This window comes from Mustelus asterias, chromosome 15 (assembly GCF_964213995.1).
Source record: "Mustelus asterias chromosome 15, sMusAst1.hap1.1, whole genome shotgun sequence".
NCBI lineage: Eukaryota > Metazoa > Chordata > Chondrichthyes > Carcharhiniformes > Triakidae > Mustelus > Mustelus asterias.
In genome coordinates, this window is record NC_135815.1 from 50,213,626 (window position 1) to 50,357,804 (window position 144,179).

Consider the following 144,179-nt stretch of genomic DNA (forward strand, 5'->3'; position numbering starts at 1 on the left):
TTTTAAAAAAAAAATCACTGCAAAATCTTATTGCATCAATTCAACCAGACAAGAAAATCTGCTGATTATCACCCACCAACATTCTTCAACTGATGAATCATTATGTCTCCATGTTGAACATGGAGAGGTGTTGAGGGTACTCTGAATGGCGACTCCACTGTCAAATACCAAGAGTGACTTGGTAACATCACTAAGTAGGCAGAGTCCTGAGGGACATCATTGACTAACTGGGTCTGTGGCAGGTGGTGATAGAACCAAAACGAGGGAAAAAACAATCATCTTCACTAATTTACCTGTTGCAAATTCATCAGTCCATGATAGTATTGGTAGGAGTGAGCATTATATAGTCCTTGTGCAGACAAAATCCTTTCGCACTGGGTGTCCTACCCTCCACTGTGATATTTGCCTCTATCATTATGCTAAATGGGCTAGATTCATAACAGATTAAGCAGCTCAAACCTGGGTATTTGTGAGGTAGTGCAAGCTATCAGCAATGACAAAATTGTATCCACAGTCTGTAAGCTCATGGCCTGGCGTATCCCCTTGCAATACCATTACCACCAAGCCAAGTGATCAGCCATTATTTATTGAGGAGTGTAAGAATACATATCAGAAGTAGCATCAGGTATACCTAAAAATGATGCAATAAGCTGGTGATTTTTTAACACAGGACAAATATGCTAAACAACAGAAGCAGCATGTATATACAGAACTAAGTGATTGTGAGACGAACGACTCTGCAGTCCTATCACATACCATTGTTAATGGTGGTAGACAATTGAGCAACTAATCAGAGAAGAAGGCTCCACTAACATCCCAATCCTGAATTCTGCTCCATGTACCAATGTAAAAGGCCAGGGTAAAGTGTTTCCAGCTATCCTAGCCAGAAGTGGCAAATGGATGATCCACCATATTTACCTCTTGAGAGGACCTCAGCATCATGGGTGTATGTCGTATCAATAAATGGCTGAGTCCTGATAACATCATGGCTCCAGTGCTGAAAATTCCTGCTCCAAAATTAGCCACTACCCTAGTCAAGCTCTTCAGTAAGAAGTCTAACAACACCAGGTTAAAGTCCAACAACACCAGGTTAAAGTCCAAAAGTTTATTTGGTAGCAAAAGCCACTGTTTAGCACAGCTACAACACTGACATCTACTGACGATGTGGAAAATTGCCCAACCATCCTATCCACAAAATAAACAAAGCTCTCTTGTGGAGAGAGAAACACGAGTTTTGAGTCCAATGTCAATGCTCCAAGATTAGCAAAGTGATGGAACATGTCATTGATAGTGCTTTCAAGCAGCATCTACTCAGCAATAATACCCTCACCAGTACTCAATTGGGGTTCTCAGGGCCACTCAGCTCCTGACCTCCATACAAACATTGACTAAAGAGTTGAATTCTAAAGGTGAAGTGAGAGTAACTGCCCTTGCCATCAAGGCAGCTTTTCCCTGAAGGTGATATCAAGGAATCTGAGTAAAATTGAAGTAAATGGGAATTAATGGAAAACTCTTCACTGGCTGGAGGCATACCTAGTATAAAGGAAGATGTTTGTGGCTGTTGCAGGCCAATCATCTCAGCCTCAGGGCACGCTGCAGAGATTATTCAGGGCATTTTCCTAGGTACAACTATCTTCAGTTGTATCATCAATGACCTTCTTTGCATCCAAAGGTCGGAAGTGATGATTGGAAAGTGTCTGGTCCCTCTTCAGATAACAAAACTGTCTGTGTCCAAATGCAGCAAGACCTGGACAACCTTTAGGTTGGACTGATGATTGACAAGTAACATTTGTGCCACACAAGTGCCAGGCAATAACCATCTCCAACAAGGAGTCCAACTAGTTCCCTTGACATTTGATGGCATTGCCTTCACTGAGGATGCCACCTAGGGTTACCATTGACCAGAAATGTAACTGGAACAAAATGGTGTGTGGCTTGGGGGGGATACTTGCAAGTGGTCATATTCTCATGCATCTAATGCCCTTATCCTTCTAGGTGATAGAAGTTGTGGGTTTGGAAGGTGCTGTCAAAGAAATCTCGGTGAATTACTGCAGTGCCTCTTGTAGATGGTACGCACTTCAGCTACTATGGATCGATGGTGAAGGGAGTGAATATTAAAGGTAGTGGGAAGGATGCCAATCAAATGGTCTGTTTGTCCTGGATGGTATCAAGCTTCTTGAGTGTTGTTGGAGCTGCACTTATCCAGACAAGTGGACAGTATTAAACTTCTGACTTGTGCCATGTGGATGGCAGACAGGCTTTGGGGAATTAGGAGGTGAGTTACTTCCTGCAGCCCTGCAACCATAATGGTATTTCATTCCTTCATTGTGGCCTCTTGAACAGTCCTGGCTTTATTGAACAATCCTGCCTTCAGCTGCCTAGGTCCTAAGGTCTGGAATTTTCACCCTAAACGTCTCCATCTCTCTCTCTTCCTTCACAATGCTTCTTGCTCACTTGTCTTAATATCTCATGAGGCTTGGACTCAAATTTTAACAATGCTCCTATGAAAGCTTTGAAACATTTTATTACATTAAAGGCACCATATAAATGCAAGTAACTGATGAAAGGGAAAATGGGGAGCAGAGTGGAGTTCATGAGTTAAAACGATAAAATAACTTCTTTAAAAAGTTCCACTAAGACACCAAAAATATACTCGCATTTGATTTGACTGCTTAAATTATTTTTGTCTGGTTACAAAAATAGTAAAAAGACAGAAGTAGAGGCTCTATATCTGAATGCATGTAGCATTTGTAACAAAACAGATGAATTGATAGATGAATAGAAATAAATATGTATGATCTGATCATTACAGAGACATGGCTGCAGGATGACAAAGACTGGAACCTGAATATTCAAGGATACTTAGGAAGAACAGGAAGATAGGAAAAGGTCGAGGGGTAGCTCTGTTAATTATGAATTACATTGGTACAATAAAAAAAATAATCTTAGTTCTGGAGAACTAAGAAATGAGAAATAAGAAAGATAAGTCACTTGTGGGAGTGGTTTATAGGCCCCATCACAGTAATCGCACTGTAGGATGATGTATACAGGAAGTGGGTTTATGAAGAAGGTATGGCAGTAATCATGGGTGATCTTAATCTGCATATAGATTGGATGAATCAGTTTGGCAAAGGTAGCTTGGATGATGAGTTCATAGAGTATTTCCAGGACAGTTTTTTTGAGCAACCTATTCTAGCACCCCAACCAGAGAGCAAGCTAATCTAGATCTGGTAACATGCAATGACAGTAAGAAGTCTCACAACACCAGGTTAAAGACTTTAACCTGGTGTTGTGAGACTTCTTACTGTGCTTACCCCAGTCCAACGCCGGCATCTCCACATCATAACATGCAATGAGACAGGATTAAATAATGACCTTGTAGTGAAGGCAGCCCGGGTAGCAGTGATCATGATTGAATTTCACATTCAGTTTGAGGGAAACTAGTGTTTTAAACTTATCTCAGCCTTTTGGCTAAGATGCAAATGAGATCAAGCCAGGAGGTGCAATGCCTACTCCAATCAGTTGGATCATGTAGATCAAGCCCAAGACAGGAGGTGAGAGCCCTGTCTTGTCAGCTTGGATCCGGAATGTCTCACTTGATGAGACTCTGAATTGGACTTGATTGAATTGGATAAATAATTTTTTTTTTAAACGGTAATTATCAGCCTTTTGGCTAAGATCAAGTGTAGTATCAACATCCTACACTTGTTTGAAGTCATGAGGTTGCACTGAGGCTTCATTTGAAGCAATTTTTTAAAGCGGCATCTCGGCCTTTTGGCTAAGATGCAAATGAGATCAGGCTTGGAGAAGATGCAATGCCTGCTCCAATCAGCTTGGATCATGTAGATCAAGCCCAAGACAGGAAGTGAGAGGCCTGTCTTGTCAGCTTGGATCGGGAATGTCTCACTTGCTGAGACTTTGAATTGGACTTTGATTGGATTGAATTGGATATATAAACAAAAAACAACGGTAATTATTAGAGCATGAAGACAAAGCTGGCTAAAGTGAACTGGAAAATTAGGTTAATAGAGTTAAGCGACAGACATTTAAGGAGATTTTCCAAAATACTCGGGTAAAATATATTCCAATGAGAAAGAAAGACTCTTAAGGGAAGGACACACCAGCCATGGCTAAGGGAGGAAGTTAAAGATAGTATCAAATTGAAAGAAAAACCCATAATACTGCAGAGATGAGTGACATATCAGAAATTTGGACAAAATATAAAGAACTCCAAAGAATGGCTAAAAGATTAATATCTTTAAATTTATAAATGGGATTAAAGTATGAGAGAAATCTAGCTAGAGATATAAAAACAGATGAGTTTCTACATACGCACATATGATTTAGGAGCAGGAGTAGGCCACTCGGCCCTTTGAGCCTGCTCTGCCATTCAATAAGATCATGGCTGATGCGATTTTAACCTCAACTCCACAATCTTCACTACCACCAATAACCTTTTACCACCATGCTTATCAAAAATGTATCAACAGACTGGAACCTGAATATTCAAGGGTACTTAGGAAGAACAGGAAGATAGGAAAAGATTGATTAATTATGAATTATGTTGGTACAATAGAGAATAATTTTAGTTCTGGAGAACTAAGAAATGAGAAATAAGAAAGATAAGAAATCACTTGTGGGAGTGGTTTATAGGCCCCATCACAGTAATTGCACTGTAGGATGAGGTATACAGGAAGTGTGTTTATGAGGAAGGTATGGCAGTAATCATGGATGATCTTAATCTGCACATAAATTGGATGAATCAGTTTGGCAAAGGTAGCCTGAATGTTGAGTTCATAGAGTATTTCCAGTTTTTTGGAGCAACATATTCTAAAAATATTTTTAAAATATTCAAGGACTCTGCTTCCACTGCCTTTTGAGAAAGAGAATGTCGGGGGCGATTCTCCCAGCTTGCTGCGTTGCTCAAGCAGTGCAGTGAGCCAGGAGACATCAGTGGAGGCCGTTTCACAGGCTTCCCGCTGGGCATCATGGCCCCCGCGACTCTCCATGACTAAGATTTTCAGCATAATCAGCTCCACGCCAGATATCGACATGGAGCTAATTACAATATGGAAATCTCATTTTATTAGCGGGCCTCGGACTGAATCCTCCAGGCCTGCTAGCACCTCCCCCGCCGCCAGGAGTGGTTCCCTCCAGCAGGGGAGACGGTAGCAGGCCTGCGCCCTATTAACGGGGACAGGCAGCGGACCCTGCTGGAGGGAAGAACGGTCATTGAGGCCCGCCTGGGAGGTCGGGGTAAGAAGATGCCCCCTGGGCAGTGACAGTCTGATAGTGCCAGCCTGGCACCACCTAAGGGGCAAGATGGCACTGCTCAAGGAGCACCTTGGCACTGCCCACCAGGCATTGGGCAGAGCCAGGGGGGCGGGGCCAGAGGGACTGGGGCCTATTGAGGAGGGCGATCGGTAGGAGGGGGGGACCCACTGCCATTCTCCAAGAAGATTGGTGGGGGAGGAAGAGTAAAGGTGATCAAACTGGCCATCTGGGTGGGGTGGGGTAGTGGGGACGGGGGACTGGGGCTGCCGGGGGGGTGGCGTTGGGAGATCGGAATTGGCTGGGTGAGGGATTAGGGAGATTGGGGCTGGCCGGGGGAGGTCTGGGAGGGCAGTGATCGGGGGTTGGTGGGGGGGGGGGGGGGGAGGGGGGTTGGGGTGGGGTGGGGTTGGTAGGCCAGTGATGGGGGGTTACAGGACTGGCCAGCGATCAGGTTGGCTGGCAATGCTGGGCCAGTGCACATGCACTGATCTCCATGCTGGCATATTGGCACATGCGCAGTGGCCCACTCAGCGTTATGCTGCTGGGCTTGGGTGGGAATTATCCGTGCCCACCACTTTTCAGAGCGAATCACGCTGAGGCACTTTGCAGTGCACAGAATGCCAGAGATTCCGTCTGGCAATAACGCTAAAAAAACAAGCGGGATTTACTCCCATTTTCCCGCATGTTGGGGACTTAAATATTTTTGAGAGAATTCCATTATTTGAAGAAGTAACAAGCAACGTGGATAAAGGGGAACCTGTGGATGTGCGGTATATAAGATTTCCGGAAGGCATATGACAAGGTGTTACATCAAAGGTTACTATGCAAAATAAGAGATTATTGTAACATATTAGCATGAATGGATGATTGGATTGCTAACAGGATCATTAACAGGAAATAGAGTAAACATAAATGGGTCAGTTTCAGATTGGCAAGATGTGACGAGTGAAGTGTCACAGAGATCATTGCTGGGGCCTCAACTATTTACAATTTTTATCAATGATTTGTATAAAGGGACTGAATGTAAGGTTGGTAAATTTGCTGATGACACAAAGATTGGTGGCAAAGTAAGTTGTGAAGAGAATGTAAGGAATATGCAAAGGGTTATACATGGGTTAAGTGAATGGGCAAAAATTTGGCAAATAGACTATAATGTGGGAAATGTGAATTTGTCTACTTTGGTAGAAAGAATAGAAAAACAGCAAATTATTTGAATGGAGAGAGATGATGAAATTCTGAGGTACAGAGGGTTTTGGGTGTCCTGGTCCACTAATCACCAAAACTTAGTGTGCAGGTACAGCAAGTGATTAGGAAGGCTAATGGAATGTGGTTGTTTATTTCAAGGGGAATGAAATAAAAAAGTAGGGACACTTTGCCACAGTTGTACAGGGCTTTGTTGAGACCACATCTGGGGTATGGTGCACAATTTTGGTCTCCCTATTTAAGAAAGGATATAAGTGTCTCAGAAACAATTCAGAAAAGGTTCACTTGACTGATATCTAGGATCGGGGAGTTTCTTATGAGGAAAGGTTGGATGGGATCCATTGGGGTTTTAAAAAATGAGAGGTGATCTTATTGAAACAGATAAGATCCTGAGGGACCTGACAGGGTGGAGGCTGGGAGGATGCTTCTCTTGATGTAGAGACTAGAACTAGTGGACGCAGTTTAAAAATAAGGAGTCTCCTATGTAAGGTAGCGGTGAGAATAAATATTTTTCTCTGTGTTGAGAGTCTTTGGAATTGGAGATTGGTGGAGGCAGGGTCATTGAATATTTTTAAGGCAGATGTAGATAACTTTTGACTTCCTTGTTCATCAAGAATCTATCAGACATAGACAGAATATGGAGTTGAGGCTTCAGTCACAGCAGCCATGATCTTATTGAAAGGCTGAGCATATTCGATAGGTCGAATGCCTCGTGCTGCTCCTAATTTGTGGGTTTGTAATTGTGTGTGTCCAGCTCTGAGGAACTTCCTGGCCTATGTCTTTGGCCTGGAACTTCCAAAATTGCAGAATTTTACACACAAAATGCGGTCAGCACAAATTAAAGTTCCACAATCTTTTGCACTAGTTTTAAAAACATTGTACTAAAAGCATGCCCTAGCCTCTGAGTTCTCTATAGAACTTAGAGTGAATGAATCAACAATCCACTATCCGTACTCATTGAGGAGGCTCTAGAAAGTAGTGGTAAATTTTGAAAGACTTTGAATTTTTTTTAACTGACTAAAGTATTCAATGCAGTACTGCAATCTAACAGTTTCTGAGAACAGTATGTTCTAGCACAAACCAGGGAACAAGCTGTTCTAGATCTGGTAATGTACAATGAAACAGAATTAATCAATAACCTCACAGTAAAGATGACAGCAATCATAACATGATAGAATTCACTTTCAGTTTGAAGATGAGAAGTGTGCTCTGAGACCATTGTTTTAAACGTAAATAAATATAATTATAAGGGTATGAATGCAGAGTTGGCTAAAGTGAATGGGGAAACAAGGTTAAAAGGTAAGATAGTAGAGAAGCTGTGGCAGACTTTTAAGAAGTAAAGAAAGTCTTTTTGAGAAGGATGCGTCCTCTATGGCTAAATGTGAAAGTTAAGGATAGTATCAAATTAAAATAAACACTGTTCAACCCTGCAAAGAATGGAGGTAGTTCAGAAGATGTGACAGATTCTAAGAACCAACAAAGAATAGTAAATAATTAATAGAGGGAGAAATTAGAATATGAGAGAAAGTTGCTAGAAATATATAAAGATAGTTAGAGTTTCTACAAGTATTTAAAAAGGGAAAGAGTAACCAAAGTATGCACTGATCCTCTAGAGAATGAGTTGGCAAAATTAATAAAGGGAAATAAGGAAATAACAGAAGCGTTGAACAGGTATTTTGTGCCGGTCTTCAATGTAGAAGACTTAGAGAACAAAAATACTCAAAAACCAAGATGTCAAGAGGGGAAGAAATAAAACTATCAATATCACCATCATTAGGGAAAAGAATCATAGAATCCCTACAGTGCAGAAGGAGGCCATTCAGCCCATCGAGCCTGCACTGACAACAATCCCACCGAGATCCTATCCCTGTAACCCCACGTATTTAGCCTGCTCATCCCCCTGACACTAAGCAAATTAACACGGCCAATTAACCTAACCTGCACATCTTTGGACTGCGAAAGGAAACTTGAACACCTGGAGTAAACCCCCACAGACACAGGGAGAATGTGCAAACTCCACACACAGACACCAAGGCCAGAATTGAACCGGGGTCCCTGGCACTGTGAGGCAGCAGTACAACCACTGTGCCACCATACTGGGAAAACTATTTGAACTAAAAGCTCACAAATCCCCTGCATTCTATGGTTTTAAAATAGGATTGCAGGCATAGTGGATCCATTGGTCATAATCTTCCAAAATTTGTTAGATTCTGAAAGGATTCCAGTGGATTGGAAAATATCAAATGTAATACCTTTATTCAAGGAAGGAATGAGACAGAAAGCAGTATACTAAAGGCCATTTAGCCTAACATCTGTCACAGGGAAATTGCTGGAAATCATTTTTAAGAGGTTATGGCAGGATACTTAGAAAATCATAATGTTTTGTGAAAGGGAAATAGGGTTTAATGGATTCATTAGAGTTTTTTAAGGAAGTAATATGGCAAGATGGATGAAGGGGAACCTGTAGATGTGGTGTACTTCAATTTTCAAAAGCATTTGATAAGGTGCCATATCAAAGATTACTATACAAAAAAAGTTCATGTTGTAGGGGGTAACATACTGGCATGGATAAAGGATTAGTTAGCTAACAGAAAGCAATGAGTACAGATAAATTAATGATTTTTGGATTGACAAGCTGTAACTAGCAGAAAGCCACAGAGATCAGTGCTGGGGCCTCAACTATTTACAATCCATATTCAGTTTTAAAGATCAGCAAAGGGCAGAAATCAATGCTTTAAAAAAAAATTGAACCCGGGTTCAATTCCGCCCTTGGGTCACTATGTATGGAGTTTGCACATTCTCCCCGTGTCTGCGTGAGTTTCCTCCGGTTGCTCAGGTTTCCTCCCACACTCCAAAGATGTGCAGGTTAGGTTGATTGGCTATGCTAAATTGATCCTAGAGTCAGGGGGATTTTGAGAGTAAATATGTGAGGTTACGGGGATAGGGCCTGGGTCGGATTGTTGTCGGTACAGGCTCGATGGGCCGAATGGCCTTCTTCTGCACTGTAGGGATTCTATAATTCAATAACTTGGATGAAGGAACCGAACTGGTAACTAAATTTGCCAAAATAGGTAGGAAAATAAGTTGTCAAGAGGAGGTAAACAGTCTACAAAGATATAGATAGGTAAATGAGAGGGCATAAAAATGGCAAATGAAGCATAATGTGGGAAAATGTGAATTTGTCCACTTTGGCAGGGAAAATAGAAAAGTATATTATTTAAATGGGGACTGCAGAATCTGATCATAGAGACGGACCTGGGTGTCCTGGTATGTGAATCACAAAAAGTTAATATGTAGGTATAACAAGTGATTAGAAGGCAAATGGAATGTTGGTGTATATTGCAAGGGGAATTAAATAGAAACGGTGTAAAGGGGTATGTGGAGTGCACAGAAGTATGCTGTTTAGATAGAGGATCGGCTATGACCATATTGAATGGCAGAGCAGGTTTGAAGGGCTGAATGACATACTGCTTCTATTTTGCTATAAAAGGGCAGTATGTTTACTGAACTGGACAGGGCCTTGATGATACCACATCTGGAGTACTGCACACAGTTTACATCTCCTTATTTGCAAAAAGCTGTAATAGCATTAGAACAGGGTTTTTCAAAGTGGGCGTTGCAGGGATATTGAAAATGGATTGCCACGGATCCTGTTTAAAATATGTGGGATGTTCTGTGATCCAGTTCAAAACATCGTGAGATGTGTTTGAAACATCGCAAAATGTTCTGTGATCCTGTTCAAAAGAAAAGTGGGATGTTCTGTTTATAGCGCGCAATTTGTAGAAGGCGGTATAACAATGAGGACCTCTCAATTCCATGACATAGCCAGCATGAAGAGGATAACCTTGGTATTGCCAATGTGCACTTTATGAAAGGAAAAGGCAAGATGTATTTTTAAATGTACGGTAAATCCCGTTTAGACTGTGATTGTAGCAGTTTGCCTGGTCAGTGAGTAACAAGGGGCAGCCATTTTGTAAAAGTGGGTCATCGGAAAAAAGTTTTAAAACCACTACATTGGGCCCGATTTTACCATTTTGATTCTAAGTGCTGAATCTGAGCGCGATTCAGATCTGACTTGGAAAACTGTTCTCAGACGCCCCCATATGCACTTCGGCTGAAAAGAAATCGCGAGTCTGAATTGCGCTGTAGGTGGGACTTATCGCGCCCGAAATGCTGCAGCTCCGATCGGAGCCTTCAACTGCGCGTGCGCAGTGAGAAAACAATTTGAAAAAACGCACCCGTCACATTGTTCCCGGGCCACAAAAAAAACAGATAAAGCGGCCCGGGAGCGATGGCCCCATAGACATTGCCCCACCCCCACAACATAACTGTCCCCCTTATCCACCCACCTCCCCCGCTACCCAGACCAATTGTGACGCTCTGCCCCCCTTCCCCCCACCGATTGCCCGCAGAGTGGCAGCGGACCCCCCCTACCCCCAGCCCCCCCCACCAGAGATCCATCTGCCTCCTTCCTCCCTCCCCCCTCCACTAGAGAATAAGTGAACCTCCTTCTTCCCCACCCCCCACCAGAGAATGATCGGGCCTCCCCCCCCACCAAAGAACGATCAGGCCTCCCTCCGCCCCCCTCCCCCCACCCCCTGCCCCCACCAGACAGCAACCTGTCCCTCCCCCACCCCCTGCCCCCGCCAGACAGCGACCTGTCCCTCCTCCTCCCCCTACCACCAGAGAATGATTGGGCCTTCCTCCTCCTCACCCCCCCCCCCCACCACCAGAAAACAATCTGGCCCTCCTCCTCCTCCCCCACCAGAGAACCATCTGGCCTCCCTCCCTCCTCCCCTCCCCACAGAATGATCTGATCCGCCTCCCACTCCCTCCACTCCCATCTGAGTCAGAGAGTCGTTGGAAGCTCTGCACTTACCTCTTCACAACCTGGAGAGCCCGAAACAGACCTTTGCTGAGCATGTCTGTTTTGTACCGAATCTGGGCAGGCGAACGCAATGGTAAAGGGGAAAGAGCTGGTAAAGTTGGGTGGGCAGCCCATTAATTCAGTTTAAATACTTGCAAATACATTTAAATCACCATTGCACCCGTTTCGGGTGCAGTGTGGATCGTGGCCATTTTTGGGCCTTGGTAAAGTGGTCATCTGCGCGGACACGGGCGCAGATCCCACTAATTGCCTCACGCCCGACTTTACCAAGTTTTCGGGCCATGAAGCAATGGCAAAATCGGGCCCATTAGGAGAATTCCAGAGAAGTTTCACCTGACTCATTCCTGGGATGAAGGGCTTATCTTATGAAGGAAGATTGAACAGGTTAGGCCTCTAGACATTACAGTTGAGAAAAATGAGGTGTAATCATATTGAAACATATAAGATCCTTCACAGGGTAGAAACTGAAAGTTGTTTTCTTTTATGGGGGAAGACTAGAACTGGGGGACACAGCTTAAAAATATGCAATTTTCCATTTAAGACAGAGAGGAGAATATTTTTCTCTGAGGGTTATTTGTCCGAAATTCTCTTCTCTATAAAGTAGTGGAGATTGTGTCATTGAATTTATTCAAAGCTGAATTAGATGGATTATTGAGAGACAACGGAGTCATGAGTTATGTGGGTGGGGCACAATCGGATCAGCCATGATCTTATCGAATAGTAGAGCAGGCTAAAAGGGCTGAATGGCCTACTCCTGCTTCTAAGACCTTCATTCCTATGACACTGAAATATTCTGCTAGAGATGGAACTGAATTAAATCTAATACTTGTTAGCCTATAACGTAACATTACTGAAGAAGCAACGTGTAGGCAGAATTCTAAGTAAGTTGGAATTCTCTACTGCGTCACCATCTATAGACATGACTAGTACCGCAGATAGATATTAGTTCTTTGAAATGCACTTTTCCACAGGGAGAACCTGACATAAGAAAATGTACTTCAAGATGGAATTTTGCAACCCACTCAGCAACTGAAGTATATATTAAGCATTGCAAAACAACAGATCCAACAACTTCCCTGGTTTGTTTACTTTCTCTTCACTGTTATTATCTTTGCTTGTTCACATAAGCTTTTCAGGATTGTGCCACTCACAGCTCCTCTTGACACTTGCTTTACTTGTCCCCTTAACTTTCCATTCATAGAACATAGAACATTACAGCGCAGTACAGGCCCTTCGGCCCTCGATGTTGCGCCGACCTGTGAAACCAATCTAAAGCCCCTCTAACCTACACTATTCCAATATCATCCATATGTTTATCCAATGACCATTTAAATGCCCTTAATGTTGGTGAGTCTACTACTGCTGCAGGCAGGGCATTCCACGCCCTTACTACTCTCTGAGTGAAGAACCTACCTCTGACATCTGTCCTATATCTACCACCCCTCAATTTAAAGCTATGTCCCCTTGTGCTAGCTATCTCCATCCGAGGAAAAAGGCTCTCACTATCCACCCTATCTAATCCTCTGATCATCTTGTATGCCTCTATTAAGTCACCTCTTAACCTTCTTCTCTCTAACGAAAGCAACCTCAAGTCCCTCAGCCTTTCCTCATAAGACCTTCCCAGGCAACATCCTAGTAAATCTCCTCTGCACCCTTTCCAATGCTTCCACATCCTTCCTATAATGCGGTGACCAGAACTGTACACAATACTCCAAGTGGGGCCGCACCAGAGTTTTGTACAGCTGCAACATGACTTCCTGGCTCCGAAACTCAATCCCTCTACTAATAAAAGCTAACACTCCGTACGCCCTCTTAACAACCCTATCAACCTGGGTGCCAACTTTCAGGGATCTATGCACAGAGACACCGAGATCTCTCTGTTCATCCACACTACCAAGTATCTTACCATTAGCCCAGTACTCTGTAATCCTGTTACTCCTTCCAAAGTGAATCACCTCACACTTTTCCACATTGAACTCCATTTGCCACCTCTCAGCCCAGCATTGCAGCTTATCTATGTCCCTCTGTAACCTGCAACAACCTTCCGCACTGTCCACAACTCCACCGACTTTAGTGTCATCCACAAATTTACTAACCCATCCTTCTACGCCCTCATCCAGGTCATTTAACTATCTATAGTGCCTTGGTCTTGTACCAGGAAACCTCTTGTAATTTAATATTTCCTGTGGACAGATGTTATAGTCTGAAGTTGTTGAACTCAAGAGACTGTAGGTTCTATTTGTCATGTTTATGTTGTCAGGTTTATGTTGAGCTTCACTGTAACGCTACAGAAGGATAAGCACAAAGTTAAGCATGAGAGCATGGTGCAGAATTAAAATGATAGGCAACTGGAAACTTGAGGTTATGCTTGTGGACAAGTGGAAGTGTGCCTCAAAGCTAAAGTACATGTAAATCTCTCCTACCTTCTGACCAATCACTTTCCCTTGCGATCTTTTTCCCATTCTCCCCCTTTTACTTTCTTAAGACCCATTATATTTTTAATCTTTTCCAATTCTGATGAAAAGTCATCAATTTGAAATGTGAAAACTCCATTGTTTTCTCTGGATGCCACCTGACCTTCTGAGTATTTAGTACATTTTATGTTTTTATTTCAGGTTTCCAGCATCCACAGTATTTTTCATTTAAAATGTAGGTTTACTGGGAGCAGGTGTTTATTTTTTATAATATGCTTACAAGAATGGCCAATTAAAACAAAGCGGTGTAACATCTTATTGCTCCAGTGTATGGCCTGGAGGTTCCACAAGAGAAATTGTGAGATGCTCTGAATGTTGCTTGGACATGGCCTGAGATCCAGAGAAATATGGTTGGGCTAAGCTCAGAGCACCTCAACTGTATCAATTACAGAATATTTTGTGGGATAAAGATTGCATGCTAGCCTGATTGTGATGGCGGAGGGAAAAATAAATCATAAAATCATAGGCATAAAATTCCTAAGATCAAAAAAAAACACTGCAATTAATTAATTTTTGGGGTAATTTTACTGCAATGTGAATTACTAGTACAACACTAGATCAGTTTAATCAAAAAACAAATGTACATCTAAGTATTTTAAATCCTAACACCTTTTGTATAATAGTCTTTCTGTGCTTCTGCACCCCAGAAACCACAGGCCAGTGGTGAAGCTTCTCAAAACAATAATTTGGGACAAAATTCAGTCATTTGGGAAAATGCAGGTTAATTAAGGAAAGCCAGTGCAGATTTATTAAGGGAAATCATGTTTAATTAACTTCAATTTTTCTGATGAGGTAACAGAGAGGGTTAATAAGACTGATACTGTTGATGTAGTGTACATGGACTTCCAAAAAGTATCTGATGAGTGTCACACAACAAACCTGTGAGCAAAGTTAGAGCTCATGGGAATAAAAAGGACAATAGCAACATGGGTACAAAATTGGTTGAATGACAGGAAACAGAGAAGTGGTTAAAAGATTAGAAGAATGGCGCAAGGTTTATAGCAGATTTCCGTGTTAGGACTCCTGTTCTTCCTGATGTATATTAATATTCTCGACCATGGTGTATTGGGCACAATTTCAAAATTTGAGACTGAAACTTGGAAGTATTGTGAACCGTGAGAAGGATAATGTAGAACTTCAAAAGAACATGAATAGGTTGGTGGAATAGGCAGACAAGTGGTAGTTGAAATTTAATGCAGAGAAGTATGAAGTTATTCATTTTGGTAGGAAGAATGTTGAGAGACAATATGGTCGGAATTTTACGAGAATGATTCTGAGTGTCTAGCTAGCGTAAAAATGGGAGAATTCCTGATCCATTTTTTGGACATGTTTTCATGCCCAATCTTATGCACTTAGACATTGCAAAAATGGTGTAGACTGTTTCTAGCTGCTGCAGGCAGTGGGCTGGACTTAATTCACCAGCCAGGAAGCTACTGTGCATGTGCAGACCTCTGATTCTGCACATGCTTAATTTCAGCAGCAGGAGTCTGACAGAGAAAGAGCTTTCAGGCCCCTGCTGCTGGAGCCAATCTGAACCAACCCCCCCCCACCTTGTAATCGTGAGCCCCACAACGCATTGGTATCTAGCCCCCACTGCCCAGACCGATTGGGCCCTTTCCCCTGATCCGATCCTGTTGCAGAGTGGCCGTGAGCCCCTCACTGATCCGATTGCAGAATGGCAGCAGGCCACCCGACCAGATTGGGCCACCCGCCGTTCATGCCCCATCCCATAGGCCCCACCCACTGGTAATGCCTGGTGGGCAGTGCCAAGGTGCCCCAAGCATTGCCCAGGTGCCAGGCAGGCACTGCCCCCTTGCCCTCAGCCTCCGCATGGGCCCTCAATGGCCTCCAATTCCACTGGCGAGGCCAACATGACTGTTTCCCGTTCATGGGGAGCAGATGTTTTCCTCACCGGAGAGAACCTCTCCCAGCGAAGCATAAAGGCAAGCGAGCCCGGACGATTGAATGCTCAATCGGAAATCCGGCTCTCGTAGAATTGCGAGCACTGAGAAATCAGGCGTGATCCTGTTTCTTGGCTCTCACATGATTTTACTGGCGATGGACAGGGCAACCTGGTAAAATTCCACCCTATAAAATAAAGGGTATAATTCTGAAGTGTGTGCAGGAGCAGAGGGACCTTGGTCTATTTGTGCATGATGGTAGCAGGAAGATTGAAAGAGCAGTTAATAAAACAGGCTTTTGGGAGTGTAAAAAAGATTCATGAGAATGGTTCCAGGGATAAGGAACTTGGAGAAATTGAAATTTTTTTTCCTTGAAGAGAAGGTTAAGAGGAGATTTGATAGATGTATCAAAATCATGAGGGACCTGGACAGGATGAAAAGGAAAAACTGTTAACTGATTGCTGGAAGTATAGAGAACAAGAGGGCACAAATATAAGTTAATTGGCAAAAGAAGCAATGGTGACATAAGCAAAAATGTTTTCACATTGAGTTGTTAGGATCTGGAATGCACTGCAATTCAAGCGAGTCATTCAAGATGGAATTGGTTGTCTGAAAAAGAAGAATGTGCAGGATTATGGGGAGAAGGCAGGAGGGGACTGACACTGAACTGTTCCATCAAAGATCCAACACAAACACAATGGGCCAAGTTACCTCCTTCTGTACTATATTCTGTGATTCTGAAATATTTGCAGCAAATTGTGCAAAAAAAAAATTAGTGCACAAATTAAGTCATCATAAGATTCTAATGATACCATTAATAAAACAAAACAAATGAATGGTCTTCAACTAGTTTATTGTAAAACACATAAGCAGTTTTCACTGTGTAAAGAACTTTGTTGCACAAAATGATTTTGTTCCCTGTACTCAATCACTTTAACAGAATACAAGTAAATTAATTTAAAATTCAATTTAACTGCACAAAAGGAAATCAAACTTTGTAAAAAATAATGACTCAATGTATTTTAGAGAAAGCATATTAATTGGCATCTTATTTCTTTACACAAAGCAGCTATGTGATTAACAAGAATTAAGTCACAGACATACAGAATCGAAATTAGTTTGCAAGCAAGACTGTATTGTTTTCCTAGACCAGCTAGAATATATTACTAAAACAATTCAAAATGAGCTTATAACAACAGTTTAAAGCTATTTTCAAATAAATAGTTCTAACAGTTCTGAAGTCTTGTCTGTAATCTATCATTAAAACCCTGCCAGCTTCACATAACTGGTACGTGATCAGAGTAATGGAAGTAGATTTCCCTTTCCTGGATAGGAAATGAAATTTATTTCAAGAAAATAAGTATTTATTACACAGTGGAACCTTAAAATATCTTTGAAGTACTGTATTCATCACAGTGCATATTTACAAAAGACAAATATACATTATTGCTTTATTTTAATAGCTTATACCAAAAACAACTATTTTTGCTCAGTTTACTTAAATAGTTTTCACTATCTATGTAATTAATTCCTTGCATCTAATGCATGTCCATTGCATTGACCCTTTCAAAGGTGTCACAACTGAAAGTGTGGCTTTAGAGGTGTTAGATGGCAAAGTATCATACATCAGTTAATTTTGTGATTGGCTGAAATATTGACTTATCTGTTTTGAGTTACCAGTTAAGTAAATATGATTGAGTAGTACAAAGTAACAACAGGAATGAGTTAACAGAAAAAAAACTGAGCAATTAGATCCTTCAAACTACTATTCATAAACAAAGTAGTACAAAAAACAGACTAATAAAATTACTGAGACAATTCTTTGTGAATTCCTTTAACAGCTGCACTGTTGCCTGAACCACCAACTGAATAACCCTGAAAAATACAATTTATGTCTGAAAACTTAAAAATTAACCATAAAGTCACCCATCTCCTGTTGAAATCCTGTTCAGTAAGGTTTACTCCAAGAGGTCTATCCCCTTTCAGTTGCCTTCAGTTTTGTCCCCTCTTCACGGCAACTATATTTTCTGTTGGCTGCCAATCTTCCTTTTAGAATGTTTGTAAAGTCCATGCCCTCTGTGATTCCCAAATTCCTGGCAAAGAACACTAAAAGGTCTGTGTCATCCCACAGACTATTCTTGTCCAACACCACAATGTATGCACTGTTCCATCTCAGTCTATCAATGTCAACTCATGCCCCATTTTCTCAAATTCAAAAATAAGTTTAACATGCAAATATCTCTCTTTTCCAGTGCTGACTGTGTGGCTTAGGCAGGAATCAGGTGGTTTCATTCTCTACAATTGAGCTGTAATATTTTCAATATTTAGCTTTTGAAGCATCATACTGATATATTTTTAGCATTTTTAAAAGTTATCAGTTTATAAATATTCCACCTTATCCATCCACAATTCTAACTGGTGTCTATCTGCTCACCCCATCCTCCTCTAATTATCTGTCTCCAGCCCTCTAATAGCTTATTCTCTCTCCCGCACTGCACCAAACAGGTTTTTATATTGGGTTGTGATTATGCCACTGAAGTTGCTTTTGGGAAAAAAAATTCTATGTCTTTAGTTCACTCTTTCTATAGATTAGAATTAAAAATCCCTCCTAATGTTGAACAGTAAGATAGACATTGCACCCAGACAAAACAGGAATCACAGCTATATGTAAGCATGAGATAATTTATCTTCACAATAGAAACACATCAAAGACACCATCACCACAAGGCTCTTTACTTTTTAACTGTAAGCCACTTGTAGTTATTCAAATTTGCATACTAAAGATGCTTCTTTTTGTATCAAAAACAAGCTTTATTGTTTGGGTAATGAACAAAAATCCTTATTATGCTTTCAAAACAAATTTACTTCTTAAGCCTTTCTTAAAATAAAGACTAGATACAATTAACAGCTTGCATTTATTGTGTTTTTGATGAGACAGGTATTAGGGAAAACAGACACTGGTCAAAGGAGGAAATCCTAAAGCAGGGTGATCTAAAACTTGTAAAAAGAAGTGGTTTTAAAGCGGAGGACAGGAGAAGTTGAGTGGATGGGAGAGGAAGAGGACAGGGGGATACAAGTGGAAAGAGAGAGGGTGGAGGATCAGAGGTGTTTAGGGAGGGAATCCACATTCTGGGGCCAGGATGGCTGAAGACACAGCTGCTGATCAATCTTGAAAAGTAATAAATACTTGAAGTTCGTTAATACACTAGCTAGACAGAAGTATCGTTGAAGCTGCTATTTAAAGTTTCAGAAAACTGGAAGACACACACAGATTTTTTTGCTGGTAAAGGAACTTGGACGATGCATATAGGAGATGTTCTGCCATGAGACTGGGATGAGGAAGAAACCGAGCTTTCACTCGAACTGCTCCGAGTCTCTGTACTTGTGCTACTTTTCTTCATCTTTCGCCTCTTTGCCAAAGGTGCATTTTCAACACTTTGGAGGAAAAATCCTTCTCTCTTGCACTTATTAAGGGCCTAAATAAGAAAGTAACATTTTTTTTAAAAAATGCTCTTGATACAAGAAGTGTAACATAGTATACTAATTTTGTAGTAAAATAGTAAAGTAATTTTGTAAACGTTTCCTAGCGGAATGCATTTGAGAAAGTTGGATGATGGCATTAAGTTAACTTATTTCATTAATAGTACTAATTGTTCACAATGCAGAAAATGTTATCTTGTCCAACATTGATAACAATTTTCAAGGACTTACAAGGCCACATCACAGATTCTTTTCCAATGTCAATTTTTCCAAAGCTGCACTCATTTTTAAATGGATGGAGTGTGACCCAAGAAACACTGACAAGAAGTAAAATGCCATAAGCATTTATTTTTGCTAGCCAATTTTCTCCTGAAGGTCTTCAACATTCTGCTGGAGTACAATTCAAAAGGTGGCCCATTCCCTCCCTGACATGAATCATTGGCATTGGGACCCTTCCACTGGGTCCCCCCTGCCTGATGCCCAGCATGCTCCCCTCATTAAGATCACCTGCATGATCCACTACCGCATGACTTGCACCCCCTCCCAACCCGGGGTCAGGCCCCATGGCCCCCACTCAGGCCCCACCCTTTGGCACTGCCCAGCACACGGATGGTGCCCAACTGGCACCACTGGGGTGTCCAGCAGCCACGCTGGGCCCAGCCAGTGTGCCAGATGGACTCCACCCAATGGGCACCATCCAGCCATGCCATTGACCACCCGGTGGCTTCAGTGGTCTCTGAGCCCCCAAAGTGACCATCGTGCCAAGTTTCAGCTAGTGGAGACCAGTAGTGATTCTCACTGTTATTGCGCCCGAAGGCCAGTGAATTCTGTGCATTGGGATTTGAACGGGTTATGCATATTTAAATGCTACCTTTTTAGCACTGCTGCTTACAGCGCCAGGGACCCGGGTTTGATTCCCGGCTTGGGTCTCTGTCTGTGCGGAGTTTGCAAGTTCCCCCCGTGTCTGCATGGGTTTCCTCTGGGTGCTCCAGTTTCCTCCCACATTCCGAAAGACATACTGGTTAGGTGCATTGACCTGAACAGGCGCCAGTCTGTGGCGACTAAGGGAATTTCATAGTAACTTCATTGCAGTGTTAATGTAAGCCTTACTTGTGACCAATAAATAAACTTTGAACTTTTAAAATATGCTAATTGGCCTCATGCCCTTTTTGGGTGTGCTATTAGATAGAGGCCGGAAAAATTCCAAACTGTATGGCGCCGGGCGCGAAATGGATATTTTAGGTGCGCATGCTATTTTCCAGGATCAGCGCGATCTGTGCTAGGCACGGTGAGGTGGGCAAATCGCCTCCAAGATCTTACCATACAAGAAGACTTGAAGTAGCTATTGGCCGAAGGTTCAAGAATATTTGGAGACATCATTGGGTTAGTGGACAAACAGTGGCTCTTTTGAAACCAGTTGTTGAAATGTGAGCTGGATAACTTCAGGCGAGAGTTTGGATCCACAGTAAGTAAACCTATTAGAGTAGGGAAGTTATATATAGTGTCATTCTAATATTACTTCAAAGCTTCCAAATCAATACATTTGGAAAAACTGTTCCCTAGTCTATTTTATAGATAAATCATCTTCTTCTTTTGTATGGCTTTAGGAGCCGAAGATGTCAGTTTAATGTTAAGTTCCCTAACCAGTATGATGCCCTACTGGAGAGCAAGTGTAAATCAATAATAATAAATGCATTATATCATGTTAACTTAAATAAATGTTTTGTTACAGAACCACTGGAGCAATTTAATTGGCCTGAATGGTAAAGAGTAAAAGGCACATTACCTTGCACTAGTTCCTTAGCTTCTTGTGAAACATTGTTCCAGGTTTCTCCGGCAAGTGAAAAATTCTCCTCCTTTATTGTTCTTGTTAGTTCATCGGTATTTGATATTACTGTTCGCTGCATACTTTGGAAAGGGATCAGTCCTGACAACATCGTATACTAGAATATAACAAAACACACATGCATTATAAAAGGCTACTTTTTAAACAGGCAGTAAAATATTTGGGAGATGAGTAGAAAGAATCCATTTTACAGATATCCTCTCTTATCAGATGGTTATTGTTTCATATCCCAAAGCTTTTTGAAATTTGCTAGCCAGTGTCAGAAACAAGTCTTGGCAATTCTAGATGAGACGACCATATCATGTAACAATTTAACATAACATTAAATCTGCAACTTCTTTTCCTTTCTCCACTAGAAAACTTTGAGTGACAAATTAGTCTGGATGGCCAAGGGGTGGCATAAAGCCAATATAGTTAACCTAATATCAAATGAAGAGAGACTAAGTCAGTTAGGATTATATTCATTGGAATTTAGAAGAGTGAGAAGGGATCTGATAGAAACTTGTAAAATTTTAACAGGATTAGACAGGTAAATTCGGAAAGAATGTTCCGATAGTGGGAGAGTCCAGAACCAAGGGTCATAGTTTGAGGATAAAGGGTAAACCTTTTAGAATTGAGGCGAGAAGAAATGTCTTCACCCAGAGAGTGGCGAATCTGTGGAATTCACTACCACAGATAGTAGTTGAGACCAAAATGATGTGTGATTTCAAGAAGGAATTAGATTTAGCTCTTGCGGCTAAAGCGATCAAGGGATGGGGGGGAATCAGGATATTGAATTTGATCATCAACCATGGTCATAATAAATGGTGGAGCAAACCCGAAAGGCTGAATTGCATAATCCTGCTCTATTTTCTATGCATGTTTCTATGTAATCAAAACTCAAACCATTCAAGTTGTCAGACTAATTTCTTACAGTGATGCACTCCCTGTTGTAAGGGGCTACATTTCGAAGGATGAAAATGGGAAACTAGATCAGGACAGGCAAAAAAAAAGAACCAAGGTAGGCTTCCTCTGTTATTTCCAACTGCATTTATCAATTGTCAATCATGAACATTGACAGTTGTTTTTGCGCAACTTGTAACTCAGACCATTTTGGTCTCATGTCTAAAATTTGAGTAAGTTTGTAGTGTTTCTGGAATCTAGGGACATAGAATAATCCAGAGAAATAAAATCTAGATCAGTAAAAGTGACCATGATGAAACTGTTGGATTGTGCTAAAATCCATTAGTTCATTAATGCTCTCTAGAGAAGAAAACATCCTGTGCTTTTCCATCCCACCTGTAACTCTTGTCCCACACCAACATGGCTGATTCTTAATTGCAATCTGCAATGGCCTGGAAACCCACAACAAAGAAATAACTCCAATAGTTCAAGACAAACACCCACTATCTTCTCAGGTCAATGTGGAATGGGCAATAAATATTGACTTTGTCATTGACATCCACATTACATGGATTACATTTTTAAAAAGGCTAAAACAATCAGTTAATGAAAAATAACTTCTGCAAGAAAATGAAAAGTAATGAGTTAGGGCAATATTTGTATATTAGGGTGATGCATTATACATTAGTCCCCGGATCAGCCCATTCCAAAGCTTCCACTGCAATGCTCCACACTGGCTGCATCAGCAAGCTAGTACTGTAATAAATAATATAAACTCACTATTCCTCATATCCTCTCCACAATTCTGTGTTAATTTCTGATGTGAAATTAAGATGATGGATACAGAGTTCCCACAAGTACTTTAAGACTTGGATTTCAGTTCTGCCCAGATCGATAAAAAATGTAAATTCCACATGTGGAAGGACAATCACAGTAATATCAATTCTCCCTTCACAAATGTTTTAATGCTGAACAATTTACAAGCATTTCATATACTTACTAATATTACTCCGAGACTCCATAGGTCACAAGACTCATCATAACCATTTTGCTTGAAAATCTCAGGAGCTGCATATTGCAAAGTGAAGCATGGGGTCTTCAATGGCTGGCTGTCAGAAGGTTTAACTCTTGCAAACCCAAAATCTACTATTTTGATCCTTGCACCATCATTTTGATCAGCAAACAAAATATTCTGTCAACAAAAAAGTGTATTTTCTTGCATCAATTAATCTTTTAAATATTTGCCCGAAGACTATTAAAATAAGTGTTAGTGCAAAGATTTATTACCTAAAATCTGAAGCATTTTGGCATAGACCTATGTACACTTGTTTGGCAGTGTCAGTGTTAAGTTTGAGTTTCCTTATAGTATATTTAAATATACTATAAGGTATTTCAGTATACCAAATATTCAATTTTTAAAGTGCTTATTCATTAAAAAAAAATACTGGGCTGTACCATAAAAACCCTTTTGAGAATTAAAAGAGAATTGATTAATTCTAGTGATGGTACTTTGGCCCCTCAACTCAGGCTCAACAAGTCTTCCACTGGAACTCTCTAGGTAGGTAATTTGGATCAGTCTTGAGTTGTGCTTAGAGATGTCAAACACTATGAGAGTGCACAAACTGGCAGAACTACTCTCCACTACACACTAATTATGTTACATGTTCATCTAGTAATTTATTGGATTATTTTATATCATACTAATATGATTAATAAAATGTGTTGTGATGCACTACATAGTGGCACTGCACGTTATGACAGCAACATATGATGATATTGAGTAGACCAACTGTAATGTCACTATAGATGCATTTAAGGGGTGTATGAAAATACCCTAGTAATATTTTGTCTCCTGGAAGACACCTAGCCTCCACTCATCATATATTCTGGCAATAAAATTGAAAATGGAATCTGAAATAGAGTGGGGTAAAGGATGATGGAGAAAACTACATTGACAGATCGAGATATTTTATTATTGCTACAATTAACACCATTCAATTACGAAAAGTTACAGAATTATTGCTGAATTTCTCCATCAATGAACGATAGGTCACTATGAGCAACTATTCTTCATTAATTTCTGTACTTCTACCATCAGATTTACTGCAAACAAGCTACTGAATGCTGCAACAAAATTCCTTTAAGATCTTTCTGGATGAATGAGCTAAGATGCACTGAATGGCTTCATCAACCCTAATTATTCCATGAAATAGATAATTATTTGTTGCTTTTATCATTATATTAGTGTTGTCTCTTACTAATTTATTTTGATACTCTTTCAGCAAATAAACCTAAAGCTTTAGTCAGAACAATACAGTTTATAATGTGGTGTTCTGTCCATCAAAGGGAACAGTTTGCACTAGCAGCAGGGTTTATATCCAGAGGACATAGATTTTAAATACTTGGCAAAAGAACCAGTGGGGAGAGATTTTAAAAAAACGCAATAGGTATGATATGGAATCCGTTGCCTGAAATCATCTTCCAAAATTCTGTAGATTCTGGAGCAGCTGAGGCAGATTGTAGAATGGCAAAGGTAACCCCTATTTAAAAGAGGAGGGTGGGAGAAAACGGAATTACAGACCAGTTAGCCCAACATCAGTAGAGGGAAAATGCTAGAGTCTATTATAAAGAATGTGATAACAGGACACTTAGAAAATATCGATGGGATTAGACAACGTCAACATAGATTTATGAAAGGCGCCATGGTAGAAATATGAAAGAAAAAAATATATAATTTGTCAGCTGGACTATATGAAGTAATTTTTTCGTGCTTTTCAACATGGACAATTGCTGAGCTGACAAGATATCTTCAGCTAGTCACATGCTGGTGTCCAGTAGTTTCAAAGTAACAAAGACAGCTTTTGCAGATGCTAATCTCCCATAATGGCGCTAATGGCCTAAGCATTAACTGTTCTAACACAATGGTTTTGACAAGAAGGCCAGTGTTGCCAAGAACAAAAGGAGTCCCGACTCCAATTAAACACCAAGATTCCAGCTATTCTTTTTTCAGTATCAAGGAGGCTTATCACATGACCTCCCCCAAGCTGCACTGTAATATTCTGGTGGAACTGAACTCTGGCAGTTCCTGTTTGACCTCAATGTGAACAGAATTCTAGGTATCAATCAGCCTGTGTTATCAACCATCAAGCTGGTGACAGCAGAAAGAACTCTGACCCTCACATTTGCTACCAAATAAACCTGTTGGACTTTAACCTGGTGTTGGATGAGTAACTCTTACTCATCAAACCTGCCAACTTTGGGAACATTGGAACTTGTGTTTCGAAACTAACTCACTCTATGTGCATTCTCCCATTTTGGAAGTCTCACAGTGGAAAGACAGATCACTCTGTAAATCAGTCAACCTCTCTTTGAAGGAACATCCCAGTTAACTTCTGATTCTGGACTCTGGACATATGTAAACCCCAATTTGTATTTTATTGTGTGGTTGTGCCCTGAACCCTCTTTCTTTCTCTTTTTCTCCCATTTATTGTGCAAGTGCAAAAAGGGGTGGACATTGTAAACACCCTCCCCTGTGCATGTCTGTGTGTAAAAATAAACCAATCCTTTTTATTTAATCTTACCTCAAGTTTGCTGTGCAAGTTATTTATAGAGGATTGGGACATTCCAAATTTAAGGGTTGGAAGAAATACGCCACCATTTATAAAGGAGGAAATCCGAATTTTTAAAAAACTTTCTGTTTTGAAGGGGTAGAGAGTGGGGAGATCAAAGTAGTTTAAACTGACCCCTCTCCTGTCTGTGACAAAGGGAAATCATTTATGAAAAACTGATTGGAGTCTTTTTGAGGACGTATCTAATAGAGTAGATGAGAGAGAACAGTGGATGTGATGTACTTGGATTTTCAGAATACATCTTTGCTCCATCACTATTCCCATCTCTGTAACATTTCTGGGGCTTGGCTCCTTCCTCTGCGAGTGAATCCTAGACTTCCTAACCCACAGACCGCAATCAGTAAGGATAGGCAACAACACCTCCTCCACAATCACCCGTGCCCCACAAGGCTGTGTCCTCAGCCCCTTACTATACTCCTTATAGACCTATGACTGTGTGGCCAAATTCCACTCCAACTCCATTTTCAAGTTTGCTGAGGACACCACCGTAGTGGGTCGGATCTCAAATAATGATAAGACGGAGACAGGAAAGAGATAGAGAATCTGGTGAACTGGTGCAACAACAATAATCTCTCCCTCAATGTCAACACAACGATGGAGATAGTCATCAACTTCAGGAAATGTAGTGGAGGACGTGCCCCTGTTTACATCAATGGGAACGAAGTAGAAATGATCGAGAGGTTCAAGTTTTTAGGTGTCCAGATCACAAACAACCTGTCTGGTCCTTCCATGCCGACGCAATAGTTAAGAAAGCCCACCAACGCCTTTACTTTCTCAGGAGATTGAGGAAATTTGGCATGTCCACTATGACTCTCACCAACTTTTACAGATGCACCATAGAAAGCACTCTTTCTGGTTGTATCACAGCTTGGTATGGCGCCTGCTCTATCCAAGACTGCAGTAAACTACAAACGGTCATGAACGAAGCCCAGTCCATCACACAAACCAACCTTTCATCCATTGACACTGTCTACACTTCATGCTGCCTCCGAAATGCAGCCAGCATAATCAAGGACCCCACACACTCGGACATACTCTCTTCTACCTTTTTCTATTGAGAAAAAGATACAAATGTCTGAGGACATGTACCAACCGACTAAAGAACACTGTCTTCCCTGCTGCCATCCAACTTTTGAATGGACCTCGCATTAAGTTGATTTTTCTCTACACCCTAGCTATGACTGTAACACTACATTCTGCACTCTCTCCTTTCCTTCTCTATGTATGGTAGGCTTTGTCTGTGTAGCGCGCAAGAAACAGTACCACTGTAAACATGTGACAATAACAAATCAAATCAAACTTGGCAGCCACACTTTCATGGTCCAGACTTGGGCAGAATTTTCTCGTCCCTCCCTGCCATGGGAATTGTATCAGGAGGGCCGCGTACCATGCAAAGGTCCGTTGACCTCAGGTGGAATCTTCTGGCTTTTGGGTGAACGTGGCTGGAAAATCCCACCCTTTATGTTCTCGAATTGCAACCCTACACCTCTCTGGCTCTTCATCTCACTTTCCTCCTTTGAGGTGCTCCTTAAAATATAACTATTTAATATTTAATTAAGCTTTTGGTCATCTGCCCTTATGATCACGTGTGGTTAAGTGTCACGTTTTGTTTTATAATGCTCTTGTAAAGCACTTTGGAAGATTTTACTACATTAGAGGTGTAAAATAAGTTATTGTAGAAGGACAACAAAGAAAAATTTGGTCCAACTTTTGTTAACGCTCCGCACAAACCTCCTTCCTACTTCATCTAACCCCTATCATCATCGTTTATCCTTTGTGTACTCTAAATTCCATTAAAAATGTATCTATGGTATTTGGCTCACTACTCCAAGTGGTAGCATGCCACACTTTGGGTAATAAAGTTTCTCCTGAATTCCTCACTGGAATTTAGTGATTATCTTCTCTTTATGACCCCAGGTTTTGAATTCCTCTACAAGCGGAAACATTGGGCGGAATTCTCGCAAAGAAATTCTATTCTAAGTGTTGAATTCGTGGGAAAACTGGAGTAATTCACGCTGTTTTTTTTTCAGTGAGAGTTCACACTCTAATCTCTCACACTCTGTGCACTGCAGAGGCCATCAGAGTGAATATCATTAGATTTCAGGGGGTGGGGCCTATCCCTGCCCGGGAGGCTGAAACCAGCGGGCCTCTGCACACACGCAGTAGTCCCAAACTGTCAGCCTCCTGTCTGCTCAATTGCTGGCCAGCCCAGGACCCCCACAATGCTGCCCCCCCACGGCCCGATTGTGGTCCACCCCCCACATCCTGGACCACCCTGATCCCCATCCCCTCATCTCTCCGCAGTGCCAATTCCCCCCACAGTGCAGACACCTGGCAGACTCAGCCCCCACCCTAGCCTGCCCCGATCTCTGGCCTCCCCCCTGCCCCCATTGATCCCTATGCAGAGTGGCAATGGGACCCTCCACCCCCACCGATCGCCCCCTAGGCCCCGCCCCAACACCCCACCTCCAATAGGCCCCGCCCCATTGGCCAGTGCTAGACGGCACAGGCTGCATTGCCAGGTGGCACCAGCCTCCCACCACCTGACCCTGTGGGGGGGCCCTGATTGCTCCTCCTTCATTCCAGCGGAGTAGGGCTGCTAGCTCCCCGAAAGTGGGGGCCTACTCTAAACCCTGCTGGAGCGAAACATTCTGGCGGTGTGGGAGAGGCTAGTGGACCCAGAGAATTCAGTCCCGGGCTTGCTAATAGCATTTAAATGATATTTAAAATATAATTTAAATGATATTTAAAATATCATTTAAATGATAGCCCTGCCTCCCCGCTGATTTCTAGCGTGGAGCAGACTGTGCTGGAAATCTGGCGCTGGGAGACGCTAGTGGGGTGTGAACGCTCTCAGGAACCCTGTGAATCGCCGCTGCCCCCTACGCGATTCTCCCAGCCCGCTGCATTAAAAACTTAGCGCAGTGGGATGGAAGAATCGCCCCCATTTTCTCCACATCTACCTTATGAAACTCCTTCATAATTTTAATGGCTTTATAATTCTCAGAGAAAAGAGCTGCAGCCAGTTTAGTCTTTCACAATAAGTACAACCTCTCAGTTCTGGTATCATCATTGCAAATCATTTTCTGCACCTTCTCCAGTACCTCGATATCCTTTTTGTTAAGTGAAACTAGAACTATTCATAGTACTCCAAGTGTGGCCTTAAACCAGTGGTTCCCAACCTTTTCAGTAATACAACATACTTCAATGAGACAAACAATTCCACGGCACACCCACTTTTTTTCAGCTAAATCGATTGTTCATAAACTTCACATTTACTTGCATTCACTATGCCTAAGGTCTTATTAGAGAGCAAACTTCAAAGCAAATTCACTGGATTGCAGTTTTGGGAATTCTGCCTACCTTTGAAGCTTTACTCAGAGTTGAAAACTAATAATTTAATTTCCAATTTACTGTATTCCTGGGATGTTGGCGTTTACACATTCTGCAGTGATGTGCTGTTCATCTTATTGCATTTCTTAGCTAACTCCCATATGGGAAACGATTTAGTTATTCTTAACCATGTGTTACATATGTCTATAGCCCACTGTCTATTTACAGCAGGACAAGTATTCCTGAATGGATGCGGCTGCAGATTTAGCACAATTGCTTCTGATTGGGTTGTATCTGGAGCTAATTCAATGGGCAGTCTCTCTTTTGTATCAGTGTACACTTATAGAAATTATACATGTAATTTTTTTTCACACACAATCTGCTCATCTCCTCAAAAGGAGCACTCAATTGGCGTTTAAACACAGCAGGCCAACACCCCAATAAACTGCAATCACAATTAATATGTTTATATGGATGTGATCTGTACTGCTTCACTCCTATGGTATCTTGCTGGGGAATAGTACTTAATTGGAATTGCATTAAAAAAAAAATAACTGAAGATTTAATTGTGCAAATCGAGCATGGATGTGAGAACATCATTTGGGACACGTTCAAAGAGACATATAACAACAAATGCAGCGTATCAGGAACATGATGGGCTCCAGAGATACATGTGTACATGTGTGCACGTACCCGTGTGTGTGTGTGTGTGGACAAAATGCAACTCATGTAGGCCCTGTTGAAATGTTGGATAGCTCCGAGTAGGGGCACTGATAGAAACATAGAAAATAGAAGCAGAGTAGGCCATTCGACCCTTGTCCACCATTCATTTGATCATGGCTGATATCAAATTTAATATCCAGATCCCACCTTCCCCCCTTATCCCTTTAGTCTCAAGAGCTATATCTAATTTCTTCTCGAAATCACACAACGTTTTGGCCTCAACTACTTTCTGTGGTAGTGAATTCCACACATTCAACACTCTCTGGGTGAAGAAATTTCTCCTCACCTCAGTCCTAAAAGGTTTACCTCTTATCCTCAAACGATGACCCCTAGTTCTGGACTCCCCCCCCCCCCCCCCCCCCCCCCAACCTCCCCACCCCCACCCATCATTGGGAACATTCTTTCTGAATCCACTATGTCTGATCCTGTTAGAATTGTATATGTTTCTATGAGATTCCCTCTCATTCTTTTAAACTCCAGTAAATATAATCCTAACTGATTTAATCTCTCCTCATATGACAAACCTGCCATCCCAGGAATCAGCCTGGTAAACCTTTGCTGCATTCCCTCTATAGTAAGAACATCCTTCCTCAGTTAAGGACACCAAAACTGCAAACAATATTCCACATCAACACCCTATACAATTGCAGTAAAACATCTTGATTACTATACTCAAATCCTCTCGCTCTTAAGGCCAACATACCATTTGCCATGAGACATATTAACAGTCACAAGGAATTGAACAGGGATGATGTGATGGAACTTTTTCTTTATATATGTTTTGCATTGGGAGAGGGATGGAAGACAAACATGCGATTAGTCCATCACATTGTCAGTCTGCACAGGCTGATCCCAGAATGTCTGCACAGTCACAACAGGCAGGTCAATTAGTAACTCTGGCTGGAATTCATGCCTACAACACATTATTTAAGAATGAAAAATGAAATTGAAACTAAGCAGCAGTATGTTTGCAAATAGGAGTGCGCTGATTTGGAAGGACATTTCCCACTGTGGGTGATGAAGAAAATAGGAATATACTTTGCAAAAACAAGGCAAGCTTTCTCACCTGCGACATCAGTTCTAGATTTTTCCTGCATATTCCCCCTGAGCAGAACTGGGATCCTAGGTCAGCAGCATTTCAGAAGAGAGGAGGTGGGAGACTGCACCAAAACAGTGAAGTAACAGAATTATAGGGATAGGAGTGCACACTGCCAGTATTATGTAACAGAAGGTTTTACTACAACCTCCTGTTTTCAGTGGTGGTGGAATTTGGGTTGGTTATTGATGCTGCACATGAGTTTGGGAATGTACTGTGCTCCGGGCTCCCTGCTGTGTCTGTGCTTTTTGGTGACAGAAACTGCTGGTCCCTCTGAGCCAGCGATGCAGAGATACACTGGGGTGACTTTCCCCTGTGAGGATTCATTTATCCTCTGCTCTACAATTCATTGCTAGCAATACTTGTCGTCAATTGTGGTGCTGTGGAAACTGGTCCGTTTTATATTTCAAGACAGTTTTGACAAAAACTGGCCCATTTTACCACCTTTTTTAATACAGAGGTTTGCATGTGACAGCAAGTGATGAACCAGCACTTTAAGTAGCTTGTAATTTCCTCAGAATTCTTGAAACAACTACTGCACAAGAGTGACACCAGTGCTGATTTTTAAGCAAGGAAACTTGAACGTGATACACTGGGGCATTAATGTGGTTGAATTTCCTCAGCTGGAGTTTGGAGTCTGCCCCACAGCCACGGCACACTTGCATGCTTCTCCAAACTGGTTGAAAGCCACTGGTCTAAACAACATTCAACATAAGTTTAACAGAACATTTCTGCTTTTGTGATCCAGAAATAAACCTCATTGCTTTGTTTGCATTTTAATGGCCTTGCTGACCTGTTCTGCTACTTTTTATTGATTTCTGAATTTGTATCCATGGATATTCTTATTCCCATTTAGATTAATTTTCCAAGGAGCATGTCACCTTCTTTGTTCTCCTATCTTTTGACCCTTAAGATTATATGATCTGTGCTCACCTAAAAAGGGACTGCAATTTTGGGTGTTTCAGAGACTGCTCATACTATGAAAAATATATTTGCATTGCACGTTTTATCTATACCTTACCTTTTGCCTTAATCATGAAAAAAGCAACATTTATTTGACGGTAGAAGTTCTCCACTGTGTTTGTACTAGTTTCCAAAATTACAACTTGATAATACGACTATTTGAAACATTGTGCTCATGAATATACCTCTGGTTTTAAATCTCTGTGCACAATTCCACAATCATGCATATAACGAACAGCAGACACAAGCATGCCCATAATTCTGCTGGTTTCAGATTCACTAAAGTGCTTCCTTTTTTTAATGTGTTCGAGCAGTTCACCTCCTTTCAACAACTCCATAACCATGTACGTATGCAACTGGGGGAAGAACAAAACTGAATCATTGAGCAGAAGTCAATAATGGCATCACACACATCAGATATAAAGGGCTGAATTTGTAGGGCCCGACAGGGGCAAGCATAGTGGCAGCTGGTGTGCAAGTTCACACCAGTGGCCGGTGTGCCAGTTTCCCTGCACCATCCCATGCTAGGGCCATTTTCTGGGGTGAGTAGCAGTGCAGCAACTTCAAGTAGTAGATAACCAATTCAGCTTGTTAATGCCTTATTTCAGTCAGCCTTCTGGTCCTCAGGTGTATTGGAGAAAAGTATAACTGTCTGAAGACAATCTCATGACAGTAGATCGGGAGGTGTTTCAGGCTTCTCTGCCTGCCAGGCTTCAGCCAGAAGCCAGCCCCTGGAGGCCTGGCTGCTGAATATAGTTTCTTTCTTAAAGTTAACAAAGTTGGAGAGAGGACACCTCCATCTTGGGGTGCCCTCTCTCTCATTAACCTGGAAAAAGCAAGCTTCTATTTCTTCAATGCCAGTGGACCTCCTATTGGTCCTCCAGCTTATAGAGCTCGCTCGCTGTTCTTAATTAGGTGGTGAAATCATCCTCTGGCTATCAATTGGTCAACTCAGGGAAAACTACTGCCTGTTGATTGTTCGCCAAACAGTGTGGGCTTCTGACTGCTATTTGACCCCGGTGGCAGAGTCCTGAAGCCCACAGGGAAAATCCTGCTTAAAATTTTGCTTATTAATTCTTTTTACTGGTTTTAAGCATAGAATTTACAAACATATGAAGTTAATAAGAAACGGAACTATTTCATACAGGGCAATTTTAAATATCGAAATAAATGTGATTAATTGTATCGGGAAATATGGAGTAATCGCAAATAAGTGTTGTAACAGTTGGCCAAATTCACATGGCACCTGCTATAGATGCTAACAATATACTTGGCAACAATTCTGTGACCCTTTACCTAATTCTAAAAGGCATAGCTTTAGGAATTTGTGGATTGCAAAGCAAGCGCTTCCCACAAAAATGGTCTCAAATTCCCGTGCTCAAATAAGGCAATTTAAACAAGATTTTCTTTTTAATGACAACTACATTTTTAAAACAGATCAAAACATTTGTAAACAAATATTTGTAAACAGAACTTTGGTAATATCAAAGCCAACAATTCCTAGGTTTTTGAAAGAGAATATGGTTTGAGAGAGAAATTGTTAGAGCGAACAAATGGCAAACCCAAAATGACATGCATTAAAAAAAATTCAAATCAGAGTAAGATTGTAATGGTTAACAAGTTCGTATGTTGTTTCTCTTCAGACTGTTGAGGTTTTAGATTTATTTGGATCTGTCATATTTTTATTGTACCTGATCATGATAAACTTCATATAGTTTCACAATGTTAGGATGGGCCCCCAAGAGTTTCAATGCTGCAATCTCCCTTTGTGTACAGGCTTCCATTCTAAAAAGAAACATGAAATGTTAGGGGGATTCATATTTTCCAATTGCATGGAAGACACGTCACAACATAAATTATTGTTCAGAAACAGAAACAGTTCCAAGCATTCTGTATGGCCTTATTTAAGTTAAGATTAATTATTTATAACCCTCAATATTGAATATCAGGCCCCATTAAGGGCATCACAGCCAAGCTGGAGCCCAATTTTGTCCTTACTTGATATCCACAACACATGCATACTTTCAGTAGGTATGTCACAGGATAGTGAATAAGAGCAAGATTCCTATCTGATTTGTGCTCACTAACCCAGCCCTCTGAGGCCACTGATCGTTTGCATGTTGGATACCTGGATAAGAGTGGATAATTCTGCAAAGAGCGAAGATTGAATCTGAGACTGTCATCAGTACTCTCTGTGTATTTAAACACTGAATCATCAGTGGAGTTTGACCTGTATATTTACATCTGTTATTTTGAAAATGAATGTAATATAAAAACAAAGTGATAAAATAATTAAAAACTTGAATTAATTTTAAATCAATCTTAATTAGCTGCCTGATGAAGTGATCTTTTTGATAAACCCATCAGTTATTACCGTCTACTGATGATTTTGACACAGTATTCCTGCCCAGTCCTTTTATGTCGACACTTCCTACAAACAGAAAAGCTTCCTTCACCAAGTGGCTTCTCTTTCATGTTCAATTCATAGTTCTGGTAAAAGAGGGAATCCTAGAGGTACACAAATTAAAATTCAAGTTTGTCCATGTGACAAAATAGCTACAGAATGAAACTGTGAACTATTTAGTTGTTAGGTATGGTTAGTAACCAAACTTAAAAGCACATTATTACCGCTATAAATATAATCTGTAGAGCTTTTCAATATGTTAGTAATTATTTTATACTTTTTAACTTATTTGATCAATTATATAAATTTGTAATGATTACCAAAGGAATCTTATACCAAAGGAATAAGTGCAAAATAAAATGGAATGTCCTAGAGACATTGTAAGCACTCCAACCTTTGTCATAGCACTTCGTGCAACAGTGCTGTTGTCTGGTCGTTCCATGGCCATCTGCAGGTCATAGTTGCATGCATGATTCATTATGGCATTTCGATTAAACAGAATAGAAGGTGCAACAAATGAGTAACCCTGTGAGCAAAAGGAAGAACAGCAACTTAATTTAGATCTCTAAAACAATAGAGTGTGCCCTATGTTATTATTGTCAGGTGAAATAATAAACATCTAATAAAATAATGAGAACATTTCTTATTGCTTGCAAACGCTTCCAAACTCATTTTGAAGGCATTTATAATGTCAAGGATACAGAACAATTAAAGGAACAGAATTTTATTTAATTTGCTTGTAACAGGATTATTTAACAAAATCAGTTCTGCTTCAATATGTTTGCCAGACCAGCTGAGATTTTTGAGTTAAGTCATTAGATGAGTTTTGCACAGAAAATTAAATAAGAGAGCATACGTTTTCAAACAAGCTACTGAAGTTGAAAGATTTAGATCAACATCACCACCTATAAAATTCTCACTATCCTTACCAATTTCATTACTTAATTGTATTGTGTATTGGATAGCACAGGGCACAGTGGTTAGCACTGCTGCCTCACAGCACCAGGAGCCTGGATTCGATTCCCGGCTTGAGTCACTGTCTGTGCGGAGTCCGCATGTTCTCCCCGTGTCTGCGTGGGTTTCCTCTGGGTGCTCCGGTTTCCTCCCAGTCTGAAAGATGTGCTAGTTAGGTGCACTGGCCATGCTAAATTCTCCCTCAGTGAACCCGAACAGGCGCCAGAGTGTGGCGACTAGGGGATTTTCACAGTAACTTCATTGCAGTGTGAATGTAAGCCTACTTGTGACAGTAACAAAATAAACTTTACTTTAAAAGTATCTTGGGTCAGCTCAGAGCATGAATGAAAATGAAGACAATCAAAGAGTCACAAACTGAGGTAGTGAAACCAAGAAACATCAGCAGGGTTCAGGGAATGTTGCTCCTAAATTCTAATTCGGCTTCAATTCCTTCAAGCTCTAAGTTCTCTTCTTTATGGACCATAATTGTATGGTGAAAGTAACCCACAATGTTGCTCTGAATCACAAATCCTAACTTTTGGTAATGAAATTCATGTAATTCAACAAACAGATCACGAATTTGTTCTTAGCCAGGTTTCCATAACTGAAAGTTAGGAGTGATATTCTTTGAAAGATGGCTAAGGTTCACTTTTCTTTGGCCAGAAATTTTAGTGTAATAATCTTGTCGAGACCAGTCTTCCTTCACCAACACCCTTTATTTACAATGTGCATAAAAGTACCATTCCTGTAGCTACGGTGTACATGTCAAGCCTCGGAGTCCTTCGACTGCTGGCCTGAGTAGAGCCAGCATGTTTTAAACCCCCTGCAGCTCTTTCCCTATTGGGCGAGCCTCCACTCACTTAAAAGGGGAGCTCGCATTCTACAAGGCCCACGGGGAAATCTATTAATGATCCCATACGACAATCATAACAACCCTCCCCCCTCGAGTTCGTTTCTTACCCAGCACTACCCCCCGGGGAGGGCTTTTTCTGCTGCTGGGCGATCATCCTGGGGTCATTTTGAGGCAGGACAGAAAATGGGGGTGTGAAGTGGATTGGAGACCTTCGCTTCTGAAGGGAACACCATGAAGTCATTGACGCCGGCTGATCCTGAGATTTGCTTCAGCTGGGGCACCAGTCTCTTCCGCTTCCATGCCGGAATCAGTGGCCTCATCACCTGAAGGAGTAGGTGTAGTAGGGTTGACTTCTAGTCGTGGCTTCATGCTGGCAGTGATCACCCCCATAGCTAGCAATGAGGCCTGCACTAGTGTGGACTCCCTACTCTTGAGATGATCCAGGTACTTCCTCAGAACTTTGCCCTGCACTTGGATCTTATAAGACATGGGCCCTGTCTTTTCCGTAATGATGTGGAGGACCCAACTGTGACTGTCCCGAAGTTCCTCACATGCACCGGGGTCGCCAGTTTTGAACATTCTTTCTGTCCTTACAGAATCATAGTTCTTCTTCTGATTCTCTTGCTGGGACTCAACCCTCCTTGCTAGGTTTGAGACAGTAGCTGAAGCTTCTGCCCTATTAACAATTCCAATAGAGCAATTCCTGTCGTGGTGTGAGGGGGTAGTCCTATAGTCAAATAATGATCACACCAATTTGGTTTATATGGATGCTGCAGGTTGCTTCTTCATGCCGAGCTTAAACTCTGCACCACCCTTCAGCCAACCCCCTCAACACCAACATTCAAATGTGTTTGATTCCATTGGAAACCATGAAGGTCTGAAACTCGGTGCTCGTTATGCAGTGCCATTGTCAGAAACCAGAACATCAGGTATCCCGTGCATGCAGAAACTGTGTTGTAGTTTCTCAGTGGTAATGTGAGATGTGGTGGAGCTGATGCGATGCATCTCCAACCATTTGGAGTTCACACCAACCATAATTAAGAATATGGAACTCATAAAAGATCTGGTGAAGTCCACATGCATTCGCACACAGCACCTACCAGGCCACTCCCATGGTTAGAGGAAGGCCGAGAGGGAAGTGGGGAGCTTCTGGTTCTCCTAGCGTGACTCATACTGTCTAACCAAGTTGGTAATGACTACATCAAGACTGGGCCACTATACATAGCTCCTGGCTAGCATTTTCATTTTTGAAATCCTAGGGTGAACATGGTATAATTTCATAAGTTCTGGAAGACGCCCTGGGTAAGGGACAACTATGTGGACCCCAGAGGATGATACCATCCTCAACACTGAGCTCGTCTTTCCTCATCAGATAGTGTTTCATTTCATCTGAGGGCTGTCCTCTGAATGTTTTCATTTAGATAGGGCTGGCCTTGCAGACACCAGCAGGGTGTCCAAAAGATTGAGGGTCATCATGAACTCTTCCACAGCTGGTAACAAAGCCGAGTTTATGGGCAAAAGCAGACGACTCAGGTCTCAGAGCGATGCTCTAGGAGGTATTCATAAGCTGCCAGTAACAAGGCCCAAAACTGTATCTAGGCAGAGGCAATGGCAGAGGCGGAGACTTGTCTTCTTTAAAATGTCCCAGCAATGGTTTATGATCAGTTACTCCGATTAAGCGTCTACTGTAGACACAAATTTTAACGCCAAAGCCAAATGCCAACTCCTCTATCTCGAGTTGGGAATCCTTCCATTCAGCATACGAGGGTTCTAGATGCGTATGCAATAGGCTTCTCTATTCCATCTTTCCTGTGGTGTGCCAGTACTGCCCCAACCCTGCAATATTATCCATAATTGATACTGCCAACTCTACTCCTTTCCTCGACACCTTGGGCACAATTTTCTGGCACTTCCCACTGGCAGCCACAACCAAGGGAAGGTGGGGTGCAGGGAGAGGGGTTGCTGCAATTTCAATCCTTGTATCCAGGAATATTTAGTCCTCAGTTATCACCACAGCATCATTATTCCCACTTGACCATCTCAGTCACCAACCTTATTTACCACTCTCCATGCACGGAGTTTTCCATTGCCATTTTGGAGGAAAAAACAGAAAGTAGCTCGCCACCATCAGCGAGATATCTTGCCATGTTTTTAGACACTTAGGAAAAAAATGATTTGCATGCATTTCATCTGGAGTTTTTCAGTTGAGGGTGGGGGAGGGGAAACGGGACCTGGCATGAGAAGCAGTGGCAACGCTGGTAAGTGCAAGCTCACTAGATAGATAAGAGGACAAGAATCCAGCGCAGAAAGAATATGAATGACTTCCTTTGTGCAGCCAGGGTGAATCATACCTCACTCTTCCACTGGAAGCTCATTCACTGCCACCTCAAGGGGCCCCATCATTCACCCTCTCTCATGCTTCCTTATCTCTTCTGATGGTTCTCTCCTCATCATATCCAGGCTCCCACTCATCAACCACAAATGCGGGCATCCTTTCCATCTGACCTGGCATGTGTCCTGTTTATATTCTCCCCATCTGTCTCTTTGCAGGACAAGCTGGCTCACAATAGAAAAGAGAGAACACAGGCACATGGAGGTTTTGGCATCTGCAGAGATGGGTCTGTCCATGTATCACCGCCCTGAGATTACCCTGGACAGTGGGAGTTCACAAGCTACCTTAGCCTGGCAGGGAGTCAGATATTCACAGTAGAGCGTTGAGGACTGATGCACTGTCTTCACTGAGCTATCATCATCCTCATGCATCGTATGGACCATGGGCAACCATACCCTTCCCATGGCAGAAGAAAAATCAAGGCTGTGATTGCACTGTTACCACACAGTGTAGGAAGGGCCATGCCCCATGGTGTGATCTCAGTGCCCACCCTAGTCCTGGTCATCATTTAAGCGAGAAGCTATCAGGCCATCCCGAGCTCTCCTCTGCATTTGGGCCCTCGCCATTGCCCAATGGCCTTCCTCTGTGCTCTCCTCGACATCCTCATCAAAGGAATGTGCCACTCATCCATCTCCTCCTCTGTCAGCTTCTTGCTCCATTGCAGCACCAGGTTGTGGACAATGTAACGCACAATGATGTGCAAAACCTTCTGAGGGCTATACTGGAGTGTTCTACTGGACTGATCCAGGTACCAGAACCACATCGTGAGGATGCCAATCGTCTGCTCTACCAATGCAGAAGTAGTGTCAGTTGTCAGGGACAAAGGAGGGGAATTATGCTTAGAACCCAAGGGAATAGGGGAGATCCTAAATGAATACTTTGCATCGGTATTCACAAAGGAGAGGGACTTGTTGACTGGGAGTGTCTCAGAGGGAGGTGTTGACCCGTTAGAGAGAATCTCCATTACAAGGGAGGAAGTGTTAGGTTTTTTAGGTAACATTAAAACTGACAAATCCCCAGGGCATGATGGCATCTATCCTAGACTGCTCAGGGAGACAAGAGATGTAATTGCTGGGCCTCTGACGGAAATCTTTGCCTCTTCATTGGACACAGGCGAGGTCCCTGAGGATTGGAGGATAGCGAATGTGGTACCGTTATTTAAGAAGGGTAGCAGGGATAACTCGGGTAATTATAGGCCAGTGAGCTTGACGTCCGTGGTAGGGAAGTTGTTGGAGAGGATTCTTAGAGACAGGATGTATGCGCATTTAGAACAGAACAATCTCATTAGTGACAGACAGCATGGTTTTGTAAGAGGGAGGTCGTGCCTTACAAATTTGGTGGAGTTTTTTTGAGGAAGTGACAAAAATGGTTGACGAAGGAAGGGCCGTGGATGTCGTCTATATGGTTTTCAGTAAGGCATTTGACAAAGTCCCTCATGGCAGGTTGGTTAAGAAGGTTAAGGCTCATGGGATACAAGGAGAGGTGGCTAGATGGGTAGAGAACTGGCTTGGCCACAGGAGACAGAGGGTAGCAGTCAAAGGGTCTTTTTCCGGCTGGAGGTCTGTGACCAGTGGTGTTCCGCAGGGCTCTGTGCTGGGACCTCTGCTATTTGTGATATATATAAATGATTTGGAAGAAGGTGTAACTGGCGTTATCAGCAAGTTTGCGGATGACACGAAGATGGCTGGACTTGCGGATAGCGATGAACATTGTCGGACAATACAGCAGGATATAGATAGGCTGGAAAATTTCCGGAGAAATGGCAGATGGAATTTAATCCAGATAAATGCGATGTGATGCATTTTGGAAGAACTAATGTAGGGGGGAGTTATACAATAAATGGCAGAGCCATCAAGAGTATAGAAACACAGAGGGACCTAGGTGTGCAAGTCCACAAATCCTTGAAGGTGGCAGCACAGGTGAAGGTGGTGAAGAAGGCATATGGTATGTTTGCCTTTATAGGACGGGGTATAGAGTATAAAAGTTGGAGTCTGATGTTGCACCTGTATAGAACACTGTTAGGCCACATTTGGAGTACTGCGTCCAGTTCTGGTCGCCGCACTACCAGAAGGACGTGGAGGCTTTAGAGAGAGTGCAGGGAAGGTTTACCAGGATGTTGCCTGGTATGGAGAGATTGGGTAACCTGGGCTTGTTCTCCCTGGAAAGATGGAGAATGAGGGGAGACCTAATAGAGGTGTACAAAATTATGAAGGGTATAGATAGGGTGAACAGTGGGAAGCTTTTTCCCAGGTCGGAGGTGATGATCACGAGGGGTCACGGGCTCAAGGTGAGAGGGGCGAGGTATAACTCAGATATCAGAGGGACGTTTTTTACACAGGGTGGTGGGGGCCTGGAATGCGCTGCCAAGTAGGGTGGTGGAGGCAGACACGCTGGCATCGTTTAAGACTTACCTGGATAGTCACATGAGCAATCTGGGATACAAACGAATGGTCTAGTTGGACCAATGAGCGGCACAGGCTTGGAGGGCCGAAGGGCCTGTTTCCTGTGCTGTACTGTTCTTTGTTAGTGGCTTGAGCCTCATTGTAACAAGTCTCTGCTGCATTCTGAGGCTTCCACACAGGTGTCTTCAGCTACATCCTGAGGGGGTATCCCTTGTCCCCAAGGAGTCAATCTTGTAGCCGCTGAGCTTCTTCAAATACTTCCAGAGCTGAGAGCAGTCAAGGATGTAGGTATTTTGGACATTCTGGGAACCTGGCACACACCTGCAAGATGTGCTTGGCATGGTTGCAGACCACCTGGGCATTCAGGGAGTGGAGGCCCTTGCAGTTTATGAAGGGGACAACCTGATGGCGTGTGGAATGGAGAGCCATATGCATGCAGTCTATGGCTCCCTGGACTTGTGGAAAGCCAGCTTTGCAGGTGAACTCCATGGCTCTGGGTTCGTTGGTTAGCCTGGTCCCGGTCAAAATTAATGTAGTTATGCACCCTCACGGAGAGGGCATTGGTGACCACTCTGATGTACTTGCGGCAGAGGCCTAGGAGAGGCCACGAAGATCATTGATGGAGCTCTGAAAGGAGCCACTAGCATAGAAATTTAGGATGGTTTCACCTTCAGGGTGACAGGCAGTGGGTGGGATTCGTGGTCCTGTGGCGCCAACTCATGAAGAACCTGGCAGAGGTGAGTGACAGTGTCCTTGGATATCTGGAGTTTCCTGATGCACTGGTTCTCGCTCCTCTCCGGGTGTGTCATCTACCCTGAAAATAATTGCCTTTTGACACCAATAGCACTCAGGGTTACAATATTGCCAAAAAGGAGAGACCTAGAGAAAAAACAATTTCAAAACAATTTCCAAATTATTGGGGTTAGATTCCGTAACCTTAATGATCCTTTTGGTGGCCTCTAAATCATTTGTCATAACTTACACTTGTTACCAGGTCATCATTATTTTTCAGCTCCGATGAAAAGTCAGACCTGAAAAGTGAGACCTGAAACAGCAACTCTGTTTCTTTCTCTACAGTTGCTGTCAGACTATTTGAGTACTTGCAGCATTTTGTTATTTCAGATTTCCAGCAATTGCAGTTATGCGAATAATGATACAAATTGGCAAGTCAATTTTCTGGTTGATTACTAAGTAGACAATCATAAATTCTATCCTATATCTATTCTACAATTCCATTATCTATTTATTGCTTTATCAAAAAACAGGCTTTATTTGACGTCTGCAAATACTTTTAATTGTTATTGCTGCAGATGTAGAATATTTTGACAAACCTTAAATAGATCTGTATGTTGAGGGAGGGCAGCAGGAGAATAGGCTGGATCCATTCTTGTAAACTCCTCTGCAAAGTTGCTGACATCTAGTTCATTTCGGATAACTGGTTTGACCGGAGGTTTAATTGCCTTGTTTGCTAAATCTTTCCAGTTTAGACCCTGAAGATACATTTGGGAACATGTATTTAGAGGAAGTCTATAAGTAACCATTCCAAATTAAATTTAGGCCGAGTTGAAAGTACAAGATTTTGAACATGAAATATGAAAAACAGGCTTTTAGCAACTAATATTTATAACTATGTTGTTACAGTGCTCACTTACAAACTGTAAGGTGGTATTAGCTTTATTCTCCAAGTGATTTTGGTACAGTACTTACTCCAATACCTCCCATACAACTACTAATTCTTTGATAGGAACTGTGAGGAGTAGCAATGTAACGTTATATATTTTTATGTTTTTGTGCTGATTTATGGTTCTGTAACTATTGACAATATGGAAGACAGCTATGAGTTACAATTTAGATTAATGCTTCTGTTTCCCAACATTTTTAAAAACAAGCAATCTCTAAAATAGACACAAAGGTTTAATTGTACATGACTAGTTACAAAACTTACTCTATGAGCAATACCTACCACATAAAAACATTAAAAACTTCAGAGTTATTGATGTTTTCTGGCAGAGTTTGTTGGACAGCAGCATGGGTCACAGAACTAGACTAATAATGTTAGTGGATCTATCTGAAAGCTGAGCTCCGACTTTATACTCCATAATCCTCAATGAAAACTTTGTTCATACCCAATATTGTCCAATATGTTCGCCCAAACTACCTGTAGCCAATTAATTTCAGCTATGATTAGTAATTATAGTGAATAATAGTCACGACTGTTGAGCATCTGATCTGAATACTCATATTCATGATGTATGTATGTGCACTTATCTTTTCGTGCATTTGTTGGTAAAATGCCAAGATGAAAAGCAGTGTGCAAGTGAACTTTAATCATTGTGTGTAATTATCTTCCTTCCTTGGCAACTGCTTGTTCATTATCTGCTAAAATAGATTGCAACTTCAGCACCATGGAAACACCAACAATAGACAGGGATCCCCATTACATAATATAAATAAATGTGTCCAATAGGATACGCAAATTTTGGTTTATGGTGCAGCAATAATTTAAATGTGGAAACAAAGATGCAAACAATACGAATAGAAAAAAAACATTTTCATTGAGGCAGCATTTTTCCCAAAGCTTGTTCTTCAAAAATGTTAATATATAACAGGTGTGTTGATAAAGAGATTCCACTTTACATATTTATTCTGTTTCAGATGCAATTCAATTAATTCTAATGACTTTAGAAATTAATTATTTTGATTATTTTCTAAAGCAGCCAGTTATCAGACTTACAATGAGTCAATACATACTACATCACAAACTACTGCACAAACACCAATGTTTATATAAGATACACTATGTTCATACAAGAAATTGAAACCTGCAGCAGCATTTGGACACAAAGCCAAAAGTAAGACATTACAAACTAAAGAAAAGTTTGCAAAGCAGAAAAGAATAATTCAAGTTCAAATTCAGTTACCTTTTTTAATATTCAGATTCACTATTTCCTACAATATGATTATTTATGATGAAATAGATATTTGTTTTAATCTCCAAAGGAAACTTTTACTCAAGGGTTTACATGAAACAAATGATGATAGAAGTGTTCTGTGGTGTTAAATCTTCTGGGTTAGCATCAGTGCTAAGCTAAAACCCCATAATTTAAAGTCATACTCATAGAAGAGGATACTTTATTCAATTCTATCGAAAAGAATCTTTGGACATAACAGTTGTTAAATTAAGTGAGTGGGCAAGAGTCTGGCAGATGGAGTACAATGTTGATAAATGTGAGGTCATCCATTTTGGTAGGAATAACAGCAAAATGGGCTATTATTTAAATGGTAAAAAATTGCAGCATGCTGCTGTGCAGAGGGACCTGGGTGTCCTTGTGCAAGAGTCACAAGGAGTTGGTTTGCAGGTGCAGCAGGTAATTATGAAGGCAAATGGAATTCTGTCCTTCATTGCTAGAGGGATGGAATTTAAAAACAGCGAGGCTACGTATAAGGTGCTGGTGAGCCACACCTGGAGTACAGTTTACAGTTCTGGTCTCCCTACTTGAGAAAGGATATACTGGTACTGGAGGGGGTGCAGAGGAGATTCATTAGATTGATTCCAGAGTTGAGAGGGTTGGCTTATGAGGAGAGACTGAGTAAACTGGGGCTATACTCATTGGAATTCAGAAGAATGAGGGGAGATCTGATAGAAACATATAAGATTATGAAGGGAATAGATAAGATATAAGCAGGGAAGTTGTTTCCACTGGCAGGTGAAATTAGAACTAAGGGGCATGGCCTCAAAATAAGGGGAGCAGATTTTGGACTGAGTTGAGGAGGAAATTCTTCACACAAACAGTTGTGAATCTGTAGAATTCCCTGCCCAGTGAAGCAGTTGAGGCTACCTCATTGAATGTTTTTAAGGCAAGGATAGATAAATTTTTGAACAGCAAAGGAATTAAGGGCTATGGTGAGTGGAGATGAGTCCATGGAAAGATCAGCCATGATCTTATTGAATGGCGGAGCAGGCTCGAGGTGCCAGATGGCCTACTCCTGCTCCTAGTTCTTATATTCTTATTATGTCAATTTTCCTTGTCTAGTTATTACTAGACAATCACTTCTATTTATGACTTGAGTAATTTGAGTGATACAGCACCTGGAAAAAGGCATGAGATTTTATCTCTTCAGTTCCAGTTGGCCCTGAACCAAGTCGTTCTTTGGGATCTTTCATCAACAGTTTCTGCATTAAGCTCTTGGCAGTGGGCTGAAGCTCCACAGAGAACGGAGGGTCATTTCTTAAGATTCGCCTAAGAAAGAATACAATTATTATTTCAAGAATTGTGTTCAACAGACATTTCCTCAATGAACAAGAATGGAACATATGCAATATTTAGAATAGAAATTTAGTCACATCAAGCTAATATAATTTGCATAAAGAAAAACAATCTGATATTTTAAGGATAAACTTGCTACCACTGATAATGAACGCTATTAGTTCCTCCAAATTTGCTTGAAGCCATGCATAGCATTGTATTTCATAATAACAGTTTTTTAGTTCATGGAAGTAAAGATTCCTTCCCAATTTGAGCCTTAAAAAAGTTGGGTGCCCAGCTGCTAGTGAATGATTAAAAACAGTACTGTCAAATGTTTGGATACTGTAATTTCATGTGACTTTTCCTCCTCTCTCCCTTTCAATGTGGGAAGGTGCCTTCACATTCACCACTTCCCGATGGGGGGGGGCATTACTAAAATTTGTAACTCAGCAGTATGGAAATCATTGAAACTGATGTTCCCATACTTGTGCACAGCATGGACTTTTAAATAAAATTGAATTTAAACATCTATGAAAATGAATGTAACTCAATTCAAAATTTGATCTTTCTGATCCTCAGTTTTTATTTTTGTGAAAATATTTAAAAGAACTTTAAGCAGTTGGTAAAACGCATGTGAATTTATTTATTTATAGTATAGAAAATGTTTGTTTGTATTTAGTGATATAACTCAAACATCAATGTAATGCAAACTGCTATAGATTCGGTGTTCACGACCAAATTCTAGTAATACCATCAGATAAATGGGGTAACTTCTGAGTTTAAATAAAAAATAAACCTATTACCAAAAATTAATTCAGAATGGTGCAAATTTGTATGCAGTTACATACAGTGAATAAAGATCCAAAGCTATTTGCAGCAGGAAGGGCTGTGGTGTGTTATCTCCACTGCGAGCTCATGTGGAAATAAGTATAGAATATCCTGCTGTAATCTCACATCCTGTGTGAACAAACCAACTTGCTGCAACCCTCTCCGCCTGAAACCTTTAGCTGTTTGTACAGTGTAAATGGAATTGACATTGTTTCTGGGACATTAGGGTTGGAGTTCTCCAATCTTGCCCGCAGCTGGGATTCTTTGGTCCCGCTCTAGTGAATGGAGATTTGGCTGAGCATCAAATTCTCCGTTCTTGCAGGCAATGGGGTGCGCAAGACTGGAGAATTCTGATCTAGGCTTCAGCTGTGGTTTTTGACAGGAAACAGTTGGTTACCTAAATTGGCAATCCTACCTGAGTGACAATTAACTCTACAAGAATTTCAAAACATTGGTAGCTAAATTTCAAAGAACAAAGAACAAAACAGCACAGGAACACGCCCTTCGGCCCTCTAAGCCCACGCCGCTCCCTGGTCCAAACAGACCATTCTTTTGTATCCCTCCATTCCCACTCCGTTCATGTGGCTATCTAGATAAGTCTTAAACGTTCCCAGTGTGTCCGCCTCCACCACCTTGCCCGGCAGCGCATTCCAGGCCCCCACCACCCTCTGTGTAAAATACGTCCTTCTGATATCCGTGTTAAACCTCCCCCCCTTCACCTTGAACCTATGACCCCTCGTGAACGTCACCACCGACCTGGGAAAAAGCTTCCCACTGTTCACCCTTTCATAATTTTATACACCTCTATTAGGTCACCCCTCATCCTCCGTCTTTCCAGTGAGAACAACCCCAGTTTACCCAATCTCTCCTCATAACTAAGCCCTTCCATACCAGGCAGCATCCTGGTAAACCTCCTCTGCACTCTCTCTAAAACCTCCACGTCCTTCTGGTAGTGGGGCGACCAGAACTGGGCGCAGTATTCCAAATGCGGTCGAACCAACTTTCTATACAACCGCAACATCAGACCCCAACTTTTATACTCTATGCCCCGTCCTATAAAGGCAAGCATGCCATATGCCTTTTTCACTACCTTCTCCGCCTGTGCCATCACCTTCAAGGATCTGTGGACTTGCACACCCAGGTCCCTCTGCGTATCTACACCCTTTATGGTTCTGCCATTTATCGTATAGCTCCTCCCTACGTTAGTTCTACCAAAATGCATCACTTCGCATTTATCTGGATTGAACTCCATCTGCCATTTCTTTGCCCAAATTTCAGACCATAACAGAACGCTTTTTATAAGGATTTCATTAGCATATTTTTAAAGTTCACCCGAAATAAAAAAATAAAATTCTTTGCTCTTCTTGAGGCATTATATGGTTTGACCATTAAAACTGTCAATTCAAACACAGAGGACAGAAGCATGTATTACAACCTCAGTAATCACAAATTAAAAATGCCTGATTTTGGATTATTGTTTTCTTAGTGGTGGTGCTAGTATTTATCTTAATTCAGAAAGGGTACTTGTGACTGTAGCACTAATAGTGGTCATGCAACATTATGTAACTTAGATTGCCCTTCCTTCTTAAATGTGGAAATGTTGAAAAATCAGATTGTAACATTTGACAAAGAAATCAAATGTAAAAAAAAAGTTTTATTCAATAAATTGTACATCAGAGCCACTTCTCATTGTGTTCAACATTATTTCTGTAGAATAAAAAAAACATTATCAATGTCACCTTGAGATTTCTGACTGCGAATTTTTTGCGCCATCCACGGTGAAAGGTGAAGCTCCCGTCAACAGCTCGTACACAAGGACCCCAAGACTCCACCAATCAACTGCCTGTTGAGAAGCAATTACATAACCTGCATCAGTTCTGGCTCAGTGGTTGCATTCTCATCCGAGTCCAATGTTGTGGGTTCAAGCCCCACTATATATTTCAGAATATAAATAAAGCAGACACTCCAGTACAGTACTGAGGGAGAGCTGCATTGATGCAGGTATTACCTTTCAGATGAGGCATTAAATTAAGGCTTCATTCACCCTCTCAGGTGGAGGTAAATGATTCCAGGCTGAAATGGCAGGGAGGTCTGCTTGCTGTCCTGATCAATATTTCCCTTAATCTACATTTTTTAAAAATGTAATTATTGTGCTGCTCTACGTGGAGCTTGCTGTGTGCAAGCTGGCTGCCAACATCGCCTCGAATAAAACAGTGACTACACAAAGTGCTTTGGGATGTCCTGAGGAAGTGAAAGGTACTAATATAAAAACTAATTATTTCTTGAAGATATTTCAAATTACTAGAAAACTATTTTAATGTTTCTCAAAACTTAATGTGATAATCTAAGAGGTGTTAAGTAAAATTAAGCTTTTTTCTGCTTAAAACCTAGAACGCACAGTTTCCAGGAAGTTAGGAAGAGAAAAATCACACATGGATATATGACATGGGTCTTTATTTGGCACATGACATGCATTTCCATCAGTGATCCCAGGCGTGGGCTCAGCATTTCAATATGCAAATGACACAGAAGTGATGTTGTCGTTAAAACTTTCCAGAGTGTTCTCCTGGAATTCCACTGAGCAGACAACTGCCTCAAAGTTGAGCCAAACAAATCAGGCATTAGAGGTTGTGGGTTTGCGCTTTCAGATTGAAGAAAAAAAAAGAGGCAGCCAATCACTTGACTCCAATAAGCAAGTTGTAAAATATTAATCAGTCTTACAACGCTATATACAATAGAGGACATGGTTGCTGTTCCTGGGAAAAGCTAGCATGTCAAAAATGGCAGAAGTTAGCACTGCTACAAGACACACAGTAACATGGAATATTCTTTCCTCATTTAAGGTGATCAATGAATCCTAGTTAGTAATCCAGTTCCTTGCACTGGCCTTACCAGCAACCTTGTCCCAAGTCTTTTGCTCTGAAACCAAGTTTGATGCTGAAATAGAGCATATCAAAGAAATCCTGCGGGATAATGGCTACCTTGATTAGATCATTTTGCGCTGTATATCATTTATAACCATAGAATCACTACAATGCAGGAGAAGGCCCCAATCCCTGTAACCCACGCATCTACCATGGCCAATCTACCAAATCTATACATCTTTGGACACTAAGGGACAAATTTAACATGGCCAATCCACCTAACCTGCACAGCTTTGGACTGTGGGAGGAAACCGGAGCATCCAGAGGAAACCCACACAGACACAGGGAGAATGTGCAAACTCCACACAGTCACCTAAGGCCGGAATCGAACCTGGGTCCCTGTCTATGAGGCAGCAGTGTTAACCGCTATGCCACCTTCATATGTCCTTTATTCTCTAAAGTACCTGTTTTAATAATGTTATCCTTCATTGTACTAATTTCTGGTATGTTGTCACTTTTTTAATGCAATACATTAGTTATTATGACAATGGCCCAGAATTGACGAGAATGCTCACCTGGCACTGCCTGCTGGGCACCCAGGCAGTGTCCACAGGCACCGTAATTGTTCCTGGGGCAGTGCCAAGGGCGAAGAGCCAGAGTGGGGTGGAGCCATGACAGAGGAGCTGCGCAGGGGTGGGAGGAAGGGAAGTTTGTTGTATAGACGAGTTTAGCAAGAACTAGTTGCTTAAATGGTATTTGTAGACATTGGAAGTAGATAGCGGTGGGGGTGGGGGTGGGGGGGGGGGGGGGAATGATAGTGTGAAGTTGGTGGTCTGAAAAAATTGCATTTTCAATTTCATTTGTACCAAATAATGATGTTACCATTTATTTACCTTATCATGGCCACAACTTCCTCCTTGAATAATCTCTGGTGCCATATATTCAATGGTACCACAGAATGAATACGTTCTTTCATTCTATACAAGAGGAAATAAGCAAAATTTTATTAGTTTATTAGTATATTAGTTTAAACTAATATAAGTGTATACATATATTTACTAAGGTTTTGAAGCTTACAATCATGTCTAGCTCGATCAGTTAGGAAATATTAATAATCAATATATCAATAAAAAATAAAACTTCCTCAATGAACAAGCAAAAAAGAATTACCTCAAAAGTGACAAACTCCTTGCTGAGTCCAAAGTCTGTCAAAACGACATGACCATCACCATCCAATAAAATATTTTCAAGCTTGATATCTCGATATATGATGCCAAGCTACCAATGAAAGATATTAGTAGATAGTTTAATTTATATACAACAATTATTTAGGAAAATTAATGAATTAATTAATGATGTCCAACATGGATTTTGACCACCCTCAGTTAAAACATGTCATGGCACAATAGATACAATAATGTTGGCATTTCTGTTTTGCTCTGTGCAGACTGGAATCTTTATCATGCTTACCTTATGAAGGTGCTCCAGTGCTAGCACAATCTCTCCTGCATAGATTCGAACTTCTTCTTCTGTGAAATGTTCCCTTTGGTATAGATGTGTAAACAACTCACCACCATTTACATAGTCTACAGAAAAAATTCAGACAACAGTTATAATGCATCAAGACTTTGATTAAATTATGATGCAATATAACTTCATCAATATCTCAACAGGCAATAGGACTCATTGCGAAAATAATGACTGCGATAAATGCTCTTAATACGGACACAAATTTTCACAACAATCTCACAACTGCAGATATATGAGCCACTACGATTCATAATGGGCTGCAATTATGACAAGAAGTTCCGATACCATAGATAGATACACACATATTTGTGTAACAACCCACTACAGTAGCATGTATCAAAATAGTTCAGATTATAGCTTAGACAGAATCCATTTCAATTTACTGTAATGCATGCCATTTGGAGTTTTAAAATTATTTTTCACCTCTTTACATAATAACATGTAACAATGAAACATCAACTATTATATAAAACTCGTGTGCAGTATATAGCATTTCAACCAACTAATCACTGGCATTAATTTCTCATATATGCTGTGAAACCTGCTTGTGTATGGCCTCCTTAGCTTGTCCAAGTGGCCATCTTTTATGCATGAGTTTAGATAGTGAGCTTTCTGGCTATTTTATCACAGGTAGCATCACATCCTAAGTACAATCTGTCGTCATCTATGTACTGTTCTGCAGGGATCCGTCTTTATTACTCAATGAGACCAGTAACACAAGGATGTAAAGACCAATTGCAGCACAGGGATGTAGAGACCGATTGCAACACAGGGATGTAGAGACCGATTGTAACACAGGGATGTAGAGACCGATTGTAACACAGGGATGTAGAGACCGATTGTAACACAGGGATGTAGAGACCGATTGCAGCACAGGGATGTAGAGACCGATTGCAGCACAGGGATGTAGAGACCGATTGTAACACAGAGATGTAGAGACCGATTGCAGTACAGGGATGGAGTGAATGATTACAGCACAGGGATGTAGAGACCGATTCCAACACAGAGATGGAGTGAATGATTGCAGCACAGGGATGTAGAGACTGATTGTAGCACAGGGATGTAGAGACCGATTGCAGCACAGGGATGTAGAGACCGATTGCAGCACAGGGATGTAGAGACCGATTGCAGCACAGGGATGTAGAGACCGATTGCAGCACAGGGATGTAGAGACCGATTGCAGCACAGGGATGTAGAGACCGATTGCAGCACAGGGATGTAGAGACCGATTGCAGCACAGGAACTGTTTTGTTTCCGGTGCTAACAACACACAGGACGTGAATCTGGGATTTTTGGTTTGTACTGTTTAAGACTTCACTTGTACAGCATCATTTTTTTTTAATTCCAATTCAATCAAATCAAGTCCAATTCAGAGTCTCAACAAGTTGAGTCACTCCTGATCCAAGCTGACAAGACAGGCCTCTCACCTACTGTCTTGGCTTGATCTACATGATCCAAGCTGATTGGAGTAGGCATTGCACCTCCTCCAAGGCTTGATCTCATTTGCATCTTAGCCAAAAGGCCGAGATGCCGCTTTTAAAAATTGCTTCAAATGAAGCTAAAATGTAACCTAATGACTTCAACCAAGCACAGCATGTCGATACTACACTTGATCTTAGCCAAAAGTGCAATATTAGGGGAATATCCAGTTCTTTGAACTTGCACTTCTTAATTTTGCTAGGTATCCAATTGTCAATCTTGCAATGCACAATATTCACAAAAATAACAAAGAACAAAGAAAAGTACAGCACAGGAACAGGCCTGTTTACAAAATAGACTATTTATGAAGTAGCATAAAATGAAATGATCTGATAAAGATCTTGTGTGTGCACACTGCAACATTTTACCATTGTAATTTGAACATGATCATATTCTAGTATGACAATAGAAACCACATTTATGTAAACTTATTACATTGAGGTATTTGAGGTCTCTTAATAATGGAGGCACTGCAGTGCTACGACTAGCAAAGAAATTTACAGTGTAACAAAAGTACGTACATAAGCAATTTCCAGTATAAATTCCAATGTCCACGTTTATTATGGAAATTTAAAAAGAACAGAATGCATTACTTTAAAAGCATCCTGTCCAATTAATCCTCATCTTCCAAATCCACTTGACTTAAAAACAACACTTTGTCTTGAATCACTTTGTGCCATGTCATGGGAGATAAATTAATAAAAAGCTTTTCGTTACCTCTACAACGCTCCAACACAAATGATATTTTGGATTGCCACCATGAATGCCATTTCTGGATTGATGTTAGTAGCTTCTTTGCCTGTACTGGATCGTTTCTGCATTTTTTTCTTCTTATTCCCTAACTTCTACTTGTTAGTATGCTGATGACCCTAACAGGTTAATGCTCACCCTTTTTTTCCCCCGGAGAAGAGCCCCAACCTGTTCAGCTTTTCCAGATAATATACTCTTTTATTACTGGGCATCATACTGGAAAATCTTTCCTGCATTTGCTACAGTACTTCTACATCCTTTTTGTAATTTAGCAACCAGAACTGTGCACACGACTTTACATGTGATCTAACCAAGGTTCTATAGAAGTTTAACATAAGACTCTTGAATTCCACTCCTTTTGGATAGAATCCCAGGGTATGATTTTCCCGGCCCGCTGCATTGGTCGAGCAATATAGTCAACCGGGAAATGTCAGCGGGCGGCCAAATATGGGAATCACAACCGGCGTCTGGCCAGTCGCGTTCTTCCTGAGCCTTTTTTTAAAACGCAATCAGCTTCGTGTCAGGAAACAGCAGGAGGCTGATTACAATATGCAAATCTCTTTAGTGAGCCAGAGATGGTATCGTCCAGGCTCACGAATGTTTCTGACCCTGCCGGTGGAGGTCCACATCAGGTATGGTCCCCAGCAGCTAGAACCAGGTGTGATGGGTCTTGCTGGTGGGGCCGGAGGCCATTGAGGACCCCAGGAAGTCGGGGCCAGGGTGTTTGTCCCTTGGGCAGTGCCAGCCTGACACCGCCCACTGGGCACTCTGTCATCATTTGTCATCATTCACTTCAGCGTTCCGCTGGTCAACTGAGTGAACTTGAACAAGCAGTGGGAATTATCAATGTAAAGCTGCTTCAGCAGTGCAAAAAAAACACACCATCCCCGCCGGGCTACCAAGAAACAATTCAGATCCAAATGAATAACTCAAGATTATTTGTCCATCTATTTACTCCTTCGGGACGAACATGGCTCATATCACAAATCTACTTAGTCTTTGGCATTTACCCTGGTCGTTTCATTCTGCATCAGTGCCCTGAACAGATGGTGCAAAGAAAGTGTGGCACTGTTGCATTCCGCTGAGGTGAATGATGACAGTCTTGGTGTTTGAAGTATGCGGCCACTCCGGCGGAGGGAATCGTTCCTCCGGTGGGGAGGAGGGATCGGCCGCAGACTGGCAACGGAACCCCCCCACCCCCCCGAGAGGATGAAACGTCACACCCCCCCCTTCTCCCACCCCCCCCAGAGGATGAAACGTCACACCCTCCCCCCAAGAGGATGAAACGTCACACCCCCTCTCCTCCCCCCCCCCAACCACAGGATGACCTGGGTCAGAGAGCCGTTGGAGGCTCTGAACCCGCTCTTCGGAAGCTGCAGCGACGACTTCAGACTTTTATTTACCAGGTCATTAAAAGCGCGGATCCGGATCGGGCCAGAAGACAGTAAAGTGGGATTTGATGGTAGAGTTGGGTGCGCGGTTCATTAAGTCAATTTGAGTGCATGCTAATGCATTTAAATCGTCGGGCCGCCTGATTCGGGCGTGGGCCGGACCCGGGCCCGAATCAGCTGTTGGTAAAACCGCGATCTGCTCGGAATTGGGTGCAGATCGTGTTAAAGGCCCGACGCCCAACTTTACCGCGATTTCGCGCCCGTTTGGGCCCATCAACTGGGGGTTTGGCATGTGCGCAGCGGCCCCCTCTGCAGTCTGATGACAGCCCCTCGGGTGGGTTTAGGCGCCACCCCACCCACTGGCATGAATCACCTGATGGCCTCTGTGCTGCAAATTCATTTCACTAAGCTCACCCAAAAAACAGGTGTGAAAACCTTGTGTTTTCCTGCTCGTTGGGCACTTAATTTTTTGGAGGGAAAATCGCGTCCCCAGTGTTTTATTTTTGTGGCTTTGATAGCCTGATAACTATTTTAATAGTTTGTGATTATGTATACAGAGTTCTCTTTCCAGCTTTATCCCATTGAAGTTACACCAACACTTGGAAGTTCCCATCCAAGTCACTCACCGTCCTGACTTGGAAATATATCATCATCCCTTCACTGTCGCTGGGTCAAAGTCCTGGAACACCCTCCCTAACAGCACTGTGAGTATACCTACATCACATGAATTGCAGCAGTGCAAAAAGGCAGCTCACCACCACCTTCTCAAGGGCAATTAGGGATGGACAGTGAATGTTGGTCTAGCCATTCCTTGAATGAATTAAAAAAAACACATACTTTATTTCTCCTACCAAAATTCATCATCTTACACTTGTCTATGTAGAAATTAATTTTCCATTTACACGTGTACTCGACAAATTTATTATTTTTAATTTTGTCGCAGTCTTCCTTAGTATTAACTATATGCACCAACACCCCACTTCCTAACCAATTTTGGTCTCATTGGCAAATTTGAATGCTGACCTTCCAATGTGGTCAGTGGTCAGGGGCAGAAGAGTGTGACAGCATGTGAGGCAGGTAGGAGATCCAGTGGGCAGGAGTGTCAACCTTTGCAATTGTCCAACAGGTCTGAGGTTCTCTTAGCTTGTATGGATGAGAATGGGGGCTGCAGGGCGGTTGAGCTGACTGACCATGGCACCATGGTACAGGAAGTAATTCAAGTGGGGGTTAAGCACACAAGAGTGTAGTAATAGTAGGGGACAGTATCATCAGGAGAACTGACACTTTGTTCTCTGTAACAAGGAGCGAGAGTCTAGATGGCTGTGTTGCCTGCCTGGTCATGAGGGATATGGTTCAAGTGCAGGTCAGTGGGACTAGGCATAAAATGGTTCGGCACAGACAAGAAGGGCCAAAAGGCCTGTTTCTGAGCTGTAATTTTCTATGGTTCTATGGTTCTATGATGTGGAGATGAGTAGAGAGTTGCTTGCCTGGTGTCAGATTTCAGCGGAAGGGAGAGGATCCAAAGGCTATGATCCATGTAGGTACCAATGACACAGGTAGGACCAGGAAGGAGGTTCTGCATAGTCCGTATGGGGAGCTAGACACCAAATTCAGAAGCAGAACCTCAAAGGTAATAATTTCTGGATTATTACGTGAACTGCATAGAAATTGGCATAGGACAAATAAGATTAGAAAAATTAATGCATGGCCCAAAGACTGGTGTGGGAGAAGTGGGTTCTGGTTCATGGGGCACTGGCACCAGAACTGGGAAAGTGAGATCTGTACGATTGGGACGGTCTACACCTGACCTGTGGTGGGGCTGATATTCTAGCGAGCCACATAACTAGGGAAGTAGAGAGAGTTTTAAACAGAACAATGGAAGCAAGAAACCAAACTGGGGAAGATGTGGTATACCAAAAAGAGTAGAAACAAGGAAAGAGAGGAAGATACTAATATGGGAAATGATAAACAGACATAATAAAAAGGTAGGTACAGAAAATACAAATCTAAAAGTAAATAACAAAAGGACAAAATTAAAAGCTCTGCATATAAACACACATAGCATTCAAAACAAAACAGTCAAACTGATAGCACAAATGGAAATCAATAAGTATGATCTGATTGCCATTAGAGAGACATGACTACAAGATGACATAGATTGGGATCTGCATATTAACTGGTAAGTGCATTTAGGAAGGACAAGTTAAGAAAAGGTGGAGGGGTGACTCTGCTAATTAATGATAGTATTAGCACGTTAGAAGGATGACCCAAGTTCAGGAAACCAGGATGCAGAAGCAATTTGGGTTGTGATGAAAAATGATAAAGGCAAAAAGTCACTTATGGGAGTGATGTACAGGACCCCTAATTGTAACTACACAGTAAGAAAGAGTATGAAAGAAGAGATAATGGGAGCTTGTCAGAAAGATATAGTGATAAATGTGGGATTTAAATCCAGATTTGATTTGATTTATTGTCACAGGTATTGGTATACAGTGAAAAGCATGTTTTTTTGCGCGCTATACAGACAAAGCATACCATTCATAGACTACATGGGGAGAGGGGAAGGAGAGGGTGCAGGATGTAGTGTTACAGTCATAGCTAGGTGTAAAGAAAGATCAACTTAATACAAGGTAGGTCCATTCAAAGGTCAGCAGGGAAGAAGCTGTTCTTGAGTGATCTTAGACTTTTGTATCTTTTTCCCAATGGAAGAAAGTGGAAAAGAATATGTCTGGGGCGTGTGGGGTCTTTGATTATGCTGGCTGCTTTTCCGAAGCAGCGGAAAGTGTAGACGGAGTCAATGGATGGGAGGCTGGTTTGCGTGATGGACTGGGCTTCATTCACAACCCTTTGTAGTTTCTTGCTGTCTTGGTCAGAGCAGGAGCTATACCAAGCTGTGATACATCTGGAAAGAGTGCTTTATGGTGCATGTGTAAAAATTGGTGAGTCGTAGCGGACATGCCAAATTTCCTTAGCCTCCTGAGAAAGTAGAGGCATTGGTGGGCTTTCGTAACTATAGCATTAGCATGGAGGGACCAGGGCAGGTTGTTGGTGATCTGGACACCTAGAAACTTGAAACTCTCAACCATTTCCACTATATCCCTGTTAATGTTGACTGGGGCATGTCCTCCACTACACTTCCTGAAGTCAATTTTACCAGATTCTCGATCTCTTTCCTGTACTCCGTCTCATCGTTGTTTGTGATCCAACCTACTATGGTGGTGTCATCAGCAAACTTAAAAATTGAGTTGGAGCAAAATTTGGCCACGTAGTCATAGGTGTATAAGGAGTATAGTAAGGGACTGAGGACACAGCCTTGCAGGCCACCAGTGTTGAGGATAATCATGGAGTAAGTGTCATTGCTTATCCTTACTGATTGCGGTCTGTGGGTTAGGAAGTCTAAGATCCAGTCGCAGAGGAAGGAGCCGAGCCTTAGGCCACAGAGTTTGGAGATATATTTTGTAGGAATAATGGTGTGGAAGGTTGAGCTGTAGTCAACAAATAGGAGTCTGAGATAAGTGTTTTTATTATCCAGGTGTCCCAGGCTTGGGCCAGAGAGATTACATCTGCTGTGGACCAGCTATGGCGACAGGCGGACTGTAGTGAATACAGGCAATCTGGGAGGCCAGAGTTGTTCCATGCGATGACTAACCTTTCGAGGCACTTCATAATGATGGATGTCAGAGCCACCGGGCGATAGTCATTAAGGCACGCTGCCTGGCTTTTCTTTGGTACAGGGATGATGGTTGTCTCCTTGAAGTAGCTAGGGACTTCAGTTCTGGAAACATCAGATGGGCAAAGGTAGTGTAGATGAGGAGTTCATAGAATGTTTCTGGAGCAGATACAGATTGGAAACATCAGATGGACAAAGATAGTGTAGATGAAGAGTTCATAGAATGTTTCTAGGATAGTTTCTTAGAAGAGCACATTTTGAAGCTAACCAGATGGCAGGCCATACCAGAACCGATATTATGTAACATGATAGAAATAATTGATAACCTCATAGTGAAGGCACCCTTCGGTAGCAGTGATCATAATTTGGTTGAATTTTACATTCAGTTTGAGCAAGAGAAGAGTGTATCCATGACTAGTATTTAAACTTAAATAAGGTCAATTATGAGGGCATGAAAGCAGAGCTAGGTAGAGTGAACTGGCAATGTGCTGAAGGTTAGAGATCAATAGAGGTTCGGTGGCAGACATTTAAAGGGATATTTCAGAATACAAAGAAGACACATTCCAATGAGAAAGAAAAATTCCAAGGGGAGGGCCTGTCATCCATGGTTAACTAAAGAGTTAAAAACAGTATTAAACTTAAAGAAAAAAGACATATATTTGCACAAAGACAAGGCAGGTCAACAGATTGGATAGAATATAAAGAACCAAATATGATAAAAAGATTGATAAGGAGGGAAAAACCAGAGTACGAGAGAAAGCTAGCTACTAATACAAAGATGAATAGCAAGAGTTTCTATAGATATTTAAATGAGAAAATAGTTAACAAAGTGAACACTCGTCCGATAGAAAGCGTGTGGTAAATTGATAATGGAAAGCAGGGCTATGGCAGATGAATTAAACAGGTATTTTGCATTGGTCTTCACTGTAGAGGATACAAGTAACATTCCAGAAATCGCTATAAGTCAGGAAATGAAAGATGGAGAGCTCAGGAAGATTACAAACACCAGGGAAGTTGTATTGAGCAAACTATTGCATCTGTGGGCTGACAAATCCCGTGGTCCAGATGGATTTCACCCGAAGGTCTTGAAAGAATGGGCTAATAAGATAGTTGATGCATTGGTTTTAATTTTCCAAAATTCCCTACATTCAGGGAAGGTTCCAGTGGATGTGAAGATAACAAATGTAACTCCTTTATTAAAAAGGGCGGAAAGCAGGAAACTACAGGCCAATTAGCTCAACATCTGTGATCGGGAAAATATTATAAATTGAGATGTTAGAGCAGGGCACTTGGAAAAATTCAAGGCAATCAGGCAGCGTCAACGTGGTTTTGTGAAAGGGAAATCATGTTTAACCAATTTACTGAAGTTCTTTGAACCAGTCATGTGTGCTGTAGATAAAGGGAAAGTGGATATACTGTACTTGGATTTACAGGAGGCATTAGGTAAGGTGCCACCTCAATGGTTATTGCGGAAAATAAAAGCTTATGATTAGGGGATAACATATTGGCATGCATTGAAGATTGGCAAGCTAACAGGAAACAGTTGACATAAATGATTTTCTGGTTGGCAGGATGTGATGAGTGGAGTGCCACAGGATCAGTGCTGGAGGTCTCAACTTTTTACAATTTATATAAATGACTTGGATGAAGGTATGGTTGCTAAATTTGCCGAGTGGCCTACTCCTGCTTCAAGTTCACATGTTCGTATGTAATTTACGAATCTAATTCGTAAATTGTGAACAATGGCAGTTTCAGCATCTCCCACCTTCTGTCAGTCTTTGTTAATCCCTTTAACCCCTTGCACTCTTTTTCAGTTTGTAGCTAGCTTGTTTGAGCTGAAAAATGGAGAATGATAGGACAAAAATAAAGATGTTCGATGCATGAATCTTTGAAGGCAGCAGAGCAATTTGCAAAGCCATTATATACATATTCTGGACTTTACAAATAGACCGAGCAAGCACAAAAGGAAGGAAGTTATGGTAAACCTTTGAAAATCACTGAAATTTACATATATATGCTTGAAAAGGAAACAATTGCACAAATTTGGAGAAAAAGAATTGCATTAATTGGATTGCTTTCAAAAAGCTGGCACAGACACAATAGGCGGAATGGCCCTCTCCTGTGCTACTTCTATGATTCTGAGTAGTTTGTGGTGGATTATTAGACATTCTAACCAACTACACATGAGATAGTTATTTTTCCAACCTTGCTTTTACTTCTTTTAATGATTGTTTTAAGATTGTGTGTTGTCATTATTGTCTCACTGACCAGTGGAAATTATATTATTTACCCTATAATATTCCTTCATATGCTTAAAGGTCCATACCAAATTACCTCTTAACATTCTTAACTCAAGTGAGGAGTCACAATTTTTCAAGAGTCTCAGTTCAATATTCAAAGTTTTAATTTGGTTTGCTTCTGCTTTTGGAAATGACACTTGATTACATAATAGTGGGCAGGTTCATCTCCTTATCCTTGTACAAAAACAAAATACCACTTTTTCCCAAAGGCCTTACAGATTATTGAACTATGCACAAATGCCCCAAAGTTGTTATTTTGGCCCCACAAGGACCAATACTTTGTGTTTCAAGAAATTGAATTATAAATATATTTTTGTATTTCTCTGCTTTGACAGATATTTTCCCTGTAAATAATTATTTTTACGGAGATAAAAATCACAATTCCATTGTAGTATCATTATAACAAAGCTGTAATGTCAGTAGGTAGTACACTGTTTCCTAGAATAAATCTGAACATTTAGATATACTTCATATGCACTGTTTGGTTACTGTCTCCAGGCTAGCACTATTCTTCAGCTGAGAATGCAACCCAGTGACCAATTACTAAGCTGTTGCCAAAGCAATGTCACCTTTGATTAAATTACTAAAAAGGTGTGCAAAGGTTAATGGAAGAGGACTTGCATCTCATTTTCCTTCAGCTCTATTAAGTAGAATGCCTCTGATAGAGGACATAGTAGAGATTGAAAAATTACAATATGGAGAATTGTAGGCAAAAACCCAACATATCTAAACTAAAATATCACTTTACTACTATCAAGGTACACCATAGGGCTGTCTTAAAACAAGCGGTGGGGAAGGGAAAAAAAATGTACAAAAATGTTAACATTTTGTAAATGCTTTAAAAAGGTAAAGGCAGCAAAAATTAATACCTAGTATAAGATGAAGCTTGGTGTCTGTCTGGAAAGCATAATGCAATGTGACTAGAAAAGGAGACTGTCGAATGTGCTCTAACACCTGCCGTTCTGTCTTGATGTGTTCAGTTGTTTTTGCTTTCTGTACAATAGAAGCCTTTTTAAGCACTTTCATTGCATAGAGTTTGTTAGCATCATGGCCACTGATTTTTCTGACCAGGAAAACTTTCCCATATGCTGCAAGACACAAGAAGAATGTGTTAACAACTATGAATTATCATTGTTTTTAAATGAATAGTAGGAGAAAAACAATGACCATCAATTATTCTATATCAGAGTAATAGTAAGATTATCATCAAGGTCACAAAGCCGCAAGCCATGTTAGCTCTTCAATATGCTGTACCATCAAATTAACCTCATTGTTGTCACTCTTGAACTTATAAGATGATGCATGACAGTAATGTGTTTCACTCTCCTTTCCTTGTACATCTCTGAAAAGCATTTAGCCTCCACTATGTGCCTACACCAATGCTGAGATCAGGAATACGGAGTATTGGGAGCTACTACCAAGAATTGATATTCAAATCTACTCTGCGACACAATGCATTTATAACAGTAATGCGTGTTATTGTGGTGCCAATCTTTATTTTATCGTAGTTATGCAATGTTGACATTTTGTGCAAAAAGCTTATTGTATCTCAGTAACATGGAATGCTAAATTCATTGCAATCCGTATTGCTTGTACTCAATTTACATTCTTAGTTTGTGTAGGAGAAATATAGTATGAAATCTACCCTGTAACAAACTGGTTCTTTTATTTCACCAAAATGTTCCAATATCTGTGATTCAGTGTACTACAGCCAATTTCAGGATAGCCCTTGATACCTCAGCAATTTATTCAATGAGTATCTCCAGCAGAGTAGACAATCCCCATTGGCTGGAATACAGATGGCACAGAATGGTGCCCAAAAGGGGCAGAAAGCCTCCAAGAAAGCTTGTAAGCCAAAGACTCCTCCAGAAAACACAGAAAATGCAATTAACTATCAGAAAAGCACCTATAACCAATCTTAACTCCTACCTACTCCAATGCCACGGTTCTGGTCAATTTTCAAATCACACCATAGATTGAGATTCAAGTCAATAACGTATTAGCCACCTGCCCATGTGGCCTATGTGATAACCGCTAAATCTCATGGGTCACGTAAAATTTGAAACAAATGCCTTTTTAATGGGCTTCATTTGCCATTTAGTTGCTGGCAGGCATGCATCAGACTTCCACACATGCCCACCAACCGCAATATGGCATGATGGTGCAATGATGTCAGGACGCGTGCCTGATTTTTTCTCACATTAATTCATTCGAGTTCCTGTCAGACCAACAGCAGATTTGGCGAAGTGAACTTCTGGCCATGCTGTTGCTATTATGTCTTCTCGAGGTCAAATGGCTTGTTAACAGACCCAGATGAATTATGTCCAATTAGGTAAAGTACTGGAGTGCACCTGGTGCCTACTGAACTGTTCCACAGGAAGAGGTCACTCTCTCAGTTAAAATGGGCATTAACATAATTTTTTTGCACGCTTTTATTTTATTCTGAAAATCCTGTTTGGAAAAAATGTTACACAGATACTTTATTAGCTGATTAAATTGTGATAAATGGTCTCAGTTGGAAACAGTAGAATTGGCCTTTGTGCCACTGGGTTAGTCAAGGAAAATCAACCAGAGTTATGCTCCTAAACATTCCTAATGAGCTCTGTAGGAACTCTGTGTTGCTATCAGCTGAGGTTAGGATCCGGCTTGACGACAACAATACTGAAATCTGATAGTCTTATGAAAGAAAATTATTATACTGAATGCATGTTGATGTTTTTTTATTATGGCAGTTATCCAAACAACTTGTTTGCCAAAGGTGTGTGTTTGTACTGTGTCAAGTATATACAACTATACTTTGGTGGATAGGAAATATATGTCTGAAGAAAGTATTTATACTTCTAACCTGTCCTTCTCCACTCCTATTTTGTAAACTATTTCTCCTTTTTGTTAATATTGCCTTAGGTCATAATTATTTATAGAAAATAAAAGGTTTGCTTCCAGGCATCACTATTAAATCAGTTCATTGAAGGACTTTCAGCAGGTTCAGGGGTTGGAGGAAAATAGGTGTCCTCCTTTACGCCAGTCCATTGCCAAGGAAAGGCTCTCCTGAGTGGCATTGGATGACTCTGTGGCTATGATGCCATTGTTGTAGTAGCAGCACCCCCCCCCCCCCCCCCCCAATGCTTAGTGATCACTGAGGCCTGCCTGCCTGTCTCATTGCAATAAGCTTACCTTGTCTTCCATCTACTTGTTTTCTCTCCTTAATTGGACAGCTGTTCCAACACCAACCTTGTAATTGGCTACTGCTGGTAAAATGCTGTCTCTGGGTCCTGCCACATGCTAACACAGCGTGTGGCAGGACTTTCTGTCCTAGCAGTGAGCCTTCTTCCTAGTGGAAAAAGTCAGCGCTTTATTTCCAGGCTGCAGATAGTCAGATTGAAAGGCAAACTCTCGCCTATCACCAGGCTGCATTCAGGGAGTGAGAAGGGAGTCCTAAAACTCAGCGAAGGCATTGGGGGAGATATCAAAAGACAGCAATCATAAGTCTTATAGAGGAGAAGATGGGCAAGATTGGTAGAGTCGTGGATGGAATCTAATTGTGGTGATTGTGAAGCAGGTGCTGCGCAAGGCCAGTTACTGCCTGTATCCAGTCGTGCTTGGCTTCCTTCAGCCAGGTGTCCTGGGTGTAGGTTACATTTAAAATAGTGATTAAATACGAAGCACACAGTCCTCTATGAAATATTTAAATCTTAAACCTGCCTCCTGGGTTAGTTGGCTTCCCCACCTGTCCCACCTGAAGGTCGATAAGTCCCCTGGGCCTGATGAAATGTATCCTAGGATTCTTTGGGAGGCAAGGGGTGAGATTGCAGAGCCTTTGGCTTTGATCTTTGGGTCCTCGCTGTCCACGGGGATGGTGCCAGAGGACTGGAGAATGGCGAATGTTGTTCCTCTGTTTAAGAAAGGGAATAGAAATGACCCTGGTAATTATAGACCGGTTAGTCTTACTTCGGTGGTTGGTAAATTGATGGAAAAGGTCCTTAGAGATGGGATTTACGACCATTTAGAAAGATGCGGATTAATCCGGGATAGTCAGCACGGATTCGTGAAGGGCAAGTCGTGCCTCACAAATTTGATAGAATTTTTTGAGGAGGTAACTAAGTGTGTTGATGAAGGTAGGGCAGTTGATGTCATATACATGGATTTTAGTAAGGCGTTTGATAAGGTCCCCCATGGTCGGCTTATGATGAAAGTGAGGAGGTGTGGGATAGAGGGAAAGTTGGCCGATTGGATAGGTAACTGGCTGTCTGATCGAAGACAGAGGGTGGTGGTGGATGGAAAATGTTCGGATTGGAGGCAGGTTGCTCGCGGAGTGCCGCAGGGATCAGTGCTTGGTCCTCTGCTCTTTGTGATTTTTATTAATGACTTGGAGGAGGGGGCTGAAGGGTGGATCAGTAAATTTGCTGATGACACCAAGATTGGTGGAGTAGTGGATGAGGTGGAGGGCTGTTGTAGGCTGCAAAGAGACATAGATAGGATACAAAGCTGGGCTGAAAAATGGCAAATGGAGTTTAACCCTGATAAATGTGAGGTGATTCATTTTGGTAGGACTAATTTAAATGTGGATTACAGGGTCAAAGGTAGGGTTCTGAAGACTGTGGAGGAACAGAGAGATCTTGGGGTTCATATCCACAGATCTCTAAAGGTTGCCACTCAAGTGGATAGAGCTGTGAAGAAGGCCTATAGTGTGTTAGCTTTTATTAACAGGGGGTTGGAGTTTAAGAGCCGTGGGGTTATGCTGCAACTGTTTGACAAAGTCCCTCATGGTAGGCTAGTGAAAAAGGTTGGATCTCATGGGATAAAGGGGGAGGTGGCTAGATGGGTGGAGAACTGGCTTGGTCATAGAAGACAGAGGGTGGTAGTGGAAGGGTCTTTTTCCGGCTGGAGGCCTGTGACTAGTGGTGTTCCGCAGGGCTCTGTATTGGGACCTCTGCTGTTTGTGATTTATATAAATGATCTGGAAAAAGGAGTAACTGGGGTGATCAGTAAGTTTGCGGACAAAACAAAACTGGCAGGACTTGCAGATAGTGAGGAACATTGTCAGAGGCTACAGAAGGATATAGATAGGCTGGAAATTTGGGCAAAGAAATGGCAGATGGAGTTCAATCCTGATAAATGCGAAGTGATGCATTTTGGTGGGAATAATGTAGGTAGGAGCTACACGATAAATGGAAGAACCATAAAGGGTGTAGAGACGCAGAGGGACCTGGGTGTGCAAGTCCACAGATCTTTGAAGGTGACGTCACAGGTGGAGAAGGTGGTGAAGAAGGCATATGGCATGCTTGCCTTTATAGGACGGGGCATAGAGTATAAAAGTTGGGGTCTGATGTTGCAGATGTATAGAACGTTGGTTCGGCCGCATTTGGAATACTGCGTCCAGTTCTGGTCGCCACACTACCAGAAGGACGTGGAGGCTTTGGAGAGAGTACAGAGGAGGTTTACCAGGATGTTGCCTGGTATGGAGGGGCTTGGTTATGAGGAGAGATTGGGGAAACTGGGGTTGTTCTCCTTGGAAAGACGGAGGATGAGGGGAGACTTAATAGAGGTGTATAAAATTATGAAAGGCATAGATAGGGTGAACGGTGGGAAGCTTTTCCCCGGGTCGGTGGTGACGTTCACGAGGGGTCATAGGTTCAAGGTGAAGGGGGGGAGGTTTAACACAGATATCAGAAGGACATATTTTACACAGAGGGTCGTGGGGGCCTGGAATGTGTTGCCGGGCAGGGTGGTGGAGGCGGACACACTGGGAACGTTTAAGACTTATCTAGACAGCTATATGAACGGAGTGGGAATGGAGGGATACAAAAGAGTGGTCTAGTTTGGACCAGGGAGCGGCGCGGGCTAATTGTTCTTTGTTTCTCGTTTCAAGGCTTCATTCTATGATCATCTTGCTGGTGCCAGTACAGAGCGAGACTGCGGATAGTTGGGAACCTGTCTCGGGGGCAGGGAATTCAGATGGTGTTCGTAAAGCAGAAGTGGAAATGAATAGGGTTGGGAAGCATTTTCTGATCAGGGCCAGTGTGATCTCCTGGACTCGTTTCGATCGCCACAGGGGGTCGGAGAGGAATTTCCCAGATTTTTTTTTCCCCCATATTGGCCCTGGGGTTTTCACTCTGGGTTTTCGCCTCTCCCTGGAGATCACATGGTCTGGAATGGGGGGGTGGGGGTGAGTTAATAGGTTGTGATGAACAAAGCATCGTAGCTGTGAGGGACAGCTCGGTGGATAGGATATTAGGATGTAGATAGGCTGGAAAATTGGGCGGGGATCCTGGATTCAGGATTCAATCCTGGACCGGGGAGCGGCGCGGGCTTGGAGGGCCGAAGGGCCTGTTCCTGTGCTGTATTGTTCTTTGTTCTTTGTACAGGACCTTGGTGAGACCACATTTGGAATATTGTGTGCAGTTCTGGTCACCTCACTATAAGAAGGATGTGGAAGCGCAGGAAAGAGTGCAGAGGAGATTTACCAGGATGCCGCCTGGTTTGGAGGGTAGGTCTTATGAGGAAAGGTTGAGGGAGCTCGGGCTGTTCTCTCTGGAGCGGAGGAGGCTGAGGGGAGACTTAATAGAGGTTTATAAAATGATGAAGGGGATAGAGTGAGCGTTCAAAGATTATTTCCTCGGGTGGATGGAGCTATTACAAGGGAGCATAACTATAGGGTTCGTGGTGGGAGATACAGGAAGGATATCAGAGGTAGGTTCTTTACGCAGAGAGTGGTTGGGGTGTGAAATGGACTGCCTGCAGTGATAGTGGAGTCAGACACTTTAGGAACATTTAAGCGGTTATTGGATAGGCACATGGAGCACACCAGGATGATAGGGAGTGGGATAGCTTGATCTTGGTTTCAGATAAAGCTCGGCACAACATCGTGGGCCGAAGGGCCTGTTCTGTGCTGTACTGTTCTATGTTCTATGTTCTATCTCTGTTCAAACTGGAAGTCCGCAGGTTGGAGTTGGAATTCAGGTTAGCATTTTAAACATCCAACCTGACCAAACACAAACAATTTTGATGGGTTAGGTCTCTCAATGTTTCACTTACATATGCTGAAAATTGATCACCCTTTATTGATATGATTCTCACTTTTTAAAATTTTATTGATTTTCTTCCTACATCACCTCTTCCAAGATCTTTTGGTGAACTGAAGTTCAACAGGTACTGACACTATTTTCAACTTCACCCAAGCAGCATTAATTATTTTCTTATGAGATTCAACAACAAATATCAACCCCATCACAATCAAGCCAGATCTTATCCTCACATCATATCAACACATGAACAGTTCCTGCAGAGATCGCACTGGTTATGACTAGCAGCACAACGAAGGACTGAATTTTCCTTACCTAACCGAGTGATACCAATTATACAGTATACAGCTAATTTGGTACAAAATACAGGTTGAACTTGAAATTTTATGGCATTTGTGGCTTACTGAATCATTTGCAATCTTTTAGTGTAATATGAAGAGATACAAAAGATGTTTATCCAAAACTCACCTCCTGTTCCCAGAACTTTCAGTAGCTCAAAGTTTTCTAATCCAACTCTTTCTCTGTGTCCAGTGAGGTTAGCTGTCAATTAAATTAAAAGTACAGGATGAAGATAGCAATATAGCGCATAGCAATATAGTCATTCACTTAAACACAAAACCTAGCAGTAAGGTTGTTGAGCCATTTTTCATAGGATGCCAAGAGGAAAATTCTCACACTGGAGTTGTTCGGGATGACACACACAATCCTCAGAATATTTTTTCTTTATGACCCAGGTTCTGGTGTTTGTTTTTAAAAACACGAGTTGCTTTTAAAATCTTTCATGGTGTCCACTCTGTGGAGATGCAATACTGAGACCAAAGAAGACGGCCTGAACCAATGCAATCAGAGCAGAGAGTAGCTGGATGGTAAAAACAGCAGGAAGAGAAGGGGGGAAATTAAGAATGGCTTGAAAGAATGGATTAAGGAAACACCCATGAAGGACATAACTGACAGATGGTAGGAAAGAGCCTGCACAATAAATAATATTACAAAATAGGAGGCACAGAACAGCAGGACCATTTACAGTTTCTGCTTTAGGAACAATGAATGATTGGAGTGTAAAGTGAGTCAAAATTACTTGAATTTTGAAAAGTGTTTTCTCATGTTTCTGCTCAAAATCATTTGCATATCACCAAGCAGCAAAATTGGGAAATATTCTCAAACATTACGCAGGGTTTTACGGCCTCGCTTGTCTCAAAACTGTAAAAGCCCGTCCAGGGTCAACGGACCTTCCCATTGTCTGTCCCTCGCCCGCTCTGATTCCTGTGGTGGGCGGGGCAGTAGAATTCTGGATATGTTTAATAGCGATAATTTTGTATAGCATTAATAATTATTACAAAGCTAAACATTTTGAATTAGTTCTCAACTAAGAATAAGCTGATTTTAAAATTACTGAATTTTAAAAACAAATTATACAGAAAAATAGGCTTGTTATACTGGGGTATTGAAATCAGTTTCCTCGTAAATTAAAAAATAAATTTTTAGAAACATGCCTCAGTAGTTACACTCAACAGAACCATGTAATGAGGTGGAATTATGTAATGAGGCAGGACAAATAAATAATGTCATAGTTAAGGATCCTCTAGGGAAGAGTGATCATAGCATGCTAGAATTTCAAATTCACTTTGAGGGTGAGAAACTAGAGTCCCACACTAGCATTTATGATTTCAACAAATGAAATTACATAGGCAAGAAGTCAGATTTGGCCCTAGTGGACTGGGCAGGAATATTACAAGGTAGGACAGCTAATGAACAGTGGCAGATATTTGAGGAGATATTCAAATCTTCCCAACTAGAATATATTCCAAAGAGGAGGAAAGACGGTAGGGTGGGGGGAAGACTTCCATGGCTAAGCAAGGAAGTTAAGGATAACTTAAAGACAAAAACTAAGGCATACCGTATTGCAAAGGTCAGTGGCACACTGGAAGATTGGGAAGCTTTTAAAGAGCAACAAAGAGTCACTAAAAAAGTAATAACAGAGCAAAGGTAAATTATGAAAGAAAGCTAGTACGAAATATACAAATGGACAGCAAACACTTCTGTAAGTGTATAAAGCGGAAGAGAGCAGCTAAAGTGAATGCTGGTCCCTTGGAAGATGAAGTTGGGTAGTTAATAGTGGGGAATGCAGAAATGGTTGAGACACTAAATAAATATTTTGCCTCAGTTTTCACAATGGAGGACACAAGTATTATCCCAATAGTAAAAGAAAACGCAGAGGTTACAGAAAGGGAGGAACTTAGAACTATCAGCAGCAGTAGGGAAAAGGTACCGAGCAAACTACTGGGATTAATGACAGGCAAGACCCCAGGGTCTGGTGGCCTACATTCTAGGGTCTTAAAGGAAATGGCATTGGAGATAATGAATCCATTGGTTACAATATTCCAAAATTCCCTGAATGTGGGAACGGTTCTGGTGGATTGAAAAAATGCTAATATTATTCAAAAAGGAAGGGAGGCAAAACGTAGGAAACTATAGGCCAATAAATTTAATATCTGTTGTTGGGAAATTGTTAGAATCCATTATATAAAGGAAGTAATAACAGGACATTTAGAAAGTCTGTTTGTAATCCATCAGAGTCAGCATGGTTTTATGAAGGATAAATCATATTTGACTAATTTGCTTGGGTTCTTCGAAGATGTAACAAGGCTGGAGGATAATGGTGATCCTTTAGATGTAGTATATCTAGACTTCCAGAAGGTATTGGATAAGGTGCCACACAAAAGGTTAATACTCAAGGTTAGTTCACATGGGATTAGGGATAATCTATTAGTTTGAATAGAGGATTGGGTAACCAACAGAAATCAGAAAGTCAGAATAAATGGGTCTCTCTTGGATTGGCAAGATATAAGATGATGATTGCCAAGGCAATCTGCAAAACCGAAAAGGGAAAGAAAAAATACAAATACCTTATGGAAGAAAACATGTTCTTGAGAAAAAAAATGAAATTGAGGAGAGTATAGCAACACAAGCAGCGGAATCCACCCATTTTAATCAGCAATTTGCAGCTTTGCTTCACAAAGATATCTGCCTATGTAAGATTACTACAATTTGTTAGTTCTCCATCAAGTTGTACATGCCACATAATAAGGTGTTCTGACTTAGTGGTAGAAAAATCATTGTTGCTGCACCATTTCACCATGCTTAAAATTATATTTGCGCAACCAGAGAATAGAGCACAAGTTTGCTGGCTAGATCGATTTTGTCTCATCTAAAGATGGCGACCTGATGGTGAAAGACTTGAAAAAGAAAGAAAATCGTGGGGGAAAGCAAAGAATGGAGAAATAATAGCATATGTTATAATTTAGTGAAATGAAGAAGCACATTCTGCACACAGTCCATTCATGTTATAAAGTTTCTTTTCAGGTTGAAAAATAACAAAACTATCAAGTTGTTCAAATTCAGCAATGTTAATGAAATAGCATAGCAAAACACTATAGGAACACCAAAAAGCACAAAAAGCTATTATTGAAACATGGGGTGGAATCTTGCCATCTCACCTGCCACAGGAATTGTGGCAGGCAGGACAGAAAATTCAGCAGACCATGAAAATGTCCATTGACCTCAGGCGAGAATTTCCAGTCTTAGGGCATGCGTGGTGGGAAAATCCCGCTCATGATCACTGTACGAGCTATGCAATGTAAAATTCATTCATTGTGAAAATTACTCATTATCGTTTTTCTTCTGCTAATTGCACATTTATCCTTCAAGTCACTAGCACAGTGAATTAAAAAGTATAATACTGCGGATACTGGAAATCTGAAATACAAAACAGAAAATGTTGAAAATACTCAGATCTGGCAACATCTGTGGAGAGAAATAGAGTAATTCAGGTCAATGAACTTTCATCAGAACAAGGAAAAGCTAAGAGATGTAATAAGTTTTGAGCAAGAACCAGTGATGGAGGAGGGTGGAAAATTAACAAAGGGAAAGGTCTGTGGTAAGCTGAAAGGGGGGAGAGTTTCAATAACAAAAGGGTTTTTAAAAATTCATTCATGGGACATGGGCGTCGCTGGCTGGCCAGCATTTGTTCCCCATCCCTACTTAGGAGCCTATTCATCACTGGTGTAAAGTTGTTCTTCCTCTTCAAGCTGGCTGCCCTGAAGCTGTTCAGCTAACAGTTCTTGGGTATCCAAAAGCATAAGGCAAGGGCTGGGTGAGGTAACCAGGAGCTGTGGCTCTGGAGTCACATGTAGGCCAGACCAGGTAAGGACGGCAGATTTCCTTCCCCAAAGAACATTAGTGAACCAATTTTCCAACAATCGACAATAGTTTCATGGTCATCAGTAGATTCTTAATTCCAGATACTTCTATTGAATTCAAATTCTACCATCAGCATGGTGGGATTGAACCCGGATCCCCAGAACATTAACTGAGTTTCTAGATTAATAGTCTAGCAATAATACCACTAGGCCATCGGTTCCCCATTGATGGTGTAACACAAAAGGGAGTAACATAGGACAAGTAAAGGGAAAAATGATACGAATGGCAGAATCATGAACGTCTGCTGTTCGAAAACAAGAAAAAATGAGAAAACTGTAGAGAGCCTCTTCACAATTCTGCCTTCTACACCTCTTCCATACACATCTCTTTTTCCTTTAATTGACCAATTTAAACTTCCTTTTGCCTTGCACCTTCAACTTTTTTGTCATTTAATCTCTACCACCTTCCACCCTATGGCATAACTTCCTTTTTGTTCTTTTTCTCAACTTCCTGTTTCCTTTTAAAACCTATTATGTTTCTAACTTTTCCCAGTTCTGATGAAAGGTCAAGGACACAAACATTATTTCTGTTCCTCTTTCCACCGAAGCTCTTATTGAAACAAATAAGATTCTGAGAGGGCTTGACAGGGTCAAAACTGAGAGAATGTTCATCAGTGAATCTAGAATTAGTGGGCATAATTTCAAAATAAGTGAGGGATCTCCCATTTAAGATGAAGATGAGGAGGAATTTCTTCTCTCGGAGGTCTGTTAATCTTTGGCATTCTCTATCCTAAAGTCCAGTGAGAATGAGTTGCTGAACATATTCAAGACTTGAGTTAGACAGATTTTTGATTGAATCAAATGTTATGGGGAATCAGGAAAGTGGATTTAAGGCCACAATCAGATCAGCCATGGTTTTATTGAATAGCAGGGCTGGGGCAATAGCCAACTAGCATACTCCTGCTCCTATTTCTTATGATGTGGAGATGCCGGCATTGGACTGGGGTAAGCACAGTAAGAAGTCTCACAACACCAGGTTAAAGTCCAACAGGTTTATTTGGTAGCAAATACCATAATGAGGTCCATTGACCTCAGGTGAGAATTTCCAGTCATAGGGCGTGCGCGGTGGGAAAATCCCGCTCATGATCACTGTACGAGCTGTGCAATGTTCTCCGAAAGCTTATGGTATTTGCTACCAAATAAACCTGTTGGACTTTAACCTGGTGTTGAGACTTCTTCCTATTTCTTATGTCAGACCTGCTGAGTATTTCCCTCATTTACTGCTTTTAGCACAATGAAATATCACTATTTTCCCAGTAATTGTTTAGAACTGGAAATTATGACTGTAATGCAAGGTTAGTTTCTCAATCTTTATCTAAATCCTCTCATCCTCACCCACTAATAGAAGTATCCTTCTGTAGAGCATAGACAATCTCTGTCAGTCAGCAAAACAGATGCTAAGACTTCCTCATTAATATCATACATAATTTCAAACATTATGTCTGACAAAATGCTAAAGCGAGCAGGTTAACATTTTCCAAGTTGGATACTGATGCCTGGGTGGGATGTTTGATTATGCTGGAGGCAGCTACTTTCCCTGCTCGTGCGATGAACTTAGAGGGTTTGAGGTTGGTTGATTCTCCTTCCTACGTGCAAGGACCAAGATTCAAGGCCTGACTGCAGTGATTTGGACGAAGATGGGAAGCACGTAAATTTGGTGCTTCAGCTCATAATAATTGTGTGGTGCTGAACCAGCTGTTCTCCTTGCAATGGTGCTGGCAGCCTTCATTTTTAAAGGTGCATTGGGAAGCAGCTCTAAATGGACAGGAAACCGCTGGTAAATTCTCTTGAAAGACAGGGAAATGGTGCAGCAGGCAAGGGAAAGGGCTTCCAGATTCATTGCTGCTGCCTTGGATGTCATCATATGGAGGACAGTAGAAAGGCCATGTTTCCATGGGGATGGGCAGCAGGTTCTCAAGGAACATCCTTACAAACAGAGTGGAAGCATGTAGCCATGGAGTGAATACACAGAATCTGACCCCAAGAACATGACAGTAGTGTTGAGAGAAGTTTAATTACTTCACATGAATGGTCAAGGCGATGATGCATCCTAAAATCACATCTCATAACCACAACACCACCAATTTGTCATGCTGTACATTACGGCAGACTCTTTCACTTATCCAGTGTAGGGTTACCAACTGTGATTAAATGTATTCCTGGAGGTTTTATCAATAACTTGTCGCCATACTCCAGCCAACGCATTCATACTTGCGAAGCACCACTTTCCTACACCTATTAGAAAGCAAAAGGACTCATTACCCACTTACATATGCTTAACTGTCAATCAAACTGCCTCCCCCACAAATTTCAATATTTTAAAATCTGGTAAAGATAAATGTTCCAAAAACAGTCTCTAAAAATCATATTATTTTAAAAATGTCCGGAGGATTTTTCTCCAGGATTGCACACAGCAGTGTCCTGAGATTGATCTTCAATTACTGGAGAGTTGGCAACCCTATTTTTTTTAAAAAATTCATTCGTGGGACATAAATGTCGCTGGCTGGCCAGCATTTATTGCCCATCCCTAGTTTCCCCTATTCTGAGTGGCTTGTTCAGCCATTTCAGAGGGCAGTTGAGAGTCAACCACATTGCTGTGACTCTGGAGTCACGTGTAGGCCAGACCAGGTAAGAACGGCAGATTTCCTTCCCTAAAGGACATTAGTGAACCAGATGGGTTTTTCCAACAATCGACAATGGTTTCATGCTCATCAGTAGATTCTTAATTCCAGATATATTTTATTGAATTCAAATTCCACCATCTGCCGAGGCAGGATTCAAATCCGGGTCCCAGAGCATTAGCATTACATCCTGGCACTCAGGACTTGTCTCTCAAGTTACACACACTTTCCAATATTTGTCTCACACATACACCTCATGCCATCTACACAAACTTCTAGGCATTCAGCTATGGCAGGCACATCATTCAACCAAGCACAATGCCACACAATCACTGACATTCTGCCTTCTCTTGTGGGAGAGCGTTGTCATGGCACCAAGGAGGGCCGATTGACTGCATCTGCTGAACCCCCTCAATGATATCATGCTCTGCATCATCAGGTCAGCAGCAACATAGCCCTTAACCATCCAGGATGATAGTAAGTGACTACAGCTTTGTGGCCATTCTCAACTCCTAGCTCACCCACATCCTGAGATGCAGCATGGAGGAAGCTGCAGATGGTGTGACCATGGATTTCCTGCTTGCCTCACCCAACCCTTGCCTTATGCTTTTGGATACCCAAGAACTGTTAGCTGAACAGCTTCAGGACAGCCCAACTTGAAGAGGAAGAGCAACTTTATATCTGTGATGAATAGGCACTGTCACTTGATCTGACATACACTGTCACTGGCACAGATATCGGCACTAAATGAACTTCAGAGGTTAGCGCAGAGTCAGGATCAGCACATACTGAGACACCAAGCATGGATTGGCTGCAATCAACCTTGAAAAAAGGGTGGTGTGTGTGAAATCCCATGAAGGCGAGGTTGCAGATGTGTTCTGCTGCAATGGACTGAGCTAAGAACTTTAAGCAGGTGGCATAAAAGAATAATGCAGATGATGATGCACAACAAGATGCTTAATGCATTGCCAGGCCTGGCACAGAGCCTCTAGTTACTGTCAAAGAGCATGGTGGAATCTGACTCAAATGTGGCAGAGCTTGGAGCCTATACTTTCCAATTTGGAAGTGGTGGTCAATTCCATGGCAGCACTGGTACACCAACTCATAATGGAACGATTTTACTGCAGCACAGGCAGAAGCTTCCCGTTGTCTCAGCATACGCTCAAATGGAAGTCATAAGATCCATACTTGCTTCTATGGAAGCTTAGACTGTGTCATCATGGGTGCAAATCTTAATGCGTAAAGGGGCATGAGACTCTTACAGAAGTCCAAAATTCTGTCCTGCAGCAAATTACTAGGATTGGTGAGGTGCCACCACATGGAAGCGGGAGTGGCAGTGGAATCTCACAATAAAAGCATTCATGCTCCCACTATTGCCACTCCGCCAGTGCCCTGTTACCTCTCAGCCAGCCAGCCAAGACTGTTGCCACCCAAGCTGAGGTGCTGCAATCAGAAGCAGATCCCTAGAGGCCCAAGGCTGCTTGAGGGCATCCTGAAAAGCTATCCACAGTTTCTCATGCCTAGAATTAGCGGCTTCCAGTAGAAATGTTGCAGTTACTGAGGTAGTACTGCATAGGCGCATTAGGACGAGGCTGGAAAATATGCCTAGATTGTGCTCCAGGAAAAAAAACCTCAGTGTGAAAGACAGTTCTGAATTTAAATGTTTACAGGTTGAGAAAAGAAAACAAAAGTAAACCCTTGGGAGCTAAGAGTCACCTTTGAAGGGTTCTGGGAGAGTTGTCAACTTAAAGCACAGCATTAAGTATATCTGTCTATTTTTGATCATGCTAAAAGGAAAAAGGGAATGATCTGTTTGTGGGTTTAATTAGAATTGCCTACGAAGATAATATTTAGCCTGAGTACTTGTGAAATATTGAGTACTTTTTGTATTTTGTTACAGTAAAAGTCTTAAACATGAATTTTTGTTGTGTTATCCTTTCAGCTATTAATTGGAAGTTTGAATTTCTTTTAAAAATTTATTGGCCGCTATGACGATCACAACAAACGAGTTGTCCAAACTAGCTCGGAGGCTCTAACCTTGTCTTCCCACTGCTGGGACCACGTTACAACCAGACAATGTAGGTCTGACCAGTCTCCAGGAAGCGCACTCAGGTATATAAATCCCCAACCCCAACTCAGTAATCCAACTCTAGTGAATGCCCACCATGCATTAAACTTAATGCAACCTTTAGACAAGAACTGTGTTCACATGGCTCCTTTCAGCTGGCATCCTAGGCACATATCCTACAATGTATGTCTGGAAGTATATTTCCATAGCCCTGTTATACTTTATCAATGGATGTATGATAAAGGACTATTAATGAATTGATATTTTCTCCACAATGCACCATTTTACTTGTGATGTGATTATGTGGTTGGCAACAGCCCTCCGGTAGCTTGTACTTGTGTCTATTCTCCATGTTCCAGCAGTTCATTTGACAATGGGAGAAACCACAGTCTATGCCCATTTATATTCAAACATACTAAACAGTAGGAATCAATAGCACTACTGATGTATCGTGTTAACCTGGATTTTATATATATATATATATTATATATGTCTAAGAGTTCTCTTTCAATATTCAATTAGAGATTTCAACCCATAAACATTCAATATACTACATGTTAAAAAGGAAAAATATTTTATATCACCTCTCATTCTTTGAAACTTCAGAAAATTTTCAGACAATACATTCTACTCAATCTCTCCTCATAGGACAATCCTGTCATCTGAGTAATCAGTAATGATTCTTTGTTCACTCTTCCTAAGGCAAGCATTTGAGACTTCTTTAGGTACAGAGACCAAAACTGTATACAATACTCCAGGTATGGTCTCACTAAAGTCTTGCACAATAACAGCAAAACATTCTTATTCTTATACCCCAACCTCTTCATATTAAAGGCCAACATATCATATGTCTTCCTAACTGCTTGCTGTACCTGCATGTTAATTGTGTGTTTTGTGTGCAAGGATTATCCACATCATGTGGAATATAAACATTGAATTGCTTCTCAGCATTTAAAAATTATATTTTTCTATTCTTCCTAATGAAGTGAATAACCTCACATCATATACCATCTGCCACCTTCTTGCCTACTTATTGTATCCCTTTGTGTCTTTCTCACAGCTTACTTGCCCAGCTAGCATTGTACATCAACAAACTAGATATATTATGCTCGGTTCCTTAATCATTTTAAGTCATGTATATAGATTGCAAATAGCTGAAGCCCCAGCACAAAGGACTGATCATTGTAAAAGTTACCCTATTCACAGTCTATCAGCCTGAAAATTGCCTATTAATCCCACCCTCTGGTTTCAGCCCTTTAACCTATCCTCTATATTACCTTAACCCCATGAGTCCTTGTGCAACAAAAATTCATGTGATTCCTTAGTGAATGCCTTCTAAAAATTCAAATATACATGATTGAACACAACTGGTTTATACTCTCTGGAGTTTAGAAGAATCACCTCATGATTCCTAAATGTGTGTCTACTATCTACATAAGGGACAGGTCAGGTGTTTTATTGAATGCTCTTCACTTGCCTGGATAGCTGCATCTCCAACAACACAAGAGGCTTGACAGCATCCAGGATAAAGCAACCCACGTGATCAGCACCCTATCCACCACCTTAAACATTCAATCTCTCCACAATTGTCACACAGTGGCAGCAATGTGTACCATATCCAAGATACACTACAGCAACTAACCAAGCCTCCTTCGACAGCACCTTCCAAACCCATGCTCTCTGTCACCTATAAGGACAAGGAGAGGTTTGGGAACATCAACCTCTGCAAGTTATACACCATCCTGACTTGGAACTATATTACCAACCTTTCACTATCACTGGAAGCAAAAACCTGTAACTCTCTTCCTAACAGCACCATGGGTGAATATAGTCATTCAAAAAGGTGTCTCAGCATTACTTTCTCCAGGGCAATCAAAGATGTGCAAAATATGCTGGCCAATGACGCTCACATCCCATGAAAAAAATAATCTAATTGAAACATCAATTTTACCCTGATGGAACATTGTCAAAAAATCTTTATCAGGTTTAGAAGTTCCAGTTAACTTATTGTATGTTCCTTATTTTGATTATAATGCCTTCTTTCTTACAGGTTTTGAAATAAAATTGGGAAATAATCAAAATTGAGTTACTCATATCTACTTCTAATTTCAACCGTTTATCTTTGAGAAACACATTTCATTTGTACACAAGAATTAAGTAAATTGGGTGTGAAGGTCTACTCTTATTTATAGGCATCAAGTTTGGCAAGATAATTATTTTAAAAAGGCTTTTCAATAGGGGAGCTAAAGGTTGATTATGTCAGCTCCCAAAAATGGTACCTCCAACAATACAGCACTTCCTTCAGTGTTGTACAGAAATCTCAGCCTAAATTATAATCTCAACTCTTGGATCGGAGCTTGATCACATAACCTTTTGACTCACAGCTGAATATACCAACAGCTCAAGGTTACCAGAACCTTGGGAACAAGTTCAAAATAACTGAGGATAAAATCATAAAAGCAAAATACTGCAGATGCTGGAGATCTGAAAGAAAACTGCATTGGAAAAACTCAGCAAGTGTAACAGCATCTGTGGACAGAGAAACATGACTCTTCTTTGATTTGATTTGTTATTGTCACATGTATTAACATACAGTGAAAAACATTGTTTCTTGCATGCCATACAGACAAAGCATACCATTCATAGAGAAGGAAACGAGGGAGTGCAGAATGTAGTGTTACAGTCATAGCTAGGGTCTAGAGAAAGATCAACTTAATGCAAGGTAGGTCCATTCCCTGACAGTTGTAGGGAAGAAGCTGTTTTTGAGTTGGTTGGTCCGTGACCTCAGACTTTTGTATTTTTTTCCCGACGGAAGAAGGTGGAAGAGAGAACGTCCGGAGTGCATGGGCTTCTTAGTTATGCTGGCTGCTTTGCCGAGGCAGCGGGAAGTGTAGACAGAGTCAATGGATGGAAGGCTGGTTTGCATGATGGATTGGGCTACATTCATGACCTTATGTAGTTTCTTGTGGTCTTGGGAAGAGTAGGAGCCATACCAATCTGTAATACAACCAAAAAAAATGCTTTCTATGGTGCATCTGTAAAAGTGGTGAGAGTCGTAGCTGACATGCCAAATTTCCTTAGTCTTCTGAGAAAGTAGAGGCATTGGTGGGCTTTCTTAACTATAGTGTCAGCACGAGGGGACCAGGGTAGGTTGTTGTTGATCTGGGCACCTAAAAACTTGAAGCTTTCCACCTTTCCACTTCGTCCCCGTTGTTGTAGACAGCTACACGTTCTCCTCTACGCTTCCTGAAGTTGATAACAATCTCCTTCATTTTGTTGACATTAAGGGAGAGACTATTGTCGCTGCACCAGTCCACCAGATTCTCTATCTCATTCCTGTACTCTGTCTCGTCATTGTTTGAGATCTATCCCACTACGGTGGTGTCGTCAGCAAACTTGAAAATTGAATTGGAGGGAAATATGGCCACATACATAGGTGTATAAGGAGCATAGTAGGGGGCTGAGAACACATCATTGTGGGACACCGGTGTTGAGGATGATTGTGGAGGGGGTGTTGCTGCCTATCTTGGTCACCTCAGCACCTCACTGTACCGCAAACCCACGGATAACCTCATGATGCTCCACTTCTCCAGCTTCCACCCTAAACACGTTAAAGAAGCCATCCCCTACGGACAAGCCCTCCGAATACACAGGATCTGCTCGGATGAGGAGGATCGCAACAGACACCTCCAGACGCTGAAAGATGCCCTCATAAGAACAGGATATGGCGCTCGACTCATCGATCAACAGTTCCGACGCGCCACAGCGAAAAACCGCACCGACCTCCTCAGAAGACAAACACGGGACACGGTGGACAGAGTACCCTTCGTTGTCCAGTACTTCCCCGGAGCGGAGAAGCTACGGCATCTCCTCCGGAGCCTTCAACATGTCATTGATGAAGACGAACATCTCGCCATGGCCATCCCCACACCCCCACTTCTTGCCTTCAAACAACCGCACAACCTCAAACAGACCATTGTCCGCAGCAAACTACCCAGCCTTCAGGAGAACAGTGACCACGACACCACACAACCCTGCCACAGCAACCTCTGCAAGACGTGCCGGATCATCGACACGGATGCCATCATCTCACGTGAGAACACCATCTACCAGGTACACGGTACCTACTCTTGCAACTCGGCCAACGTTGTCTACCTGATACGCTGCAGGAAAGGATGTCCCGAGGCATGGTACATTGGGGATACCATGCAGACGCTACGACAACGGATGAATGAACACCGCTCGACAATCACCAGGCAAGACTGTTCTCTTCCTGTGGAGAGCACTTCAGCAGTCACGGGCATTCAGCCTTGGATCTTCAGGTAAGCGTTCTCCAAGGCGGCCTTCACGACACACGACAGCGCAGAGTCGCTGAGCAGAAACTGATAGCCAAGTTCCGCACACATGAGGACGGCCTAAACCGGGATGTTGGATTTATGTCACATTATCAGTAACCCCCACAGCTTGCCTCCTGATCTTGCAGAATCTTACTAGCTGTTCTGTCTGGAGACAATACACATCTCTTTAACCTGTGTTTAATGTTCCCTCCACCCACTTTATCTTTAAGACCTGGCTGGCTGTAGAGATTTGCATTCTAATTAGTATTCTGTAACTTGATGTTGTGTCTCTGTGCACTGTTGGAGAACAGATTTTCACTCCATCTGACGAAGGGGCAGCGCTCCGAAAGCTTATGGTATTTGCTACCAAATAAACCTGTTGGACTTTAACCTGGTGTTGTGAGACTTCTTACTATCTTTGGGACAGCAGGGATAATTATAGTTTAATGATTTCATAATCAAGCTAAATTACACAAAGGATGAATCAGCTAAGTGGAAGTAGGCAATATTTTTCCTGATTCAGTCAAGGAAATGTATCTGATGCATGGCACTACAAAAGTGTATCAAAATCAAACTAAAAACAGTAATTTAATTATGTTCTATTTTTGTATCTCTGGATAAAATTTTGCTCTATCTTTAGTACAGCACCTTATATTAAATCAGCTATAACATGAGAAACAAATCAGTAAAATTAATTAACACATTTCAATATTAATTAGTGTTAGGTAGTGGTTTTGTGCCAGTTTTCCAGTGAGTAATTGATCTCAGGATGTGGCAAGTGTAGCACATAGCTTGATCTGACCCACTTCCTGGCAGCAATCCAGAAATAGTACAGGTAGGGCAACCAGAAACAGGTTAATTACCTGTCCTAGCAGATGAGAGATTCTAAATATAAAAATTGAAAAAAAAAACCTAAAAATAAATCCACATTTTTTTTACTAGATCATGAGAAACTCAAGTGGTTTAAGAATATCTGTAGAATTGCGAATGAACTTAGATTTCACTAAACCAACAGTTTACTGAAAACAGTGCACAAAGTATAATGTTATAATCTTTACAATCCTTTCATTTACATATGTGCTGAAAAGTACAGCAGGGCATGTTCGGTAACATAATAAAACTAGTTGTGTTTTCCTGAGCCATTGCCCTTGCTGGTGCCTTCCAGAGAGTCAGCTGTACAACTGTCACCCATGTCGAGATGGTGCAATCCACAGCCGGGCCCTCATGTCCAGATCTGTTCAAGAGATCCTGAAAAGCTGTCTTCAGTGCCCCCATACATGAAAGTCAGTAGCCTTTCACCAGTCATGCTGCAACAATTGGGGTAGTACAGCATAAAAGCACTAAGACAAACAAGGACATCTGTAAGACAGGCACAAGGGTGAATAGTTCATTGTGTGTGATTGGATGCATTGTTGGTAAAAGATATTTTGGACAGGTTTTTGTTCGTGCTATTTATTGCTGGATGTTGGCCCAGGGGATATTGTGATGGGGAATCTGAAGTGGATGCAACAATGTGGAATGGTGAATCCATGTTGGATTGGGAACCTCATAATCTACCCTCTGTTTGTAGTGTTACATAGGGGACATAATCATTCCTCCTCCAGTTCCTTTTAATTCTGAGGTGTTCTCCAAATCACTGGAGGTAATGGATGTGCCCTAATAAGGCTACACCCTTGATGGCCAGATTGTGGAGAACACAGCCGATCACCACTAACTTCTCTGGTCTATACTGCAGGAATCCCACCACTGCCAAAGTAAACATTGTGGATTTATGTTCACTAAGACTACTCGGACTCTTAATTTTAGGATCGTTAGTCATCAAAATAGATTTGCATCATGGCTAAACTAAACTAGATTTATACCTAGATGTACAACAGCTCAAGATGACTGCATAACTAACCCACAAACAAAAAGAATTTTAAAGCACAGAGAAAATAGTCAAGATATAATATAACTTTCGATCCCGGGACAGGGAATTGTACCCAGGAGGAATCCCAGTTGATGTGCTAGAGGACCAGCAAGGACTGAATGGCAATTTGTTCAGTAACTTCAAACTTCCAATGGCAATTAACCTGCACTGGGAACCATCAGATATTCCAGAGAATATCTAATGTGAACATATGTCACTTCTAACAGGCATAAATTACCTACTTTATGAGCTCGACCGGTTATCTTAAATTGGTTGCTAGTTTAACTATTAGCGCATTCAAGATTGTTCAGCAAGTGCTGCCCAATCATTACATCTAACATTAGATATTTTGTTCCAGGACCCTTTCTCCTGTTTTGATTGTTTGAAATTTGGCATTCTTTGTGCACTTTCGTCTTGGATCTCAGGGGGCAAGGGGTAAGGTTGAACAACTTTCCATCAGTTCTGGTGCAAATAGTTACCCTCTGTAAATGAAACAAAATCATATGATAGCAAAGGGAATATGCCAAAGAGTGTCAGTAGCAGAAAACATCTATTTGACCCACAGTGGATCAGAAAGTGTTCTAATGTTGCCCCCAATGCCTTGATAATTGTTGCAATCCTTTGTTGTTGTACAGGGTCATAATCTTTGCATTTCACAAATCCTGAGGTACTGCCCCGCTCTGCAGCAGAGACAGAGAAGATGCTGCAGGAGTGCCAGTTTCTACCTGTGAGTTCAGCCAGTCATCCTCACCCAGATCTTTGGCGATGACAATGACTCAATATGGTTCTATGGTTCTAATAGCTTTGCTAAGCTCCTGCACTGAGTTCAATATCCAGACCTTCTGTGAGGGGCAGGCTGCCTATATTCTATACAGCTTCCATAGTGACCATATCCTTCCTGGAGTACAACTCAAGGTAGTGTTCCAGTTTGTGATGATCACCTCTGCCTGTGTTTTCAATGGTGTTGTTTTCTTTGCTGATGGACCTTTTTGATCCCATCATACATGCCCCTAGCATTCCCATTGTCAGAAGACATCTGTATATTCTGGCAATGTTGTAACTATTAGTCATTAGTACAGTGGAACAGAGAGATCTGGATGTGCATACACAAAGATCTTTCAAAGTAGCAGAGCATGTTGAGAATAATTAGCATTCAAATATAAGATCTAGGCCTTCATAAATAGAGGTATTGAGTACAAAGAGCAAGGAGATAATGTTGAACTTTCTAAAGCTCTGGTTAGGCCACATGAAGTGTGGCCAGTTCTGGTCGGCTGACAAAGAATGTGAGGACCCCTGAGAGGTGACATGCTAGGTTAGGTCCAGGAAGAAGGATTTTAGCTACAAGGTTAGGTTGGAGAAACTTGGGTTGTTCTCTTTGGAGGGATGAAGATTGAGGGGAAATTTGATAGAGGTGTACAAGATTATGACAAGGTAGACAAAGAAAAGTTGTTTCCATTTGCTGAAGGTGCAAGGACTAGGGGGAGGAACACAAGGTTTGGGCAAAAAATGCAGGGGTATGTGAGGAAGAATTTATTTTATACAGCGAGTGGTAATGACCTGGAACACACAGTCTACAAGGGCCGTGAAAATGAACAATTAATGATTTAGAAAGGTAATTGGATGGGTACTCGAGGGAAATAAACTTTCCGACCCACCAGGTATAGAACAGGGAAATAGGAATGCCTGGATTTCTCCACAGAGAGCCTGCATGGACTCAGTAGGTTGCGTTGCTATGATTCTGACTCCACGCTTCAATAAGATCACCTCATATACTTCTAAACTCCAATGAGTATAGGTCCAACTTGCTCAACATTTCCTCATTGGATAATTCCTTCATCCCAGGAATCAATGCAGTGAATCTTCTCTAAATTGCTTCCAATGCAAGTAATCCAATACTGTAGATATGATCTCACCAGTCAGTGCCCTGCACAGTTGTAGCAAGACTTTACTACTTTTATACTCCATCCCCTTTGCAATGAAAGTCAACATTTCATTTGTCTTTGATTATTTGCTCTACCTGGAAGCCAACTTTTTGTGTTTCAGGTATTGAAGACACCTCAATACCATCGTATTCTGTAGTCTCTCAACATTTAAAAGACACTGATTTTCTATATAGACTCCTCTCATAGAGGTTTACAGCGTGGAAACAGGCCCTTCAGCCCAACTTGTCCATGCCGCCCTTTTTTTTTTAAAAACCCCTAAGCTAGTCCCAATTGCCCGTATTTGGCCCATATCCCTCTATACCCATCGTACTCGTGTAACTGTCTAAATGCTTTTTAAAAGACAAAATTGTACCCGCCTCTACTACCTCTGGCAGCTTGTTTCAGACACTCACTACCCTCTGTATGAAAAAATTGCCCCTCTGGATCCTTTTGTAGCTCTCCCCTCTCACCTTAAATCTATGCCCTCTAGTTTTAGACTCCCCAACTTTGGGAAAAGATATTGACTATCTAGCTGATCTGTGCCCCTCATTATTTTATAGACCTCTATAAGATCACACCCTCAGCCTCCTATGCTCCAGAGAAAAAAGTCCCAGTCTATCCAGCCTCTCCTTATAACTCAAACCATCAAGTCCCGGTAGCATCCTAGTAAATCTTTTCTGCACATTTTCTAGTTTAATAATATCCTTTCTATAATAGAATGACCAGAACTGTACACAGTATTCCAAGTGTGGCCTTGGAATGTCTTGTACAACTTCAACAAGACGTCCCAACTCTTGTATTCAATGTTCTGACCAATGAAACCAAGCATGCCGAATACCTTCTTCACCATTCTGTCCACTTGTGACTCCACTTTCAAGGAGCTATGAGCTTGTACCTCTAGATCTCTTTGCTCTGTAACTCTCCCCCAATGCCCTACCATTAACTGAGTAAGTCCTGCCCTGGTTCAATCTACCAAAATGCATCACCTCGCATTTATCCAAATTAAACTCCACCTGCCATTCATCAGCCTACTGACCCAATTGATCAAGATCCCGTGCAATCCGAGATAACCTTCTTCACTGTCCACTATGCTACCAATCTTGGTGTCATCTGTAAACTTACTAACCATGCCTCCTAAATTCTCATCCAAATCATTAATATAAATGACAAATAACAGTGGACCCAGCACTGATCCCTGAGGCACACTGCTGGTCACAGGCCTCCAGTTTGAAAAACAACCCTCTACAACCACCTTCTGTCATCAAGCCAATTTTGTATCCATTTAGCTACCTCACACTGGATCCTGTGAGATTTAACCTTATGCAACAACCTACCATGCAGTACATTGTCAAAGGCCTTGCTAAAATCCATGTAGACAACATCAACTGCACTGCCCTCATCTACCTTCTTTGTTACCCCTTCAAAAAACTCAATCAAATTTGTGAGACATGGTTTTCCATTCACAAAGCCATGCTGACTGTCTCTAATCAGTCCTTGGATCTCCAAATGCCTGTAGATCCTATCTCTCAAAATACCTTCCAACAACTTACCCACCACAGACGTGAGGCTCACTGGTCTGTAGTTCCCAGGCTTTTCCCTGCAGCCCTTTTTAAACAAAGGCATAACATTTGCCACCCTCCAATCTTCAGGCACCTCACCTACAAGGACTTTGGAATGCATGTCCAAAGATCCCTGAAGTAAGGGTGATAAAGTGGTTAAGCTGGTGATAAAGTGGTTAAGCAGGCTTATGGAATACTTTCCTTCATTAGCCAAGGCATAGAACGTAGGAGTGGGGGAGGTTTAGCTGGACCAAGGAAAATACTAGTTAGGCCAAATTTTCTGAGTACTGCACGCAGCTCTGTCACCTTATTACAAAAATGATGTAATTGCACTGGACAGGGTACAGAGGAGTTTTATGAGGATGTTGTTCCGATTGGAAGATTGGGAAAAGATTGGATAGGCTAGAGTTATTTTCCTTGGAACAGGGAAGGCCTGGAGGAGATAAGATTGAGGTGTAGAAGGTTGTGAGGGTCTGGGTGGAGTGGATGAAGATCTTTAAAGGTCAGCAGAAAGCCACAAAAAAAATATAAAGGAAAGCAAGATGGATTATGAGAGTAAACTAGCTCAGAATATAAAAACAGATAGCAAAAGTTTCTACAAATATATAAAACAAAAAAGAGTGGCTAAAGTAAACATTGGTCCTTTAGAGGATGAGAAGGGGGATGTAATAACTGGAAATGAGAAAATGGCTGAGGCATTGAACAGGTATTTTGTGTCGGTCTTCACAGTGGAAGACTCAAATAACATGCCAAAAATTGATGGCAGGGAGGCTATGGCAGGTGAGAACCTAGAAACTATTATCACGAAAGAGGTAGTGTTGGGCAAGTTAATGGAACTAAAGGTAGACAATTCTCCTGGTCCTGATAGAATGCATCTCGGGGTACTAAAAGAGTTGGCGGAAGAAATAGCAAATGCACTAGTGATAATTTACAAAAATTCGCTGGACTCTGGGGTGGTTCCCGCAGATTGGAAAACAGCATATGTGACGCTACTGTTTAAAAAAGGCAGACAAAAGGCGGGTAACTATAGGCCGGTTAGCCTAACTTCCATAGTAGAGAAAATGCTTGAATCTATCACCAAGGAAGAAATAGCGAGACATCTGGATATAAATTGTCCCATTGGTAAGATGCAGCATGGGTTCATGAAGGGAAGGCAAATGGAATTTTGTCCTTTATTGCTAAAGGGATGGAGTTTAAAAAACAGTGAGGTTATGTTGCAGCTGTATAAGGTGCTGGTGAGGCCAACACCTGGAGTACTGTGTACAGTTTTGGTCTCCTTACTTGAGAAAGGATATACTGGCACTGGAGGGGGTGCAGAGGAGATTCACTAGGTTGATTCCGGAGTTGAGAGGGTTGGCTTATGAGGAGAGATTGAAGCTATACTCATTAGAATTCAGAAGACTGAGGGGAGATCTTGTAGAAACATAGACGATTATGAAGGGAATAGACAAGATAGCAGGGAAGTGGTTTCCACTGGCGGGTGAAACTAGAACTAGGGGGCATAGCCTCAAAATAAGGGGAAGCAGATTTAGGACTGAGTTGAGGAGGAACTTCTTCACACAAAGGGTTGTGAATCTGTGGAATTCCCTGCCCAGTGAAGCAGTTGAGGCTACCTCATTGAATGTTTTCAAGGCAAGGATAGATAAATTTTTGAACAGTAAAGGAATTAAGGGTTATGGTGAGCAGTAGGTAAATGGAGCTGAGTCCACGAAAAGATCAGCCATGATCTTATTGAATGGCGGAACAGGCTCGAGGTGCCAGATGGCCTACTCCTGCTCCTAGTTCTTATGTTCTTATGACCTATCCCTTAGCAGAGAGGTCAATAGCTAGGGGTCAGAAAGTTAAAGTGACTGGTAGAACAATTAGAGGTGAGATGAGGAAAATGTTTTTCACTCAGAGGATGGTAGACGTCTGGAACTTACTGCCTAAAAGGATAATCGAGGTGTAAAACCTCAACTTATTTAAAAGGTGTCTGGAGATGCACCTGAAGTCCTGTAACCTCCAGGGTTACGGACTAAGTGCTGGGAAATGGGTTAAGTTGGATGTATACCAGAGTATTCTGTAGTCTCTCAAAATTTAAATAAATTTGATTTTCTATCCTTCCGCCAAGATAATTGCACAAAGCCCTACTTTATGCACCATCTGCCAATTGTTTTTCCCACTCTAACTTTATTCCTTTTCTGACCCTTTGGATTTTTGGGCCCTACCAAGGTCAGGAATACAGGCAGATATGTCCTGAAAATACCAGAACTAGCCAGCATGCAGGTTTCCTGGCATCAACCAATTTGGCTGAGGTAGATTCAAGGCCGGCAGAGGTAACAAGATTCTACAAGATGGGCAGCCAATTAGGCTCATTAAGAGCTCTGTTAAAGCACGGGGGACCAACTGGGATTCTCCAGTTTGTGGATGTAGAAGGATTCTTCAACCATAGTGGTTGCCTGCCTGCCTTCTGTATTTGTATATCTTTTAAAAAATACTAGCTGAGAGGGCACCTTTATGTTGAAGAGGCCTCTCAGTTCCTTAGCATTTGCTTCATAAGTGTGTTCCTCTGAGATTTGGAGGCCTCTGATTGAACCTGAAGCTCTGAGAGCCCAGCTGCTGACTTTAATTGGATAGAGAACATGCTGCTGTTTGTAATTACTTCTACCAGGAGACCTGTTGTTATGGTATGCCACATTCGTCGGTCTTGTGTCAGTCTCACACATACATTGCAGCTCAGCTGCATGCTCTGTGATGTCCATCATCCAATTATGCAAACTTAGGAGAGGTCGTGCAGAGATTCTCAAGAGCTGGAGTATGCTTGAAGTCATTGAGTGTATTTAAGATAGATACAGATAGGTTCTTGATTGGTAAGGGGAACAAAGGTTAAGGGGAAAAGGCAGGAGAATGGGGTTGAGAAACATATCAGCCATGATCGAATGGTTGAGCAGACTCGATGGGCTGAATGGCCTAATTCTGCTCCTATCTCTTATATTATCTTAAGGAGGAAAAATGCATCTTTCAAGCAGCTGAAGTGATCTATTTAGTCTATTGGGTAGATGGCAAAGAATAACACCCAGTAGAGATAAGGTAAAGGCCATCAGGGAAGCACCAACTCCAAGGAACACCATGGAGTTAAAATCATTCCTGGGATTAATAAATTATTACGTAAAATTTATCCCAAAATTGGCTTCCCCTTGTATTTCCTGCTATGAAAATACCAAAGATGACCCTCGGAAGCACCACAGGCAGAGACTTTCGACAAAGTCAAATGTCAATTACTGTCATCTAACTTATGGCCCATTTTGACCCCAAGAAAGAACTTGTGCTGACATGTGATGCTTCTCCAAACGGGATTCAGATGGTACTTTCACATCACTGGAGAGATGGGATGGAAAAGCCCATCACATATGCATCCAGAAATGTTTCTGATGCTGAGCAGAGCTATGCCCAAATCGATAAAGAGGGTTTGGCGATTGCATTTGATGTGAAAAAGTTCCATCAATATGTCTATGGTAGATATTTCATAATAGTTACTAACCACAAACCCTTATTGGGATTTTTTAAAGAAGATAAGGCAATCCCTCTTATTGCCTCCCCCAGATACAGTGTTCAGCCTTGTTACTTGCAGCCTATGAATATCTTCCAGAGCACCGCCCTGGAAACCAGATAGCCAACACCAATGCACTGTCATCTCCCGTTGCCGACAAGCCTGGCTCCTTTACCAGCACTAGAAGTCGTCGTGATGGTGCTGAATGGCAGAATTATTACATTGCTTTTTTATTCCTCCAACCAAAATGGATAATCTCACATTTATCCACATTAAATTTCACGTGCTAAATATTGGCAACTCATCTAACCTATCCATGTCTGAAAGTGTTGATAGTCACACAAATTTAAAAATCATATAGCTGCTATGAGTAAAACCAGAGGGTCTTTATAAAAGTCTTCACAGATAAGCATCAAGGTCTTCAGCCTGAGAGAATTCATTAACACAAGACACAAACTGGGACATCAATGATAATATCAGCTAAAATGATTAAATCTTCACGCTGATTGACTATTATAATTAAGCAGGCGTGCTATGATTGTGATTGGTTTTAATATCTGCATCTTATGCATGATGTGACCTTAATCAATAGCTATGAATGGATAGAGAAAACTCCCATACCTTGATTGGTATATGCTAATTACTTGTAATCGAATTTGAAACTATAACTGCTTGTATATTCCTGAATTTTGTACTTTGGCTAGTTATAGACTGTGACCTGTGACTTTCCTAGTCCTCGCTATAGCTTGAATTAAAACAGCTGTTTAAGAGAACTCCATGACTTGGTCTGGTTACTTAAAGTGAACAAAAGTTGTGATCAATTAAAAGGCTGAACATCAAACCCCGCAACAATGTTCATTTGCAAATTTCTTATTTCCTCATTGTAACTTGCTTTCCCACCCAGAAGGAAGCAGGAATAGACAAAATAAGATTGTGATCTGAATAGAAAGAGAACGAGAGAAATCCAAAACTAATATCACCATCTTGCTCTCACCTCATTTTCCTCTGCCTAAATTGTTTACTTACACTTCCTTTAGAAGGTGCAATGGTCTCCTCCCCATATACTTTGTGGTAAAGCATATGATCTAAAACTTCTGCATATTCTTCGCGAATGTTTCCTTACTCTTGAGGCAATTTAATACTAATGGTTTCTCACTGAAGACACCCCAACCAAAAGGAAACAAATCTGTCCCTATTCACCCAATAAAACTTTGTCGTACTTTTACTGCTTAGTCTTCTCTACTCCAATGATAAAAGTTCCAGTATATCAATGCCCACAATGTAACTACAGTTTCTCATCTTTGGTATGGGCTATGTTGTACACTCATCATGTACAAGGTCTTTTCTACACTGGAAAGTTCAAATTTGAGCACAGTGCTCTAACTGTGCACTAAATACTATCTTTTACAAATTTATTACCTCTTTGCTCTGGTACTTTATGCCTTTATTTATAAAACCAAAATGCTACTAACCTGTTTATTGGTTTATCAACATACACTCACATTTTCAAGAAATTGTATGTTTTCACCAATAGGTACAGCTGCTCCTCCACATCCTTCAGCATCTTTGCATTGAGTTTATATGCCCATTCCCCATCCCAAAAAGCATTGCAATTAAAGGTTAAATTTTTGGGCACCAAATATTCTACTCAGGCTTAGCTTCAATGACCACTCTTGCAGGTGGATCACACATCCTCTACAATCTCAAACATGCCTCCATTTGCCCAATATATAGGTATACAATAGTAAGATCCTTACTACTCTATGTTGTGGTATGTAATGCATCATATACCATCCTGTTTTTTCTCTTTTTACTGTCATCTATCAAACTGAGGCCAGGCGACAAACCAACACACAGTTTATCAAATAATCGGAAATTAATGCAGGTGCCAGATCACCCAATTCATTTCCTATTGCAACACACCCACTACTACCAGACACAATCCCACTACAATACAATATCCCAATCCTCTTCATTGGTTTGACTCCACAGTTTCTCACATAAACATTATTGGATCAAGAAATCCTTTCTCTCTGTGTTTCTAGATCTCAGTAACTCATTCTCCAGAGATGCCAGTACCAGGGAACCTTCTCCCAATGGTGCCAGACCCTATAACATTTTCCTCATCCCCCAAGGCAGCAGATCCCCCTTATCCAGGACTCATGGATTTCAGATACTTCCTTCCCAATTCTTTGATATCATTTGTGAATGGAAGCTAGAATACTTTTTCCAGTATCCCAGAGATTACCAAAGACCAACACTCCATAGCCACTCCAAAATTCCACAACCCAAAGCTCCACTACTGTTAAATACCATATACTTACCTGCAGTTGTCTACATATCGCCTATTATTTTCATGCGTATTCTGGGTTGTTAAAAAGTTAAGACATAAAAATTAAATCCACAACTAAGGAAACATGTAAAAATAATTAAAGTCACCAAATTTACAATTTTCACAAAAGAAATCATGGAATTGGATTCTAAAATCACTGGTCCTGGTGATACAATTTGTGTTGTGTGGAATAAAGCTTTTCCTAATATAAATAACACAGGAGCTCAGGCCCTCAGTACTAGTCATACAACAATGTCCCTCATGTTACAAAGCTCAAAACCCTACAATCAAGAAGAGTTAATATTTGAAATATGTTCGGAAATTCCTTGATGCAATACAAATTCAGAACTGGTTAGCCCATCATGCCCAGATCAAAACAACTCAGAAGTTTGACTAAATTCAACACTGTAAGATGCAGGATGGAAAGGTACTGAGGTAGCACTATTCTTTAAATGGTTGAGGTCCTCAATTAAATAAATGTCATAATTTAAGTATATGTACCTCAATGCCTGCAATGTAGAAACACTGTATTGGTTTGTAATTTTAATATAATTAAAATTCAACAATACCTTTCCTTTAATGTCCTCTCCATTACTTCTCTGTAACCTAAACTTGTTTGTCTCTCTTGATACTGCATGATTGTTACATGTTTGCACATTTTTAACCTGATTGGCATTGTCTATATATGAATTTTTCGAAGCAAGTCTTTTGGCTGTGAATGTGTTTCTTCAATAAAATATTATTATTCATCACATTCCATTTAATGAGTTACATCGAATATAAATGACAGCACGGACTGGATGGATTGAACATCCTGTTCAGTTCAACTAGTACACGTTAGTATTTATGCTTGACACAAGCAGTAGTCCTAATATCATGTGCCTGTCCCGTCCTCAAATCCTATTATCTCATTTCCCTTCAGCCATCAAAAGGGGTCTCCCAATCTTTATCCTAAATCTCTCGCTTTTAATCTTATATCTATGTCTTCTTGCTCTTGACTCGAAAAGTCTGTTTTTATCTACTCTGTTCTCAACTTTCCTAATTTGAAACCCTTATTAAATCAACCAGAATTCATTCTGTTCCAATGAAAATGGTCCTTATTTGCTTATGTTACAAGTCAAAAAAGGTGTAAATGAATAAAAACAATTTGCAGTGTATATAACAATTTCCCAGGAACACAAAGTACTGAAATTCTTAAATAACCAGCCCACAAAACCAGGGTTCTGATCTTCAGCCTGAAAAGCAAATAACATTAGAATGAACTCACCCAGTTCATTGAGACCTTGTAGCTTTAAAGGGGACACACTTTCACACCAAAATAACGATTTTTAAAAAATCACTATCTTCTGAAACTGACTTGAAGGCTCCTTTTGCCTCTTCACACGTGTGCAGTTCTACCCATCAGTTGGGTATTTGATATAATTACAGTACATAAACTAATATGAATTACTGTAAATGAATATGCCATTAAATGGCAGAATATGCATTTACATAAGGAAGTGTACCCTCTGTAGTTGCAGTGTAACTAAATTCAGGCTATTTTTCATTTTCAGGAGATGGTAATTTCTGTTAATGTCAGCATTTGTTGCCTGACCTGAATTGCCCTTAAAAAGGTGGTGGTGGTGGAGGCGCCTTCTTGAAACACTGCAGTTTGTGAGGTCGTTTTGCAGTTGTTCGGTCCAAATGAGTGGCTTACTATATAATTTCAAAGGGCAGCTAAGAGTCAATCACTTTTGTGTGACTGGGAAAGGAAGGCAGATTTCTTTCCCTAAAAGAACATTAATGAACCAAATGGGTGTTCCCAACAATCCAGTAAATTCATGGCCAGCATTACCAAAACTAGCTTTTTGTTCCAAATTCATTTGATTAACTAAATTAAATTCCCCAGCTGCTGAGGTGGGATATGAGCTCAGGAAATAGCAGAAGTAGGCCATTCAGCCCTTCCAGCCTACTCTGTCATTCAACACGATCATGGGTAGTTTACTATTTCAATTCTACCTTCCTGCACCATCTCCGTATCTCTTAATATTCAAAAACTTCTGTCCCGAACATACTCAATGGCTGAGCATCAGCCATCATTTGGGGTTGAGAACTCTAAACATTCATAACCCTTTCAGAAATAAATTTTTCCTCATTTCAATCCTAAATGGCTGACCCTTACTCTGAGATTGAGGCTGTTATGTTCTAGATTTCCCAGCCAAGGGGAAACATTTTCTTACAATCTAGACTTTCAAGCCCCTTAAGAATTTTAAATGCTTCAATCAGGTCACCTTGTGGTCTTCTAACCTCCAGGGAATACAGGCCTAGTCCACTCAGTCCCTCCTCATTGCTCAATTCCCTCATCACAGGAACTGGCGTACTGGACCATCATTGCACTCCCTCTTGGGCAAGTATGTTGTTCCTTGGGTAAGGAGACCAAAACCGTACACATTACTCCAGCTGTGGTCTCTCCAATGCCCTGTATAATAGTAAAACTTTTTCACTCTTTACTTCAATTCCATTGTAACAAAAACTAACATACCATTTGTTTTCCTAATTGATTTCCGTGTGTATCTTGATGTTAACTTTCTGTGATTCATAGACAAAGACACCTAGGTCCCTATAAGTGCAATAACCTCCCAGTGTCTCGCAATACAAAAATAGTCTGCTTTTTTTAAAACTAAGGTAATTAACTTCACTGCATTGTATTCCATTTGGTGTGCTCCTGCCATATTCCTCCCCAGCTTCTTGATTTATTTTGCCATCTAGCTTTGTATTGTCAGCAAATGTGGATCTTTTACACTTTTTAAAAAAAGTTTATTTATTAGTGTCACAAGTAGGCTTACATTAATACTGCAATGAAGTTATTGTGAAAATCCCCTAGTCACCACATTCCAGCGCCTGTTTGGGTACAGTGAGGGAGAATTTGGCATGGTTATTGCACCTAACCAGCACGTCTTTTGAACTGTGGGAGGAAACCAGAGTACTCAGAGGAAACCCACGCAGATGCAGGAAGAACGTTCAGGCTCCACACAGACAATGACCCAAGCCGGGAACCGAACCTGGGTCCCTGGTGCTGTGAGGCAGCAGTGCTAACCACTGTGCCACCCTCATCCAAGTCATTAATACTGATTGAAAATAGCAGAGGTCCAAATACTGACCTTTGTAGTACTCTGTTACTCCCTCAATGTCAACAAAATGAAGTAGATTGTCATCGACTTTAGGAAGCATAAAGGAGAACATGCCCCTGTCTACATCAACGGGGACGAAGTAGAAAGGGTGAAGAGCTTCAAGTTGTTAGGTGTCCAGATCACCAATAGCCTGTCCTGGTCCCCCCATGCTGGCACTATAGTTAAAAAAGCCCACCAATACCTCCACTTTCTCAGAAGACTAAGGAAATTTGGCATGTCAGCTACGACTCTCACCAACTTTTACAGATGCACCATAGAAAGCATTATTTCTGGTTGTATCACAGCTTGGTATGGCTCCTGCTCTGCCCAAGACCGCAAGGAACTACAAAAGGTGATGAATGTAGCCCAATCCATCACGCAAACCAGCCTCCCATCCATTGACTCGGTCTACACTTCCTGCTGCCTCGGCAAAGCAGCCAGCATAATTAAGGACCCCACGCACCCCGGTCATTCTCTCTTCCATCTTCTTCCATCGGGAAAAAGATACAAAAGTTCTGAGGAAACGTACAAACCGACTGAAGAATAGCTTCTTCCTTGCTGCTGTCAGATTTTTGAATGGACTTACCTTGCATTAAGTTGATCTTTCTCTACACCCTAGCAACGACTGTAACACTACATTCTGCACTCTCTCGTTTCCTTCTCTATGAACAGTATGTTTTGTCTGTAAAGCACGCAAGAAACAATACTTATCACCATTTAAAGCCTCCTTGAAGAGACTCCTTGAGATCATTTGACCAAGCTTGTAAGTATCTGAGCTTCCTTTTGTGGCTGAGCATCAGGCTTTGTTTTAGAATACTCTTGTGAAGTGTCTTGGGACATTTTATTAAATTAAAGTTAAGCTATATAAGCAAGTTGATATTGTTTAAAATCCATGATATTGTTATAGTATTGAGCATTTTGTTGTATATGACATTCCACACTAGTCTAAAAACAGCTTGTTCTTCATGTGGTACCATTTTAGGATCATCACTGCATCAGTTAATGCTTTTGAATGTTAATACATGTGACAATAATAAATCAAATCAAATTACAGCCCACCAACCTGAAAACGTCCCATTTTTTCCTACTCTCTCTTTAAGTGTTCAAGAAATCCAGAGGCCCAGACTAATGCTCATACGTTCAAGTCTCATCATGGCAGCTGGAGAATTTAAATTCAATTAAATAATAACAATCAGGGACAAAAAAGCCAGTCTCAGTAACAATGGACATGAAGCGACTGGATTGCCATTAAAAAAAAAACACCTGATTCACTGATGCCCTTTAGGGAAGGAAATCTGGCATCCTGGTCTGCCTACATGTGAACCCAGATCCACTAAAGTGGATGACTCATAAGTAACCACTAAAATTGGCTACCACGCCATTCAATTGTAACAAACATCTAGAGAAAGGAAGAATGAAATTAAAACTGGATGGATTACTAGGCATCGACCGAGGTTCCTGGAAATGAAAGTCAACTCTGCAAAGTCCTCCTCACAAACATTTGGGGATTTGTGCCAATATTGGGAGAGCTGCCCCCATCTAGTCAAGCATGAGAGTGACATAGTCATACTCACAGAATCATACCTTACAACCAATATCCCAGTCTACTCCATCACCATCCCCTGGTATATTATGACCCATTAGCAGGCCAGACCCACCAGAAGCGGTGGCACACAGTGATATATGGTCCAGAGTGAGAATCCTTAACATTAGGTTCAGAAACCTCCTGTTGATTGCCAACTACTTCCCTCTGTCAACTGATGAATCTGTGAACCTCCACGTTGAAAACCACTTAGAAGAGACACTCTGGGTAACAAGGGCAGAAAATGTAATCTGGGTGAGGTACTTCAATGTTCATCATCAAGAATGGCTCGATAGCCCAGTAATGACTAAGCAGATGGAATCCTAAAGGACATACCTGCAGCAGCTGAACGAGAATGAACAAGAGGGAAATATCTACTTGACCTCATCCTTACCAATCTACCGGTCAGAGATGCATCTGTTCATGGTAGTATTGGTGAGGGAGATCACCACAGAGTCTTTGTGGAGATGATGTCTTGTCTTCACCCTGTTTCCACCGTTTCTTCACTGTTAAGGAGAAAGTTCCAGAATTTTGACCTAACAGCACTCTGGGTGTAACCACACCATACTGCAGCAGTTCAAAAAGGTCACCACATTCTCAAGAGCAATTAGAAATGGTCAATAAATGCTAGCCTTTCCAGCAATGCTCACATCCCATGAATAAAGAAAAAGAGAAATAACCAATTCTCAATCTATGCTAACATATCTGCATTCCCATCAGTCCTAATTTTCTGTGTGGCACCTTGTTGAAAGCTTTTTGAAAATCCAACTACATTATATCCACTGGTTTCCCCTTACCCATTTTACTAAATACATCCATGAAAACTCAAACAGATTTGTCAAACATGATTCTTTCGTAAATCCATGTCAACACCACTTAATCATAACACGATTTTCTAAATGTCCCAACCCAGTCATTGGCAGCTGCTCACCATCACTGTGAAACGTGTGGTGGGTTGTGTAGAAAATCCGGCCCAATGTATTCAGAAAAGGTAGTAACAACTGCATTTTTACTAATATTCCAATAGAAAATATATTCTCTCAGGAGGGTATTCATTAAGTTTGTTTATAGCTTGCTGCATTTTGCATTTAGCAGAACAATGCCCACTGACCACTTACCACTATTCCCCCTCCTTTTAAAGTTTATTTATTAGTGTCAGAAGTAGACTTACATTAACACTGCAATGAAGTTACTGTGAAAATCCCTTCGTCATCACACTCCGGCGCCTGTTTGGTACACGGAGGGAGAATTTAGCATGGCCAATGCACCTAACCTGCACGTCTTTCGGACGGTGGGAGGAAATCGGAGCACCTGGAGGAAACCCACGCAGACACGGAGAGAATGTGCAGACTCCGCACAGACAGTGACCCAAGCCAGGAATCGAACCTGGATCCCTGGCACTGTGAGGCAGCAGTGCTAACCACTGAGCCACTGGGACAGGACACACGCAGGGATGATAATGGAGGAATCTGATATTGGCAGATGGATAAGATTCTCAAAGTACACCTGCATCAGATAGTTGCTTGATGAGTCTGTGGTACAGCTCTCCCAATCTGGGCTCCGTACCAGGAGTTATGGAGAAGGATTTTTCAGGTAATGACAAGGATTGCGGGGTGTTTTGCTAATGCTGTTGGGAGGACTTTAAACTGACTCAGCAGGGGTGTGTGAACCAAGAGGAAATTTTAGAGAGGAATACCAAGATGCATAAAAACTGAAAGAGACAGAGAAAGCAGTAGTACAGAGAATATTAAGCTAGCAGGTGAAATTGGGGTAAGGGAGAAGGATGTCTAAAATCAGGATTACTGTGCTTGCATGTGAGTGCACAGAGTATAGTAAGTAAGATCACGGACTTACAGGCACAGATTATGTAGTGGAAATATGATGTTGTAGCAATGACCTGGCTCAAGGAAGGACAGGACTGCACGTTAAATATTCCTGGACACAAGGTGTTCATATAAAATTGGAAGGGAAGAAAAGGAGGAAGGGTAGTGTCATTAGTTAAGAAGAACATTGCAGTTCTGGAGAAAGAGGATGTCCTAGAGGGTTCAAGGGCAGAATTAATTTAGCTAGAGCTAAAGAACAAAACAGGAGCAATGCCATTGCTCTGTGTAGTCTATAGACTACCAACTAATGAGAAGGATGTAGAAGAACAAATCAGCAGGAAAATTACAGAGAGATGCAAACATTATAGAGTTGTTATAATTGGGGACTTTAATTACCAAAATGTAGACTGGGACAGTGGTAGTGTAAAGGGTGGAAAGGGACAAAAGTTCCAAGGTTGTGTGCAGGAAAATTTTCTACAGCAAGATGTGTCCAGTCCAACAAGACTTGGTTCTCGGAAATGAGGTGGACCCAGAAGATCAAATGTCAGTGGGGGAACATTTAGGAGATAATGATCATTGCATTGTAAGATTTAGGATGATGATAGAAAAGGAAAATAGGCAATTGTTACGATGCAGAGGTTAATTCCCCTTACCTCACTTCGTAATCTGGTAAGAGTGTTTGGGAAAGTGTTAACTGTTCTACATTAATGTTTAGAGGTTCATTAATATAAAGATCTGACACTTGCTTTAAGTGAATAATTAACAAGTTATTTTATTTAACCAACCAGAACTTTAACTAAACAAGTAACATATTAATTAAAGGAGGGTTCAACTGAAATGCAGTTCAAATAAATACAAGGACCATTCAGTACCAAAACAGTAATAACAGAATTTTAATCACACTCAAAAAATATATACAACCAGGGCTGATGGCTTTCGGAAGCTTTGGAGTTTTTCTGGTGATTTATCTGTCTGTAAGGTCTTTCTGACTTGATATCCTGTTGTTAGATAGATGGAGAATTCTCTTCAGAGATAGTTCCTTCGCTGGCAGGATGGAGAACCACTCTAGAAATGGCTCTCTGTTCTGGCTGGCTCTCAGTTGAATTCAACTGAACTCACTGAACAGAACTGGAGTCACTTAAGGCAGGCAGTTGAATTCCTATTTTTAAATTGCTGATGACCTATGCATTTTCCTATATATGATTGATCTGATGGTCTCAACAATAGCAAATTCAAATTTAATAGGGCCCTGATTGCGGAGTGTCTTCTTTAAACAGAGTAATAAAATACAACTGTCTGCAAAGCCTGTTACCAAGGCAACCCTGATGTTTTGGTCTCTGCAACAAATGTTGCCATCTATGTACTCTGTATACCTGCATTTTAAACATTCCAGCATTGAACACAAAAACAGCTTTTAAAGGGACCATGCACTGTTTTTCCCTTTAACAGTTTTTACATTTCTTTTACATCTTAACAAACATTCTTTACATCTTTACAAACTCAACTGCAGAACACAATCCATAACATAAACAATTAACTAGAGGGAGAGCTGACTTTAGTGGAGCAAGAATGGAGCTGGGTTGGTTAGACTGGAATGAAAGGTTGAAGGAAAAACTTAATAAACAATGGACTACCTTCAAAACAGAAATGGTCCAGGCGCAGTCAAGGTATATTCCCGTAAAAAGAAAAGGTAGGGCAAACAAATCCCGAGCCTTCCAGGCGAAAAAGGAACTAGAAATTAAGATAAGGTAGAAAAGGTGTTCTTATAGATCCATAGAATCCCTACAGTGTAGAAGGAGGCCATTTGGCCCAGAGTATGCACCTATTCTCTGAAAGAGCAGCTTACCAGTCCCACATCTCCCAACCTATCCCCGTAACCCTGTGCATTTGCTATGGCTAACCCACATAACCTGCACATTTTTGAACACCTAAGGGGCAATTTAGCATGGCCAATCCACCTAACCTGCATGTGGACTATGGGAGGGAACCTGGAGGAAACACACACAGAACAGGGAGAAAGTGCAAACTCCAAATAGACTGTCACCCAAGGCCAGACTCAAACCTGGAGCCTTGGTGCTGTGAGGCAGCAGTGCTAACCATGTCAGGAAGAAAATACAGTTGAGAGCCAAGAGGGGAGGTGAAAAAAGCACATTAAAGCAAAGAGGGAATATGAGAAAGGACAGGTAGTCAGCATAAAGGGCAACCCCAAAGTCTTCGATCAGCATATAAATATTAAAATGGTGGTAAAAGGAAGAGTAAGGCCAATTGGTGACCAAAAAGGGAATTTACACAAGGAGGTTGGGGGCATAGCCAAGGTATTAAATGAGTATTTTGCATCTGTCTTTATCAAGGAGGTGGATTCTATCCAGGACATGCAAACATTATAGGAAACTCTGTTCCAAGGTTCAAAATTGATAAGGAGAAAGTGTTGAATAGACTATCAGTAAAGTTGACAAGGTACTGGGTCCAGATGAGATGCATCCAAGGATATTGAAGGAAGTGAGAATGGAAATTTCAGGGGTGCTGGTCATAATCTTCCAGCCTGCCCTGGACTCAGGGAAGCTGCCAGAGTACTGGAGAATTGCAAATGTTATGTCCTTGCTCAAAAAGGTTGTAAGAATAGCCCCAGCAATTACAAACCAGTCAGTTTAATAGTGGGCAAGCTTCTAGAAACAATTATTCGGGAAAGAATTTGTAGTCACTTGGAAAAATGTGGGTTGATTGGGAAAAACTAGCATGAATTTCTAAAGGGGAAATTGTGTTTAACTAACTTGTTGGAGTTTTTTGAGGAACTAAACAGAAAGGGTCGATGAGGGTAATGCTGTTGATGTGGTGTACATGGACTTTCACAAGGCATTCAATACAGTGCCACACTACAGACTAGTGAGAAAAGTTACACCTCATGGAATAAAAAGGACAGTAACAACATGGATACAAAATTGGCTGACAAACAGAATGCAGAGAGTAATGGTCAATGGATATTTTTTAGGCTGGAGGAAGGTTTGTAGTGGTCCTGGCTTTTCCTGATATATATTAATGATCTAGATCCTGGTGTTCAGAGGACCATTTAAAGTTTGCAAAAAACATGAAAGCATTGTAAACTGTGAAGAGGACAGTGCAGAACTTCAAAAGGACATTGACAAGTTGGTGGAGTGGGCAGATGAAGTTCAATGCAGAGAACTGTAAAGTGATGCATTTTAGTAGGAAGAACATGGACAAGCAATACAAAATAAAGGGAAAAATTCTTAACGGGTGCAGGAGCAGAAAGAACTGGGTGTATATGCACAGATATTTGAAGATGATGGCAGGACAGGTGACGAGAATGGTTAATAAAGCATATAGTATCTGGGCTTTATTAATAGGGGCATAGAGTACAAGAGCAAGGAGGTTATGCTGAGCTTATACAATTCATTCGTTGGACCTCAGCTGGAGTATTGTGTACAGTTTGGGTGGAACACTATAGGGAGAATGTGAACACATTGGAGAGAGTGCAGAAGAGGTTTTTAAGAATGGTTCCCAAGATGAGAAACTTCAGTTATGAGGATAGATTGGAGAGGTTGGGACTGTTCTCCTTGGAGAGAAGTAGGCCAAGAGGAGGTTTGATAGAGATGTTCAAAATCATGAGGGAGCTGGACAAAGTAGATCGGGAGAAACTGTTTGCACTTGTAAAAGGATCATGAATGAGAGGGTATAGATTTAAAGTGATTTGCACAAGAAGCAAATGTGATGCGAGTAAAGTTTGGGTTTGGAGTACTCTGCCTGGAAGTGTGGTGGAAGGCAGGTTCAATCAAGGCATAAGATGATTATTTGAATAGAAATAATGTGCAGGGGTACGGGGAAAAGCAGCGGAATGGCACTAAATTATGATGTTGGTTTGGAGAGCCAGTGCAGACATGATGGGCCAAATGGCCTCCTTCTGTGCTGTAACAATTCTGTGGAATTGTCCCAATCTCATTCTGAGCTGATGTCTCGGCCTTTGTTGATTTTTTTGTAGTGACTGTTTACAAATGAGTGGTTGCTTGGCCACCTCAGAGTGTACCAAGAACCACTGGTAAGCCAGACTGGGTGGGATATTTCCTTTTACAAAGGACAATAAACCAATTAGGTTTTTACTTCAATACAGCCTTGTCATTATTTTTTTCTTGTGCTAACTTGTAACTTACTAGATTTATTGATATCAGTTTTACAATTTGCAATGAAGGTATTTGAATCTTTTAGCTGTTAGCCCAGTACCATGCTGACTACACCAGAATACTTTGATAAAGCGGTTTTTTTCTCCCTTTAAATAGGAAAACTTACTGCATAAACAGCTATTGCAATTTTAACTTTAGGTCTACTGCGATAGATTTTGATTATAAAATGCACCACATTATTTGAAGCTTCAAATGGATGATGTTACATCAGCTTGTTTTCCAAAGAACCTGCCATGATATTTTTCACATAAACACATGGTGACTGAAAATTTCCTAATTAGGCAGGAGATCATAATTGGACAAAATTCATTAGTAAATTACAAGTTTTTGGGTAATAAATGTAGCATAAAGGCACACTTTTCCTGACCAGCCTCCTCATCAGCGAACTAGGCATAAAAACCTCCTAATGGCTTCTCAAACTAAGTTGTGGCTGATGTAATTGTTTTTCTGGTTAATAACCTGAGTGTAAATTTCCAGTTCATACAAGTTGTAACTTACATGGATGGGGCAGTATTTCTGGCAAGCTGAGCAAACAAACCAAATGTGTAAAACAGGCATTGTAAATCTAGAACACTGCAGGGATCGAAGCGCACAAAAACAAGCTGAATTGGTAAATCATGTCAAGGAAAACAAGTGTTTGAAGCTTTTACTATCACTAGTTTATACTGCAGGTTATTGTTTTTGTAGCACAATATTATAGCCTTTCCTGTTCATGTTCTTGAGTGTGACCTTTTTAAGTACAGAACAAACGTGCAATAGCACAACCTTTGTCCCATTTGAAATGATCAAAATTTGTTATGATGCACAAATCTAAATGAGCATGAAATTTGATGCAATGTAACCTTTGTTTCAAAATTATAGTTTCAAAATTATAGTAGCAAACTTAACAATCACATGTTTTAAGAGAGGCAGAATAAAATGTGTTTATATTGACTAAAAATATTGAACGAAAACATCATACCACTTCTTTTGTGAAAAACATTGAACTGCAGAGATTACATTGTAGCTTGTCCTGCGCCATGAGCTCGCGTCAACTGAATCATTTTAATGTGCTGGCTGTTATCCTAATATCACTGATGTTACATGTTTTAATGTGTGTTACAGAATGCAGCACTGCATTAACCATTTGCTCTCATTAACTTATCCAATGCAATTCAAGACAAGCTGGTTAAAGATGTAGTGTTTGTCATTATGGATCAATGTACTGCATGGTGTAAATCAGATTGTATATGACTCACAATTTTAGTCCTACCAAAAACTTAACTGTCTTTCCTAATTTAAAAAAATTCAATGACATCTTACAAAAATAATGAACAATAAAATGCTGGATTAAGATAGCAGATCTAATAGACTATTTAATATCCATAAAGAAATGATGGGTTCTTATTTACGACACAGAACCTTTTGAAGAACTGATGAATGTTTTGCACCCAAATATTATGCCAACTTTTATCTCTGCCTTTCTGTTTTTATTAAATGTTTGTTCATTTTTTGGTACAGATCAGAAGAACAAATAATTTTCATTGCATTCCTGCAAGTGTTATTCAAATAGTTCAAACAGATATATTCAATTTTGTTAAAAAGCTGGATGATGAAAAAGTGAATTATAAATAACTAATAACAGAGTAAGTCTGGGTTGGATGCTTTCTCTCTTGAACTGCATCACAAACTGTTTAAAATAATAAATATACAACACTAGCTACAGAAATCTTAAACTTTACCGAGATGCAATTGATAGACAGAAATGTCAGATTTTGAGAATTGCAATATTTTAAAAGATTACAGGGTTAAATCATTATAATGTGCCCTTCAGGGGTTAAACATTGCAGATCAACAATTGTTGGTACCGTCAGACATGAACAATTAATTTTACAGGTTATACATCAACTATTCACTTTGTTTTAAATTATTGAAGCCAGTCAGTTTCAATCAACAGCATAACTATTGAGCGCCATTTATATTTAATATTTAGCTGAATAAAAGTGTGAAAAAATGTAAACTCATTATGACAGAATTTAAATTTACACATGATAGGTTCATGCGTGAGTTGAATCAAACATGATTATTTTCAGTGCAATAAAAATACAAAGTCCATAATGAATGGCTGTGGCATGCTCAGGTACAGCGTGCACATGAACACATTTAATATTTATTTCTGCGGTCACTGCAACAGAATTTTTTAAAAATCAGTTTTCGATCCTTAGGTTTCTTTTTACACAACTAACATGCAAAATATTGCTGCGAATCACTTCCATTCCTAGTTTCCTCACCACATCTGTCAAATGATGACTTTTAAATTGTTAAAATTAACGATAAGTATTTTCATACCACAATCATGAGTCTCCAATAACAACAAAAACATCAGATCTTTGTTAAAAAAAAAAACAATAAAATAATAGGTAGGATAGCTGACAATGCTTGAATCCAACATAACCCTTATTTCTCGGAATCACTATCTGCAACATTTAATTTAAAAGTGCCAAACCAATAAGAATACTTGAATAAAAGCAAAATACTGCGGATGCTGGAAATCTGAAATATAAATAAAAATACTAAAATACTTGCGGTTACTGGATGTTGCTGCCAGTACTCCTAGCACTCTGTTTTGTTGGGGATCATAAAGCACAAATCGTTCTGACAAGTACTTACATGTTGTTTTAAAGTCCTTTCGTTCCAGTATACCAACCATCATCTCGCTCTGGAATGCGCCACATTGCACCTGCTGCCAAAAGAATGATTGGCAAAGATCCCTCTATTTTTTTTTCCCTCCCTCTTTTATTGGTGTTTGCAACAACGTAAATAGAGATGTAAATCATTCCCGCTTACTACAATATGCAGCGAAGTTGCAACGAGTGAGTTACGAGACTCACCGATCCAGGCAAGTCTGTTGTTTATAGACTGACTCGCCAGCTGACAGGTCACTACAGGAATAGCAGGTTAAGCTTCAAGGTGTGTATTTAAAAAGCAAACTTCACACATCCAGTCGAGTCTTTACATTGACATATTAAGTACAAATTTTAACCCAAACGATTTACCTGCACAAATTAAATGACTTGGAATTTACAGTGAAAATTGCTCAACATCACATTCTGGCGTATGGAGTTTTAAATTCGCAAAATATTTTCTCTTACCGTTTGTCAGCTCGTGTTTTACAGTACAACTTCCCTCTTCGGCGTCGTCCGCCATGCTGAGTACAAGCCCGGTCTAAATTCAATGTAAAAACATGATTTTGTCAAACAAACAAAAGAAATGAAAACAAGCCTGCACTGAGTGACCGGCGGCCGCCCGTCTGTTCCCTTCCCGAAAGCTGCGGCGGGTCCCCTCGGCCTGCCTGCTGCATCGTGGGAGTTGTAGTTCTCCCCCGTCGGTTTCTGCATCTTGTTGTCCGGGGGAACCGCGGAGCCCTGAACTCCGACTCCCAGCAGGCCAAGCTCGGGTGACGCATGCTCAGATGCGGTAACGCAAACCCCGCCCCTCTGGTTGGATCTCTCGTTTTCCCAACAAGGAGAGTCCAACACATCCCCCGGGGGGGGGGGGGGGGTTAACAGGGAGAGTCCAATACATCCCGCGGGGGCGGAGAGTAGGTTGAATAGGAATTTAAAGACCCTTATTGTAAGCTAAATTGATCCACTTAAATTGAACATGAGGTATATTAGTAATATATTTTTAAATTTTCACAAAATCGATGATTAATACTTTGATCACATAAATCAGAATGCCAACATCTGAAAGGGATAAACAGTCGCCGCGCGCGAGCGGTTCCCGTAAAAGGGAGTGTGAGCCGCGCGCGAGCGGGAATCGCTGTAACCGCCGCGGTCAAAAGAACCGCAGCCCCAAGAAACTTGGTATGAGTTTAAAACCACACAAACACCGCCAGCTTCCCCCGCTGAGTGGATGTGGGACCCCTGAAGCAGTATTTTGATTGTCTGCGGTTGCTTCTGATTCGCCGCATGACTTTGATCCACCTGATTTAACAACAACCGACTCCAAATGTGCTCATTAATGTAAAACCCTGCCGTTCTGGATAGATGCATGAATAGGCAGGGAGTAAAGGGATATGGACTACTTTAGAGGCAAGAAAATGTTATGATGTGGAGTTGCCGGCGTTGGACTGGGGTACGCACAGTAAGTAGTCTCACAACATGTTAGATTCGAGGGGCATCCGGCACAGACTTGTTGGGCCGAAGGGCCTGTTCCTGTGCCCTATTGTTCTTTGTTTAAAACATGACATGATCTGATACTCACTGAAGATTTTCCTTTTTTTAAAAAAAAGTAAGCTTTATTTAGAGGAGCACTTCACAATAAAATGCCGTTATAGCCTCACGATAATATTCTCCATTTGAGAAAATATAATTATATTAGGACAGGTGTGAATGGAACTACGAGGGAACAGAACTACCGAAATTGTAAAGACAACGATAAAGAACAAAGTTGTCAGGAGTGTGGAAGACACCATGGAGACAGGTATGGCAGAGGCAGCAAACAATCAAAGTTAATGTATCTTAGTTCAAAACATTGTTTACCTATATATCAGACACTGTGTGCACTTCAAAAGCAGTTCATTACCTGTGGATCCCTTTTTTGATCTGATAATGAGCATTCATGCAAACATTGGTTCAGAATTTGTTGGAATCACAGAATCTTCGAAATTGGTGGGAATAATCCGATTAGTCCTATTCCTACATTTTTCCCATTGTAGTGGTGACCTGCCCAAGTGCAGATCTTGTGGTCATTTCTCCACATCTAGTGGACCTGCGCTTTCGTCTTCATTGCTTGTATATTCAGTTTCAATGAAGAGTATCAATATGAATAGGGAAAATATACATGAGGTGGTTTCCAGTTGCCTTCTTTGTGTGTGCTTGAAGTCATCTCTCTCTCCCCCCCCCCCCCCCCCCCCCCAGGATCCTGTTAAGCAACTGTTGACCCTCCAGGCCAGTTCTTACTCTTGTGCTATCACCACCAAACATTTGGTGGTTGGTCATGGCTCAGAAACCTGAGCATGGGACCCTTATCTGGCATGGGGCAACTCACAAAAAGGTAGGGACATCACCCCCGATGTTTTAGAATCATACAATGTAGAAGGAGGCCATTCGGCCCATCGATCACAATCCCACTCAGGCATTGACAACTTTGTTCTTAATCATTGTCTTTACAATTTCAGTAGCCTTGCTCCCTTGTAGTTCCATTCACACCGGTCCTAATAACCCCATGCATTTAACCTAGCTATTCCCTCGACACAAAGGGGCAATTTAGCATAGCCAGTCCACTTAACCTGCACATCTTTGGACTGTGGGAGGAAACCAAGGCACCTGGAGGAAACCCACACGGACATGGGGAGAATGTGCAACCTCCACACAGACTGTGACCCAAGCCAGGAATCGAACCTCGGTCCCTGGCGCTGTGAGGCAACAGTGCTAGCTACTGTGCTGCCCGGTTTTAAATGACCCTACTACCCTATCTTTTCCCATAGTCCTGCAAAACTTTCTCTTCAAGTATTTATCCAATTCCCTTTTGAAAATTATGACTGAATCAACTTCCTCCACTCTTTCAGACACAGTGTTCCAAATTACAACAATGTAAAAAAAAGCCTATGTCACCCCTGCTCCTTTTCCCATTTACCTTAAATATGTGTCCTGTGCTTATAGATCATTGTGCCATTTGAAAAAGTTTCTTCTTAATTACTTAATCAAAATGCTTATGATTTTGAACACCTCTATCAAATCTACACTTCTCTGCTCTCAGGTAAACAATCTCAGTCCATCTAGCCTCTCCACGTAACTGAAGTCCTATATCTATGGTGCTATTCTATTAAATTTCCTCTCCATCCTTCCCAAGATGACAACCTACCTAAATGTTCATGATTGAACATAAAATGCTAGCTAAGGCCCAATCAGCATTTTTATAAAAGTTTAGCATAAATTACTTGCTTTTGTATCCTGTGTCTCTATTCATAAAGCCAAGGATCCCATATCTTTTAAATAGCCTTCTCAATTTATTCTTGCCACATTAAAAGATTTGTGTACTTTTTAAAATTCATTAATGGAATTTGGGCATTGCTGGCTAGACCAGCATTTATTCTCCATCCATAATTGTCCTTGAGAAGGTGGTGAGCTGCCTTATTGAACTGCTGCAGTCCCTGAAGTATAGGTACACCCACAGTGCTGTTAGGGAATGAGTTCGAAAATTTTGACAGCGATATGAAGGAACAGTGATATATTTCCAAGTCAGAATGGTGAGCAGCTTGGAGGGGAAAACTTTCAGGTATTGGTGTTTCCAGGTGTCTGTGTTGCTCTTGTTCTTCTAGACGGTAGTGGTTGTATGTTTGGAAGGTGCTGCCTAAGAAACTTTAGTGAGTTCCTGCAATGCACCTTGTAGATAGTACACATGGCTGCCACTGTTCATTAGTGGTGGAGGGATTGAATATTTGTGCAAGGGGTAGCAATCAAGTGGGCTGCTTTGTCCTGGATGGTGTCGAGCTTCTTGAGTGTTGTTGGAGCTGCACTTGTCCAGGCAAGTGGACAGTATTCCATTACACTCCTGACTTGTGCCTTGTAGATGGTGGACAGGCTTTGGGGAGTTCGGAGGTGAGTTACTTGTTGCAGGATTCCTAGCCTTTGACCTGTTTTGGTAGCCACAGTATTTATATGGCTAGTCCAGTTTTGTTTCTGGTCAATGATAATCCCCAGGATGTTGATAGTCGGGAATTTAGGGATGGTAATGCCATTAAATATCAAGGGGTGATGCTTAGATCCTCTCTTGTTGGAGATGGTCATTGTCCACACAAGTCATTGAACCTTTGTTTGCCACAATATTTGACACTTGTCAGCCCAAGCCTGGATATTGTCCAGGCCTTGCTGCATTTAGACATGGGTTGCTTCAGTATCTGAGGAGTAGGAATACTGAATATTGTGCAGTCATCAGCGAACATCCCCACTTCTAACCTTAAGATTGAAGGAAGGGCACTGATAAAGCAGCTGAAGATTGTTGGGCCTAGGACAGTACCCTGAGGAACTCCTGTAATGATGTTCTGGAGCTGAGATAATTGACCTCCAACCACCACATCCACTTCCATTTGTGCCAGGTATGACTCCAACCAGTGGAAGGTTTTCCCCCTAATTCCCATTGACTCCAGTTTTGCAAGGGCTCCTTGATGCCATACTCGGCCAAATGCTGCCTTGATGGCAAGGGCTGTCATTGTCCCCTAACCTCTGGCAGTCAGCTCTTTTGTCTACATTTGTACCTGTAAGACTGTAATGAGGTCAAGAGCTGAGTGATCCTGGCGGAACCCAAACTGAGCGTGCATGAGCAGGTTATTGCTGAATAAGTGCCTTTGATAGCCCTGTTGATGACCCCTTCCATCACTTTACTAATGATCGAGAGTCGACTGATGGGGTGGTAATTAGCCAGGTTGGATTTGTCCTGTTTTCTGTACACAAGACATACCTGGGCAATTTTCCACATTCCAGATGCCAGTGTTGTAGCTGTACTGGAACAGCTTGATTAGGGGCATGGCAAGTTCTGGAGCACAGGTCTTCAGTACTATTGCTGGAATATTATCAGTGCCATCGACTTTGCAATATCAAGTTGCTTCAGCAATTTCTTGATATCATGTTGGCTGAAGGCTGACATCTGTGATGGTGGGGAGCCATGATGTGGAGATGCCGGCGATGGACTGGGGTAAGCACAGTAAGAGGTCTCACAACACCAGGTTAAAGTCCAACAGGTTTATTTGGTAGCACAAGCTTTCGGAGTGTCACTCGAAGTGACTCACCTGAAGGAGGAGCGACACTCTGAAAGCTTGTGCCACTAAATAAATCTGTTGGACTTTAGCCTGGTGTTGTGAGACTTCTTACTATGATGGGGAGCTCCAGTGAAGGCCAAGGTGGTTCATCTGTTTGGCACTTCTGGCTGAAGATTATTCTGAATGCTTCAGGTTTATCTTTTCCACTGATGTGCTGGGCTCCTCTATAATTAAGGAGATATTTGTGGAGCCTTCTCCTCCAGTCACTTGTATGATTGTCCACCACTATTCACGGCTGGATGTGGCACGACTGCAGAGCTGATCTGTCAGTTGTAGGATTGCTTAGCTCTATCTTTTACTTGCTGTTTATTCTGTTTTGCATGCAAGTAGTCCTGTGTTGTAGCTTCACCAGGCTGACACTTCATTTTTAGGTACATCTGGTGTTGCTCCTGGAATGCCCTCCTGTATTCTTCATTGAACCAGGGTTGATCTTCTGGCTTGGTGGTAATGGCAGAGTGGAGGATGTGCTGGGCTGTGAGCTTACAGATTGTGGTTGAGTACAATTTTGCTGCTGCTGATGGCCCACAGTGCCTTAGACCCCCAGTCTTGCATTACTAGATCTGTGGCAGGCAGGTTGGTGAGGATGAGGTCAAGTATGTTGTTCCCTCTTGTTGGTTCCCTCACCACCTGTTGCAGCCCCAGTCCAGTAGCTATTTCATTTAGGACCTGGCCAGCTTGGTCTGTGGTGTTACTACCACGCCAGTCTTCATGAAAGACATTGAAGTTCCCCACCCAGAATATATTTTGCGCCCTTGCAACCTTCAATGGTTCCTCCAAGTGGTGTTCAAAATGGAGTAGTACTGGTGCCATGAGATTTAATGGGGTCCATAGTCTATTTTGAGGTAACACCCTCCCGACTGTATACCACTGTTTCGCCACCTCATGTAGCCTGAGATCTTTGAGATCCAGCATCTGTTTTAAAATTTTACATTTAGTTTACATTGCCTTTCCTTATTCTTTTATTAAAATTAAATCACTCCATCATCATCTGTATAAATTTCATTTTTTGCGCTGTGTCCTTCTAAAGTCTGTTTCTATCCTCCTTATTGTTTACTATATTATTGAGCTTTGTATTATTTGAAAACATTGTTTTATATATAGCTTATATATCCAAGTTAAGGTCATGAAAATATATCAAAAAGAGCAGTGGCCCTAATATTAATCCCCAGAGGGGGCATACTGTTCACTTCCCTCCACTACTACACTGCTTTCTGTGCATGAACCAATTTTGTATCCGTTCAGCCATTGTTTCTTTAATCCTATGAGCTACAATTTTATTTGCAAATGACTGTATACACCTCAACCACTGGATGGGAAATGAGGTGGGCAGGGACACTTAACTGAGTGGGAGGCAAAATGTCAGTTTTTTGATTGGATCAAAGTTGGCTATTAGGTTGCCTGCTGAGTCAGGGTGGATCATGTTTCCTGACAACATGCATCATCACACATCCAATGGTCCTTCCACTTCATTGATACTCCGCTGCTTGATTTCTGCTGCTGTCATACCATTTATCTCAAGACTGATATCCACTTGGTAGGTGAGAGGCAACAATGGAGATGACTTGAAATGAAGTTTATGGTGCTTCATAATTTCAATAAAATGGACAGCGTGGGTTTCTCCCGGGTGCTCCGGTTTCATAGAAATCATAGAAACCCTACAGTGCAGAAGGAGGCCATTCGGCCCATCGAGTCTGCACCGACCACAATCCCACCCAGGCCCTACCCCCACCTCCCTGCTAGCCAGGAGCTGGAGAGTGTTTTGCTGCAATTCAATGCGAAGCTGAATGGCCAAGTCCAGTTTTTCATTCATCCTATTTAAAGTAACAGCCTGAAGGTGGAAGTTAATTCTGCTCTTGGGAGTGAACTGAGAGAAAAGGGAGCTGTAGCATGAGGCGGTTGGGTGGGAGGTGAAGTGTCTGTCACCATTCCAACTTCTTGTAATTCACTCATGGGTGGGGAAGATCGAGGATAGCCTTCCTAAGCAGAGGCCAATTGAGGCCTTTATTGGCCTCATTCCACTGCTGCTGGTATCTTACCATTGGCAGGGACCTGATGTTACATGGGGACGTCAACCAGTAAAGCTGGAGGCCTTCTTTAAGGCTCGGGGTGGTCTTCCCGATCGGGTGTGCTGTATCTCATGGAGGGCCCACCACCCCTTGGAAATCTCCCTGCCCTTCCCTCAACATCTACCTCCTTCACCTAGCTGGGACTTGCCTCACTGACCCTGACAAGTTCAACACACCATTCTGGTGCCTCCTTTTGCTTGCTGCAGTCCTATTGGTGCCCACCACTCCTGGTGACGCAGCTGAATTGGAAAAGCTCTGGCCCTCTGATTAGCTGGCAGTTCTTGGAGGGGGGATCATTACCCTTATAGGGATAGAAGCCCCAAAACCAGACAGTCAATTGCCTGAAGTACATGGGGGGAGACGATCTTACTGTTGCGCACCACTGGCTGATGGGCGCGGTGAGCTGGTAAGATCGCGCCAGAGCTGAGAAATTAGATTTGCACCCAATTTCCGAACGGCACCGGATATCTGGCGAGGTCAGCCTCGCGCCCATTTCTGGCATGAGGCCTTAATAAATTATTTAATTTATTTAAAACATTGATTTAATGAGCCTGGGATGCTATTGTCTGGGCTCATTTGCCTCTGTGGCCTCGCAGGGAGAGGTTCTCACCGGCAAAAATCACAGCTGGTCTCCAGCAACGCGGAGCATCGTGAAGGCCTCACCAGTAGATTTGGAGGCCTTTGAGGCTCTTGGGGAGGTTGGGGGCAAGAGAGGGTGCCCCTTTGGCAGTGCCAGCTTGGCATTGTTAGCCTGGCACCTTGGCACTGGGCAGTACCAGTGAGTGGGGCCTTAGGAGGCAGGCCCTGCTGGGGGTCGGTCGGTGGTGGTGGTAGTGGGGGGCCACTGCGCATTCTGCAGTTGCTTATTAAGGCTTTTGTCACATCTAGTCTTGACTATTCCAATGCTTTCCTCGCCGGTCTCTCATCTTCCACCCTACATAAACTTGTGGTCATCCAAAAGCTGTCCCTGGCCTAACTTGCATCAAGTTCTCTTCAGCCATCACCCCTGTGCTCACTGACTTACACTGGTTCATGGCCTGGCAATTACCAATTTTAAAATTCACATCCTTGTTTTCAGATCGCTCCATGGTCTCACCAATCCCTATATCTGTAATCTTCTTCAGCACTACAATCCTCTAAGATATTTGCACATATGAACAGGAAGCAGCAGTAAGCCATTAGGCCCCTTGAGGCTGCTCCACTATTTAATAGAATCATGGCTGATCTAATATTGACCTCTAACCTACATCCCTCCTACCCCTGATAACCTATCACTCCCTTGCTTACCAATAATCTATCCGCCTCTGCCTTAAAAATAGTCGTAGACTCTGCTTCCACCACCTTTTCAGGATGAGAGTTCCAAAGAGACACAATCCTCTGAGAGAAAATATTTTGCCTTATCTCCATTTTAAAAGGGCAAACCTTTATTTTTAAATAGTGACTTCTAGTTCTAGATTCTCCCACAAGAGGAAACATCCTCTCCACTTCCACCCTGTCAAGATCCACCAGGATCTATCTTGTATGTTTCAGTCAAGTCACCTCCTATTTTTCTAAACCCCAGTCCAATCGTTCCTTATAAGACATCTAGGTTTTAGTCTGGTAACCTTCTTTGAATTGCTTCCAATGCAATTACATCCTTCCTTGAATAAGGTGACCAATACTCTACGTAGTGCTCCAAATGTGGTCTTGCAACTGGAGCAAAACCTCCCTACTTTTGTAATCAATTCCCCTTGCAATAAACGACAACTCTTAGCTTTTGTAATCAATTCCCCTTGCAATAAACGACAACTCTTGCTGTACCTGCATACTAGTCTTTTTGCAATTCACATGGTAGGAAACCCAGATTCCTCAGCACTTCAGAGCTCTCTACCCTTTCTCACCATTTAGAGAATATATATTTTTTTTATCCTTCCTGCCAAAATGGACAATTCCAAATTTTCCCACATTATAGTCCATTTGCCATATCTTTGCCTACTCACTTAACCTATCTATATCTTTTTGTAGCCTCCTTATGTGCACTTCACAACTTACTCTCTTACCTATCTTTGTATCATCAGCAAATTTAGTAACAATCCTTTCAATCTCTTCATCCAAGTCAGTGATCCTCCTGACACACCACTCATTATATCTTGTTAACCTGAAAAAGACCCATTTATGCCTACTCCCTGTTTCCTGTTAGCCAGCTAATCTTCTAAACAGATGATTTGAGCTGTTGTTTTCAACAATAACCTTTGGTGTGGCACTTTGAACACATGCTTCTGGAAATTTAAGTACAGTACATCCACCTTTATCCACAAGATTTCCCTTTCACAAAACTATGTTGACTCTGCCTGATTACTTTGAGCTTAGCCAAGTACCCTACTCTAACTTCTTTAATAATAGTTCCTAACATTTTCTCCCCCACAGATATTAAGCTAACCGGCGTGTAGTTTCCTGCTTTCTGTCTTCCTCCCCTTTTGAATAATGGAGTTCCATTTGTACCTTCCAATTGAATGGGATCTTTCCTGAATCTAGAATGTTTTGGAAAATTAAAACCAATTATCTCATTAGCCACTTCTTTTAAGATGCTAGGAGTGAGTCCATCAGGACCCAGGTCCCAGGTACTTGTTAACCCACAGCTCCAACAATTTACTCTGTACCACTTTTTCTGGTGACTGTAATTTTTCTGAGTTCCTCCCTCCCTTCCATTTCCTGATTTATAGCTGCTTCTGGGATGTACCTTGTATCCTCTATAGTGAAGATTGATGCAAAATACAAGTTCAATTCATCTGCCATCTCATTTTCCATTATCAATTCTCCAGACTAATTTTCTGTAGGACCGATGCTCACTTTGTTAACTCTTTGCTATGTTGGAAATTTATAAAAACTGGTACTCTGTTTTTATATTTCTGAATATCTTTCTCTCGTACAAGCAGTCCTAGACTTTATGACTTTCAAGTTACAATAATGGCATTTACAATGTTTATAAATTGATATCCTATTTCAACTTTACAATGTCAGTTTTGACTTTACAACGCCACACCAACATGTTCATACGTGCACATTTATGTTCCAAGCTGTTCATCTGTATGACCGTACAGGTCGAACCATCTTTATTAGATTGGAAACAAGTGTTTTATTCTGATAAATCTTTTAGATACAACCGTCACAACTTTAATACATTTATATGCCTATGTTGCCTTAATATGCACTCAGACTTGCAGATGTTCAAGATTAAATAGGTAACTGACAGTGATTGAATGGCTTGCTTTTATCCCTGACATCAACTAAGGGATTTGTGCTAAGGTGTACAGGCATCAACCGTCACCTCAGCAATTTAACAGGGCAAGAGTAGAGAGCATTTGATACTGCTGGGCATCCCATGATTTCCAGGCTTGGTTCAGGAACCAATACCCAATTTATACCTTTGTTCCTATGGGAAAATCAGTTCCAACTTACAATGTTTCAACTTACAATTATGGAACTATTTGTGTCTTAAATCCAAGGACTGCTGTGCTCTAATGTTTCCCTTCTTATTAATCCTTTAGTTATCCTTTGATATTCCTTATATTCTACCCAATCTTCTGACCTGCCACCTTTGCACAATTATATGTTTTTTCTTTAAGTTTGATGCTATCTTTAATTTTTGTAGTTAACCATGGATGGTGTGTCATCCCTTGGACTTTATCTTACTTGTTGGAATGTATCTATTCTGCGTTCTGAAATATCGCCTTAAATGTTTGCCACTACATCTCTATTGACCTATCCCTTATCCTAATTTTCCAATTTACTTTAGCCAGCTCAGCTTTCATGCCCTCATAATTGCCCAATAGTCTCAGACCCACTCCTCTCTCCTTCAAACTAAATGTAAAATTCAATCGTGTTATGGTTGTTGCTACCTACGATGCCTTCATTATGAGATCATTAATTACTCTTCGATTCTTGCCTCCTGCACATCTCTGATTTTAATTGTTCTACTGCTGTCTTCAGCTGCCTTGACCCTAAACATTGGAACTACCTCCCAAATGCTTTTGCCTCTCTATCTCACTTTCCTCCCTTAAGATGCTACTTTAAACTCTTTGACAAAATTGTTGGTCACTTGGCCTAATATCTCTTGTATGACTCTGAGTCAAGTTTTGTTTGATAATGCTACTGTGAAACATTGTGGGATAATTTACTATGCTAAAATGCTATACAAATGCAACTTGATGTTTTTGTACAGTGGAGTTTAAATTACAGGCCTGGTGCCAAGGAAGCTTTCACTTAGGCAACTGAAGATATAGATCCCACACAAAGGCATAGGAACTGGAGTAGGCCACTTAGCCCCTCAAGCCTACGCTGTCATAAAATGTGATAATAGTAACCTAACTTCATGCCTTAGCCCACCTCCTGTGCAGATTCAGTGCAGTACACCGCTATTTGCTATCAAGCCATTAAGCATTCTCTCTGCTACCAGTTTAGATTAGAATATTTTTTTAAAGTAAAGTTAAAGTTTATTTATTAGTCACAAGTAAGGCTTACATTAACACTGCAATTAAGTTACTGTGAAATTCCCCTAGTCGCCACAGTCCAGCGCTGTTCGGGTCAATTCATCTAACCAGCATGTCTTTCAGAATGTGGGAGCAAACCGGAGCACCCAGAGGAAACCCACACAGACATAGGGAGAACGTGCAAACTCCACACAGACAATGACCCAAGCCGGGAATCGAACACGGGTCCCTGGCGCTGTGAAGCAGCAGTGCTAACCACTGTACTACTGTGCAATATTCCATTGCTAGCAATACTAATTTCTTAGTTTTTAAATTAAACTATTATGACAAAGGGTGGTCAGATGTATATTTAGATCATAGAGCAGTTTACAGAAAACAGAAGCTTGTAAATCCATTGTTGAAAAATTGAGTTTTAAGAATGGTGGATGATAAATTGGATAGCCCCAAAAATAGACACAGGCACTCTGATGGGCAATTACCCAACAATTGTCTGTGTAATGCAGACGGTATATTATCTTTCTGTTGCCTGTTCATTCGCCTGATTTCTGCATGCAGCCAGCACTAACTGTGCTGTTGATTGGCTTTGTATGCTGCAGATGTCTGAAATTGACACTTATGGTCACTTCTTAAAGCTAGCCTGCACTTTTTAAAGGGAGCTGAATCTAACCTGGGGAAGAGAGGTGAATGGTTGAACATCAGAAATAGTTGAATGGTTGAACATCGGAGGCTTGTATTGTTTTCTTTAGAACAGAGAAGGCTAAAGGGGGTCATGATTGAGGTATATAAGATTATGAGGGGTACGGACAGGATGGGTAGGGAGTTCCTCTTGGTTGGGGAGCCAATCACGAAAGGGATTTTAGAAAAGTCTTTTTCACACCTAGGGCTGTGGGAATCTGGAATGCACTGCTTGGAAAGATAGTCGAGGCCGGAAACCCTACAACCTTTAAGAAATATTTGGATGAGCACTTAAAATGTTATAATATTCAAGGATATGGGACAAGTGCAGGAAAATGGGATAGCGTGCCTTTAGTGATAGCTATTGTTGGTGCAGACTCGATGTGCTGCACCGTATGACTCTGGGCGGGATTTTCCAGCTGCGTTCGCCCCATAAACAGAAAATCCCACCCAAGCTCAATGGACCTCTGCATGGAACCCCTCCTCCCCCCACCACACTGTCCGCTTCAATTCCCGAGGCGGGTGGGATGGGAACAATTTGGTCTATGATCTTATTGGAGGAGGTCGAAAGGCAGAGAGATATCCTGTATCCATAAGAAGCCCTTGAGACACATACTGAAAAGGGAGATAACTGTGGAGGTCAATACCAACAGGTTAATCTGAAGGATTTGGATGCAGTGCTGCAAAAAGTTTAATTACTTCACATAATTACCACTAGGCCTCAGCCACTTTTCAAAAGACCTCAGCCACTTCTCAAAACACCACAACACAATACTCACCAACTAATAATCTTTTATCAATCAGGACTCCTGTCTAATGTCCATATTATTCACCTGCTCCTCACACATTTAGCATTGTTGCAATGTCACACTCCTATCTCACAGTTTTGTACACTGTCAGCTATTCAACCATGACAGCCACCTGACTGGGAGGCAAGTAAGTTATGATGAACATTTACAAAACATTGGTTCAGCTTTAGCTTGAGTATTGTGTCCAGTTCTGGGCACCACACTTTAGGAAAAATGTGAGGGCTTTAGAGAGGTTGCTAAAAGATTCATGGGAATGGTTCCAGGGATGAGGGGCTTCTATTTTAAGGATTGTCTGGAAAAGTTGGAGTTGATCTCCCCACAGAAGGTTAAGAAGAGATTTGATGAAGGTGTTCAAAATCATGAGGGGTCTAGACAGATCGAGATAAACTGTTCTCTTTGGAGGAAGGGTTGAGAACCAGAGGATACAGATTTAAGGTGATTGGTAAAAGAGCCAAAAGCGACATGAGAATATATATTTTTAATGCCGCGAGTGATTAAAACCTGAAATGTACTGCCTGACAGGGTGGTGGAAATAGATCCAATTGTGGGATTCAAAATGGAATTATGTAGCGGGGCTAAGACCTCACACTCTATATTTTTCTAATACATACATTTATATTATCATGGCTAATTTCCAAAATTTTAAAACTAGCAGTGACCTTTAAAGTGGCTGAAGCTATGTCTGTCTGTGATCTTCGAACAATAGGAGCTAATTTGGAATATCAGGCAAATCTGCACCCTTACGACCCCTGTGGGCTGCAGACCATGTTCAAAGGGAATTATATCAAGGCCACCTGCATTTCAGAACCCATGCTGACCTTCCGGAGTCTACTAGTCTGCTAGGACAAAGAGCCCTGCAAACCACCTCAATTCTTAATGGCTATGACTTTTAACACACTTGGGAACTCAGACGAGGATTCCATGTCCTTTGTTAAAAGTGGTGTGGAGAGATGGGAGCCATGTGACATGAACCTCTAGGTGGGAGAACCAGTTATACTGTCTTGCTGTACTGCAAACCTCAGTTTGCCATCTTTCCATCTACCAAGCAGCAACACAGAGAAAAGGCTCTGCCTAGGTGAATGTCTGGTCCCATCTATACTGCTTCTACTTGAAATTCTGAACTATCGCTTGCCAGACTAATTCATCACTGCATGCTTATCTCATTGTGGATGTAATCTCGACTGGAAAAGTGAATTATCCAGCATCCGTTTTCAATCTGCTGAACCCTGTGAAGTAATACACCATTGGACTTTGATTCTGGAATCACATGAAACAATAATTATTTTTTTTCTCTGTGGTCTTTGCCTTGTAAATCTTTCTTTCTCTAACCCCTCTTTTATTCTATGAGTGAAAAGGAGGCAATGTTGCTACCCATCTCCCACATTTGAGCGTGTGCAAATAAAAAAACCATCTAAGTTCACAGTGGCACAGTGATTTGCATTGCTGTCTCACGGCGCCAGGGACCCGGGTTCAATTCCAGTCTTGGGTGACAGTTTGTGTGGAGTTTGCACATTTTCCCCCTGTCTGCGTGGGTTTCCTCTGGGTGCTCCAGCTTCCTCCTACAGTCCAAAGATGTGCAAGTTAGGTGGGTTGGCTAAATTGCACCTTAATGTCCCAAGATGTGTAGGTTAGGGGTTACGGGGATAGGATCTTGGTAAAATAATTTGTTGGAGAGTCGATGCAGACTCTCAGAACTCCTGCAGTGCAGAGAAAGGCCATTCAACCCCATCAATCCTGCACTGACAACAATCCCATTAAACCCAATCCCTATAACCCCAGATATTTACCCCCCTGACACTGAGGAACAATTTAGCATGGGGGCTAAGTTTGCTCTTGCAGAGAACTGGTGTGGACTTGATGGGCCAAATGGCCTGCTTCTGCCCTAGAGGGATTCTATGATGATTTATCTTACCCTGAGTTTGCTGTGGGGTTCTTAATAGAAATTGGATCAAAACCGAGGGGTCGCGAAATACATCACCACTTATAAGGGGGAAATCAAAATCTAATCAGCTTTATGTTAACAGGCAAGTGGTGAAAGTAGAAATCAGGGCTATTTAAATTAAACCCCTCCTGTCCGTAACTTGGACAAGCACATGAAGATTTTTAAAATTGCAGCGTTACAGGGAAAAGATAGACAGTGGGTTAAGTGACTTGCTTTTACAGAGAACTGGTCATCAAGACTCGAAGCATTGGCTGTATTCTCTCTCTACAAATGCCGCCAGATCTGCTGAGTTTTCCCAGCATTTTCTGTTTTGGTTTTAGATTCCAGCATCCGCAGAATTTTGCTTTTATCTTGTGTCAGGTAACATGTTGTGATTTCTGTACAAATAGGAACTGACTAATGGAAAGTCATTAAAATGTAAACATTCATGTTGAGGACTGTCCCTTAAAAACACTTTGAGGGTATGAAATTACTTGTGGAATTTACAACTCCTATTATCAGGGTATTTACAGAAACTCAAATACAATGGTCACCCCAGACTCAGTGCCTGAAAATACGAAATCTAATAAACTGGTTTCTCCACACTTCTCTTTATCATAAGTAGGTGTGAATGGCTGCCATTCATTGCAAATTGTATGGCAGTGGTTTATAAGGTCAGTCGGGCGGCACGGTAGCACAGTGGTTAGCACTGCTGCTTCACAGCTCCAGGGACCTGGGTTCGATTCCCGGCTTGGGTCACAATCTGTGTGGAGTTTGCACATTCTCCTCGTGTCTGCGTGGGTTTCCTCCCGCAGTCCAAAGATGTGCGGGTTAGGTTGATTGGCCATGCTAAAATTGCCCCTTAGTGTCCTGGGATGCGTAGATTAGAGGGATTAGCGAGTAAAATATGTAGGGATATGGGGGTAGGGCCTGGGTGGGATTGTGGTCGGTGCAGACTTGATGGGCCGAATGGCCTCTTTCTGTACTGTAGGGTTTCTATGATTTCTATGAAGGTTGGATCATTTATGTGAATAATGGAATTATTGATTCTATGATCACATTATTGATATTGGTTTGGATGTCTTATTACTCCAAGTAAGAAGTCTCACAACACCAGGTTAAAGTCCAACAGGTTTATTTGGTAGCAAATACCATAAGATTTCGGAGCACTGCTCCTTCGTCAGATGGAGTGATAACTGCTCTCAAACAGTGCACAGACACAGAAATCAAGTTACAGAATACTAATTAGAATGCGAATCTCTAAAGCCAGCCAGGTCTTAAAGGTACAGACAATGTGGGTGGAGGGAGCATTCAACACAGGTTAAAGAGATGTGTATTGTCTCCAGACAGCTAGTGAGATTCTACAAGCCCAGGAGGCAAGTTGTGGGGGTTACTGATAATGTGACATAAATCCAACATCCCGGTTTAGGCCGTCCTCATGTGTGCGGAACTTGGCTATCAGTTTCTGCTCAGCGACTCTGCGCTGTCGTGTGTCGTGAAGGCCGCCTTGGAGAACGCTTACCTGAAGATCCAAGGCTGAATGCCTGTGTCTGCTGAAGTGCTCCCCCACAGGAAGAGAACAGTCTTGCCTGGTGATTGTCGAGCGGTGTTCATTCATCCGTTGTCGTAGCGTCTGCATGGTCTCCCCAATATACCATGCCTCGGGACATCCTTTCCTGCAGCGTATCAGGTAGACAACGTTGGCCGAGTTGCAAGAGTAGGTACCGTGTACCTGGTAGATGGTGTTCTCACGTGAGATGATGGCATCCGTGTCGATGATCCGGCACGTCTTGCAGAGGTTGCTGTGGCAGGGTTGTGTGGTGTCGTGGTCACTGTTCTCCTGAAGGCTGGGTAGTTTGCTGCAGACAATGGTCTGTTTGAGGTTGCGTGGTTGTTTGAAGGCAAGAAGTGGGGGTGTGGGGATGGCCTTGGCGAGATGTTCGTCTTCATCAATGACATGTTGAAGGCTCCGGAGGAGATGCCGTAGCTTCTCCGTTCCAGGGAAGTACTGGACGACGAAGGGTACTCTGTCCACCGTGTCCCGTGTTTGTCTTCTGAGGAGTCGGTGCGGTTTTTCGCTGTGGCGCGTCGGAACTGTTGATCGATGAGTCGAGCGCCATATCCTGTTCTTATGAGGGCATCTTTCAGCGTCTGGAGGTGTCTGTTGCGATCCTCCTCATCCGAGCAGATCCTGTGCATTCGGAGGGCTTGTCCGTAGGGGATGGCTTCTTTTACATGTTTAGGGTGGAAGCTGGAGAAGTGGAGCATCATGAGGTTATCCGTGGGCTTGCGGTACAGTGAGGTGCTGAGGTGACCGTCCTTAATGGAGATGCGTGTGTCTAAGAATGCAACCGATTCCGGAGAGTAGTCCATGGTGAGTCTGATGGTGGGATGGAACTTGTTGATGTCATCATATAGTTGTTTCAGTGATTGCTCACCATGACTCCAAAGGAAGAAAATGTCATCGATGTATCCAGTGTATAGCATCGGTTGAAGGTCCTGTGCGGTGAAGAAGTCTTGTTCGAACCTGTGCATGAAGATGTTGGCATATTGAGGTGCGAATTTTGTCCCCATGGCTGTTCCGTGTGTCTGGATGAAGAACTGGTTGTTGAAAGTGAAGATATTGTGGTCCAGGATGAAGCGAATGAGTTGTAAAATTGTATCTGGAAACTGGCAGTTGACGGCATTGAGTACTGAGGCTGTTGCAGCAATGCCATCATCGTGGGGGTGCTGGTGTAGAGTGCCGAGACATCCATTGTGACGAGGAGTGCTCCTGGTTCAACTGCTCCATGTGTGTTGAGTTTCTGTAGGAAGTCCGTCGTGTCGTGACAAAAGCTGGGGGTTCTTTGTACAATGGGTTTCAAGATGCCCTCGACATAGCCGGAGAGGTTCTCGCACAGGGTTCCATTTCCTGAAACGATGGGACGGCCGGGTGTGTTTGCCTTGTGTATTTTTGGGAGGCAGTAGAGATCTCCAACGCGTGGAGTACGTGGGATGAGAGTACGGAGGGTGTTTTGAAGGTCCGGATCAAAGGTTTTGATCAGAGTGTTGAGTTGACGGGTGTGTTCTTTGGTCGGATCTGTGGGTAACTGTCTGTAGTGTTCCTCGTTGTTCAGTTGTCGGTACACTTCTTTGCAATAATCCGTTCTGTTCAGTATGACGATGGCCCCTCCTTTGTCTGCTGGTTTGATGACAATGTTGCGGTTGGTCTTGAGAGCGTGGATGGCGTTGCGTTGTGCTTGAGTGATGTTCGGTGCTGTTTTGTAAGTGCGGCTGATGAATTTGGTGTTGTCGCACCTCCTGATGGCTTGGGCATGCATGTCAAGTCGAGGGCAGCGGCCTTCCGGAGGCAATACACATCTCTTTAACCTGTGTTGAATGCTCCCTCCACCCACATTGTCTGTACCTTTAAGACCTGGCTGGCTTCAGAGATTCGCATTCTAATTAGCATTCTGTAACTTGATTTCTGTGTCTGTGCACTGTTTGAGAGCAGATTTCCACTCCATCTGACGAAGGAGCAGTGCTCCGAAAGCTTATGGTATTTGCTACCAAATAAACCTGTTGGACTTTAACCTGGTGTTGTGAGACTTCTTACTGTGCTTACCCCAGTCCAACGCCGGCATCTCCACATTATTATTCCAAGACAGGGTCGAGCCAGTCAATCTGGGACAACAGCACAAAGGGGACTACCACCCAACAAGAACATAACCGTACTTAGACAGTCAAATCAGACAGTGGGAGAGGAGTTAATTTTGTTTCCACCTGCAAGGGTGGTCTTTCCTACAGAAGCATGGCCATAACTTCATATGAAAACCCAAAGTCTTTCAACTTATCTTCAAAGAACCAAGAAAATGAATCCATCAGGCCTGCAATGTTTTCATCTTAAAGGACTCATTAAGAACACAATTCAATCTTGCTATTCTGTTAATCTAAGTGCATGTATCAAGTTTTGAAATAATCTTTTCTCATGTGTATGTGTCTTTGTATTTGAAGGAATGAATGTTTTCATTACATTTGCATTTCAGGTGTTGTGTAAATAAACATTTATTCTTTCTTTTGAATTCAATTAACCAGAAAGCCTGTTTGTTGCTTTCTTTTAAAGTCAAAACTGGTTTGTTGCAAACAACTGATAGATGAAAATATCCTTTCCCCTCTGTCTGTGCATAGCATGCAACCTTTAATTTCCACTCTCCTTATAACCACAACCTTATCCATGTGCCTTTTTCCTTTCGGGAACCTAAGGAGTGCAGCTTGACCACAAAATGGTGGAAGATCAAGAAGAGAGTGATAGTGAAGATTCCCTGTCAATTGATTTCACATTCCCAGCTCAGGTATTGACATTGCATATATCTTAGAGAATAGATTAGAGGCAGCATCTGCATGCTGTGAGACATTGGACACAAGTGCCCTGAAGCCAGGGTAGGGAGCAAGGATAGTGCAGGTGTCGGCCCACTAGAGGGTGAGATTGAACAATAGTTCTGCCACTGAGAACTCAGATTAGGACTTTGATGGGAAAGATTGCAGAAGAGGACTGATGGGTCTGCACAACAAAATGCTTGGTGCATTGAGAAGCTTGCCAGCAAGCTTGCATTGAATCTCATGTAAATTCCAGTATTCAACATATAACATAGATTTGTGCAAAGTTTAGAGCCCACTCTTTCCTGTTTGGAAGTGGTGGACAATACCATCAACACACTTGTGGATCCAAGCATGATGCCATGTCTGATGGCTGATATCTCAGCTTCCATTGTAACGCAGCCTCCAATAAAAGTCTGAACTCTGTAGTGGAGGCTCACACTGTTGTCATGCAAGTTCCGACTGTTGCCATTATAGCTATGAATTACAGTGTTGAAGGTCCAGTAATTTGTCCTCCATTAGATTATTAAGATTGCTGAGGTGCTGCTAATGGGGAATCCCAGCAATTCCATCGAGCATGAGTTTGCATTGCTACCATGAGATCTCAGCATTTGTGTTTCCACCCTGCCACTTTGCCAATGTCCTCGCTGTTGTCTGTCAGTTAGGCATCTGAGATTGCTGCAATGCATGCCAAGATAGTGCAGTCTGAAACTCGGCCTTTCAGGCTCAGAGCTGCTGCAAGTTGGCCTCAAGATCATATGTAGCCTCCCCCACCGCAGGTCAACAACCTTCCTCCAGCTATGTTGTAGGCACTGGGGATAGCACTGCATTGGAGAACTCCGACATAGAAGGGTGGTTAGTTTAACCTCAAATATAATACAGAATGAATCCATTTATAAATTTGATTTGGAATGTTTAATTTGTCTGGGCTTTTATTTTTGTTTTGTGGCCAAGAGATGATGTGATGGTCCTTGATAAAAGGAAGGTAACCAATTTGGTATATAGATGAATGGGGATTTGGATTGAGGTTACCAGTATAATTCTTGAATTAAGTCTTCACGTACACCCTGAGCAGAAAGGAGCTGTCTAGGTTATTGACCCACTTTCACTTTTTTTTCCATCTCATCCTCCTCCTCCTCAGTTTGCTTCTCATCTTTTTCTTATCTGTGCCCTCATGGTTGCAGCTGTGAACCTTGATGCTTGCTCACTTGGAGAGAAGGAAAGCTGCCAGCAGGGTCAGTTTGAAAGGATATGAGAAGGCAGTTTTATATCTTCAGGCTGCCAGAACAAGGAGCACAGATCCCATTAGAAAGCAGGGTTATTGCTAATCAGAAGTCACTAAACACGTATTGTGATTGGTGGCCCATGCTCGGAAAGAGAAATTCTAATTCGTGAGGAATTAAAATAGTCAGATCTGCCTGGTAAAGCTAGAGGAAGAAATTGATGGTGGAACCCCTGCAAAAGGAAGGAGCTCTGGAAATCTAAGTGCCAGACAAGAAACTGAGAAGTCAAAGTGAATTCCGAAGGGCTGTGGCATTTTGGGTTGGTTCCAGAAGGAGTATTTGGGGGAGGGGAGGGGAGGGGGGGGGGTGGAAAATAAAACTGTATTTATAGCAAAAAATAGTTATAAACTATATGTTAAGTTAGCAGAGCTTGAGTTTAAAAACATACAGTAAAGCTTTATTAAAAACATGTAATCTTGTGACATAATTTCTTTCAGTTAATCACTGGGTATTTGAGTTTTTCTATGAACACTAACAATCTCAGTGGGATCATAACAAAATTGGGTGCTCTTTGCAGAATTTTGAATCAGTAAGTGCTGGAATTTGCTAAAGTTTAGGCTTACAGGATTTTACTGAATTTTACTGTATCCATTAAAAAGCAGAATGGCTTTGTCAATTGCTGGAGCTTTTCTTGTGTTATGACTGGTTCCCAGATGAGATTCCACAAATTTGTTAACCCGGACAAGACCCCTTAATTTGTTATTGTCTGGCTGGGATACCCCCAGATTGTTATGCCCCACATGAGGGATGGACTGTCTTTCTTTCTTTATTCACCCCCTCTGCTGGTCACAAGATTTAGCTACAAAGGATTCCTCCCTCTGCAGATATCTTTACTCCAGATACCTATTGGGCAGCATGGTGGCGCAGTGGTTAGCACAGCTGTCTCATCGTACAAAGGTCCTGGGTTCAATTCCCAGCTTGTGCGGAGTTTGCATGTTCTCCCATGTCTGCATGGATTTCCTCTGGGTGCTCTGGTTTCCACCCACAGTCCGAAAGACATGCTGGTTAGGTGCATTGACCATGCTAAATTCTCCCTCAGTGTACCCATACGCAGGAGTGTGGTGACTAGGGGATTTCCACAGTAATTTAATCGCAGTGTTAACGAAAGCCTACTTGTGACTAATAAATAAACAAACTTTTTCCCAGACCCATTATTTATGTTTTAAAAGGAGCCAATTTAGCCGAGCTTTCTTGAGTTGAAGATAGTGAGTTTATTAACCACTGAAGTTAAGAAAATTATAAAACACGCACATATACATTCATACAGATTAAAAGTGACAATGTAGTCCTAAGTAAGTAAAAAACATATACGAAACAGTCCTCAACTCGTGAGGAGTAGATGATTGAGTGTTGCGGCAGTAGCGATTTGAGATTACAATAGCACCGACATCAGCAGGCAAATAGTCGGTTTCGAGATTCCAGTATTCTGAAGTTTGGCAGACTTCTTCGTTGGCATCTCACACACTCTGACACCCCAAATAAAGTTGCATGTAGAATGGTTACATGTGCAGTGAACACTGCACTGATACACATCCACAGAAAGGCAAAGTCAACAAATCTGTCTGGACATTATGCACAGAATGTCCTTTGATAAGATGATATTCATCTCACATTATGTCCCATTGTCTCCACTGGAGATGGTAATTAGTTTCTATATGCTGTAGAAATATCTTTGTCAGGAAGCAGGGTGGTTGCATTGTTTTTCAGATTCCCCTCCCACCCCCACCCCTCAGCAATTCAGCCAGTGATTCACTTTATATTCTTAGCCATTTATGTATGTCCATTTTTAAAATTCACAGGTCTTATTCAAAGTTCAATATTTCTGGACATAGTTTGGTGTTTTTTCTTCCTCATTATGAAACATGACAGGGAAGATTTATCTGTGAGCAATTTGCAACAATTAACGAAAGTTAGGTTAATATCATTAGCAGGAAAGTTGAAGAATTAAAAGCAGGTGTTAAAAAAGCAAAAGTAATTCATTGAATAGCACTGCATTTAGAATTTGAAGAGAAACTTATGCAGATACAGTACAGATTCAGTTAGCTAGAATTCAGTTGCATGTGAAGCAGCTCAAAATGGACAAATAGCAATCATGAAAAGGTAGATCCTTTTCAAGGTAGTCAAAAAGGCAGTGCCAAGGATAGGGTTGAGTCGAAAAGATCAACATGTTTTTATTTGTTATAAGATTGGACATTGGAAAGTTAAAAACCAAACCAGTGGAAATAGCTGGTGTTTGTAAAGAAAATTTACTCCATGAAGCGAAGCTTGTGAGGAATCAAAACCTACTATGCATTTACCATGGAAGAAAATGGAGATGTGAAAGATTATGTAGGATTTATATTTTAAGAAGTAATTCCAAGGTAGAACCCATAAAAATTGTTATCCTGAGATACTGTCCCAGCTCAGAGCTTGCTGTTAGCAAATCATGTAGAATTTTCTTCAAAGAGTTCAGTGAATAAAAATGTATTGATACAGGGTATTGCTGGGAAGTGTGCGCACCCCACTGTGTCAAGGGAATTTAAATTGGGCACTGGTATAGGGATTTGTTATTGTTGGGGTTGTTTGTTTCGAGGCTACCATTAATCATGCGGATTTAAGTTGAGGAATAGTTTAGCAGGAGATATTGCCGGGGGGAGGGGGGGGGGGGGGGGGGAGAGAGAGAGAGAGAGAGAGAGGAGGTGGTGCAATTCTCTGGGTCAATCAAGCCCCTGGCAGGAATCACAATGGCCCCTTGAATCAGGCGTCAGGGTCAAAACAGGAAACATGCCAGGCATCGTGCCCATTGCAATTCTCCTGGCCCACCCCTCTGGCCCCAATCAGGTTCCCACTGATTACATGCAAAATATACAGACCGGCTGCTCTGGCCTCCCAGTATGCTCCTGGCCCCCCACAGCGGGAAGTCCAGCGGGTGCCAAACAGTACAGGTCCTGACAAGTGTGGACCTGATGAAGATTTTGAACTGAAAGATGCCTGAGATCACCATGCCAAGAGTGATCTCTAGTTTTACCGAGGCAGGGTGACACATTACACAATGGCTACCACTGCTGCCTCACCTGGCCTTGAATGACTGTCTCCCCCTGTGTCTGCTGGTGTTTCCTCTGGGTGCTCCGGTTTCCTCCTACAGTCCAAAGATGTGCAGGTTAGGTGGATTGGCCAAGCTAAATTGCCCCTTAGAGTTGCAAGATGTGTAAATTAGGGGGATTAGCTATGGTAAATGTGTGGGGTTACAGGGATAGGGCCTGGGTAAGACACTTTGTCAGAGAGTCGGTGTAGACTCAATGGGCCAAATGGCCTCCTTCCTGCACTGTAGGGGTTCTATGGTTCTAACAAGGGGCAGCCCAACCATGAGACTCCCATCCTGGGGAAGAGTCCTGAGGCCAACCCCTCCCCCCTTCCTCCTCCCCCCTCCCTCCTCCCCCCTCCCTCCTCCCTCCCCCCCCACCCTCCTCCCTCCCCCAAGTGCAAGCCCAAACCCATCTAACCCCCAGGTCTCTTGGGGTTCCTCCCTCTGCAGCCTGGCCGTAGCAGAGGGGCACATGAGCACAGCATTTGTCCCCTTGCCCCCACTCGGAGTCCCGGCACAAAGTCAGGCTGTCACTGCCAAGGGGCAGTGCGAGGTTGGCAATACCAAGGAGCCAAGCCTAAAAGAGGAAGCACAGAGAAGGGGCCTGAGGGACCCCATATTGGAGTGTGTCTCTTGTGGGGGGTGGGTGATTATTTTTGTGCCAACAACTCAACTTTATTGGGGAGGAGGGGTTTCAGGTCACTCTCCTGCCTGTGTGGCATGGGGGGGGGGAGAGAGGGGGTGACCCATTCTTTTAGTAGTGGGGGAAGGATGCTCCTCTGCGTTGTGGGGTCAGGGGTGCTCCTCTTGTCAGCAGGGGGTCACCATGTCCTTAATGGGGGGGGGGGGTGCTGAGGGCTGTCAAAGAATGTTGAAATTGGGGGGTGCCCCTTAAGAACGGTGCCCTGATATCTGTGAAGCTGGGCATGTTTTATACATTGCAAACATTTTCATTGCCAGTGAAAGTGGGAAACACTCTGGATTTCCTAGTGCCGTGAGCACTTGGGAGAAAGAAAATGTAATCCAGTTGAGCAAAAGACTGACTCACTAATGAACTGGCCCCAGTATGGGCAGCACAGAGACTGCAAACATTTTGAACTGGTTACCCAAAAAGAGAAATTAAAATGTTTGAGTCTGGAAATGGGACTCAGATAATGAAGGTATACCTATAGCTGAAGAAGGAGATAGTTTAACAATTTAAACATTGGGGACCCTTTAGGCATAGAAATTAATAAAGTTCAGTAAGTGAAATCTGAACAGATCGTTTCAAAAACTGAGTGAGGAGATTCATATACTGTGCTTACAGTGTCACATGTGGATGACCAAGAGGACTCTCCTCTTGTGGACTGTACTTTGAATTATAATTGTTGTAAGAAGAACACTTTCCAAAAGCACTCTTAAAAAAATGGACTGTGATTCCTGGACATAGATTCAGCAGCATGCTACTGTCCAGATGGACTTGGGAAAAGTTTAATTGGACAATGGGTAGGGGAAGGGGGATTGTTATATGTATTGCATGTGGGAAGATGCATTTTCATTTCTTCCTGAGGGGAAATGTTGTGAATATTTGATTCCATAATTCATGCAATTTGGAGGTGTAACTTTTAGTTTTAGGGATAATGTTTGTTTTGCTTTGAGATTAAAGTGTTAAAAGTGAGATAAATGCAAAACCCTGATGAAGAACCATGTAAACAGTCCTAACATGAATGCGAGTCAAACAAGCTTGGGTTAATTACAGTTGAAAGGAAACCTGTGATTATCTCAAAGGTCACGGTTAGAATTGAAAACATTTAAACAATTGGTGACCCATCCTCTGGGTGTCTCAGTGGAATCGGGAAGTCTGGAGAGTGGGCAATTACATGCATGATGTGGAGATGCCGGCGTTGGACTGGGGTAAACACAGTAAGAAGTTTAACAACACCAGGTTAAAGTCCAACAGGTTTATTTCAGGTGAAGAAGGGGCTTGCAGCTCCGAAAGCTTGTGTGGCTTTTGCTACCAAATAAACCTCTTGGACTTCAACCTGGTGTTGTTAAACTTCTTACTGAATTATATGCATTACAGATTTAAGTAGTTCATATGAGTCACAAGATGAAAGGTGTTTTGAAGGTAAAAAGATAATGGGCAGAATTTTCCCGAAGTGTCAAAACGCCAAGAAAACAGGGGTGATCCATGCCGGTCCCTCAGGTACACTCGGCATCGCAAATCTTTTGACACTTAGTGCACTGAAAGAGCCATCATGTGGAACATGCTGTCATGAAGGCTCCAGGCACCTTGGCCCAAGCGGCCACAGCTGTGTGTCGTTAAGCAGGGGAGCTGCATTTAAACATTAACGAGGCACTCAGTCAGTCACGCCAGGAAGATGCCATGCGCAGAGCAGCTCTATGCTTTACGGAGGGAGTGAGGACGGCTGCTGGACACTGAAGGAGGCGGACCACCTTGTTCCCTCGAGGGGGCAGACAATCCAGGAGTCGGTACAGCGATGCGACCTGGGAAGCAATGGCAGTAGATGCCGCGCACTGACACGGAGGAGACCAGAGCTGCAAAAGAATGAATGACCTTGTCCGGGCAGCAAGGATGTGTCCATCTTGTCCTGCCCCCTGCCTCCACAAGACGCCCCAGTCGTCCAGCACTCAACTCACCCCAACATGGTCCTCAAACTCCTTTGGTAACCCCCCCCCCCCCATTTCATCCTGCTCTCAAGATGCCACAGCCGTCCAGCATGCGACCCACTCCAGCTTGGTCCTCAATGGGGGCATCCGCCGCCCCTCCTCCCCCCCCCCCCCCGACCACCATCCCGCTTCCCATCACAACCCAAGCCTGCTGAGGCCAAAATATGCAACCTGCCACCCTCCACCACCCTGCGGCCTTCTGGCCATCAGACTTTCAATCACCCCCTTTTGTCAACGTAGGATAAGACACCACATAATCTAAGGGAGTGGTCTCAATGAGTATAAGATGAAAATTTACACTACATTCCTTCCAATTCAAATATATCCTTCCTATGGTATGGCCCAAAATTGAACACTGTACTCTAGGTGTGATCTAACCAAGGGTTTGTATAGCTGTAGGACGATATCAAACCCTTTGTGTTCTCACCCTCTAGATATAAAGGTTTCATCTACATTGCTAACGATGTTACATACAATTGTGTCATCGGCAAACTTGGATATGTGTCCATCTGTCCCATCGTTTAAGTCATTAATAAGTATGGCGAGTGCTTCAAACCGCAACACAGATTTCTGTGGGACAACACTAATCATCCTGCCAATTAGAATACCTGTCCATTATCCCTACTCTCAACTAATCTCCTAACCAGGTTACTAATTCTCCCTCAATTCCACTAGTTTGAATTTTCACTAACAACTTCTTATGAGAGAGTTTATTGAATGTTCTCTGGAAGTCTATATAAAAAACTTTTATAGACATTCCCATTCCTTACTTCAGAAGTAAATCAAGTTACACTTTGCAAATCCATGTTGGCTCTCCCTGATCAGCTGAAAATTTATACAGCATGCGATCGTCCGGCTGTTCACGCCAGTGGGATCTTCCAGTCTTGCTGACTGCACACTCCCTGCCATGGGTTTCCCGGCAGTGTGGAGTGGATTCAATAGGAAATTCCACTGATAGTGGTGGAAACGCCACCACCCAATGGGTGGGCTGCCTCCTGCCGCCGAGATATGTGCTATGGGGGTTGGGGGGGGCAATAATTAATTCTCAAAATAGATGTCAGACTAACGGTTCTATAATTCCCTGACTTCCCCCACTCATCGTTTTAAATAGCAGAAAACATATGCAATAGAAATGTTTCCTGAAGTGAAGAAAAAACTTTGAAAAATTATAGTTAGGGCATCTTCAATGTTCTCACCTGTTTCCTTTAACCCCTGGGAGTAAAATAACTGCTCCTAGGGATTTGTCACTCCTTAAAGCCATTATTTTCATTACTGTCAACTTGTTTATGTTAATTAAGTTGAATCCCTATGCTTGAGTCAACATTAATTTATTTGGGGTATCCAGCCTCTAATTTTCTTCCTTTACTGTAAATACTGACAATTATTTAATATGCCAGTCGTTTCCTTTCCTCAGTTACAATGCACGGTGGCACAGTAGTTAGCACTGCTGCCTCACAGCTCCAGGGACCTGGATTCAATTCCCGGCTTGGGTCACTGTGGAGTTTTCATATTCTTCCCATGCCTACGTGGTTTTTCCCCAGATGCTCGGGTTTCCTTCCGCAGTCCAAAGATGTGCAGGTTCTAGATCATATTGGATACGATTTGACCACAGATTTCCAGAGCCCAACATCGCGATCAAATGGAGATTCCGAGTCCCCCGCTGGCTGGGAGTGGTAGAGGGAGGAAGTGGTCCCAGTTCACTGCCCTGTGAATGCGGGGGGTGGGGGAGCGCTGCTCACAGGGGAAGATGGGTGCTGCTGACACAGGCAGGAGGGTGTGAGGCTGCCCTGGAGACATTCTCAGGGGGTCAGTATCATTTAGAAACATTGATGTGTAAGGCCGGAGGGACCTGCGGAATGGAGTGGGTGTGTGGAGGGGTGGCTTTTTCAATGGACCATAGAGCCTGCCCCAATTAAACAGCGGAGGGGCCTGCCTCCGGGGAGCGGATATTTTATTGTTCCCTCATTGGGATCTTCAATATTTCAATTGGCTGTTATTCCTCCGTCCGATGAGCAGCTGATGTGCATCTGGATCCGCCACATCCCTTATGGCGATAATGTGCTGTGGAGATGTCCCAACTCGGCTACTTCCCTGTTCCCACCACTCCCCAGTCTGCCATCTCGAGGCTGTAACTGGAATCTATCCTGAACTTATTCTGCAATGAGTTATTCTTCCTGCACAATCATTATGAAAGCTAAATTCCCATAAAACCATTCTGCCTTTGATATATATCTGCCTAATCTCTGCATTATTTGTACTCCAAGTTCTCTATTGACTACCTCGCCAATAGGTTAATACCTTCTGACTTTTTATCCATTATGTGGAGATGCCGGCGTTGGACTGGGGTAAACACAGTAAGAAGTTCAACAACACCAGGTTAAAGTCCAACTGGTTTATTTGGTAGCAAAAGCCACTAGCTTTCGGAGCCTTAAGCCCGTTCTTCAGGTGAGTGGGAATTCTGTTCACAAACAGGGCATATAAAGACACAAACTCAATTTACAGAATAATGGTTGGAATGTGAATACTTACAGCTAATCAAGTCTTTAAGATACAAACAATGTGAGTGGAGAGAGCATTAAGACAGGTTAAAGAGATGTGTATTGTCTCCAGACAGGACAGCCAGTGAGACTCTGCAGGTCCAGGCAAGCTGTGGGGATTACAGATAGTGTGACATGAACCCAATATCCCAGTTGGGGCCGTCCTCGTGTGCGGAACTTGGCTATCAGTTTCTGCTCAGCGACTCTGCGCTGTCGTGTGTCGTGAAGGCCGCCTTGGAGAACGCTTACCTGAAGATCCAAGGCTGAATGCCTGTGTCTGCTGAAGTGCTCCCCCACAGGAAGAGAACATCTGTTGTCATAGCATCTCCATGGTCTCCCCAATGTACCATGCCTCGGGACATCCTTTCCTGCAGCATATCAGGTAGACAACGTTGGCCGAGTTGCAAGTGTATTACCGTGTACCTGGTAGATGGTGTTCTCACGTGAGATGATGGCATCCGTGTCGATGATCTGGCAAGTCTTGCAGAGGTTGTTGTGGCAGGGTTGTGCGGTGTCGTGGTCACTGTTCTCCTGAAGGCTGGGTAGTTTGCTGCGGGACAATGGTCTGAGGTTGTGTGGTTGTTTGAAGGCAAGAAGTGGGGGTGTGAGGATAGCCTTCTTTGTTTACTGTAAACAGCCGACACAGAGATCCACGGTGCAGCAACCGAAGAGGAAAGTCAAATTGGATTCCTCCGGAAGGCCGCTGCCCTTGACCTGACATGTATGCCCAAGCCGTCAGGAGGTGTGTCAATGCCAGATTCATCAGCCGCACTCACAAGACAGCCCCGAACATCACCCAAGCACAACGCAATGCCATCCACGCTCTCAAGACCAACCGCAACATTGTCATCAAACCAGCAGACAAAGGAGGGGCCATCATCATACTGAACAGAACGGATTACTGCAAATAAGTGTACTGACAACTGAACAACAAGGAACACTACAGTTACCCGCAGATCCGACCAAAGAACACACCCGTCAACTCAACAGACTGATCAAGACATTTGATCCGGACCTTCAGAGCACCCTCCATGCTCTCATCCCAAGTACTCCCTGCGTTTGCGATCTCTACTGCCTCCCGAAGATACACAAGGCAAACACACCCAGCCATCCCATCGTATCGGGCAATGGGACCCTGTGTGAGAACCTCTCCGGCTACGTCAAGGGTATCCTGAAACCCATTGTACAAAGAACCCCCAGCTTTTGTCGCGACACTACGGACTTCCTACAGAAACTCAGCACACTCAGAGCAGTTGAACCAGGAGCACTCCTCGTCACAATGGATGTCTCGGTACTCCACACCAGATTCCCCCACGACGATGGCATTGCTGCAACTGCCTTAGTACTCAATGCAAACAACTGCCGATCTCCAGATGCAATTTTACAACTCATCCACTTCATCCTGGACCACAATGTCTTCATCTTCAACAACCAGTTCTTCATCCAGACACACGGAACAGCCATGGGGACCAAATTCGCACCTCAATATGCCAACATCTTGCACAGGTTCGAACAAGACCTCTCACCGCACAGGACCTTCAGCCGATGCTATACACTAGATACATCGATGACATTTTCTTCCTTTGGAGTCATGGTGAGCAATCACTGAAGCAACTATATGATGACATCAACAAGTTCCATCCCACCATCAGACACACCATGGACTACTCTCCGGAATCGGTTGCATTCTTGGCACACGCATCTCCATCAAGGACGGTCACCTCAGCACTTCACTGTACCGCAAGCCCACGGATAACCTCACTATGCTCCACTTCTCCAGCTTCCACCCTAAGCACGTTAAAGAAGCCATCCCCTACGGACAAGCCCTCCGTATACACAGGATCTGCTCAGATGAGGAGGATCGCAACAGACACCTCCAGACGCTGAAAGATGCCCTCATAAGAACAGGATATGGTGCTCGACTCATCAATCGACAGTTCCGACGCGCCACAGCGAAAAACCGCACCGACCTCCTCAGAAGACAAACACGGGACATGGCGGACAGAGTACCCTTTGTCGTCCAGTACTTCCCCGGAGCGGAGACGCTATGACATCTCCGGAGCCTTCAACATATCATTGATGAAGACGAACATCTCGCCAAGGCTATCCCCACAACCCCACTTCTTGCCTTCAAACAACCGCACAACCTCAAACAGATCATTGTCCCGCAGCAAACTACCCAGCTTTCAGGAGAACAGTGACCACGACACCACACAACCCTGCCACAGCAACCTCTGCAAGATGTGCCGGATCATCGACACGGATGCCATCATCTCATGTGAGAACACCATCCACCAGGTACACGGTACATACACTTGCAACTTGGCCAACATTGTCTACCTGATACGCTGCAGGAAAGGATGTCCCGAGGCATGGTACATTGGGGAGACCATGCAGACGCTATGACAATGGATGAATGAACACCGCTCGACAATCACCAGGCAAGAGTGTTCTCTTCCTGTTGGGGAACACCAGCGGTCATGGGCATTCGGCCTCTGATCTTCGGGTAAGCGTTCTCCAAGGCGGCCTTCATGACACACAACAGCGCAGAGTCGCTGAGCAGAGACTGATAGCCAAGTTCCGCACACATGAGGACGGCCTCAACCGGGATCTTGGGTTCATGTCACACTATCTGTAACCCCCACGACTTTCCTCGGCTTGCAAAATCTCACTAACTGTCCCGGCTGGAGACAATACACATCTCTTTAACCTGTGCTTAACGCTCTCTCCACTCACATTGTCTGTACCTTTTAAGACTTGATTACCTGTAAAGACTTGCATTCCAACCATTATTTTGTAAATTGAGTTTGTGTCTTTATATGCTCTGTTTGTGAACTGAAATCCCACTCACCTGACGGAGCAGCGAGCGCTCCGAAAGCTAGTGGCTTTTGCTACCAAATAAACCTGTTGGACTTTAACCTGGTGTTGTGAGACTTCTTACTGTGTTGAATTGAATCCACTGCTTTCTGGGGAATTGAGAAATCCACATACTAACAAGCCTTTGGGAGAAAACATGAGAACCTCATTTTAAACTGTGTCCCCTGGTTCTAGTTTCTGCCACAAGTGGAAACATGTTTCTGGTATCTACCTGATCAAATCCCCTCAGGATCCTATATGTTTCAATAAGATCATGTCTTGTTCTTCTAAACTTCAATGGGTATTGTCCCAACCTTTCTTCATGAGATAAGTCCCTCATCCCAGGAATGAGTCAAATGAAATTTCTCTGAAACAAAAGCAGTAAATACTGGAAAAATTCAGCAGGTCTGGCAGCCTCTATGGAGTGGGAAACAGAGTTAACGTGACTTCAGAAGGAGAAATGTGATGGATTATATACTGCATCAAGAGGGGGTGGAGCAGCTGGAACAGAGGAGAAGGTGGGAGCTAGGAGAGATTGCAACAAAGATGTGCAATTCAAGAGACAGGAAGCATTAATGGCAGCATGAAAGGCTATAGAAGGCACCAGTAGTGGCAGAAAGGAAATATATCAGAATGTGTTAATGGGAGAACAAAGGTCAGGGCCCAGTGAAAGCAAAACTAAAGAACAAGTGACAGGTGGCTCAGTGGGGAGGGGGTGGGTTTTGCATTGAGACAAAAAATATTTTGGATATTCAAAAAAAGGGTCAAGATGGAGGAGAAAGGTCACAAAGTTGTTGAACTCAGTGAGTCCTGTCCAATCGGATGATGAGGTGCTGCTCCTCCAGTTTGCACTGGGCTTCACTGGAGCTTTGCAGCAATCCAAGGAGGGTGGCCTTCCAGAAACATGATAAGAGTCCCCTTTGTCCTTACTTTCCACCCCATCAGCCTCTGCAAAGGAGTATCCTTCGACATTTCTGCCAACTCTGATGTGATGACACCACAAAACACATCCCCAACCCGCCCACACCCTGGTCAGCATTCTGTAGGGACGGTTCCCTCTGTGACACTCTGGTCCATTCTTCCATCACCTCCAATTCCTCATCCCTTTCCCACATCATCTTCCCTTGCAATTGCAGAGACAACTGCTCCTTTACCACCTCACGATTCAAGGTAACAAACATTCCTTTCAGGTGAAACAACTTTTCACTTGCACCATTTTTGGTTTGGTCTGCTGAATTCGCTGCTCCCAATGGAGTCTTCCCCACATAGATGAGACTAAAGCAGACTGGGTAACTGCTTTGCAGAAAAGCTTTGCTCAGTCTGCAAGCATGAGCCCAACCTTCCTGTTGTTTACCATTTCAACTCCGCATCTTGTTTTCATGCCCACATGTCCATCCTTAGCCTGCTTCAATATTCCAGCATCCACAGTATTTTGCTTTTATGAACTTTCTCTGAACTGCTTCTAACATTGTATATTTTTTCAAATATGGAGAACAAAACTGTACACAGTATTCCAGATGTAATCTCAGCAAGGCCCTGTACAGCAGCAGTAAATCTGCCCTACTTTCACATTCTATTCCCCTTCCAATAAATGCCAACATTCCATTTGCATTCCTAATCACTTGCTACACCTGCATACTATCTTTTTGTGATTTTTACCAGGACACAGAGACTTCTCTTCTGCATTCGCTACCTTATTTAAATAATATACTGCTTTTCTATTCTTCCTGCCAAAGTGGACAGGTTCACATTTTCCCACATTGAACTCCATCTGCCAAATCCTCACCCACTCATTAACCTGGCTATGTCCCTTTGCACAGTCTGTATCTTTTCTTGACAACTTACTTTCCTACCTATCATTGTGTCCTCAATAAATTTAGCTACCATGCATTAGGTCCCTTCATCCTAATCATTGATGCAGATTATAATTAGCTGAGCCCCAGCACTAATCCTTGTGGTACAGCTTGCCAACACATGAGCACATGTTCCAGGCCAATTTGATTGTCACAGCTTGCCAACCTGAAAAAAGATCCAATTTATCCCGACTCTCTACTTCCTGATTGTTAACTAATCCTACACTCTGTCATCTTAATTTGTGTTGTAACCGTTGATGTGACACCTTATCAAATGCCTTCTGAAAATCCAAGTGCACCACAACTATAGGTTCCCCTTTATTCAACTTGCTTAGAAATTCTTCAAAAAATTTCATGAATTAAACACAATTTGCCTTTCACAAACCCATGTTGACTCTGCCTGATAAAATTTTCCAAGTAGGATTCTGGCAATTTCTCTATGACAGATAGTTTTCTGCTTTCTGACTCCCTCCTTTCTTGAATAAAGGTGTTACATTAGCTATTTTCCAATCCAATGGGACACTTGCAGAATCTGAGGAATTTTAGCAGATTATAACCAACACATTTATTATCTCTGCAGCCACTTCTTTAAAGACACCTAGAATACAAGCCATCTGAGTCTTGGGGACCTGTCAGCTTTTAGGTCTAATAGTTCCCCAAGCACCTTTTTCCCTAGTGATGCAGATTGTTTAAGTTCCTTCCTTCGTAGTATGAATATCAGTACTCTTGATATTCAAGTATTTTTGGAAAGTTTTCAAATATCTGCTAGAGTGAACCAGACACAAAATGCTTATTCAACACCTCTACCATTTCTTGGTTTTCCATCATCAATTCCCCAAACTCATTCTCTAGAGGACCAACGCCAATTTTAGTTACTTTTCCTTTTTAAATACTTGTAGAAACTCTTACTGTCTGCTTTTATATTACTAGCTAGCTTTCTCTTATACCCTTCTTTCTCCCTTTTTCTATAATCATTCTTTGCTGATTCTTAAAATTTGACCAATTTTCTGACCTACCCACTAATCTGCAGATTTGTAGTGTTTCTTTCAATTTGATACTATCCTCAACTTTTTTTTTTCAGCAATGCATGATGCATCCTTCTCAAAGAGTATTTCTTTCCCATTGGGATATATCTTTAATGTGAGCTATTAAATATCTCCTTAAAAGTCTGCCACTGCATCTCTACTGACCTACCTTTTAATCTAGTTTCCCAATATTCATATTCTCCCTGTGTCTGTGTTTTTTTTCTGGGTGCTCCAGTTTCCTCCCACAGTCCAAAGAGCTGCAGGTTAGGTGGTTGCCCATGAGTGACCCAAGATGTGTAGGCTAGGGAGATTAGTGAAGTAAGTGCATGGGGATTATGGGAATAGGACCTGGGTAAAATGCTCTACCAGATAGTTGGTGCAGACACAATGGGCAGAATGGCCTTTTTCTGCACTATAGGAATTCTATGATTCCAACCTATACAGGCTATTCAGATTTTAAAAACTTAGAATTAGACTCACACTTTGCCCTTTCAAACTTAACATGAAATTCTATCATGTTATGAGTCCTGGAAATTCCTTTACTAGGTTATTGATTAATTCTGTTTCATTACTCTTACCAAGTCCAGAATAGTCTACTTCTTGGTTGAATCTAGAACATACTGTTCGAGGAAATTGTCCCGAATACACTCCATGAACACAAGTTCCAGGCTACTTTTACCAATTTGATTGGTACATTGGTTGTAATCTTCCAAAAAACCCACAATTCTGGAAAGGTTCCAGCAGATTGGAAAACTTCTATTTGAAAAAGGAGGCAGAGCACAACTATAGAGCAACTATCATCTGTGATTGGGACAATGCCGGAAAACATTATGGAAATAGCAGCAGGCTATTTAAAAAACGCAAGCAGAGTCAACATGGTTTTATAAAAGGGAAATCCTTGACAAATCTATTGGAGCTCTTTGAAGATGCAACAAGCAGGATAGATAATGGGGAGTATTTGGATTTCCAAAATGGTTTCAAGAGGTGCTGCATGAAAGTGTCACTACATAAAGTAAAAGCTCATGCTATTGGGAATAATACATTACCACGGATATAGAGGATTGGCTGACAACAAACAGACTTGGAATAAATCATTTTCAGGTTGGCAAACAGTAATGGGCTGCCACAGGGATCAGTGGCTTCAACTATTTATGATCTATACGAATGACTTGGCTGAAGGGACCGAGTATTGTAGTCAAATTTACTGATGATACAAAGATAGGTAGAAAAGCAAGTCGTGAGGATAATGCAAAGGGCAGAATCCTGAGAGTTTGGGGGGGTGGAGATTCCCGTTGCCTCCCAAGATTCAGCATTTTAAGAGTCTGGCAGATATTGGGTTATGTGGGACTGATTGCATACCAACCACACAGTGATATAAGATAGATTATGACTCACGGTTGCCGTGGTGTTACAGTTACTTGTATAGACCAAAGCATTAAAATTGCTCTGAGATTGTACCCTTTATGTGTAAATAATTTTAGTAGTTAACCTACATAGGACGACAGTGACTTCTTTAAGACATACCAATCTATAACCAACTCCCTCTCAAAAGATTCTGCACAGGGATAGGTTAAGTGACTGAGCAAATATTTAACTATAAATGTGGGAAAATGCAAGATTGTAGACTTGGTAGGAAAACTAGAAAAGCAGAATATTATTTAGTTGGAGACTGCAGAATGCTGTGGCACAGAAGAATGTGGGTGTCTTCAAAAATGAACCATAAAGTTAGTGCAAGTCATTAGCAAGGCAAATGGAATCTTGGCCTTTATTGCAAGGGGGATACTACATATAAGTAAGGAATTCTTGTTCCAGATGTACTCCAGATGCATACAGTTTTGGTCTTCCTACTCAAGGAGTGATATATTTGCATTGGAGGCAGTTAAGTTGACCAAGCTGATTCCTGTGGTAAAAGGGTCGTCTTTTGAAGAATTGATGAGCAGGTTGAGCCTAGACTGACTGATTAGAGTTCAGAAGCATGAGAGATGGTCTTATTGAAACACACACGATTCCAAGTGCTTTGCCTCATGGGGGAAAGTGAGAACGAGGAGGCAGTTTCAAAATAAAGGGTCTCCCATTTAAAATGGAGATCAGGAGGAATTTCTTCCAACAGAGGGTCACTAATCTTTGGAATTCACTACCTCAGAGTGATGGAGATGGGTCATTGGATATATAAGGGACATAACATCAGAAAGGGGGAAGCCCCGAGTGCCACCTCTTGCCCTTACTGCTGATTCCCCTCCCCCACAAACCCCTCCTGCCATATCTCACCTCTGGTTTGTGATGCAGCAGTGATCAGCATTGGATATATTCAAAGCTGACTTAAACAGATTCTTGATCTACAAGGCAGTTAAAGTTACGTGGGCAGGAAGGAAAGTACAAAGGCCACAATCAGAACAGTAATGATCATATTCAATGGTACAACAGGCTCACGTTACATTGGTGAAGACTGCATCTTACTGGATTGAAAGAGCCAACAGCAGTTGATAGTATTCTCTCTGCTTTAAATACTAACATTTTAATCATTCACAACATGAGCAGGACTCCATTTTGGTTTGAATTTCATGAAGTAAAAGCAGCTGGAAAGTTTGCTCTAGCTTGTAACTAGTGGATGAAATCTGAATAGCCCTCACAGATTTTGTGGCATAAAGCAGTCAGCTGCCAAACCTAAAGTAAATTCCAGACAGCATAGCTTTTGAGTTATTATAGAATCCTTACAGTGAAGACAGCAATTCAGCCCATGGAGTCTGCACCATCTCTCCAACAGAGCATCTGACCCATCCCCGTTACCCCACGTATTTATCCCACTAATCTCCCTAACCTACACATCGTGAGACATTAAGGGACAATTTAGCACAGCCAATCCACTTATCCTACACAACTTTGGACTGTAGGAAGAAAGCGGAGCACCCAAAGGAAATTCACGCAAACACAGGAAGAACATGCAAACTCCAGTCACCCAAGGCTAGAATTGAACCCAGGTCCCTGACGCTGTGAGGAAACTGTGCTAACCAGTCAGAGTTTCAATTCTCCATCCAAAGGACTGCTGGCATAATGATTCTGCACAGTCTGCCCAGATATAGATATCCAGTGAGACAGCTCTGTACACAGTTGGGTGTTCAAATAAATTAGTGCTTTCTCCATCTGAGTAACGGTCACAGTGATTTCTATATTACTGTTGTGTTTGCATGTTTTGATTTTATAAAATATATATTCATTGTAGAGTACTAGTAGCATGAAACCAAAAGGTTTTGAAAAATTAAGCTGTCCTTGAATGGTGATGGTTCATTTTTGTCAAAGGGATGTGATGATAATGTGCCTTTCAGAACTGCATTTTAATCACGTTGTCTGCATTTCTTTCAAGCAGGCCTGGCATTTTTGATTTTGGCACCAAACTGTCAGTGAACCAGCATCTTTTATTGATGTTGAAGCAATATAATGGGCATCATCTGGGCCTAATGCAGTGTCCTGGAGTTTTATAATCCTTTTTTTGAATTGTTGGGGGAAGAATGATTGACAGGGCAAATGATACCTTGGGACATTTTCACAAGGAAAATCCAAGGGTTAGTTTTAGTTTGTTAGAAGCTGTTTGGACTGCAGTCTGGAAGCAGTCTTTCTTGGAATGAGAATTCTGCAGTCGGTGGTTTGCTAGCTAGAAGCTAGAGGCAAGCAGTGGCTCTATCTCTACCTCAGGGTGTGCTGGAAATTCCAGAACTGGGAAGTCAGAGTTTCAATTCGCCATTCAAAGGTTAGTACAGCAGCTGTTGCAAGATCCAGTATCACGTGAGCATACTTGCTTTCTGTGCTAAGTCTGGAACACAGTGTGAATCTGTTTTGGGGGGGGGGTTCACTTGAATCATACATGGAGTGAAACATCTTATGCTTTCCTGCGTCAAATTCAAAGTGCAAAACTTATGGTCTAGGCTGACTTCATAAAACACTTTGGAGTTTCTGACCTGGATTATAACACTGTGGACTAAAAGTTCAAGTATATTTGGCATTTAGGAAGGAAAGATAAAAAGGAAAAGGAGGTGCAGTTACATTGTTAATAATGAATTTGGTCAGTACAATAATGAGAGGGAGTGGAAAATCAAGATATAGAATCAGTTTGGGTAGAGCGAAGAAATAGCAAGGAGAAGCAAACTTTAGTAGTTGTTTTTTGACCAAATAGTAGGTAATAAATCAGGAAATTAGAGGTGTATGTAACAAGAGTATACTGTAATCATGGGGCACTTCAACCTACATATAAACTAAGTAAATCTAATTAGCCGTAATGCGGAAGACAAATTCCTGGAATCTATACGAGATATTTTTCTAGAACAGTATGTTAAAGCAGCAACTAGAGAACAGGCTATTTTAGATCTGGTATTGTGCGACGAAAAAGGGCTAATTAAATACTTGCATTGTAAAGGAGTCTTTCGGGAAGAGTGACCATTAACTGAAATGTGGGAGTTTAATCTAAACAGGAAACTATGAAGGTATGAGGGGCACTTTGGGTGAGGTGGATTGGGAACTACATTAAAAGGTATGATGGTGAACAGACTATGGCTAACATTTTAAGAATTAATATGTGGTTTTCAATGAATTTACATTCCCTTCAGGTAAAAAAGCCAGCAGGAAAAGTGATCCAACCATGGCTAACAAGAGAATTTAAGGATTCTATCAAATCAAAGTGTTATAAGAACATAAGAAATAGGAGCAGGAGTAGGCCATCTAGCCCCTCGAGCCTGCCCTGC

At 42.0% G+C, this 144,179-nt stretch overlaps 1 protein-coding gene across 1 annotated transcript; it reads right to left on the reverse strand.

Moving 5' to 3' along the window:
• Nucleotides 1-16,574: 16,574 nt before the first annotated feature.
• LOC144504504 (ribosomal protein S6 kinase alpha-5-like) lies at nt 16,575-105,394 on the reverse strand. Its single transcript, XM_078229877.1, has 17 exons — nt 105,193-105,394; nt 67,247-67,318; nt 60,626-60,844; nt 50,107-50,222; nt 49,807-49,914; nt 49,530-49,613; nt 47,512-47,615; nt 44,788-44,938; nt 42,029-42,187; nt 34,491-34,622; nt 34,067-34,200; nt 33,384-33,477; nt 31,878-32,048; nt 22,949-23,140; nt 21,007-21,163; nt 20,541-20,695; nt 16,575-19,216 (listed from the first exon to the last, which is right to left on the reverse strand). Exons 1-17 carry the CDS (start codon nt 105,245-105,247, stop codon nt 18,950-18,952), a joined length of 2,370 nt encoding a protein of 789 aa, XP_078086003.1. The 5' UTR covers nt 105,248-105,394; the 3' UTR covers nt 16,575-18,949.
• Between the last annotated feature and the right edge of the window lie 38,785 nt (nt 105,395-144,179).

Excerpts from the sequence above, each read along its gene's own strand:
- LOC144504504 (XM_078229877.1), bottom strand. The coding sequence starts at position 105,247 with ATGGCGGACGACGCCGAAGAGGGAAGTTGTACTGTAAAACACGAGCTG. Across the intron at positions 67,319-105,192 it reads AAAACACGAGCTGACAAACG|CTAACCTCACTGGACACAGA; the intron begins GTAAGAGAAAAT and ends TTTAATTGACAG. Across the intron at positions 34,623-42,028 it reads AACATACAGATCTATTTAAG|GGTTACTCATTTGTTGCACC; the intron begins GTTTGTCAAAAT and ends TTTTGCTCACAG.